This window comes from Channa argus, chromosome 12 (assembly GCF_033026475.1).
Source record: "Channa argus isolate prfri chromosome 12, Channa argus male v1.0, whole genome shotgun sequence".
Lineage (NCBI taxonomy): Eukaryota > Metazoa > Chordata > Actinopteri > Anabantiformes > Channidae > Channa > Channa argus.
Window position 1 is genome coordinate 17,320,016 of NC_090208.1, and position 140,282 is coordinate 17,460,297.

Genomic DNA, 140,282 nt, shown 5'->3' on the forward strand with positions numbered 1-140,282 from the left:
CCTAATAAGTGAATGAAGAGAGAGAGTAGCGAGAACAAAGCAGTAAATCTCAGGAATAAAATGTTAATGTCTAAATGTTTCAAATAGGTTACATTCTAATACGCAAACATGTGAAGCATTTATTTGAATGCAACTAAAGTGCTAGTTTCTCCAGTCTGCTCCTCGGTGGCCTTATTGCAGGTGTGTGTGTGTGTATCTGTGTGTATATGTGCATTTACTGTATGTGTGTGTAGCCCAGAGAGCACTTACATCAGGTCTGGTAAAATGAAAAATTTAGTCCCGTTGAACGAAGTTCGTGCTTGTACAACTGCACGCCAACCTAAGCTGGACTTCAGCGTCTTGCTCCAGGTGAGCGTTAGCCAGCTGTATAACAGCTCCCCTTTACATAAACCCAGTAACCTCTGCTCTCAAATAAAAACATCACATAAATAGAATTATATGATAGTTGTTCCCCATCCTACCTAAACTCGACATATCCTACCTCCAATACTACTGCAGTTATACATTATTGACACTTTACCTCATCCCTCATGTTGCTTTTTGTGTCCTGCCCATTTAGCTTTTGTCTTTTGTTACTTGCAACAGTCTTGATGTCTGTTACAGTAAACTTAAGATGAGAGAGCTTACGCTGTATTCAAAATACAAAACTACAGAAATGGAAAATAAATTAACCAAAGGAAACACATGAATAAGATGCAATGATGTTAAACATGAATAAATAAATGTCCAAGAAGTAACGTTAGCTGCAAACGTGGGCTAGTGTGGCAAGTTTTGGTTAATCGATAGATCCAGTGGACCAGCCGCTGCGGAAAATACTGACAGGATGATTAAATACTACTGTCACTGAACAGTGATGGGATTAAAGGACACAACAAGAGAACAGACAGGGATTGACTTTATTTTGCTAAAGGTATGTTAGCACAACTATTGTCAAATGTATGATTACTTTCTAACCAAGAGTGTTTAGACTTCCAGTTATTTTAGTAAGTGTGACTTTTGTTTTCTATGTTGCTTTTTATCTTAGTTTTAACTCTGAGATTCTGGACACAGTGAATGCTGAAACTGAAAATGTGTTTTCAAAGTAAAATCTGGACCTGATGAAGACAGTGGTGTAAAGTGTGTTTTCTGTGTAAATTGTAAAGTGTAATCTTTTCTAGATTCTAGAACTGAGTCGTCATAAGCACATCAAGGCCAGAATGAAGCCTACGTCTGTGTCTGTGTTGTCATCATTGGGACTTTTAAAACTCAGCTATGATTCATCAGAAATTTCTACAGTTTCTCTGTGTTGACGGCACTAATGGAGCAGTGGCCTAGACTGATTTCTAAAAGGCTATTTACTAAACTACAAAAGGGGAAATATCTTGCTATTGTAAGGAGGTTCCTCAATAATTAATAAAACCTACATTTTGTTATGTTATTACAAGCCTTTATAATAATGTTGTAACTGACAACAATGATAAAACTTGCAACCCTACCTTGAAACATAAGCTTTGACACATGCTAGCATTGCCTGTTAGAGGTTAAAATAAAAACCAAACGCTGATTGAAATGGTGTAACTTTACAATGCCTCATGCGAACAGTTTGGACAATATGACAAAAATTATGAACATGAAAAAAAAAACTAGAAATAAGCTTTTTTAAGAAAGACAGGTCACACAGGACTGTTTTCTCTCTGGAAGGAGGAGGAGCTAACGGAGCATGTGCAGCATGAATGTCATGACTGGATCTTATTCCTGATTGGAGAAATATCCCATCTTGCAACTATCCCCAGTTTTCCCTACTTGGAATCTGAAAACTTTCTGACTTTCATTTTCTTATGTTTAATATTGTCAGCTTTCTGGGGGCTCAGATTCGTGGTGGCAAACCAAATGAAGCAGCACTGCTCACCTTAGCACAAATGGACAATTCAGTACTGTGGAAGCAATAAAGGACATTTAATAGCATCACATTTTTGCTAAATCAAATTGATATATTTTAATCCTAACAGTTCCCTGAGATAACAAATGAAACAAAGCACAAAAGTATTCAAATCAACACTCTGTCATTGGTAACATGGCCTCCATACAGAGATACTACTTGGTGTTAGTAATGCTTGTGATGTGTTAGAGACAGTGCACCAGTGTCCTCTGCTGACAGAGCAGTGGACTGTTGTAAGTACATAGAGGGACCACAGGAGTTACTCTGGACACTAAACTCTATGAGCTTTCCCTGTTCTTAGAAGCAGCTATTTAGGTTGAGAAAATCTGAGAAAATCTGTAAATGTCAGTCATTTGGATGTTGTTAGACTTAACTGACTTTAACTGCTAACTGATGATCATCTGATACAACTGGATGTTGATAAACTGCAGTCAGTTGTTGATGCCATTTGTAGTTGTTCTTATAGTTCATCTGTTGAGGTGATTGTCTGGTTGGTTGTTCTGCAAAACAAGCCATGTGTTATTACATGTGTGATCATGTGTTGTGCGTTGGCTCTGAAAGGATTGAAATGAGTTGTAGCACCATCTGCTGCTGACACCAGTAAATACATGTATAGAAAAGAAGCATGTGATTTGTCTTTTTTTGTTTGTTTGTTTGTGTGTTTGTTTTTTGTTCGTTCGGCTTATCCCGTGAGTTCAGAGCACAGTTTTTACATCAGATGCTCTTCCTGACACAACCCTCCCCAATTTCTACCAAGCTTGGACGGCACTGCACAGTTGGGGATGGGAGTGGGCTGTTAAGGGTTCAGTGTCCTTCCCAGAGATGTGACATTTCTTATGTAAGGTGATTATTAAATATTGTATTTTTTGCATTTATATTTTATATAGTTTTTTTAATCCTCCTTATAGTCCTTTCAAAGTGGCCTTCTTCTTATCTCTAATGGAACAACTGCAGCCAGTCAGACACACAGAGTGAAAGTGTTTTATTAAATAATCTTGTGTGTTCAAATGAAAATATTAGCACTATTGTGGCCATAGCTAAAAAACACAGTATTCACGATTATGTATTTATTATTGTGTAATCACCTGAAAAGAAGAACTGTTGTTTCATTTAGCTTAGAATGAGTCTTTTATATATCTACATGGAATTGGGTTCTCAGACTCTGCCGTGTTGGTTCTGCTCTGTTTCTACATTGATCCAAACCAGACAAAGCCAACACTGCATTACTGTGTTAGTGTCCAGCTTCTTAATTATTCTTTTAAGCTGTGATAATAAGACCACACATGCATGAGCATACATTTCATCACATAATAAATTAAGAAATTACTAAAACAATTTTATTCTATTTATTTATTCTTGCATTTATTGAAGCTTTAGTAATGTCAGTGGTTATTAATCCACCCTGCAATCAGGAAGATCATGCAAGCAAAAAATGGTAGATAAAATGTATTGCAAAGAAATTCCCAAACTTTTTAATGCAAGATTTATTTTCCTTTCCTGTTAAAAGTGTTTCTTTACACTCAGTGTCACAGTGTAAACTCCAGTTAATTTAAATGTAAACAACATGAGAAGAGAGGAAATGCTGTTGTACTGAATATAAGCAAGTAGATGTGATAGTTCTCTGTCACATCATTTTAATATTCAAATACTGACAAGCGATCACTGTGTCAGTATAACATGCAAAATTTTACTAAGCCAATTCCTCATAAGTACATCAAGGCCGGAGTAAAGCCTCTGTCTGTGTCTGTGTTGTCATGTTTAATATTGGGCATCAAATCCAAATTGACAAAAACTGCTAAGTTTGACCAAATCAAGCTTGTGGTAAAAGAATGATGAACCTCATCCCAAACCTCTGAAAGTCTCAGCTTTTTATTCATGTTGTTTTTTTAGCCCAGTCATGATACTTACCGGCTGTCAGGAATCCCCAAGTTTTACTGTCTTGTTGTCCCGCTCCTTTTTTCACTTGTTGCATTTTAAATTGGATTTTGATTTTAATTGTCTGTGCAGTATTTACAAATCATCACACACCCTTTTGATTCAAATGTTACAGTGTCCCAATTGTTTTGGAAATGGGGATATTTACCTTTATTAATTCTTCTACATTTGCTCTTTCTCTCTATTCTTTAATAAACATAAACATAATAACACTTTTTGTCTCCAGATGGTAACAGGGAGCAGGTATGTTGCATAAATGTAGAATAACAGGCAGAATGAGAGGTTCTGTCTCAGCACACCGAGTGACTTGAAGATCACAAGGAGAAAAGTTACTGGCTGAATGTGATGAAGTGTTTTAATAAACCAGTTTGTAGCTGACATGTATGTGGTACATTTAAAATTACTTTCTTATTTTCCACTTATTAAATGACCTCTAACATGGATGATAGGTTCTTACTCTTCATATAAAAACTTTTCTGTCATGGACAGGATCCTGAAACCTCCATATTTTAATATGCAAATAGTGACATTCAGGAAGCTAAAGAAAACAATTTTACAGCTACATCGCTGCAAAACATCAGAATGTACCTACAACCTACATTCTTCAGTTTTCTTTATTGTTGTGTGTTTACATTCATGTTGTTATTCAGGACAAACAACATCACATTATCATGTAACATGTTATTGTTATCGTCACCTTTGGCTGCAAAAGCCGAAAACATACATTAGTACATACACATTTATAAAATGTTACCATAAGAATATCTTATATTTCCCCTGTCATGGACGTACATTAGCTGTGCATTTTATCAACCTGATTAACATATTGACGTCACTGTGTTCTGTTGCCGTTTATTTCCGCTCATGCTGATGGGTGAGTGGCTCATTAGATCAGACTGACAGAGGTGCTACTGCACAAGAAAAGCTGAAACTTTTTAATCATTCCTCTGTAAAGGAACATTTACAGAGTCAAACTGTCCTACAAGCTGTTTTTCCCCTTTCTGTAAAAGTAGTGTGATGGGAGCATCAGCTTTGTCCATTATTCATAGAAAAGTAAAATCAGTCTAAGTAGTGAGAACGCAACACATTGTCATCCCACAGTGTCAGATATTGGCTTTTCCTAAAGTTTCAAATTGTGCCACTTTGTACACGATTCGACGTGTCATATTGATGCCACAGGTGCACTTCAGCATTACTATCAAACTCTCCCGGAGCGTCACCGTGGACGGCACAGGTGAAGCACAGAAGGACTTTTTTATACACAAAACTGCATTAAGGTCAGGTAAAAAAAACTTCATGGAGAAGTTAAGTTAGAAGATTTTTTGTTCTTTCGGCTTATCCTGTGAGTTCAGGGTCAGATGTTGATTTGGCACCAGATGCCCTTCCTTGACACAACCCCCCCAATTTCTACCAGGCTTGGACTGGCACTGGGGATGGGAATGGGCTGTTATAGGGTTCAGTGACACAGAGAGACTTTAACATATAGCCAGGACCGGGGATCGAACCACTAACCCCGTGGGACAACTGCCTTACCAGCTGAGCTACAGCCACCCGTAGGTTAAGTTATAAGTTAAATTAGGTAAAAAGAAACATTACAAATAGTAACAATGGCACAAATGTGCTTTTTCACTTCATGTTCTACGTCATTGCTTTAAGCATCAAATATTGAAATGTCGGGGTTTTCATTTAACTACACTAAAAAGCTCAGAGCATCAATCACTGAACGAGTTCCCGAAGCGTCAGCATGTAACACAGAAGAGACTGGACAAAGCACGATTTTGGCAACTCTGAAGCAAGAATGCTCGCGTGGCTTTTCTCCATATATGTCACAGTCCCTGGTTTTGGACTAGTTTTGTTTAAATTGATTTCCTGTTTCGGGCTTTTATTTTGTTGCTCCTCCCATGTCCCTTCCTTTGAGTCTGTTTAGTATCTTTACCTTCCTCGTTTTGTTCTAATTGGTTTCACCTGTTCCCCAGTTTATTTATACCCAGCTTTCCCCACTACTCACTGTCAGGTCGTCTCCCCTGCTTCCCTAGAGAACTTGCCTTGTGAGTTACCTCTTTGGACTTTGCCTTCTCCTGCTTCCCCTGTACACCTGTGGATTACCCCTTTGGACTTTGCCCTTTTGTGCCCACCTGTTCCTTGAGTGTTGGTCTGAGGTTTGGTTTTCTGTTTATTTCAGCGTTTAGTGTTTTTCCTAGTTCTCCTCACGTGTTTGACTCTTGTTAAATGCTTGAGTGTTCGTCTGTCCCTTTAGTCTGGCAGTGCCTTATGTTAAGTTCTTTCCTGTTTGCCTTCCCTTAGTGACTGAGTTTATTCCCTGCACCTTCTATTGAGCTTATCATACCCCTCCAGAGTCTTTTACGTTGATGTTCTGTTTTTACTTTACTTTAGTTATTGCCGCAAGTGTTTTTCCGTCCTTTAAATAAGACTCTTTTTCTTTAAATAAACTTTACATTACCATAACCCCTTCCCTTGCTGTCTCCTCCTTTTCGGGTCCTACAAAAATCAGAGTAACGCACTACTGAAAATGTGACAATATATTCTGGTTTCCTCCCCATGTGCAAAGACATTAGGTTAATTGGTGACTCTGAATTGCCTCTAGGTGTGAATGTGAGCGTGTGAATCGTTGTCTGTGTGTCTCTCTGTGTTTGCCCTGAGATAGACTGGGGACCTGTCCAGGGTGTATCTCACCAAATGGCATCTGGGATCTTCTCCAGCCCCCCACAACCTGAACATGATAAACAGTTACAGATAATGGTTGAATGAATCGATCTAGGTGTTTCTGAAGGAATAACAATACCATTAAAATATAAAGTTTGTTTCTAGTACTGACATCAATTTTGTCATGACCTCATTTTCTCAGGTGTCATTTCTGGTCTGATAAAATGTGATGCCTCATTGGACATTAAACACATAGACCATCACCATCTCTCACCCTATGACAGCTGGGAGGCTCCAGCACTGACGTAACTCTAAACAGGATAAGACATTAAGATCATGGATGAATGAACATTGAGAAAATATCTCAATATTTTAAAATTTACCAACCACATTCGAACCAGTTCCCTCTGTCTAATCCTGAGCTTTAACCCTCCTGAAATTAGCTGCTGACTGTGTCTTTGAATGGGGTGATGAACCCTCGATGGTAATTTGTTTACAACTTATTCTTAAGAAGTTTGAGTGTGTTTTAATCTTCTGTTGTGGAGCCTTTTCTGTGGAAACTAAAGAAGTGCACATTCACTTTCAAAGGCCCAAAATATACGAGGAACTTTTCATGGTAATTTTTGATTGACCTAATATTGAGAATCTGCATGTTATTGAAACTGCACATTTTGTTGAGTCAATCAGTTTAGCAAAAACTCTTTAATGTTTTGTTTCTGAGAAAATATACATGTTTATATATTAACTTTGTTTGACTTCTCTACTGGTCATTTGTGTAACTAAATGACACAAATCTGGATAAAATACAAATAGAAGTAGGAAAAAAAGGCAAGTTTTTTTATCTCCAAAACTGCTATTCAACAAAACACATCAAATATAACAATCAAATAAACTATGTATTTGTAGATGACAAATACACAGTAACTCTCCTAGTATGAGAAGGTAAATGTCTGCGGGCAGATGGGAGAGATTAGTTAACATGAACAGGAAATTATTTTGAGGAAGTGGTATTTTTAGTTTAATTCACCTGAGAATGGAAAGAGAAACAGGAAATCATTGATTGTACAAAAATAAATGACGATGAATTATAACTTTAGAAAAACTCCAGTTACCAGGATGCTACCATGACCCAATCTAAATATTACCATATTTAAATATTCAAATGCTGACATTCAGAAGCTTAAAAAGGGGGCAGGTACTTCTCAGCTTTTTGTTGAGGATTCAACATTTTATTACAGACAGTCTACATCAGCACATCAAGGAGAATCTGTGTAAGTTACATCTGTTATGTCAAAAGATATTTAAACCTATTTTTATTATTGTGTCTTTAATGTTGTGAAATGAATTATTTTGTTTGCCACACAATAACAATTCTGGTAATATGGAACAAGATTTGAAATCACTTTCTTCGAATAATGTGGTATTGTTTTTATCTTTTAAATCATTTGTTAATTTGTTGTTTAACAGCAGTAAATACCAGTTTTCTGTACGATCTCAACACATTATTTATTGAAGGACAGCTTTCAAAGGAAACTGATACAGTTCTTCCTTATGTTGTGTTTTACGTTGAGAAAAACAAACAAAAAACATGAATTTCAACCAGAACTAAGACAATGTGTAATGTATAATGTGGATTAAATTGTTCATATTTAGCTAAATTTAAACTTAACACACGGTCAGTGTGTATTTAATCAAATTATTTAAACTCATGAAAGTCGTTGTGTTTGAATTCAAGCAGAGTGAAGATGCAGTGGATTTTGGTTCTGCTCAGTCTGATGGGTAAGTGGATCATCTGATCAGATCTGCAGAATAACTTCAGAAAAATCAGTCAAAAGAAAGAAAAAAAACTTTCCATGTATATTTTTTAATATTTTTAACATCAAACTGTTCTACATGTTCAATCTGTCCTAGAAAAACTGTTTCATAACAATAAATGAAAATATCTTTGATTCATGCTGTGTATTATCATTAAAATAGTTTACATGTTGTAAAACTTTGATTAAACAGTGAGTGTGACAGGTAATCATGGTTTTGGTTTGTAATCAGCTCCATCAGTTTAGTATTTCCTCTGTTTTTAGGGCAGTGTTCCTTCTTCACTTGTCGCCACTATGATTATCACTTTATTAAAGAGAATAAAACTTGGGATGAAGCTCAGAAGTACTGTAGAGAAAACTACACAGACCTGGCCACAGTGTCCAACATGACAGACATGAAGAGACTCATTAACTCTATAGAGAGTCAAGATGAAGCCTGGATTGGTCTGCACAGCTACCCAGGGAATGGAAGCAGGAAGTGGCATTGGTCTCTGCCAGGGGTGGAGTTCAATGAAAGTGAGACAAGATGGGAGTCAGGAGAACCAAACGATTACAATGGTCATTTAGAGAACTGTGCACTTATGACCAACAAAAATTGGAGTGATTTCCCTTGTACTGCTTCATTCAAATTCATCTGCTACAATGGTAAGAATATGTGGCTCGTTGTCCTATAATGTATTTATAATTCTAAAAATATTTATTTGACAAAATAATATGCAGAACATGATTTGTCTATTTGAACAATTACATATTATATGGAATTAATTAAATAACAATATTTGGATATTATTACACAGAAACAAACCAATCCAACAAAACATGTCATGTGATCAGTGATACGATGACCTGGTCACAGGCTCAGAACTACTGCAGAGTAAATCACACAGACCTGATCAGAGGACTTGATCAGTTGGATCATTGTGCAGAGTCTGGATCTGAAATGTGGATCGGTCTGTTCAGAGACAGCTGGAGGTGGTCAGATGGAAGTAGTTCCTCTTTCAGATACTGGGAAAGTTTATCAACCAACGATCTGGTTGATGGACAAGGTGATGAGAATTGTACAATGACTGTGTTAAACAGAGCAGGAAAATGGAGCTTTGATGACTGTAATAATACAAAACCCTTCATCTGCTACAGTGGTGAGTTATTTATATTTTGTTTTAATGATTTTCTTCATCAGTAGCAAGATGCATCATAACTACAGTATGTGTATGTTTAAGGTTTGGGGGCAGCTGTAGCTAAATTATTGAAGCTGCAGGTTTCATTTTGTGCTTCAATACTGTAACACAAATCGAACAGAGAGAGAGACTGTGATGGAGGGAGAGAGAGTCCAAGACATGATCCCGTGATTAATGAGGACATTTATCATTTTGTAACACATTATCATATTTGTATAGTATCATATTATTTATGTACTGAAACAGTTCAGAAATATGAAGCACTTAAAAGAAACATAAACAAAGTTGGAATGAAACATCTGAACATAAAAAAATAATGTTCTCCATTAAACATCTGTTATAACCCAGAGAAAACTGAGCTTTAAAGCACCAGTCTGATGTGTGTAGAAGTGTGTGTGGTTATTGTGGAGCAGACTGGTGTCGTTATTTTACTGAACTTTTCTTGGCATTATTAACCAATCAGCCACAACATTAAAACCAGATGGTTGTTTTTATATAGAAATATTATAAGCTTTTTATAAAAACATTAGAAACTAATAAATACTGATTTATCACAATGGCTTAACCATCTGTCTGCACAGGAAGTGGTTTTAATCAGCCGCAGTTTTACCAGCAGTGATCATTGACCCCTATTCTATTAAATTACTGTACAAGTTTTGGCATAATCAGCATTGTTAAAAATACCTTGTTTTCTGCTTAGTACTTTTACTTGAGTAAAAGATTTAAAGTGGTACTGTACTTGCAGTGAAGAATTTTAAATACACCAATACTTACTTTTACTTGAGTACTGAGTTTGTGTTACTACGTCTGCACACAGTGTATCACATTTTGCTGTGTATGGGGCTGTGGAGCAGCATTGGGCTTGTTGATGACTTTTCCTTTAGTTCAACCACTCGAAGTGTTTGTGGTTATTGTGAAGGAGACTGGTGTCATTATTTTATTGAACTTTTCTAGCATAATATAACGGTCAGCCACAACATTAAAAGCACCTGGTGATTTTTATTTTTATATAAAAATATTTTGAACTAATAAATGCTGATGTGTCATTATGGTTTAACCAACTGTGATTAAAATCAGCCAAAGCTTAACCAACACTGATGTTTAACCCCTTTTATTAACTACTGTTCAAGTTTTACCGTAATCAGTTCTGTTTAAAATACGTTTTCTTAGTGAAGTACTTTAACTTTTGTAAATTATGTAAGATGTAGATAATCTGTGTTTTATTTATTAAGCCAATATTTACTTTTACTTGAGTATTGGGTTTATGTACTTCTACTACATACGTCTGCACACAGTGTATCACATTTTCCTGTGTAGCTGCACACTGCTCAGAGTGACCTTGCTGACCCTTGTCCTCCATGACACTAATAGGACCATCAGTGTTAATGTGGTGGCTGAAGCTGTTTGTGAGAACACACAAAGTTAGTTTCCCCTGATATAATTGCGAGTAAGTGGGCGTGTCTTTGACATGGCCTTTGGTTCATCCACTCATCATAACATCAGAAAGCATAGGGGCTGAGTCTGTGGCTGTTTGTTCTTCTACCTTTTGACCTTGAAATTCACTTTATTTGTCATGGGGTGTATTTCTGGTCTATTTCTGAAGTAACACTACTTTTTTAAAGATCAAACTCTGTGGTAGAACCAGAATTTTTGTTTTATTTGTCTTGACATTTTATCAGCGACTCTTGAAATGACTCACAGTGCAAATGCTGCTGTAGCACAACTGTGTTGGTGTTGGTGAAAACAACTTGAGGGTGAGGTTAGAGAGAAAACATGAGTTAGGATTAGACACAAAAATAATGCAGAAGTTAAACAAATTGAATATAGTACTGCCACTCACTTATTTTTTGCAGAAAATACAGTTGTTTTACTGTAAAGTCAGATATTTTGGTGGTAAAAACATTTTTAGGAGAAAGCGTTGGATGATGTGTTGTGACTGACCACAGTGCTGTTATCTGCAACCAGACCCCATGTTAACTATAGGCCGTGATAACGAGAGGCTGGTGGAGGCCTCCTCAAAACACTCATGGAAATCTGGCTTGGAGCCTATTCCAGCTGTTGTCGGGCAAGAGCCAGGACTAACACAAGGAGACATACACAAACAGAAAGACAACCAGTCACACTCACACCCAGGGGCAATTTAGAGTCACCAATTAACCCAGTATGCATGTGTTTTGATTGTGGAAGAAAACCGGAGTACTAGGAGGAAATCCACACAAGCACGGAGGGAACATGTAAACTCCACACAGAGGCTGCAGCCAACACTCCAGCACTGTGCTGAAACCTTTGGAGCTACACATTAACATTAACTATATAAAAACTGACAAAACCTTTAGTTGTTGTTTTATCAAATATGATTACAATCATGTTTTAAAAGTACTGTAAATTTCATATATCAATTTTATCATGGTCTGTTGGACATGGTGAGTTAGTTGTGTTGTATTTTTCTTCATTTTAATTAGTTTAAAAAACAAGTTTTTTTTCAGCACCATCATTTGAAAATCCTTTTTACAGCCCATTGTCCTCAGACTTTAACTGACCCTCCTTTGTCTGTCCACATCAGATAAAGTGATCCTGGTCAATGAGAGGAAGACCTGGGTGGAGGCCTTGAATTACTGCAGAAAGTATCACCATGACCTGGTCTCCATCACTAACCCTCATGAGCAGAGATGGGTCCAAGAAAGAGCCAAGGATGCAAACAGCCCCTTAGTCTGGTTGGGACTGCGCTACAGCTGCACTCTGGATTTCTGGTTCTGGGTCAGTGATAAACGGTTCAGCTACAGCAACTGGGCCTCAAAAGTAACTGATGGCTGTGACATGTCTGCAGCCATGGAGACAGGAGGACAAAATCAGTGGGTCAAAACGAATGATAATGAGACGTATAATTTCATCTGTTTTTAAAATGTGGGTCTTAAAAACCACTGGAGATTTTTTTCCATTGCTGATTTTGTTTTACTGGTCAATGAGTTTTGAAAAAAATGACATTAAAATATATGTTAATTAATTTAATCTGTTTTTAAAACATTTCACTTTAGACTTCGAAAAGACTTTATAATCGTTTCCTCATTTAGTTTTTGATCCAATACTTCTAAAAAAAATGCTGGTCTGACTTAAATAGTCTTGTTAAGTGAAAAATATAAAATTTGTGGGCAGAACATAATGATCACAGCTGCTACAACAAACACAATGCAGCATGTCTGTGATTTGAGTGCAGTTGTCTGCATTATTGTTTTATGTCTTTATGGAATCAGTGAGTCTTTTGTTCTGTTTTAGCTGGATGTTACTGTTAAAAAAAATTTCTGGTCTCGTTAGGCCTCTATTCATTTAGTACTTGTGTTTATATCACTTCCTGATCTGGCGTGGACCTTCCTGTCACAACTATCTGTGGTTGTCATCGATCTGCGCTGCTTCAGAGACTTTGATTTAAAGGTTTCACTTTTGTCTCTGTTGAAACCACCTTGACTGATGTGATTTTGTCCAATGTGTTTTAACTGCTATTAGAAGTACAAAGACTCCCAAAGCTAAACCTCAGCTGACTGCTAAACATGATATGAAGCAATCTGTGGAACAGATGTATGACCTTGGACTTTGCTGATGGGGAAGTATCACATTTGTTTAAAGTTTACATGGTCGTTTTTTAAGAATGCTTTTAATGGGACCCTGGATCAGCATGCACCTATGAAGGAGCATAGAATAATGCATAGAAATAATTTTTTGTTAGTAATCATAACACTTAAATATAAGTAAAACAGAATATTTACTTAAATACGCTGGAGGAGGGAGATAAACGAAATAATAACGGTGCCGGGAAGCAAGGGAACTGGCTAAGTAACTAGGGTGGTGAAAAGAGGGAAAAACAAAATAAGCAAAAAATGCAGACAAATGATTAACCAAACACAAAACCTGGACCAAGCAAGCCGGGATAACAAAAGACTAAACCTAAATACTGAAACAGAATTAAACAAACAGGGATAAACAAATGGGAAACCAAACCTCAGACCAAAAGGTAGGAGGAGGGAGCCCAAACATGAGAATCAGGCTGAGCATCAAAGACAGGAAATGATGTCAGAGACCGTAAGAAGGACCGTAAGGGGCACAGGTTAAAACAATCAGGGTTAACAAAAGAAAGCTAAGAAAAAAAGAAGCTAAGAAAAAAAGAAGCTAAAAAAAAATAAAAAATAGGAAGTGGTCCTGAGGGACTACAAAATGAAAGCCAGGGGCAGGAAGTAAAGCTAGAGAAAAATCTAAAGTCCATGACAGGAACTGAACATTTGTGAGGGGCTCACACTTGTTGTGGCAGACCACATGAAACAGCTTAACACGAATGGACAAATCAGTACTGTTAAAGAGATCAAAAGTATCAACGATCAGAGAATCTCAGATCAATGTGGTTTTATTATTAACAATAAAAATATTAATTTTTAACATGTATATTAAAATAAATATATATATATATATATATATATATATTTAATATAAATATATTATATTAAAAATAATATTTTTAAAATCAATTTAATATATGCCCTGCTATAACTTAACTGAATTTAAAAATGAATCACAATCAAGACTGCCAGTCTTATTATCACTATTTGACCTCTGTTCCTGCTGTTCAGCAAATCTCTCTAGCTCTAGTTTCTGCTGAGGTCCTTGATTTCAGTGATCAGAGGAAGAAGCAGTCTCAGCTTCAGCTCTACTTATGGTGAGTTGAGGATCTTCAGCAGCTCTTGTACTGATCAAACCTGTCTGGGTGGCACTGACAAGATGGTCTGTGAAGAACTGTTTCCTGTTGTGTCGCTGTCTGGTATCTCAGACCTAGAGACAGAAGAATCAAACATGATATAGGATGGCAACATGACAAGAGTAAGAACACTATAGGACAAGAATAGGAAGACATTTTAAAGATTAGCAGACTTTGGACATTTACATCCTCTTTACTGCTGTCTGCTGTTCTTAACATGTTATAACATTTTTTCTACAACATGTTAGAATATTTAGCAACTAATGAAGTGAAGAAATAATATTCCCCTCATCTTCACACGAAAAAAAAAAAACAGTGAATCCTGGAAGATTAAAATGTCTTAGGGAAGAACAGATAGGGCCAACAATACTACAAGAATATGACAAATTAAAAAAAGCGTTGGATGATGTGTTGTGACTGACCACAGTGCTGTTATCTGCAACCAGACCAGGTATCATGTGAAATCATAGAGATGGCACATGATACCTAAAAACCATTATTTATTATTTATTTATGGGATGTTTTTATTTGTAGAAGCCATCAGATGGCGCTATATCTTCTGTTTTGGAATATTAAAACTTCAAATCAACTACGAGGTTAAATATAGATTAAAAAACGCAAAATAAGTTGTATAGTGTGGCCTCTATGGTTAACATGTGAAATAATCTTAATCTTCTGGTGGAGGGATGATGGGAAACCAGAGGAAACTAGAGAAAAATTGTTGGCAGACAGATTTACATTTATCTTTTGAGGTTATAAACTCTTTCTGTTTTGTTCTTTAATTTGTTCTTAATATAGTATACTGGTTTGATTTTGCTTCATACATTCAAAATGTGACAGTTTGTCTTTTTTATGTGTTTGTTGAGATTTGGTGATGGAAATATAATAGAGCAGTTTAAGGCAGAATCCATGTATTTGGTGATAACCTTTACTTGTGTTTAATATTTTAAACGCAATAAACTGGTCACTCACAAACTGGTCCTCTGTTTTTTTTTACTTAACCAAGGACTTTAACTATTCCTTTACTAAACCTAACCAGGGGGCTTATGTGTATAAAATCCAACAATTATAGTGTTGTTACATCATAAAACCACATGTCTCAAACCTCCATATTTAAATATTTAAATATAGTTGGTTATATGTGTTGAGCCTGCAACATTCTATTATACACAGTCTACATCAGCACATTAAGGAGAAACATCAAAGTGTAAGTTACAGTTGTGCCAATGTATATTTATATTATTATTATTTAATGTGAATTTTACATTTTCATTTGCCAGACATAAAAAATAAAACAGGCAATGTGGTGTAAGATTTACAGTAAATTCACTTTGTCCTTATAATGTTTTTCTCTTTTATGTTGCAAATCAGTGTGTGGTCTGTCATGTATAGTGCAATAACATCCATCATGTGTATGAGTTCTCTGTTTAATAATCCTGACAGACTTGATAAGAGAGTTTTAAGACAAATTATGTTAGTGTTTTTAATTGTCCCTTGTGACTTTTCACTTTAGGAACTTTGAGAGGAAAAAATCAGAATCAGCATGTTGTATATATTGTCAAATTGTGTATTATAAACATTTAGTCTGTATGTTTTTCATCAAACTAAATTCATGAACCTGTTTGGTTCAACCCAGAGTCAAGATGCAGTGAAATCTGATTCTGCTCAGTCTGATGGGTAAGTCTTCAGCAGCACTGCTGCTGCAACAACAAAATGTAAAACAATCAGACAAATAGCAATAGCTGTGACCTTTACTCGTTCATCTGTCCTAAAGAGAACATTCACAGTCAAGCAGTTCAACAAATTCCTCTTTATAAATGTCACTTTATATATTGATCCTTTTATCAGATCAGTTGGATGACCCAACATGTGGATCGGTCTGTTCAGAGACAGCTGGAGGTGGTCAGATGGAAGTATTTCCTCTTTCAGATACTGGGAAAGTTTATCAACGAACGACCTGGTTGATAGACAAAGTTACAAGAAACCTTTTATCTGCAGTTATTTTAAAATATGTCTGAACTGTTTTCTGTTAACTATTAACAGTACCATAATTTAAAAATATGTTTCGATCAAGTCTCAAAATGCAGCTTAACCCCCATGTTTGTCTGTCATTGATCCTGGTCAATGAGAGTAAGACCTGGGTGGAGGCCTTGAATTACTGTAGAGAGAATCACCAGGACCTGGTCTCCATCACTAACCTTGATGAACAGAGATGGGTCCAAGAAAGAGCCAAGAACGCCAGCAGCCTCTATGTCTTGTTGGGACTGCGCTTCTGTTGCACTCTGGATTTCTGGTTCTGGGTCACTGATAAAGAGTTCATCTATAAGAGTGACATGTCTGCAGCCATTGATACAGGAGGAAAAAAATAATGGTTACAAATACATAATTATGAGATGTTTAATTTTATTTGTGTTCAGAGTTAGTAAGTAACTAAGTACATCTACTGAACTACTGAACATAAAAAAAATTTGCAGTACTTGTACTTGACTGGAATCTGTCAATTTCATGCTACTTCAGATGAATTTTCGCACTTTTACTCCACTAAATTTATTTTACAGTTTTATTTACTTTTCTAAGATGATGATTCAAAATACAAAATCTAATTACCTAATAAATTATAATGCATTGTTAGGGATCAATAGCCTGTCACTACCTAAATTGATTTAAGTCAGCTTGAACTTCACCAAGTGATACTATAACTTCACTTTGCAATAATTTTCACATTAGATAGTGAATGTTCATTCAGAGGTGGTTGTCTGTGAAGTTGAGTTATGTCAACTACAAGTCTTAATTCTTAGTTTGAGCTAAACTTAAAAGAGAAGTCCAAATATTGACCAAACCTTTATCAAAGTTATCAAATTCAGTACTATAATACATTGTTTTTTTAGTTGAGTACTTCTACTTTTTAACTTTAGGTACATTTTAGAGCATGTACTTTAACTTGAGAAAAGAATTCTGTTTTTAGGCTTGTGCTACTTTAGTGTTGAGTTTGAGTTGTACTTTTACAACTGCTGTTTTTAAAGCACCTTGAATACAGAGGGTATATATATTTAATAACTTAATTTTGGTGGTACTCTGCTTTTGAAAAAAAAAATACATTGCAGATGTTTGTTAAGTTTGTCAGCTAAATTTATTCTTCCAGTTTATTTAGGTGGTCAACAGAATGGGTGTGTATAGAGTTGAGAATGTAATGGACTTGTGACCAACTCTAGGAATAAGTAAACTGATAAATCATGAACGGATCCTCTATTTTTCCACTTAACTAAGTGCTGATTTTAACCCAAACCATTCCTTCCCTAAGAAAAGCCTTAACTACAGTCTTTTTACATCATGAAACAGATTTATTTTACAACTGGTATTTGGAATATACAAATGGCTTTCTGGTAAAACGGAGGTAAGGTCAGAAAACACTTACATAAATATTAACCTGTTGTTCAATAAAACAAGTAATATCTGGGTATTACCTTCAGTGATCACAGTGTGATTAAAATGGCAGGATAGTTACTGTAAATTCTGTATATGATGTTTTTTTATGAAGATGAGGGAAAAAAGACAGTTTGGGTTAATTAAAGGATGCGTTTATTGATTTTAAACTTGCTTCTTTTAGTTCTAGGTTGGGTTGCACGGTTACATAAATGCCATTAAACTTCCCTCTGACTTCCCTATATCAATATCTCTTTACTTATAGGTGGAAAATGCCACCAGAGGACATCACTTGGAGGATCCTTTGGTTCAGTGTTATGTTATAGTTTTGCTCAGACTATGAAGTTTGTTATCATGGTCAACCTGCTTTCCCAGGTCTCCTCCCAGATGAAATCATCTTAACTCCTAATGATGAAGAACTCCTCCGGGTGATGTCATCTGTTGGAGTTTTTCAGCTAGAAGCAAAGAAATATTTTAAAATAATGAATTTAGAGGGAAGTTTAAATGCATTATTGTACATTTACACCCTAAAGGAAAATCCATAACAAGCAAATTGAAAATTGGTGAAGTCACCCTTTAAGCTGGACTTTCTGGTGAGTTCTGAGTTTACTCCAAGGCTAAAAAATAAACTCAAGAATATCACGGCATTCTGGAGGGAAATGTTCTATATAATATTTAATAATAATTATTATATGTTTGTACAAGTTTCATATACTTTGCCTGTCCTGGACAAACATTAGTTGTGTATTTTTTTCAAACCTGAGCATCACTTTAATCCATGTGTTTGGTTCAAAGCAGAGAAATGATGCAGTGGAGTCTGTTTCTGTTCATTCTGATGGGTAACTGGATCATCGGATTAGACTGACAAAGGCACTACTGCTGCAATTTAAAAACAAACTAAAGCCTAACTAAAATAAAAGTAAAAAATAAAAAATAAAAGATTTTATACACATAAAAGAATGTAGTTTACATTCACTTCTTGAATATCTCTGAATTTCAGCTTAATTCACTATTTAACTTGTTTTAAGGAGGAAAAATTGCAGAGATTAGCATTTTTCACAAATGTACAGGAAATATTTTTTCTGTCTCATTCACAGAAAATAAGACCAACAACAACAAATTAAATTTGATTAAAGAAGGGAAGAAATGGCTCGAGGTTCAGAGATACTGCAGAGATCATTAAACAGACCTGGTCAGTGGACCAAACCAGCTACAAGACAGCACACTATCCACTATGTTTACATCTCACAATAATCATTTGATAACTGGCCTGTTCAGAGACACATGGAAGTGGTCAGATGGGAGTAGTTTCTCTTTTAGACAGTGGGACGACAGCTTTGATGATGATCAGCAAGGCAACAAAAATTGTGCCTTGACCATGTTGAATAAAAGAGGCAAATGGAAAAATGACGACTGTAACTCACAAAACTCTTTCTTCTGCTACAGCGGTGAGTATCAACAACAACCATGGTTCTTTGTATGGCTGTTTCACAAGAATACAATAGAACTGGAGACCATTTGAGTTTGATTCATGTATTTATTTAAGACTGCATTTATGTTAATGTATTTTATTTGTGAATAGATTGATTTTAGAAAAACCCTATATAACAATGTGTTCTTTATTTGTAGAGTTTGTGTTAATTTATAATATCATGTTAAGGAATTGGAAGGAAATTGACTTAAATGCAGATGTTTTTTTATATTAGTGGTGTAAGCACTGTTTTAGCGGACAGCCCACAGTGTTTTCTAAATTTAAATGCATTTTATGTGTTTGTTCATGTCAGATAAAGTGGTCCTGATCAATGAGAGTAAGACCTGGGTAGAGGCCTTGTATTACTGCAGAAAGTTTCCCCATGACCTGAACTACATCACTAGCCTTGATGAACAGAGATGGGTTCAGGAGAGAGCCCTGCTCTCTCACCAAAGTTCTGCTTTCTTGAATAACAAGAATGCATGAAACTGATTTTTAAATCTTTAAATTGTGGAAATATCATGTACAAAACTTCTGTGTAGTTTGTTGTAGTTTTAGGAGCCTATTGTTGAGCACTGGTATAGAATGAGCTCCCTGGGCTTCCAGCATTTTGATCTTACAAAGATCCAACAAAAAGTAAACCTTACACGCTGATATTCAGATGAGCAAAAACCACAACCTCCTCCCTCCCTCTGCCCTCAGGACTAGTTGCTATGTGAACCTAGATGTGTGTTATTACACTTTCCCAGCTCATGGTAGCAGACTAATCTCTCTTACCTGTTTTACTAATTCATTTACTTGACATAATGTTCTGTAGTGCTTTATGTTATGTCAAAGCTGGTGTGATGGCATTTTTATCATAAATACATTTCGAAATTATGATGACTTTGGTTGTGGGTAGTCAGTGATGAATGAGTAACTGGGGTTAGTGTATAGTGTCTAATTTAGGATGTTTTGGGAAATATTAGCTTCAGCCAATTAATTCGTCAACAAAGGTGGTGTGGTCTTTACGCCTTTGTCTTTTAGAAGCATTATATGCAATATTATAGGAACTATATTAGGAACTACAATGATATCTCTGCATTGCAGTGAATGTAGTAAAAAATGAAAATAACTCTCGATTATAGCTTAAAAATAATACTTTCTTATTATTGCATTTTGTATTGTTTTATATACGAAAGTGAACTTGTGTCTTCAAGCGTTAGTTTTCTCTAACAAAGAAAACCTTGTTTGAAACCGGTTTATTGTTGGTGACCTAACGAAACCACCAGGAAGTAGAATGTTTTTGTTTTTTCACCGACGATGTTTTTGTTTGTGACGCATGTCCGTGAAGCGCACCTGGACCAGTAACGAACCCCATGCGCTCAGCTCGCTGTTCTTCGCCCAAATGTTAGGAGACCCATGTTAAAATAATACGACTATAACATTAGCGTGTGCACAATGGAGGGTTGTTACCGGTATCCTGTTTTCTTCGAATGTCCCGGTCTGGACGGAGACCAGAAGAAGAGAATAGAGAAATATTTCCAAATTCGCCGCAAATCCGGTGGCGGAGACTGCGGCTCAGTAACGAATATAAATGATAACGTGTACAGCATTGCGTTTAAAGAGATTGAAGGTAAGATCTGATTCTATTTGTTGTTGTTGTTGTTGTTGTCGATTTAGATTTGTTGTAGTGAAAGTGAAAGTGTTCCTGCGCTTGGTTGATCAGCTTCATCTTTGACTTTGTTTTTCTTTAGTTTTGATCTTTTCTTTGATTGTTTGTTTTTTAAATAATAGAGACCTGCTTTTCACACTTCCAAGTTTCTTTATTCACATAGCCTACGACATATCAACCGTCTTCATTTAAAACATTGGTTTCACTTTCACTTTAACAGTTAAAAGAGCTCTTTTTTTAAATAACCTCATATCAATATTGATGCTTTTGATACCCTTGATCTTAAGAAAAGCTAAACCCTTTTACTAAATGCCTAAATTATTTACAATTCAATCTCTTGTTTTAAAGTAACAGAAATTCACTTCCAAATCCCAAGTCACCAACTATGAAGTCGAGGTGGCATAAAAAGGGATGTTTTGATTTTTGTTTTGGTAAAATCAATAACTGGTTAAAAGCATCAATGAAGGAACCAACAGCATAACATATCTCCTTTGTGTCTGTCTGTTTATAGTGACTTTCTATTTTCTATTTTCTGACTTTGCATATTCTTTTAGCTGTTTGTGTGTTGGCAGCTTCTTTGTATCTTGTTTTAGTAATGTTATTGATTATTCTATTGCCATTTTGCAACTCAGACGTCGTTATGCATTTATTTGTAGTTGTTTTGCAGGCCCTTTTGCCAATAAATGTCTCTTTTTAATTTACAGTTATTTTACCTTTCTTTTGCTCTTAATTTAAGTGTATATCTCTATCTGTGCTTTACATTCTTATGGCTGTTTTGCATTATTTTTTCTTTTTGTGATGGTGTGCTTACACACACCGAACAAACGGACTTTATTGAAAAAAGAAGTGCAAGCAGTGTAGGAGATCATCGGGTGAGTGGAGACACTCAACCGGGATTCAGAATATACTGCATAAGGTTCCAGGTGAAGGGAGGTAGAAGGAGAAGGCAGTAGTTGGCCTCTGTCACATGGTTTGGTAGAGAGGGGAGGGGGGGAGCTGTCCAGTAGAGGGGAGGGAACAAAGGGAGAACAAACAGCAGTCCCAAGTCCAAGATCCAGATTAACCACTTTGGAAATGGGAAAGGGTCTGACAAATCAGGAGCCAGCTTCTTGCACTCAACTTTGAGGGGCAGGTCGGTGGTAGATAACCACACGTTTTGACCAGGTTGGAAGCAGGGGCTGTGGAGCAACGTTTGTTGGACCTTTTGGTGTAGACCCAGATGTAGCGTAGTAAGGTCTGTCGAGGCCTTCTCCATACCACATGACAGTGTTTAACCAGTGCTGTGGCAGATGGAACTGAAACCTCTGAGGCTGGGAAATAATGGTGGTTGGTAGCCAAAGATCATTTGAAAGGGGTCATTCCTGTGGCAGTAGATAGTAAAGAGTTGTGCATAGCTACGTAGCTGGGTTCCAGCTGCACAGGATGTGGTTTTAAGATGTTCATTTCTCCTTTTTGTCTGACCGTTGGTTTGTGGGTGGAAACCAAACTGATGGACTGATATGCCCTACAGCTGACAGAATTTGGAGCAGAACCTGGCTGTGAACTGGGGCCCATGGTCAAAATTTATGTCCCTGAGGTTTTGAGGAACGTATAATTTATTCCTACGGCAGGCTGAAGGTGCTGGCTGATTCTCCAGAGCATTGAGGACATTTCGTCCTGCCCCCAGCCGGGCTGCGGGGGTCCATCACAAGGCCTATGAACAGGGTGACTTGGGTCTCTCATGCATTGTGAGAGTATTCTTAATTCGATCCATCAGAACCCGAAGGCATCGAGTAAAGCAGTTTCATTCCAGCGGCTGTCAGCAGCTGCAGTCCTAAAGTCAGTGATGTAATCTATCGCCGGCCAATTCCCTTGTGTCAGTGTGAGGAGAACATGAGTAGCCTCTGTCTCCAGGTTGGCGGGATTGCAGCTTCTGAGCTCGGTGGAGAATTTCTCAAATAAGGAGCCTTGCATGCCCACTCAGTGGTAGCCCAGCATGTATGTGGCCCATTCCAATGGAAAAGCAGACACTTATAGTTCTAAAGCCACTTCACTTCACATTGAGTGAGGAAGACACTGCTGAAGGCCTCTTACCCACCATATCTCTCCAGTGGGGGTAGTTGGGGTTTCCGGTCCGACGTGATTACAGCACTCTGTCCGTTGGGGCAGGAGCAGAGGCCGGACCTGTTTTCTGCGCTTGCACTTGAGATACAGTATACAACCTGACTTCCAGGGACTCTGAATGGGCTTCCCGGCTAATAATAGCCACCTGAAAATTTGAGCGCCACTTCTGCACATTGGAGCTGGTTGGGTATATTTGTTGGCCAGATTGTACTGTGATTATGTGCTTATGTACATCAATAGAATAGAAAGGTTTTAAAGAGTTTATTGAAAAAACAAGTGCAAGGGGTCTAGGTGATCCTCATTTGGGGTGAGACGCTCAACCAGGATTCGGAATATACTGAATTAGGCACAAAGTCAGGTCAGAAAACAATGAGCAGAATGCTGGAAAGCCAACACAAAAGGGTCAGACAATCTAGGCTGCTTAAACAGAGAGAGGGACACACAGGTGAAAGTAAGGTCATATTAAGCTAAGATTCAAGCATTCAACATTTTGCATGCTTTATTTTATTAAAACATGATATAACAACAACACAGCATAGAGGCAGAAAAACAAAGTGCTGCATTCAAAAAACTAAGAACTAGTGCTGTAATGTAATTTTTCATCTCAGCCCAGCAAAGAGTCCTTGAGAGATTTAAACATGAGTTGGAGTTTGCTGATGGTCATCTGGTGATCACTGTGCAAAACACCCCAGGACCTTACACTTCCTCTCCCATCACTACCTCACCTCTAAGCCAGTCAGAAACTTCATCACAGGTGAGTGTGGAAAATCTGAATGTGGAAGTCTTGATCATACTCTGTACAGTATATGTTTTGCACCGTGTAAGACTAAATATCAATAACTACATTTAAATGATTGTAATGTACAGAAAATTTGATAGATGTTTTTTCCAACAGCAACCGATTCTTGCTACAAAGCTGGCCCCAAGTGATGAACAATATGAAGTACAATGTGATGCTTTCCTCCTCTCTTACCTACATGAATGTCCCAAGGCACTGAACAAACTACAGGAAAAACTCACAACTGTGTTCTGCTCTGCCCAGATTTACCCAGGAGAGGAGAGAGTTTTAGTCAGGAGTTTAGCTAAACCTGATGCTGCAGATGAAGGTAGAAACTGGAAATCTGAGGTAGACAAAATCTTTGATGGCTACCAGTGCCACTATGAGGTGGACCCTCACAAAGTCAAAGCTTTGCTTCAATCCTGCAGCTCTAATCAGACCACAGATGAGGTGAAGGTGTACAGTGAGGGTGTGATGGCTATTGTTGTTGGGGAACATTCTCAGGTCGATGCCATATTGATGAATATAGAGCATTCAACTGTTAAGCGTCGAGCGTCAAGTTTAAGGGAGAAGCAATCAAGTGTTCATCGTGTAGGTGAGGCCAAACTTCGCCTGCTCTGGAAAGATATTAAACAACATTTGGGACAGGATTTTCCAGAGGTGACGATCACACAGGGTAATCCAGGTGACCTGGTTTTGGAAGGATTTGTAGAGGATATAGTTAAGGCTTTAGCCTGGGTCTCTGATAAGGAGAAATGTGTCTTAGAAAGTGCGCTTTTAACCAGGAGCCTGCTTTTTTTGGACTTTGTAAGAAAGGCTTATGGAGGTCCAGGGATGCTACGTAACTTTTTAGGTATTAGTAACGAGGTGGAAATAGAGTTACGAGACACAGAGTTGCGTTTCTTTACACTTTCTGCTGATAAATTAAGTGACTCAGAAAAAAAACTGCAGGAAAATTTCAAGGAAGTCAAGATCGTAGTTCCTAACTGCTCTGGTGTGCAATCTGAGCTTCAGGAAATGCTTAAGTCCAAGACAAATGAGATAAACCAAGGTCAATTTAAGGTTCGGGTTGTGTTTATCTCAGACAACACAGTGTACTTACTGGGGCTCACCAAAGAGGTTGACGAGCTGAATGAAACTGTAATGCAGTATGTTTTGGATCACTCAAGCATAGAAGGCAAAGTGATTCTCCCTTTCCCAAAGTTAGCACACCAGTTAACAGAATTGCTGCAGTTGCATAAATTTGATTACTCGGGGGTTGTCTTCCATTCTTTAACTACCTCCTCTGAGCCTATGGTGGTTTTGGAAGGTCCATCGAGCAAAGTGACTGAAGTCAGGAACAGGCTAGGTTCGTTTCTAGATTCCCTTGTTCAGACCAGAGTGACTATTGACCTGCCAGGGGCCATAAGGTATTTTCAAAGTTCCTCTGGAAGAGAAAACATTTTAAGTATTACTCATTCTCAGAAGTGTCTCATACAACTTCAAGATCCCCCCAGCACTCCTGGAGAGAATTGGGCATCTGGCACAAGATTGAATAATGGAAACATAATAGCTGCTAGCTACAGCCTTTGTGAAGGACTGCAGGTGCTTGTGTGTCAGGGTGATATCACCAAACAGGAGGTGGATGCTCTGGTCAATGCTGCCAATGAGGATCTGGATCACTGTGGAGGTGTCGCTGCTGCACTGAGTAAAGCAGGAGGTCCTGAAGTACAGAAGGAGAGCAAAGCCTTAGTGAAGCAGACTGGGAAAGTTGCTACTGGTAGTGTTGTAGTGACCACAGGAGGGAATCTAAAATGCAAGAAACTGCTTCATGCTGTTGGACCTGTAGCAGGTAAAGCAGGTGGCAGAGAAAGGTTCTTACTAGAAAAGACTATCACATCTGCCCTGAATTTAGCAGAAATTATGGAGTTCAAAACTATAGCTATTCCCTGTATAAGCTCAGGTGTGTTTGGTGTTCCTGTCACTGTGTGTGCTGAGGCTATTGTAACTGCTGTAAAAGCGTTTGGTAGTCAGAGAGGGCGAAGTCTGAGCACAATCATCCTGATTGATAACAGAGGAGAGGCTGTAAGGGCCATGCGTGAAGCATGTGACCGACTTCTTCAAGGAATAAGTACTGAAAATAGCACACCAAGTGGTCTGGAGTTCCAGATTGGTGCTGCTCCCAAGGATACAGCAAGAAGAGCCAGCTCAGGAGCTCCTGAAGATGGTGTCCATGTAGATATAATTCAGGGAACCATTGAAGATCAGCAGGTGAGAAGCTTTCTTGAGGTGCTAAAGCTGCAATAATTCCAATTTTGGTACTTGATTAAGGAATGTTTGGGAACTAATCTCATGTCTTTAAATCCTTATGTGCACATATCTTATATGCTACTTTGGGTTTTAGATATTGGATAGGATCCATCACATATTAAATAAATGTATTCTCCAAGGTGGATTGCCTGGTGTCTCCTATGGCTGGCCATGATCCTCTCTCTACCCTAATTGGAAACATTTTGTCCAATTTGGTTGGACCTCAGCTGACTGCAATGTTTCATAAGGAATCAGGAGGAGGAACAATATCTGGTGACAAGGTCCTTGTGCAGGGCCTGCCTGTTCTTCAGGCTAAAGCTGTGATTTTCCTCAATCTTGCATCCTGGGATAATAATCAGCATGGAACTGCAGTTCAGGTGAAATTGTCTTCAGTAGCTATGTCCTTGTAGGCCTTTGTTATTTTGTCTTTACTGTATTTATTTTTTTTGTCTTAAAAGTTCCACTTATAAACTAAATAAATGGATGTAGTGATATAAATCCTTAAATCTTCCAGGTGCTTAGAAAGGGCCTAAGAAACATTCTGACCACCTGTGAGAGCAGAGGCTTTACTTCAGTTGCTCTTCCTGTTCTTGGGGCCGGCTCTGTCCTGCGTTTTCCTCACAGTGTGGCAACCAAAGTTGTACTTGAAGAGGTCAAAGCATTCGAACAAAACCGAGCCACCTCATCACCTTTCCTGGTCCGCATTGTCATTCACACCAGCGATAAAGAATCTAGCAAGGTAAAGGAAATGCATCCACAAAGCCTCTAAAAGCATAATCTCTGGGACCTGTGTTCTTGTTTGTGCTCTTCGTGATCCAAAATATGCTGTAAATGCTCATAAAACATGTGATCATGGAAAATAATATACTTTACTCTGTCTCCACAGGCCTTCCAGTCAGCCCAGGAAACTTTGCATCTCCGAGGATTCACAAATGATGCTAACCCAGACAAAGGTCGGTGCAAATATTTTCTTTTTTTTTCAGGTTAAGCAAAAGCATTATGTCAATTAACAGAACAGAAAATGAATTGAGTTTGCTTGGTTTTTACTACTTTCTACTATTTGTAGATTATTTACCTTGTACTTTTGAAAAATGGTTTTATTAGAGTAGTGTAGAGTGATAACCCACAATAAATATCATAAAGCCAAAACAATTAGACTAAAGTAAGCTAGAATTTTAGCAAATTTTAACAGTAAGAGTTAAATGTCTTACAATCAGCAACCATTTATACAGAGCCCTGTTTTGGTAATGATACCCAAAAATTAAACCAAATGCACAGATCTAAACTAAACTATCTAAACCCTTCTTTGTTTTTTCGATTCTCGATTTTAGCTTCCTTTTATCGCCATGTTTCCATACGTAATGATGAGGTCACAGCCACACTGGGTGGAGTCAAACTTCAGATGGTCTTTGGTGACATCGTAAATGAGGCCACTGATGCCATTGTCAACACCACTGACTTCTCTAATAACAAATCTGGTAGGATCTAAATGTTTCTGTTTTTGTTATTCACATATGGGATCACAGCACTTCACACTGGTTTGGGTCTTAACTGCATTCTGACGTACTTTACAGGTGTCTCCAAAGCCATTCTGGATGCAGCTGGGCCCACTGTCAGAGCAGAGTTTGCACGAGGTAAGCTGTAGAGATGGACATAAATTCACTGACAAGCATTTTCTATACAAATCTAAAATGATGCATGTGTGTATGATGTGTGTCTTTTTTTCAGTGGGCACTCCACCAGACTGCATATGCACCACAGGGCCTGGGTTGCTTCATTCTAAGGAAATCATCCATGCTAGTTTTAAGCGTGATCCGCAGGTGATTCGCAGGAAATGCAAAAATATCCTGAAGCACTGTGAAAGCAAACGCTACCACTCAGTGGCCTTTCCAGCTGTTAACACCGGTTTGTATTGTGTGCATGTAGGTTTACCTGTGTGTGATTATGAGTGCACAAAAATTTTGAACGTTTTCAGGCCCGAAGTCCTGTTTAATTAAAAACCTCATTGAGTTAATTCATATAACATTTGCCAACCACTTGCTCAGGTAAAATTTGTCAGTAATAATCAGTTGAAAGATTAATGTCTTTTGGCCTTTAGTGGTAGGCCAATATTTTCTATATAGTAAATTCTAAGTGGCACATTGTTAATCTGGCAATTAAAAATAGAAATTCAAGCAAAAATTGTGACTTATCTCCAGTGAACAAAATAAAGGTTCAGCCCACCCAATGCAAGAATAAAATAATTGGTGGCATCTAGATGTGGATTCAAAACCACTCTCTCTGTATCCCATCAGGTGCTGCTGGCATGGACTCTGACAAAGCTTGTAAAGCCATGCTGGATGGCTTGACTTTAGCTATTAGTGATTTGAAACCAATATCCCTCTCACTCATCCGCATTGTCATCCTGCAACAACAGGTCTTCCGCTCTTTCAAGTCAGTAATAAATCTTGTACCAAACAAAAAAAGAATGGTTTGCATTACTTTGCCCAGCCAAATTACTCGGTGTAAGTAACTTGTCCTGTCATTTCTTTTTGTAGATCAGAGCTGGAGAATCGCTATGGACTAATCGCCTCTTGCCACGTCAGCATGAGAGGTTTGTGACCAATTATTAATAAAGGCTGAATATTTTCTACTTGTGTGTGTGTGTTTGTGTGTGTTTCATAAACCCAATTATTGAACAAAAAGTAAATGTTCATATGAAGATAAATGTAGAGTCGAAGTCAGGGGATCCCAAAATATGGTTTAATTATAATTAGTAAAGCTTAAAACTTTATTTTAAAAAAAGAGCTATATAAGTAAATTATGTTAAATGTCATTCAAGTTTTGTTTTTTGCTTTTTTTTAGAAAAAGCGAAGCAACAACTGAAGAAGTGGCAAGAGAAGCCTTCAAGAACCTCCAGATTTTCAACATCAGAAGACTTAATCTTTTCAAAGCCCCAACCAGCTGTAATAAATGTAATTTGCTGTGGTCAAGACAAAATTGAGACCATCAAGAGCGAATTAGAGGGGATCCTGCTGAAACAGCTGGTAGAGCGAGAGGAACCTGTTCACAATTTATCCAAGCTTGATGACATGGAGCTGGAGGCAGTGCTGGTAAAAGTCAGAGTCTCAGGAATAAGTGTGGAGCACAAGAGGCATCAAAGTTCTGAAATTGTGAAAGGCAACAGAGCGGGAAACGCAGCTAGAGCTGGAGCCCGAACTCGATCAGGTTCAGCTGAAGATGTATATGTGCTGAAAGGCCTAAAAGAGGATGTTTTGAGCATTACTGAGTTTGTAAACAAATCAATCAACAAAGCGCTTTATAGAGACCTTCAAGAGAAAGAGGAAGCAATGATGGCTCTTACTATCCAATGGTCGATTCAGGATGTAAATGAAGTCTGGCATGAGCTGAGTCTGCGAGACAACTACATGCTGGAGGATGCTCACATGAATCAACAGGTCTCAGTAGACATAACGGCACATGATGGCATAAAAGTAAAAGTAAACCTGATAACGCAAGAAGCCACAGATTGGTTAACAGGTCTCACATACAAAATGAAAAGGATCAACGATGGAACAAGTATGTGACACTTTGTAGTGTCCTTTTTTCACCCACCCATCCTTTTATTTCCCTAACTACCTCTTTAATGCACTTAATATGCTAAACCATACAATTTGTTTTGTGTGACATCTACTTTAGCTTTAGAGTTGCCAAAACAATGGGATCCTATGCACCAAGAAGTGTTTAAAAAAGTCAAACTCCAACCCAACTCGCCGGAGTATCAGGATATAGCTGAGCATTTCCACAGAACAGCCAGATACAACATTGAAAAAGTGAGTATGCTAAAACACACATTTCCCTTGTGTTGTTAAACATTAAACACCTACTGTACAGAATAAAAACAGATTGGTTTTTGATCACAGATCGAACGTGTGCAAAACGTCTACCTATGGCATGCCTATGCCGTGTGCAGGCAGCGTATACTCACCAAGAATGGTTCAGCCGAACTAGGGGAGAAGCTCCTCTACCACGGCACATCAGCAAAGTCATGTGACTGCATTGAGAGGGACAGATTTGACAGAAGCTACGCAGGAGCACACGGTGAAGGCTTTTGTCATATATTTTTCTATCAGACAAATAAAATGGTACAAATTCTAATGGTGCTTCTCCTAATCATTGGAGGTTTCAAACTAGTGAGTATAACAAAGACTAAGCATATTAACATATGTAGTGAATATACACTGAAATGTCTGTTTGAACTGTTCCTTGAAGTTAATTTGTATCGTTTCTTGTGTTATTTTTTTCAATAGCTGCTGCTTTTGGAATGGGAGTTTACTTCGCAGTCGATGCAGAATATTCAGCCAGGAGCTTTTCCCCAGCAGATCCAGCAGGCCTGAAACGGCTGTATGTTGCTCGTGTCTTGACCGGCCGTTACACAGTCGGTAATTCTACGATGAAAGCAACCCCTCCTCGAGGCACTGATCCTACTGACTGCTACGATAGTTTGGTCAACAACCAGCAGCAGCCCTCCATGTTTGTCATCTTCCATGATGACCAAGCCTACCCAGAATACCTCATCACCTTCAGATGAGGAAAAGTGATACAAGTTATGTTAATTAAGTGCAGTCTATGTATTTGTGTTTGGGTCAATCAATTGGATTATGTTGTCATATAGTATAAGTGCCATTTTTCTGTTCTTCAGCACTCTTTATTTCTCAGTTCAACAAAAACAGGCAGATACGCTGACTTGTTAAAACTTCTGTTCTCTTAAGCGGTTACTGTATTACCATTCATTTTACCTTATTGAATAACATGAACCTCATGTATTTCTTTTTTTTTTTTAATTAGTTTGTTAAAAAAGAGAGAGAGAGAGAGAGAGAGAGAGAGAGAGAGAGAGAGAATTTATGCAGAGGTAAAACATGTCCACATTGTCTAAATAACAACCTAGACCCTCGAGGCACTGATCCTACTGACTGCTACGATAGTTTGGTCAACAACCAGCAGCAGCCCTCCATGTTTGTCATCTTCCATGATGACCAAGCCTACCCAGAATACCTCATCACCTGCAGATGAGGAAAAGTGATACAAGTTATGTTAATTAAGTGCAGTCTATGTATTTGTGTTAGGGTCAATCAATTGGATTATGTTGTCATATAGTATAAGTGCCATTTTTCTGTTCTTCAGCACTCTTTATTTCTCAGTTCAGAGAATTTATGCAGAGGTAAAACATGTCCACATTGTCTAAATAATAAAACCTAGACTCCACTGTGATGTGCTAATTGATTTATTGAAAGTGCTCTAACTTTTTTCAAGTATAATTTTGATACTGATAAAATATTAGTAATGAATATAATAATTATAAATAAATACCTTTGAATGTGACTGTTAAGGAAAACATTTTAATTTATCTTTATCGTCAATTAAGCTTTAACATATTATATTTCATACATGATTTTAATTTACATAATGTTTGAAAGGTATGAGTCATTAAAACAATAAGACTTTAATGAACAACGCAAACAAACAAGCTAATACAAGTTTACAATCGCATTACAGAATTTAAAAGTTATAACTGTGGAGATCTTCATAAGGAAAGTGTTAAATCAATACAATATGCAAATACTCAAGTTTTATGATTTTGCTTCAATGTAGAAGTGATTAAAATAAAAAGGCATAAATTAGAACACAAAGTAGAAAAAATAAGTACAAAAATCTGACAACTTGAAATTTACAATATTTTGAAATCATATCTTTTACACTTCACATAGGAAAAAGCAAAAATCCACTGAAAGTGGAATAATTATTTTCATTATCACTGATCATCTGTTTAGACCAAAGATGAACATTGACCATGTCTCCAGCTTGAAGCATCAGAATGGCACTGTTAGAGCCAGAGGTGGGATGGTTTTTACTAAAACCATACCATGACACTATGTGCTTTCCATTTTTGTACAGACTGCCACCACTGCTTTCACTAGATGCCCAGCAGATGGAAGTAAAGGCAAAATAATAGACCCCTCGCACGGGTGCAGTAAAATAACCTATATTAAACAACAAGGAAACACAAGCAATATCACAATTAAATAAATTAGTAATTTGCAAAATATCAAAAGAATATAAGAATTACTGCCAGAGAAAAGAAAGGATCGAAAAATAACTTCCACAGGTGGTTATTAAAGAAACAGATAAAGTTCAAAAGATTTACATGGAACAGCATAGAAACACAAAATAGTGACCTGTGTGTGGGCTGTAATGTCCTCCGATGTTGGACAGAACATTCCTGTACACCAGAGGGTAAATTATGTTCACAGGGCCAATGTTGCCATTTATTTGTAAGGAAGCAGAAAATGCAACCCGTGGCTGCCCTGAAAGATAAAGAGAAACATGAATATGTCGTTACTCTAAATATTTCTCCCTTTTATTTGCAAATTATCTGTACACACAAAAACTACTAGTTGAAGTGAATGTTACAATGGACATTAATTCTTCTGCCAGTTGATCCATGTTCATGTTAAACTTGTAAATCATGTTAAACTTTAATAAAGGAGAACAAAACTGCATCTCTTTTCATTCATATTCTGCTTGAAAGTGGAAACAATACCATTATAATCTGTTAGTTTATCTTATCGTTTATGACTCCTCAAGTTTGCAAGCTGTGTCACAGAGAAGGAGGCTATCATTTTACTTATTTACAGTAAAACAGTTAAGTTGTGAGATTAAATGACTAAAGCCATTTAAAATGATATAATCTAATTACTAAAAAATTCAGCACACATCAGCTGGTTTGCATGATGGATTCTGGGTCTGTTTAACTATGGGTTTGTACAGAGTATTACCTTTATCCACTGCCTTTACTTTGGTCACTGTACTGTTAAGTGTGGAAAGCTTCTTCTCAGTGGCCTCCAGCTTTTTGTTTGTTTCCTCCAGCGCTCTTATGGTAGCAGCAAGCTTTTCTTCCATAGCCCCGAGCTCCTTCAGTACTGTGTAGATGGGTGGTTTATAGCCTTGGTGGGTTGTTTCTGCTGTTAACATGGCTGATTGGTCTTGGTTAAATGCATTGTTGTCACATTTTCTCCTTTGGTATCTGCCATGTCTTTATGTATCAGTTCACCTTCAGCCTGAAATTCAGACAGAACAGCAAAAAAACACACAAGCATAATCACTAAAGATCTCTTCATTTTCTGAGATGTGTTCACTGCAATGAAATGACTCTCAACTGACATTAGATCGTATTTATAAGAATATACAGGTTAATTATTGTTTGTGGTACAAGCATGTAGATGAGTGTAACTCAATAAAATTTCGATTGTTTCCTTGTGGCTCTTTGACTGTTGTTTGGAGTTCAGTAGTACTCTTACTTGTTTACAATCACATGAAATGTCAAAGTCCATTGATGATTGGAAGTAGGCAATAAATATCAGGTTTTTCTTTGGTTGAGGTGTCAAATTGAAGTAATAGAGTACAATTTATTATAGTCTGTATTGTATGTTATCAATGTTAAAAACAGATTTATTTGAAAAACTTATGGTTAAGAAAATATATGGTAATTAAGGAATAACAAGGGTCAAAGTTAACTAGCAAAGCTAACTTGCTGTAGAAACAGCACAGCTGATTGTAACCACATGTACTGATGGGTGGTTTATCCATAATAAAATAAATTGCGCTGGCCATAATTTACTAATTAGATTTGATATAAAGAATATACCTCTAAAGAGGGGTTAATGTGTAATTGAGTAAAAATACAATATCTTCCTTCAAATTGTAGTAGAGTGAAAGTAAAAGTAGCCTGAAATAGAAATACTCCAGTATGTACCAACATAATTGTACAGAACCTGAGTAAATATACTTAGCCCTTCTGGAGGTTGTTAGTTGTTGTTCTTGTACTGTACTTGTTATTCTCAGCTCTTAACTACATAAATATTTGACTTGAATTTAACTACTTGCATTACTAAAAGTAACCTAACAGAACCTCAGACTTGCTGCTCTCAGCCAACTGTCAGCGCTCCAAAGTCCCTGCACCCACTCAAGCCCCATCGATGCAATTCCAGTGCACAAATTAAAAAACACATTTACAGTACAAACTAAACATTGTGGCTGTAACTACACAGAGTCATTTAGAGTCATTTTTATTTGTTTAGGAAAGATTATCATAGTTGTTGAAACTTTAATGATGTCAACACTCCATACAGTTACTGTTCACATAATGTAACAGCAGAAACCCTTGATTAAAGTTTTATCTTGAATTTTCACCATAAGTAATCAATTTCTCAAATATACAAAAATGTTACAAGACTCCAGTCAGGTTTTACACTAGGAAGAAAGCATATTTTGACAGGATAAACAGAAACATAGTGGCTGGCTGTCTTGGTGGTGATGGTGGCATCTCTGCAGTTTTATATGATATTTATTAAGTACATATTACTGTGGGTAGTGGGTTCTCCGGGTTCCTCCCACAGTGTAATGACATGCATGTTAGGCTAATTGGTGATAAACTCTGCGACCCTGAACAGAATAATTCATGGCTGGATGGACATAAAACACAACACAGAAAAACATTGTATCAGTATTAACAGAAACTACAGGCCAACATAATTAATAAACTTAGGCCTGTTTACCTTTGGCTCATTGTTTGATGGTCAGAATTTGGTATTTGCGTCAATAATGAAATAATTTTATCTCGCTCATTATTGTCCTTTCAAAGTCTAATTCAAACACTGCAGATAACCACCATTACCTTCCATTTTGATTGTGTTGAAACTGAATCTCTCTGACCCAGTATCTATGAATAGCAGCTTGTTTATGCAGAGAGTAAAGTCAGGGAGAGAGAAAGAGTGCAACAGAGTGAGAAAAAAGGAGAATTCAGGGTAAGAGAAAGATTTGGGAAGGTAGAAAACATAAGAAAGTAGCAAATATATTATGGTAAAACTGTTAGGTTCATCAGTGATTACAATTACCACAAGAAAGCAGTGCAGGGAGTAACTTTGTCAGTGACATGGAGTTTACCAGGCTTTATCTGCCAATTGAATGGGAGGAACGATGGAGAAGAGAGAAGGAGAGGAAGAAAAAAGTGATTGAAGAAGGTGGAGAAGGAATCGAGCAGGACAACCGTGAGCTGAGGAGGATTGTTGCTTTCAATGATTCCAGGATGGGCCTAAAGAGCTGGATGGAAAACAAGCAGGGGCCAGAGTTCAGGATGAGTGGAACCAATCAAGAGGTAACAAGGGAGCATATAAGAAAAGAGTTAATAGTGGATGAAAGAAGTGTTGATGATGTCCACACATACCACAGTACAACCTATCCCAAAGAGGTACTCCAGGCCCTTAAGGAATTCCAGGATTCATCTCTTCTCACAGACCTGACTCTAATCACTGAATATGGGGAGAGTTTCCAAGTACACTCTGTTGTTCTGGCTGCTGTCAGCTCTTTCATCCAGGAGACACTGAGAGAACGAAGTGGAGAAGGATCAGACAATGATACAAATTTAGGAGTTCATATGTGGTCAGTAGCCCTGGCTTCTGAGGTTGATCATATTGGGCTTCAGGCAATTGTGGAGTTTGCCTACACTGGAGTTGTATTATCTTTAAACAAAGATACTATGGGCCAGATCAAGACTGCAGCTCAAGTATTGGGGGTTTCTAGAGTGATGGATCTCTGCAATGAATTGGAAAGATCGAAGGAAAGTAGAAGTACAAAGCAGCATGAGGAAAAGATGTCTGCTCTAGAACAGATGAAGATTACTCTTCAGTCCATTGAACAGCTCTGGGTAGAAAGAGTGGCATGTGATGTGGTTCTGGATGTGGATGGGGCTATTTTCTGTGGTTAGTAGATATCCATTCTCATGACTACAATATTTATGTGAAATGTTTACACTCTGATAGTAGTTGAAATTTAAAGTCTTTTTAATTGTGTCCAGTCCACAGAGTTATCCTTGCAGCAGGCAGTGACTATTTCCGTGGCATGTTCACCTGTGGGATGAAGGAATCCCATCAGACCTGCATTGCCCTTCCCTTTCTCCTAGCATCTGAGCTAGAGGTTCTTATTGCCTGCGCTTACAGTGGTGCCCTTTCACTCAGCTGGGATAGTGTCTTCGAAATCACCTGCATGGCCCTACAGCTTCAGTTCCAGCCCAGTCTGTCACTTGGTCTGGATTTCATGATAAAAGAAATAGAGGCAAACTCCTGTTTGGATGTGGCATCTTTTGCTGAGGCCTATGGGATGTCAGAGCTCCTTGAGGAAGCCAATGATTATGTACTGAAGAACTTTTGGGAGGTGTCAACTACAGCAAAGTTTCAAGACCTACCAGCAGAGAAGCTTCTGGATTTCCTCCATTCAGATGGTCTGTGCGTGCCATCAGAGTTAGCTGTATTTCGAGCTGTAATCTCATGGATTGAGGCTGATCCTGAAGAGAGATTGAACCACGCTGGCTTACTGATGGCCGGAGTCCGCTTCCCACTCATGACATTCCGAGAGTTCAGAGAGGTCAGGGCTGTAAATCTGCGCATGGAGTGCTTTGGGAACAAAGAAGTGGAACTCTATGGATCTGCCCTCAAGGAATTTGGTTTTAGCCTTCCAAAAACCCAGGATCAGTGTCGGGTCAGGCGACCAAAAGATGCCCTGATTCTGGTTGGGGGAGACCAGCTGAACCCAGATGTGGGTCAACGAATACCAAGCAGGGAGCTGTGGTTTGCAAACTCCCTACGTAGTGGCCCAGGGTTGGTAAAGGAGATAGAGTGGAGAAGGCTGGGTGAGATACCAGATGAACCAAAGTTCAGACATGCAGTAGCAACTTTGAAGGGGAAGCTATATGTTACTGGTGGATGTTATTTTTATGCAAAGAATGACATGATGAAATCCGCCTACAGGTAAAAACAGAAAAATAAGCACAAGTATCCCCTACTCACTTTTAATAACTACACTCTCACACAGATACATAACTGTATTCTCACTGTTTCCATTTTTACTTTTATTCCCCACATGCTAGTTATGACCCTGAGCACGAAAGCTGGAAAAGGCTGGCTGACATGCAGGAGGTTAGAAGTAACTTTTCAGTCGTGGTACACGAGGAGCACATTTATGCCATTGGTGGAGATACAGACATCAACACCAACGTAGACAGTGTGGAGATGTACAATATGGACACCGACTCATGGAGGTAAGATTATTGGTGTCACACATAGAGCACACTATTCAGTGCATTATCAACTAAAGCAAAACTATTGGGTCATTATGTATCAAGGTCAAGCTTCACATTTATCAGATATGTCAGTAGTTTACCTGGGAGTTCACTTACCTTCTATCCTTACATGAAGATGTAATATCAAGGATTTGCCAGCAGATGTCACAATTTTGAATGGAAAAAAATACTTTATGGGGCAATTGTGTGCAGAACCACTGAATGTACAGATGTGTCTAATATGCTTCTGTATATACAAACTTACTGGGAATACAGTGTCATGTACTTTAGTAGATCTGTGTAGTTCTTGGTGTGTTTGGGTGGCAGAAGAAGCTGCCATTCAGTACATTTTAGAGCTGCAATATTATCACATCAGACTAAAAAAAACTACATCAGCAACCATCATCCACTTCATGTTCTTATTTGTCGTGTTATGACTAAAAACTCAAGATGCTAGTTTACTGTAGCTGACACCTTTGAACTGTTTTTTGCCAATTCGAATGACAGCACAGTACAAACTGTAAAGTTATTACACAAGAAAACTGGCTTCCAAGACATCAATATGGGAGTGGCAAGATGTCATTGAGCCAAATATGAGTTTCAAATGCAGCAACACAAGAAACAAATTTACCTAAATAAAACACAGAGGATATTTTAAAAATGAGTTTAGTGTAAGTGAACTACTATTGATAAGGTTTGAATGTTAAATGAAAAAAAGAGCATAAAATTAGCCTGTTACCTATTTAAGGGTTCGCTGTAGGGAGCTGATGCACTAGACAAACGTCACATGTGCTCATAAGACACTACACATTTGTTGTCTTGTTTGATTTCCTAGCTTTGCTCGGCCCCTGGACCAGGCTCTGAGTGGCTATGCTGCCACTGTTTTAAATGAAGAAATCTTCATATCTGGGGGCTTCAACTGCAAGTATGTGTGTCTGGTTTCAATGTTCCTGTACCATCCAGAAAGAGGAACCACCTACCTGGCTGACATGAATCATGACCGATCCCAGCATTGCATGGAGGCCCTGCGAGGCCGTCTTTACGTCGCCGGTGGAGTTTGTAACCTGAAGAAATTTTACACTGACCAACCAGCCTGTGAGGTCTATGATCCTGTGACTGACTCCTGGACCAATTTTGCATCACTACCTGTGCCACATGTGGGTGCAGCTTCAGCTGTTCTGGAGGAGAAGATCTACATACTGGGAGGATACTGCCAGGATGACTACAGCGAGTCTGGACTAGTCCACCGGTTTGAACCCAGCACACAGAGATGGGAGAGCGTGGGGAAACTGCCTGGGGCTGTAACTGACATTCGGGCCTGTCTGCTCCGACTGCCTCAGCACTATAGACAGTAATGGGATGGTCAACATGAGTCAAGCTTGGAGGGGAAATCAATCATTTAAATGTGGCAAAATAACAATAGCAATTGTTAGAATTTGGATTAGTAAAGTTTGGATTATTAGCCAGTTTGATAAAGGTATAAGTCTACTGCTACTTATTATTATTGTTGGAAAAGACAGCATGAACTAAAGTAAATCTCTTTCTCTCTTTGCTCTATCTCTTTATCTCTCGTCTTCATCAGTCCTCTCCTCCTTTTCTTCGTGTCTCTCTTGTAATTTTGTTTATCCAGTCAGTTTCTATTTATTTAAAATTGCTGCCAATATTGTTTTGTTTCATATCTTAACTGATTCGAGATGGAGTTATAACACTTTGGTGCTGCAGTAAAATGCAAAGATCGAAAACCAGATTAAAGGATATTTCAGACCAGAAGGGAAAAAGTATTCAGTCAAAGTAAAAAGTGGTTAAGAATTATTAGATTCATCTATATTACACCAATCAGGCATAACATTATGACCAGCTGTGCAATTTATTGCAGTCCAATACAGTGACTCTGCCATGAATTCTACATTTATTAGGTTATCATTTTTCAGTGTTTAGGTTGAATGTGTCTAAAAGGTGATAATTCTACTATCTGTGTATTATTGAGGTCAAAGTGGGTAGTGGAGTTGTGCTGGAGTGCATTATAAGAAGTGGTGGTTCTAATGTTTTGGCCATCATATTTAAAAAGAATGAGGGACAATATGGGACAAGATCCCAATTGTCTTTAGGTTTAGTGTTAGTGAGTTTAAAGCTGCACTTATTCATATTGTTATCAACAATGGATTAAACTTAAACTTAACTTGGTGAGAGCTGTTGTTTTCTGTGACAAGCATTTTAGAGCAATCTCCACCATTCACCATTTAAATATTTCAGCCTATTTTAAATTAGGGATACACAGACGGTGGAATTCTAGGACAATAGCTGATACAATATTGTATGTTTTTTTTTGCTTGTGTGTTTTATTTTGTTAATTTTAGTTTTGTTGACATTTATTCCCTCCTTTTTGCTGGTGAAACAATGAAAATTATTGTTAAAAAAAAAGCCCTGCCCCCAGCCCTTTATTTTCAATAGAAGACCATTTTAATTATAATAACCTTAATATAAATTTTGTCTAATGAATGATTGTTAAAAATAATTTAAAATAACCGAAGAAAAAATATAAAGTCCTTATTTGCAGATAAACCAATACCAGTCAACAAGGCATCAGCTAGCACTGATGTATGGCTGATAAATTGGTTCATTCCTGTTTTGGTTTTCTGACCACTGCTTTAATCTATCTTTCCAGCAGCTGTTGCCAGATATTTTTGTTCTTTATAAAACTGACAGTACTCTACCTACCAACCCCCAATTTTCAGACTAAATAGCCAACATGCCGTTGAACATGGTGATGCATTTTGAGTACATATTTTCCTCATGAGGAAAAAGAAAAAATGTCAAACCAGTAAAAACTCAAAACTTTATTGCTGGCTATTCCAATAAAATTGTTTCTTTTTATTAAAATATGTCTCTATCCCTAACTAAGACAAGTCAAAAATAAAACCATTTATTACAGCACCCTGTGCAGCAACAAAATGTACATCATAACATACAAATAAATAATTTAACACTTCTAAAGGTTTAATTCATACACTGTGTAACACAAATTCATCTTTATCTAACACTGTAACATCCTTAACTGTTATACAATTTAAGGATTTTTGTACCTAAAATGCAGCAACATTGAACAGAGTGTACTGTGTCTCACCAGGTTTTACAAACGTAAATGTGGTGGTAAAGACAGCACAGCTGCTCGTATATCATTGTTCGGCCCAGGCATCTTGCCCATGTTCTCCCATTTCCGTATGGTGGGATCATAACGATGAACCATCTTAGTGTCACTGTAGTCCTCCTGGCTGTACCCACCAAGCACATAAAACTTGCCCTCCAAAACTACACTGCCTGCTCCTACATGTGGCACTGGCAGAGATGCGAACACAGTCCATGAGTCAGCTGCTGGGTTGTACATTTCACAAGCGAGCTGGTCAACAATATTAATGTTATTATCTGTGGTGATTCCACCTGCTACATAGAGACATTCTCCCAGGGTCTCCATGCAGTGATGAGCTCGAGCTGTAGTCATGTTTGACAGATAGGTGCTGCCTGTCTCTGGGTGGTACAGAATCATGCTTGCAAGAGACGCGAAGTCACTGTTCTTTCCTCCTGACATGTAGATCTTCCCTTTTAAAAATTTTGCCATATGCCCACTCAGAGGCAGATCCAATGACGAGGTGAAACTGAAAGAGAAAATCATTTGTTATACAGTATCTGTCTGTGAGTAATCCCACAGTTCCTCCAGAGACACAGCATCAGGTTACAATGACCATGGCCACTTGTCTTAGTTGTCTCATTAAAATGCCCATACACACAGTACTGTCCAACTGTTTGTGTGAGTGAAATTCAACCCCAATTCAAAAAAGTTGGGAGGATGTTTTTAATACCTAAATAAAAACAGAATGCAATGATTTGCAAATTTCATCAACTCATATTTTATTCACAATAGAACATAAATAAAAAAATAAAAATGTTGAAACTGAGACATTTTAACTTTTCATAGAAAATATTAGCTCATATTAAGTTTGATGGCAGCATCACATCTCAAAAAGTAGGAACAGGGGCAACAAAAGGCTGGAAAAGTGATTGCTGCATATAAGAAAACAAATGGAGGAGCATTTGAGAACGAATTAGGTAAACTGTCAACAGGTCAGGAAGGCAGAGCCTCTCAAATGTAAAGATGGGCAAAAGTCCACCAATCTGCGACAAACTGATGACGTTCCACAATTTTAGATGCGAAGACTTTGAAGATCGCACCATCTACAGTATATAATATCATCAAACGATTCAGAGAATCAGGAAGAATCTGTGTGCACAAGGGACAAAGCCGAAGTCAAAACTGGCTGCGCGTGATTTTTCAGCCCTCAGGCAGCACTGCATTAAAAAGAGGCCTGGTTCATGGGCTCAGGAACACTTGCAGAAATCACTGTCTGTGAACACAGCTCTCTGTGCAATCATTGCATTCTCTTTTTATTTACGTTTTACACATCGTCCCAACTTTTGAATTGGGATTGTGCATAGTTCATTGTTAAATGATAAATGGTCGTCCATGAACACTCAATATGGCCTGAGTTTCAGAGTCAGTGATGCTTGTTAGTGAAGTTTTAAACAAACCTATAAACAATTTGAAGTATGCAATAAAAATCCCCTCCAGTGTACCTCCAAGCATTTGCAGTCGGGCAGAATTGTTCCACACTGTCTATATGCTCAGGGTCACAAAATCCACCAATGGCATAAATCTTTTCATCCAGCACAACCACAGAGAAATTGCTTCTCCTTTCCTGCATTTCAGCCAACTTCTCCCAGTGGTTTTGAAGAGGGTCGTACCTACAGATTGGTGACAGTTATAAGAATTGAAAAATGAAACATATTTTTGAAACAGTAAATAATTGTATGCATGTTTATCCTTTCTTACCCATAAACAGAATTCAGGGTGTCACCTGTGCCATAATACTTCTTGCCCCCAATTACATATAATTGTCCTTTGAGCACTGCCACCTCATGACTGAACCTTGCCGATTCGGGCATCTCTCCCAATTTTCTCCACTCCATGGCCTTTTGTATCCCTGTGTGGTTTCTCAGGGAATTCCCAAACCAAATCTCTCTGCTAATGCTGCGTCTACACAGGTCTTCAGAGATTCGATCGCCTCCAATCAAGACCAGACTCTCCTTTGGCATATAGATGCGGCACTGACTCTGTGACACGATGCCATTGGAGCAGAAATCCTGAAAGACTGTTTCATAGAGCTCTGTGTGATCAGACCACATATCCAGAGACTGGACCTCTTTAAATTCCTTAAATGTCATCAGTGGAAAATAAATCATTTCCATCAATTCTTTGGCGAATTTAAGCCTTTTCTTTGGCTTAGCTTGGATCCATGCAACCACTGCTTTGAATACAACAAGCTCAGATGGAACACAGAGTGAGTGACTCCTCAGATACTTAAGGAGCTGTTCGGCTGACAAATCCTTAAACTTTGAGGTGCATGCCACCTTTTGGAAATGCAGCAAGACAAAATCCTCCGCAATTTCAAGAAGCTGTGCCATCTCATAAGCCTCAGCAAAAGATGCCACATCAAGGCAGGAGTGGGGATTCATTTCTTGCTGCAGGAAGTTAAAGCACAGTGTGAGGGCAGGTTTGTACTGGAGCTGGAGGGCAGTGACGGTGATCTCAAAGACACACTTCCAGCTCAGGGGTAGAGTCCCACTGTAGGAGCAGCTGATCAGAGCCTCCAGCTCTGGAGCCAACAGGAAGGGAAGAATCACACAAGACTGACTGGACTCTTTCATTCCCAAGGTGAACATGCCCCGGAAGTAATCACTAGTTGCAGCCAGTATTACTCTGTGGACTGAAGACAACATAATATTGGTAAAATAGGATGACTCTCTTTCAGACCAGCTGAAAGTTGCTTTCAGAAACTGCTTTTTGAGGTGTAAATAGTAAAAAAGAATTCCCTGTAAGTCGCTACACGGTGTTGCTACATACAGCATGCACGCCACAAACAAGTCTTAGACCACTAATCTAATACTCCTCTAAAGTTAACCAAAATTCTGTGAAGTAGCATGTAAGGTATGTTGCTAAAAATAGGCAAACAAAGGTAATGATTAGAAACTGAAAGCATACTTGACAGTTGTCACAGTGTTTTTGTTTGTATTGAACACCTATAAAAACTTTAACACTTGCCTTTATATGGAGTGAAATAAGTAATCGGTACAACTCACTATGAAGCGGTTCTCCCAGAGCTTCCAGAATAACATCACATCCTACTCTGTCCATCCACAGCTGTTTGATGGACTGAAGACTGATCATCATTTGTTCAGCAGCCGAGATCCTTCCGTCTTTATTCTGCTCTGCAGTTTGTGTAGAAACACCCGCTTCCTCAGTACACAGCCTCAGCACCCTGGGGACACCTAGTGTTTGAGCTGCAGTCTTTACCTGCTCCACCATGTCCTTGTTAAAACGTGATATGAGTCCTGTGTAGGCAAACTCCACAACTGCCCCTAATCCAACATGATCTACTTCTGGGCCCAAAGACACTGACCAACTGTGAAGCCTTGTATCATCATCTTTTTTACCTGTGCCTTTACTCAGATGTCCCCAGACGAAGGAGCTGACAGCAGCCAGGACAGGTGAGTGTACGTTGAAACTGTGTCCATCCTTTGTGTTCAAAGTTAGGTCGGTGAGAAGGGAGGAGTCCTTGAATTGTGTCAAGGTGTAGAATACGTCTGCGTGATAATGATTTATGCTATAAAGCTTTGTATCCTCGTCATTACTATCTTCATCCGTGAAATATTCTTCTTCGTCATCATCTGTAGACTCCTCTTCTGCCTGACACTCTTTTTTTTGAGTTGTCTGAGACTCTGAAACTGTTTTTTCATCTGTCAGCATCTCACTGTCTTCCCCTTCATTCCTTCTCTTGGAAGACCATGTTCCTGAGATGCGATTTTTATTCCTCAATGAGCATTCATCATTATCCTGCAGTTTCCCAGGATGTTGTGTTTCAAGATATTGTTCTTCATCTTTGAAGCATTCAAAGTTGTAAAATGTATACTCACATCCTGTTGAGTCAGAATCCATGTTGTCTATTGAGTCCACTGAATATGAATCGTTTTGACTTTCGTCATCTTGTGATTTATCTTGGTTTTGGTGAATATTCTCATCCTCAGTCCTTTTTATTTGTTCTCTGAATTGCCCTCCTTGGTCATATTCTCCAATTTGATCCTCTTCCTGATGCTCTTCACCATTATCTTCCTCCTTGACCTCCTCATCTATCCATTGTTTATTTTCTTTTTTCTCATCTATAACCTCCATGTCTACCTCATTTCTTCCTTCTTCCACTTGTTCACCTTCTATAACCTCTTTCTCTCCCACCTCCCCCTTTATATTGTCCTTCATTTCAACCCCATTTTGTTTTTCTTTCTCCTTTATGTTAGTCTTTACATCTTCTACCTTCCTTTCCTCCTCCTCTACCACGTCTCTCCCTGTTAACTTCCACTGTATCTCATTTCCTCCTTCATCCTCCTCTCCTTCTGGTTCTTCTTCCTTCTTTACTGCTTTCTCCTCATCTTTAGTCATGTTATTTTCCTGCCTCGCCACCCTATTTTCATTAGATTTTTCTTCTTCCATATATAGTTTTCCATTTTCCTTAAACTGTTTCCTGTTTTCATCTTCATGCCACTGTTTGTTTTCCTTAATTTCTTTTTCTACTTCCTTTCCATCTTGAATTTCCACAATTTCCTTAAGCCCCATTTCTTCTTCCTGCTCTTCTGTCTCTTTCCTTCTTTCATTTTCACCCTCTTTCTTATTCACCTCCTTTTCCTCATTTACCACATCCTCTTTTACTTCCCCATAATCTCTCTCTTCTTCTCCTGCATCACTCAATTCAACATCTGCCCAACAGCTTACCCTTTCCTTACATCTGTTATCCTCCATCTCTCTTTCCCCCCAGTTATTCTGGAGACATGGATTAGGTACTGCCATACTATTATAGCTATAATCTAAACTAATCCCTTTAATCCCTCAAAATATTAAGGAGCCAAAAGATTGAAGAACACTTACTTTTTCTACAGTTTGTGTGCAGAATTGCACAAAGAAGATCATATATATCCAGTAATAGTCCTGTTTGAGTGTTGCTATTATTGCAAGCAGCTCTACCTCTAGTCTCCTTTGCAGACACTGGCCGTGTTGTTTGTTTCTTCCACTCCTGCCTCTGTCTCTCCCCCTTTATGTAAATACTCAAGAGTGGCACGAGTGCTTATGATTCCTCATATAACCAAATAAGCTGCTGTAGACAGTGTAAAGTATCACTAGGTTATCCAACTTTTAGACTAGACAGTTTTGAGGTGCCAGGCTGGTTGAGTAATTTGTGCACTAAATTTTATAGTTGTGTTTATAGTTTTACTTTGTTGTACAATTGTTTCTTTATCTTTTCTTTGCTTCCTCAGTTTATTAACTTATCATTAATTGTTTATTGGTAATTATATTTGGACAATATTGTATGCTTGAAAGCAATGCACTTTGTCCTCATGTTCTTAAACAATTCAACAGTCTGGTACGGTACTGATCATCCTTTACATTTCTTACATTTATAGTGTAATGATTTGGGCATATATTAAACAAGAAAATGGTTTAGACCTGAATGCAGCTGGATCTCTGCCTATAAGAAACCAAGACATATCAGCCAGCCTTGGCAGGCATCTTTTTTCTGGTTCATATGACTCGGGGACCAGTATTAAATGCCTTCAGGGTCAGGCCTTAGGATCACATTGCTCCTTCATGTCCAAACACTGTGGAATTTGGGTCAAGGATTGAGAGGCACTCAGGAAAGAAGGAGGCCAAAGGGCCAACAAAACAACATCATTTACACCTGTTAGCTTTTGTGTTAACAAAAAAAGCAAACAGCTAGGTCACACTGTAACCTTGACTTGAAAAATAACTTTACAGGCCACAAGCAGCTGACAATGGACCATCACATTCATCCTTTCACTTTGTATTGTCAAATATAGCAACTGGACTATGCTGTTCTAGCATAGTTCTAATTATAAATTTCTTTCCTTGTGTACAGAACACTTGTCTGTAAACATTTTGTTTGCAGAAAATGTTGTGCTAATGTTGAGTTAAAAGCAATTAGCTTTGCAGGTCATAGATATGAACAAGGTACCCTAACACATCAGAAAGTGACAAACAGGCTCTGGCCTTCTGGTTTATCGACTGAATGGCAAGCCTCTCTCAAGAACCTTTAGAAGCGAATATCGTGATGTTTTGTGCGTCAGCTGCACCTTTTTCCATTAAGTTATGGAATTATATTGCTGCCAAAAATATTTCTAGAAATGATACCAACTGTAGTTGTGGTCTCTGAATATATGGAAGACACATTTCAGAGGTCAGAACCAGGCTGCACCTTTGTAGTTGTTTTCACAAAGAGCAAGTATAAATCCAGATTTCTCGGTTGAAGAGCTCTATCTGTTTAGCCTCTATGCACTTTTTCCTTCTGTAAAAGCTGTAAAATAACCACTCTTTAATTTATTAAGAAAGGTGAGTTTCTCTTAAAAGGCTTTGAGGTTGAAGCGGTATGAGTGGGTGTGTACTGGGAATGAAACTGGTGGGCAAGACCTCGCTTCAAAACAAACTCCTACCAAAGGACACAACTGTACAAACACGCTCACTCGTTAATTACGTGTGTATTGAAAATTTGTTTCCTATAAATGCCACAGAGCTAAATATAAGGTGATGTGGAGAAGATGGCAATAAACAAAGTAAAGGTATTATTTACTCTCATGTTCCTGCAGATGTGCAAATGTTGCTCTATTCACATTATCACCTACAGTAGGTGTTTGCCTCTGGGCAGCAGCTCACAATCTGCTTATGAAAAGTCTTGTTTCCTCCTGCAGTCGTGATTGTTACTATGACGATGAACAAAGTGAGAGGAGGAGTGAAGAGAGCTAACCTTGTTTTCCTCAAGAGCAACAAACAATGCTGGGACATACCGTACATGCTTCCTCTTCCTAACAGGAGCAAAAGTACAATTGGAGTAAAAGGAGAGAGTCTTTATTTATCAAAACACTGCAGGCATACCAAAACTTTTTTTTGTCAAAATACAATCTAGTTTTATTGAACTTCTATGGTCCCATTCAACAGAGGTGACCTCACTAATGGAAATTAAACTGAAGACACAAACAGGCCAAAATACAAAAGAATTAAAACGAAAAACTAGCTAAAACTGATAATTTAGAAACAAACATCTTTCTACAAGAATGCAAACAAATTTAATGTGATGTGAAAAAAATGTCTGACTAATTCAAAAACAACCAAATATTAAAATAAAATACAGAGAAGCCATGACAAAATGGGTTTATCAGGGATTTTAGTTTGAAATAAGTAGCATGTCTAATTGTCCAGCTCACTTCTCGTCTTAATAATAATTCATAAATACAGACATAACATAAATATAATTGAACGTGATAGTAATGTTTCAACTGTATGACTGTGAAATAGTTTGTAAAGTGTTTAAAATACTTTAACATTTTAATTAAATTTCACTAAAGATTATTTCATTTCGAGGTCAGCTTATTTTTCTAAAAACACACGCAAGAGCAGGCAGGAATAAGAAGAAGATGAGTCTGTTAAATCAGTCTGAAACAAGTAAAATAAGACATGTAATCCATTCATTAAACAAACAGATGTACTGTAGATCATATATACAATGGGAGCTATATCAGATCTCTTCTGCTATTGCTTTTAAAATTGGGTCATGCTCTATTTTAGTAGCATAAGTCCCTGCATTCATGAAGTATATACCTCAGAGAGAAAAGGGGCCAAGAAGGTGACAACAGTGCCAAGGACAGAGGAAGTGCTCTTTTACAGTGCTTAGGATGCCGCAGTAGGAACAGAAGAATTGCATAGTTCAGCAGCATCGTCTTTTACATGTTTTCCTATTGAGCCTGTTATTTTTCAGTTTGAATATACCCGCGAAGCCCTGAAACCTTTACCCCCCTCCCTTCCCCTCCCCACCTGTCGCTCCTGTGGCTCATTAGAATAAGGAGCGTGAAGAGAGGTCTATTTTTACAAATGAGGGGGTGAGGAAGTGAGATGGAAGGTGAGATTTTATGAGGCAGAAGCAAGCACTGAGTTTATGTTGTTTTCCTCATGAGCAGATTCTGGATGAAAATGTACAGTGAGTGGTTTTTACAGGTAAAATAAGACCTAAATATTTCAATCTGTGCTTTTTTGATTTTACCAGACTACAAAAATCCTTCCAGAATGTAATTTCATATAATCTGGGAGCCATACACAGAGAGCCCACATCTGTTAGAACATCTTTTAGATAGTCAGTCTGTCTAAAGCACCACATATCTGTTTCACTACATTTCAAAGGCTGGTTGAACTTTCTGTAGTGTTTGCGATTAAACTGTTCTTCTACATGTTTGGTTGGTGCTGGGTCAGACCCTGGCCCACGGCAGGAGGAAAGACACGATAACAATGATGAGGGAGAGGGACAGAGGCAGCGAGAGGAGGAGGAAAAGGGGAAAAGAGAGGGACGACGGCCACAGAGACATCAGTTTGGAGCCTCGGGGCAATTCGTCTGGAATCTTCTGCCTCACAATGTTTGGCTGGCAGATGACCAGTGGCCTGACCTGTGATATGCTCTCCTGTAAAACAGATGACAAAATGTAGGTGTCATAAAAATCCCTATCTTACAGAGTTCAGTCAGTTAATTTAGTTAAGACTGATCATTATTATTTTACATATGTTGCAAGTGTAGATAAACAAGGTGCCATGTGAGGTTGGCTTTTTCTAGATTTTGTGTTTTCCACCAAGTGGCATTAGTGGCATGTATCTTTTTTATGTTTAAAATTCAGTACTGATGACAAAAATATCTGCTAGAAAGCAGTCCTCATCTTTCTTGCCTTTATTGAGACACTGGTACATTTTTGGCACCTTGCTGGGCAGCAGGAGTGTGTATTGCATCACTTGCATGCTCACGCATGATAAAAATAAAACGGAGACCCACTCGAAAAATTGTACTCTATAGCACTTCTAGTGGCAAAAATGGTACTTCTGCTGTTCTAATCCACATCCAATCAGACTTTACTGTGTTCTTTACCTCTAGTATTGTCCTGCTGTGTGCTCTGTCAGGACTGAGCCTCAGGTTCCAGCGATGAGATCTGTTACTTCGTCCTCCATCGTCTTCGCTCTCGGTGGTGTCTTGGCGTGCCACCCGTGGGCGCTTGCGTCTCCGCGAGCTGATTCGCTGAAGAGAGCCCGGCTCCTGAAGTCTGAACCATTTAAATTAAAGGCAAAAAGTCAGAAGAGCTCCAAGCTCAGGGGACACTCTGTGAGTGAATATGAATGTGTGTGTGTTTGTGCACATCCAACCTGCAATCTGTATCCTCTATATCAGCATCTGCATCACTCTCACCCTGAGGGTCAGACAGTACACACTCCTCCTGCAGAGGAATGAAGCACACACAAATATGACAATGTGTATGGATAAGCTCAAGATAAAAAATATCTATTTTAAAATGAAAACAGACTAGCTGTTACTTTATGTATGGAGAATGTATTTCTTTCGACAAAGAAAGTGAACTTAGTGAACATTCACTTTAAAGGGGCTTTTATTTTGAAGTTGTTGGATGAAATATCAGTGAGTCATCACCGACCGCCATGATTTAACCAAAAACAGCACTTGATGATGGCATTTGTCTGCGTGAGTGTGCTTGTGTGTCACTTTTTTATTATCACCATTGTTATTATGCATGAATCACATCTCCACACGACTAATAAGCTCTGAGACCCTTCATCTGGTGGTTTATTCCTGTCTCCTAATTTTACTTAGTGACTACAGTAATATAAAGACTGATATCTACTACTACATAATGTCTAGGTATGTATCCAGAGTCCAACTTATTTTCAGTTTCTTTTATTTACTTCTCTCCTTAAAAATTGCTCCCTCACACTTATGACTCATCAGTATGTTGCATCCGTGACAGGTACAGTAGGGGTAGGCGCTGAAACCTAATCATCGTAGGACACTAGCTACCCAACAAGTGCTATTCAGTGCCAACTGGACTTGCTTGAGGTTTCAAGGCTTTTCCAGTTCCAAATAGCTGGTTGCACATCCATTATTTAACCTGTGTGGAGTCATTATCTTATTAACACCTTAAGGGTCATTGACATCACTTGTAGCTTACTATGATGTGTCATTATCCTCAGGTGAAGCATTGAAATATTTAGTGCCTAAAGCTGGAAGTGGTCATGTGGTGAGATTTTTGTTTGTCTGGTTCTTTTATCAGAAATTAACTAATTTGAAAATAAAAAAATAAAACTTTAAATAAGGCCTACACCGTTTGGCATGGTAGTCAGACATGAAGTACTTTACATACTATACTGTACTACCAAGACAAAGTACTGCATTGTGGAATTGTTCACAAGTATTGTCATGTTGAAAAAATATCTTATTAGCTTTTTTGGCTACAGTCAGGAGTTAACAAGCTTAACCTGGTTTTACCTGAATATAAAACAATCTCCATACTGGTACATCAGGGGCTGGGTCATATATGGCCAAAAAAATTAATATCAATCACATTCATTTTGGCTTAGCTTGTGCTAAACAAAGGAGAAACGTATTATGACAAGGGGCTTTAGACAAAACAAAAGTCCTCCCATAGAGGTTGTCAAGTCACATCAAAGTGTGGTTTGGCTTCCATGTCAAATACTGTGTTCTCAGACAACATAAAACGTTTCATTAATTTCTGCTTCAGCAGACGAAAATCATTCTGAGTAAGAGTTTCTGGATGTGACAAGAACCTGAAAACACCTGCTGATCAGATTCTGCAAGTGCCGTAAGTATGAATACTGTATGCACACACAGGCTTGTGAAGACACACACACACGAATGCAGATGCACTCACACATTACCTCCGTGCCATATCCCTCAGAGTACCTGGTTACCATTACTCTGTTTTTTCCACAGTGTTCACAAAGCAGCGTGTCCTGGGAACAGAAAGCACGAAATCAGAGACTGATTGACTGATGGACACTTTAAAATATACAGTATAAAAACCCAGAGACGGGAAAAGAGAGGTGGAAAGGTTAGCAGAAAGTGAAAGGCATGTATTGAGAGCATGATTACAGCTGAAGAAACGCTCTGTGATCTAAGCAGGTTGAGCGATGGCCGCAGACACTTAAGTGGGAAGCCTGAGCACTCACCGGCGTAGGCGTGTGTGCTTCTGAATAAAGTGTACAGGGACCAGCCTCGCACAGACACACTACATCTACCTCTCCACAACTCGCCCCCATCTGAGAGAGAGAGAGAGAGAGAGAGACAAAGGACCAGAGCGGAAAAACAACTGTGATCTGCTGACTTAATGCACCTGAATCTCCTTGTGCCTTTTATCATTAGCCAGCAGCACATTAACAAAGCAAGTTCAAGGAAAAGAGTGAGGCTTTGATGGATGCAAACTTACATAATAGCTAACAACATCCTGTAGAATGGACATAGATTTGTCAAATGTAATCAGTTTTAACAGTGTTTATCACTGACAGTGGCTCAGTGATTTCTGGCTTTTAACCTTTTCCACCTACTCGCATTTTAAACAGCTCAAAAGTGGAGGATGGTTGACTTGCAGTGCCAGACATTTGAGTTTTGAGGGATTTAGTCAACAAATTAAATAACATAATAATCACCATATTCCCCCAGGATGTTATATTACATTACTAGATGTCCAAATTGGAAATTCAGTCTCAGCACAACGTTGTGTCGCAAAATGTGTCAGTAAGCGTGCTTTAATGTCACACAGAGGAAAAAGAAACAAGCTTACCTCACAGTCGTTGTCAGACGTCTCACCGGAGGAAAAGAGGCCGTGGGAGTCAGATCTCCTCCTCAGCATGACCTCTGGCCTGGCTCACACACACTCATATAGACCTGCTGGAGCACATCCAAACACAGTGGCTGAATATGAACCATTGTGAGAATTATTTCCTTCTTGACATTGAGGCTTGATTATTTTACTGATTGTTAGTAACCGACGTGGTGTCATCTCTGTTTGCCAGTGATTTTCAGTCAATTTGAATCGTGGTTAATGGATGACACTCTAATCCCAAGACTTAAGGAGAGTTTTGTCAAATGGAAATAATGATTTCAGTCATCCCAGGATTGCAGTGATTATTTTTAATAATCGTTCTTAGGTTTGTTATATTGTTGTGTCAATATCAGCTAAAAAAAATATACTATTTAAACAGTATTTTATTTAAATACAAGTTTATAAATTAATTAAGCTTTATACCTAAATCATAGCATAACTGAATAAAATCAGAATCAGAAATGGCCATGCACTTTCTGAATGTGGAGGATTTATATTAGAGCAGGCTCATGATAATTGACCGTAGTTCATTTTTACGTGGGCTACAAAGTTTCCTTTTTCATACAGTGAACCGCTGAAGAAAATCGCGCTAGTCGAAAGTGTGATGCTGCATTAACGCAAGCAGCGGGGTCGATTTGTCATCACAGCACCTCACGGTAACGTCTGCTCAACAGTGTCCGCACATCCATTACGTAATAGCCTACGACAGTCAATGTTGGAGCCGGACAACTTTTCACACAAGGATGAAAAGGGAAAAGATGTCGTGAAAATTAAAAGATCGTGTTTCTATTAATTACAACACATGTATCAAAGAATAAGTGCAATAGACATATATTGAAAAACGACAATGAGTCTGTATGATGAACGTTAAAAGAAAAGAACAGAGTGACCCATCTTACCTCAAACGCATCCTGTCCGGGAACATGGAATAATCCCATAAAAGCTGAATGGAGTTTGGCATTTAAAGGATGAGCAGGTGGACGCGGCGATGCTTCTCATTGTGGCGCGGGAAACCCATGAGCTTGCGCTGCTTGTGGATGTTTGACATTGTAGCAAATCCTCTGTGTGATGTCAGCCGGAACGATGACAGTTCGGGAGGCGCGCGCTTGTTCCCAAAACAACGCGGGAGCGCGGAAGGCGGTGGGGGGGGACTTCCATTCCGGATTTTCAAAATAAAGCAAAAGAATAACTAGAGGTTGTAATAATAGTTTTGAACAGATTAAGCTGCAAATAAACTTAAGTGTTTGATTCCTTTCTTATGTAAAATTGTCCTGGTGCTTCAATATGATAGTGTATCTACTGCTTTTCTTTGTGGATAAAGATTATGTGGATTATTTTTCTCCTTTCTGCTTATCCTGTGAGTTCAGGGTCGCAGTGTTGACTTGGCACAGCTTCTTTTTTTTTTTTACGCCGGATTCCCTTCCTGACACAACCCTCCCCCAAATTCAACCGGGCATGGGACAGGCGATGCACGGGGGGGGGGGGGGGTGTTGATTCGACATAATAGGGCCTGGGGGAAATTCTAACTGTGTTATTATGTTATTATTTTTATAACTATATTACATTTTAGAGACCAAATGATTTACACATAAGTTAAAAATAATTAACAGATTATTAAACAGTAAAACAATAAAATCTTATTTGATTTCATTTTGAGACATCAACTAATAATCAGTTGTTATCTGGACCAGTAATATTAAATATTAATAAATACAAAAGCAAATATAAAGCAAATACAAAATGAAATAATCAATCACAAATAGATTTACGGACATACTTCATAACAGGCTTAGGAGGCCCCACAACTTAAAAATACAAAAACTTCTTGTTGATCTGAATTCACCTCTGGGTGGATTCTCCTTCTGACTTGACTTGAAGATGGTTTTATGAACCCAACAATCATCAGGTTTAAAGACTTCTGCCTTTGGACCTGATGATTGTGGCAGTGGCAGCTGTGACTGCCACTGCATTGTTGCAGTGACTATGTGGTGCTTAGCAGTGTGGTACACCGGTATGTAATTGTCTTTTAAGAAAATTAGATGTTTGGTTGCTTAGAGAAATGCAGCACATTCAAAGGTGTGTACCGAGTGGTTAAAATGTATTTAAAGATCACATTTTTTTGTCTCAAAGGGAACAACTGTTGTATCTAGATCAAGTTATCATCCCTAATGACATTATTAAATGTACACAAAAAATGTATTATTCTGCCCTAACCAGCCGCAGACTCATAAAAGTACAAAATCTAGCCTTCATTTAAATGGATTTATAAGTAGTCAAGTTGTGGTTCCTCCCCCTCACAAAGTAAAACCGTTTACATTGTTAAGGCAAACCAGTCATGATTATACATAATTTTTGCACAGATTTTTATCTTGTTCTGTAGAGGCCTGAGAGAAAAGGCAATGGACAACACAAAAATGAGATGAGAAGCAGACATTTACAAACACAACAGAGACACACAAGGGAAACTTGGAAGTTCCAGACCAGTTACATCAAAGGAAGTCAACCATAAATGTTTGTTCTCAGGGGGAATCTGTCTGTTTCAGTAACTGCGCCACATTACAAAATACTGTACAGTCTGGACAGTTGTGTCCTGGTCAAATAGAGTTAAGTTCTAATAAAAATGTATTTCAACACACACCGATTTTTATCTCTTTGAACCAAATATCATTGGTGCTAGTAGGATTAGTGCTTTTATATCTCAAACATATTAGCCTGTGTGATCACTACAAGGCAGGGATTTTAATGCTGAAATAAAGCATCTTTTGCGGCAGGCTTAAAACCCCCATGTGGATAAATAAAAGTGATGTTAACCTTTCCAAATTGAGCTCATTTTGGTCTAAATGTCCCATGAGTCCTGCTGCCGCCTGCAAACAGCAGGGCTACTGAGAGCTACTGAGGGAGACAAAGTGTAATTAGGGGAGACCTTAACGACCAAGGGAGGGATCCTCATTATGGCCGCATGTCGACCATACAAATGACCCCAGTGGGTGCAACCTTATACTACGTGCATTGAAGCAAGTTACTTTGTTGCTGCGTGACCTTTTTTCTCCCGTAATGGCAGAGACAATTTTTCACTGTGCTTTTGATTAAAATTTGTTTTGCTCAGTTCCACTGCAATGTTTTTGCAATTGTGTGCACTACAGCCTAATGTTTTATTTAAGAATATTTCTTCCTTTTTAAGATGTGGTTCTGCACTGCAGTCCACATTCATTCTCCCTGCTGCAGAATCTGTTTTTTAAGATAACATCTGCATAATGATTTGCTTATGCCTCGGCCTATGTAGACAGTAATGACTGACATTTGTATTTACTTATATATCATATACAAAGTTACACATAATAAAAAGCGGATGAAGGGCAACATTTCTTTTTATGTACTCACTGGGGAGAGGGGCAGGCAGAGGAGGAGGGAATTGACCGATCTTCAGACGCAGATAGAGAGGTTTGTGTATACACTTGTAGCAACACAAACAGGAGATGCAGCCTCGATAAGGAAATTAAGGGAAAGGGTGCAACTCAAATAAGCCCAGACTGATGCACCAACATCCCCGTCTCTCTGTGTTTTGCTCTCTCTCTCACTTGTTGTCAGTTACAGAAAGCGATTTAGAGAGAGAGAGGGAGATGAAAGTTTAAGCGATAACTGCTGAGGAACGTCATTTGGATAATCTGGAAGCTCTGCAGAAAAGCATTCCATGGAATTTCTCATCAGAATTGGATGCAGGACTAAACACAACCCTTCGAAACTCACATTTCTCTTTTACAAAGATCACACGTCTCTGGCGCTCAAGTGATACAGCAGTCAGCTTTTGGATCAAACATGGGTCGTCATTTTAGATTTGAAGGACAAACACTGCACCCAAAGCAATTGCAGGTTACAGTGCAGTGAGAACACCCACAGGTGGTTCACAGATTGCGATTTGGTTGTGTGAGTTATGCACGTTTGTGGTCTACAAGTGAAGCACAGCATCCACAGACATTCAGAAGGATATACAGAATCTGTGAGGTGGTTGCTGACTGCACAGAGAGAAGACGAGACGGGGATGGTTCGGAAGTTTTGCTTTTGGTAAGGACTCAAATATGCAGTTAATCCGATCTGATCTAAAACGTTGTATTTTTATGTAAGATGAGGAAGAATGATGTACTTGGAGTCACCTTTTCTAAACCCCAAAGAAGAAATCATAACCCTATTTGTCAAAGTGATGCTATTAAACATCACCAAAACATTTTCTCTGAGTCATGGGAAAATCTGAAGAAACAATGAAGGACTCTGATCAATCAAAGGATAACCCTCTTACCTGGGATTCTGACCAGTCCTGGGGTTCATACCTAAAACCAGCAGCAAGTCTCTGCCTTAACACTTTAGATTTCTCAGACCTCTGGGATGAGGAAGACAGTACAGAGGACGAGGGAACTAATTCAACCAGTGAATCCTCAGTGTGTCTCCAGGCCCCTCCAGCACCCCCTCCTCTACCTCCTCCTCTTGCACCAGCTTTGCCCTCAGCCTCCTCTAAAAGTGCAACCAAATGTCGCACCTTGAAGCTTCACTGGCGGGAACTCCAGACCTTGGCTCCTCTTCCCAGGATGACCCGCTTTGGGACTCAGACTATTTGGGCCGGCCTTGAGAAAGCCCAGTTGGATACTAATCAGTTGGTATACCTGTTTGAATCTAAGGGCAGTAGCACCTGCTTTAACATCGTTTCTGCGCGGCAGGTAAGACTAAACTATGGTTTTGTCATATTAACTAATGTTTTACGCATTTAAACTTTTATTGATTGTCAGCTTGAAATATACATCTACAGAAAATTACCTTTTGATATGTAATGCTTAAAACAAACCTAAAATGCACTTACAAAAGTATTTATTGAAGTATCTCCTACGCCTATCTGTATTTCAACAATACCAGCCACCAGTCTCAGTGTTGGGGATGAAGCGCAGTAACATTGTGACCATAGCATTGAGAAGGTTACCCCCTCCCCGACTCCTCCCTCCTGCTATCTACAGCATGGACAGCAGCGTGCTTGACAGAGAGGATGTTCAGGTACAGTAGAGGTTGCGTCCTTCAGACTTTGAGCGTCAGCATTTGATTACCCTCTAAAGTTTGCTTTTGTTGGATAGGAAGCTTACTGTCTTCATATTTACTGTGGCAAAATGAAACCTGGGGGAAGAGAGACACAGATAACAGTCCCAATGAAGGTAATGCTTTTACATCCCTTCTAAAACAGCGGCTTCAGGCATTAATCCCAACAGAGGAGGAGCTTTGTCTGATCAAGGAGGCCAAGACCCAGAACCCCCACTCTCCTCTGGCACAAGCTGAACTCTGTCTGCTTACTATAGGGGAAATCCCTCACCTGAGATCCAGGCTTCAGCTGTGGGCCTTTGCACTGGACTATGACTCCTTGGAAAGGGTAAATATAAAAAAATTAAAAATACACTAAATGACAGCATTTCACAAAGACAGAAATCTGTTTTCCAACCCACTATGAATGAAGTAAATCAGGGCAAAAACTGCAAAATTTGCATTAACAAATGATACGTGAGCATCAGACAATCCAGAAAGTATTGTTCACCTGACATGGTGAGCAAAAACACCATGATGATGGCATCACCAGAGATGTCACCAGAGTTAAAATAAAACATGGATTTCATGTATTACATGTCAAACTGTCCTTTAATTTTGTCCATCCTCATTACAGGAAATTGCTGAGCCCCTATTCCACTTGAAGTTAGCCATGGAACAGCTAGCAACCAGCCAGACCTTTAGATGTATTCTAGCAACAGTGCTAGCAATTGGTAACTTTCTCAATGGATGTAAGGTGGGTGCTCTGTGATCTCTTTATGTAATCCATTTTTAAAGCAGTTGGAAATGTTAGTGAGTCTATTTCTTCTTTCATATTTTAACATGCCAAGGCCCGTGGTTTTGAGCTAAGTTACTTAGCCAAGCTGTCCCAGGTGAGGGATACACGTTCCCGCCAGCCCCTGCTACACCACGTCTGTGTGTTACTGCTGCAGCTCTACCCACAGTCCTCTGACCTCTACTCTGACATCACTGCTGTTACTCAAGCTGGCAAAGTGCGTAGTTTCAGTTGTGTGTCTCCTGGGGGGGAGGGGAGCTCTGTGTTACATAAATATAGTATAAATGCTGAAATATCAATCACAGAAAAATAAGCAATATACCGTTTTTATTTATTAATAACTTATTTAACAATCTATTGTGAATCCCCTTCCCACAAAAATTTCCCTTCTTTTCCTGATTTTACAGTGTGACTACTCCCTAGTCCAATCCAATCTTACTCAGCTAGAGGCCATGTGCAAGACATCATGGGAGCAGATGAAGGTACTGGAGAAAACAGAGGACAAGAAGAAAGGAGGAAAGGTGGACAAAAGGAGGGGCGGAGGAGATGAGGCCTTGGGCCTTGAAGGCTTGCTCCGTCCCCGGCTGCCAAAGATTCTGAAGGAGTGCGAGGAGAAGTTAAAAGTCCTCCGAGCTGTCCATCGTCGAGTTATGAACAGGTGTCTAAAACAATAAATAACAGTAAACAAATAATCTGGGTCATTAGGGCTGTACTGTACTGTAAACCTCCTCATTTTTGTTTGTCCAGGTTCCACTCCTTCCTCTTATTTCTAGGCTATTCCCGAGCTATGGTAAGAGAAGTCAAAGCAGAAGACTTCTGTAAAACCATCAGTAACTTTTCTCTGGAGTACAGGACCGCACAACAAGCCATACTGCTGCAGAAAGAGCTGGAACGACGGAAAAGTGAAACAGAAAACCCAGGTTCTAACATTCCTGTAGGCAGAAGAAAATTTCAACAAACTGCCACGCAGGTTGTCTTTTAAGACACACAAAGTCTGATTCTAGACAAAATTAGGAGACACAGTTCTACCAGGTTTTTATTAATTCAGTATCTGCTGATTCACCAGGCGAGTGAAAAAAGTGAGGAGCAGTGTAAGCTGGAAGAGGTGCTGAGGACACCTGATTCCACCTTGAAGCCAGATGCCACTCTGCCTCGAACCCGCAGGAAGATGGCCAACATCCAGGGTACTTGATTTGATAAACACAGTGTTTGTTAAATGTTTCATTCTTTCACACATTCATCTAAATCCATACTTCTTTACTTTCCAGGTACATTGCCACATAAACTGAAGTGGTGATCCTGCTGTTGTCCTGCACAATCAAAAGCCATTCATTCACTGTGCCATTGGTATTTAAAAGCACATTTTGTTCTGACTGCTATTTATGCCATTAGTGTTATGATTCATATTTTGCAGCACAATGTTGTTCAGTTTTACAAAAATGGACAGGTGCAGGATGCATTAGAACAGAACTGTACTTGTTAATTATTACATTGTTTTTATAGTCAGTTTTGCAGTTTTTCAGCAATAGAAAAGTGCCTAGAAATATCACACACATTTCAACTTCCAAATGATGCTGGATAAAAAAATGTTTTGGAAAAAATACATATTACAAAAATGTGTGTGCAAACCAAAGTTATTATCTTGGGTAAAAGATAAATGTGTGCACAGAGAGACCAACCATTCTAATTTTCATACAACATTTTTGAGACCATTTTGATGGTGTCAAAGCAATTTGTTACATTTATTACACTGTTACCTTAAAATCATTATATTGATTAATTAAAAGTGTTACACTGTTACATCACATGTCTTAACGCTATTTTTTTTAATGTTATATCGTTTTCTGGAACTATGTGCTATTGTTACGTCACCTTTTTTGCACGGTCTTGCAGTACTACTCAGCTGGTGCTCACGACCTCTATTAATAATAAAATAACAGTTCCTCAACTTGTCCTTTTGAATTATTTCTCAAAGCTGATTCATGAAAGTTTAGAGGGGACATGGGGCAATGTTTATTTTAAACAATTGATATTCATATCAGTCCGGTGAAGCCTAAACGGGTGTCGTCATTCCTGAGCCGAAGTGGGGAGCATATCTGCCAATCAGTGACGCCAATCCAAACAGAACAGTTTACACATCCAATCGGAAACGGGGTAGAAGCAGTGGGCGTCGCCCTCCCCGTTGAGAGTGTCAGTCGACGCCATTTCGTGTCCACTGGTTTCAAGGTGATACAGTCTGCACACCCGTAATCGGATCTTTACCTACTCAAGTAAAAACAGCATTGAATTTTACTCATTTTTAATATTAAGCTCCTGGTGAGTATTTTTAACCGAGAGATTTTTCCCTGTTTTTTTATTTTTTCCTGACTTTTATCCGTGTTTGGGACTTTTTGTTTTTATTTTTAATGCATTTTTCCTGGCTGGTATTCCTGAGACTGTGTTGGCTTTAGTGGCGTACATTTTGTCATGGCAGTATCAGCTGCGCAGAAACTAGTTTGAAGTAGCTTCCACGGCAAGATTTTTCCTTTTATTTTTCGAATAAGACATTTCGAAAGCTCAATTTTTCAGGCGCCGCTGTGTTACAGTATTGTTTATCTGGTTGTGGTCATTTTCGAGGGAAGAAATATGGAAGATTGTTCCAGGCTTTTCTGGACAGTGTTTAAAACGTGTCGCCCTTTTTCTGGAAATATGCTTTTAAGAGGTTTTTCATTCTCATCGTGTGTTTTGCACCCACCTGTAACTTGATTTGCAGTCGTTGACATTGACTCATTTATTCTCTGTGATCTGGGCAGTGCTGAGACAGTGTATCATCTGCAGCAAATCACTCAGGAATGGTTATTTTTCAGGCACGGTGGGTTTCTCTCCCCCCCCCAGTGACAAATGGGTGCGTTTTATGGAACATTAACACAAGTGTTTCAATCTGTTGTGCAGACCTGAGATTTCTGTAGCATGGGTGCAACTTATTTTGTACATTTAATTGTGATGTAATCATTAAAGTTTATTTGCACATTATTAAGACTACATTAGCAAGTAGTAGTTTATTCTTAATATCCTAAGAAGGAGGTCTACAGAGCCCAATCGAGCTGTATTTAGGCCTAGACCTCTTAACTGTTTTTTTGGTTTTTTTTTCATAATTTTATAGTATCTGACTCATAAGTTGTGCATGTGTTAGTAGGAAACTCCTAATTTGCAACAAAGGTTCACATCATGATGGCAGAGTAGATTTGCAGTTGACTATCGCTTCCCAGACTGCAAGATCTGTGTTCTACCCCCTACTGCACACTATTCCCCCCCCTTGGCCCTAAATGTGTCCTCTGGAAGTGTCCTTGAGCAGGAGTCCCACCAGGCTCCAGGGGCGCTGTTCTGCAGCCCACCCTGGCCCCTTGCAAGGAGGGCAAGCAGGACTAAAAAGCAGTGAGCCACCAAGTCCCCCAGACTGGTGATGCTCTCCACTAACACCCGTGTCTGATATTTCCCCACAAACAAACAGCAACTTTTGCAGACAAATAAGTTCATCATAAAAATTCCATATGGTTGTCGTATCACTATTTGAACTGGCAACAGACACAGCATCTGCTGAGCTGACAGAGACGCCTGTCCTGTACAACAATAAACCACTATCAGAACGAAGAAGTAAAGCCACAACAGAACACATTTTTTTATATTTATGCATGTCAAAGCAGCCAAAACATTACAATTGGTTGTTTTCCTCCCCTTAACTTTGTTTCCACAATTTGCCTTCTCAGGTCCTCCCCTGCTTTGCAAAAATATTAATATATATTATAATATTCTAATTTATGGTTTTGTTTCCCCTTTTTAGTTTTTGAAGCCACTTTTTTGAACAGCAGCAAATCGTAAGTTGGTCTCGACTTTTTTTTTTTTTTTTTTACCTCAACTTTTGCTTTTTTGTTTTTCTTTTTTTTTTGACTCCCTTTGTGGCAAACCCCTCTCCCTCTTTCAGGTTTCTTACAGCAAGTAGCATGTAGTGTTTTGTATTTTTGTGCTGTGAATATAGAAAATTAACTGGTTCAGTCTGTTTGGAACTACTGACCTGTTAAATGAACCCCCCTCATGTGTTCCCAGTTTATGACCATAAAACCCATAATGTTTATTGTTGATTATAAAAGACTAGATTCGCACCAAATTGCTGAACAAGACTCCCTCCTTCAGCCAGTCCTCAAATTAGGGGCTGGCACCAACAAAGGCAAAATTAATCATTTTTAATGCCTTGTCTTTTCTTTTTAAGTGTGTATGTCATTTCATGGAGTGAAGTCTGGGACATTACATTACAAATACAAAATCAACTGCTTCTTACAAGGCGCAGTAATAACAGTGATGGTCACCATTTTTTATACCCATTAATAGTTTGTTAGCCGTTAAAGGAGCATGCAATACCATTAATCACTAACTTATTCCGTTATCACTAATATATATTTAAAATAAAAATTTTTTTTATTTTTTATTTTCCTTTTGATTTTAGTTTAAGAACCTCATAAAATCTCTTAAGGTTTAGATCTTATGTAAAAGTTTCTCCATTTTCTTTTAATAATTATATTATCTATACTGTGTGTTAAGACAAACATATACATATGCCATTGTACACACATATCCATATTAACTGCACAACAGCTCTTTCTGTCCTGTCTGTGTTCAAGCATATTTCCTGAGGGTGGCCAGTGCAGTTTTTTTCACAGTTGAAGCACAAATATTAAGCCATGACACACTGAACCTACAATAAAATGAGGTCAAGAAAAGGGACTGACTTCAGGAACTGTCATATTTATTTCTTAGACATGAATGGAAATGTTAAATATGAAGGGCTCCATAAACTAGTACAACAACCAGGGTGAACACCATCTTCATGAAGCTTATAATATATAAATTATTAGATCCTTATTTGAACTGGTAGGCCATCTGGCCTTTGACAGGAACTCATTAACAGATATGGTGATGCACACTGCACATTTCCTAACATGAAATATTAACATCCAACACAGACACTGCCAAATAATTTGATGCTGGCCTGAGAACAGTCCCTGAAAGTGGACAGCCTGTGCCAAACACAGACTGATTGTATTAGCAAAACAGCACTGGTGTTTACAAGTAGAACAAATAGACAATCACTATAAACTAAAATTTGTAAACATAACGCCACTTAAGAAAAGCATCATAAGCTTCACTAATTTTACCAATGGTGACATTATATTTATATGCTATTGCTTTTTAGTCCAACACATTAAGTATGTAAGCTTGTATGGTCCAACTCCAATATCTTAAAAAGATCAAATAAATCTGGTAGCGTCAAACAATAACAGCCTGACTGGATGTGTTCACTATCGCTTTTTGCAGTGTATTCGTATAAACCCTGGATATTCCCACGTGAACCCCAACATGCCACAGAGAATTCCAAACATTCACTAAGTGGGGTGTGTCGGTCTCTCCTCCCCTCCATCTGGATTTGTAGACAGTCTGTCAGCTTGCCAAGCAATAGAAACCTCTCAGCTAATTCATGAAGGGGAGAGCACAGAGCATTATTCTTTGGCTAGACAGCCTGCCTCAAACAATGTAATCCCCTACTAGTAGCTGCTGGCCATAGAGGGACAGGTGGCTGCTGCTGCTGGGATACTGTAATTCCCAACTAGCAGCAGGTGGGATATACTGTGCGCTCATAACAGCTGAAGTTGTGCATAATAACGTGAACAGAACTGAAGATTCATGTGCATTTAACAAAAGAAAAAGATTGCAAAGGGAAAAAGTGAGAATCAAATTCATGTACATTCGAGGATATTTGAGAAACACAAAGCTGCACTGGCTTAAGAGATCATTCACCAGCACTGACAGAAAGGAAAAAATAATATAAGCCTCCTGCTTTTGATTATGGCTACTTCCAAAATAGTATGAGGATTCACTACTGCTACACAAACTGAACATTAAAAGTGTTGTTACTTTAAGAACACTGTTTCTTATTTTCTTCATTATTATCAAGTTATTAGAAGTAAAAAAGTCAAAATGCACTACTTGTTTTTGTCATAACAACCATTTATCCTGCAGGTTTTTTATGGCAGCCTCCATCTTTTTAAACATTTAATCCACTATCCTTTTTTTTTTTTTTTTTACACTCCTCAACCAAACATTTGGAGGTGCAGTAGATGTTTCCCCACAGTCACTGACTTCATCTCTTATAGTTCCTCGATGACCCTCTTCTCTCCAACAGAGTCAGGCAGGCAGGCCTCCACCGACCCAAGTACAGGCATAATGGAGTGAGTGCTGGCTGCTTTAATGTCCCTGACTGTCTGTTCTGCTCTCTCATGTTCATTTTTAGAGGCTCCTCTATCCCTATTGAGAGCACAAGCACACATTTAGTGTGTGTGTGTGTGTGTGTACATTAAAAAACCAGTACTCCTGCTGACTGAATCCACCTGAACCAAATGTACAGTGTTTCCTCTTTGTGCAAACATAAATATACAAGCATTAGGAGTTAATATAAGTGCCATTACAAGTGGCTGTTCTGTTAGTTAATGAGAACAAATTTGCACGGTGTACTTCAGCCTGTAATTAGTGTTGATTTCATAAGCCGTTTATTTGCTAGCTGAACAGATGCACTCATTTTTATTTATGAAAAAAATGTTTGCATTCTCTGATTTACATTGATAAGATTTAATTTCTTTGGATTTTAGGCTGCTCGTTGGACAGCATTTAGTTTTTTCTGACACTATATGACACTTTATAGATGCAATGTTCAAAAAATAAGGAGCAGTTAATTTGAGTAATGAAAATCCTGATTACTTGTAGCGTTCTGCACACCCACATTTTAGTGTTCAGGTATTATATTTAAAACATCCAAGCTACTGTGCGAACACTGATTGTATTCACTGTAAAATAGCCTAAATCTCAGGTTGACTTTGGTCAAGTGTAGCAGAGATAATCTACACATTTCAAAGCAGAGAAAAGGGCCTTCCAAAGACTTCTAAGACAAAATAATATATATCTTTGTGCTTATAAGCTTTTTTTTTCTACCATTTCTCATCCACTAAATATAAATTTTCCCCCAGTCTCAACTTTTTTTCTCCTTTTTCTTACCCTTCCTCCTTGCCCACCTCTCTCTATCTTGCATAGTTGGTCGTCGTCGTCCTCCACCTCCAGCCTGATGGCCAGCAGCAACGTGACCAACAAGACCGACCCCCGATCTCTCAACTCACGTGTTTTCATCGGCAACCTCAACACCCTGCTGGTCACCAAAGCTGACGTGGAGGCCATCTTCTCCAAATATGGCAAGGTTGTTGGCTGCTCCATCCACAAGGGCTACGCCTTCGTCCAGTATTCCAATGAGAGGAATGCCCGTGCTGCCGTGGCCGGAGAGGACGGCCGCATGATTGTTGGACAGGTCCTAGGTGAGGTATAAGGGGATTATGGCTAATGTTGTTGTTGTGCAGGGTTAAAACATGGTACCCATCAAATAATTTTGCCTTGCTTACACCTAAACTTTGTAGATACATCCTTGAACTATGAACTGTAAAAATGAAGCTACATCCAGTAGCAATAATCATATTTAAATATGATAAATATGTTTATATTCAGTGAATTTACCCTTTTTCCTATTTGTGTTCAAGGTCCCGGCAGTGTTGGAGCTTTGAAAGTGGTAGAGCTTAGTTTAATAATGTAAAATAACCAAAAAGTGTTAACCAATTGACTAAAAAGACACAAATCATCGCCAAAAAACACAAATATGACCAATGACATATGGAAAAATTTCAAAAAGGCACATAAACTGACAGAAAACGCTCGGAATGAGTAAAATGACATTCACATGTGTTATAACTTTAAATTAAATTGTCTTCAAATAACAACCCAGAACCCATTTTTGTTTTGCAGCAGCTGAGTCTGTGTGCTGCCCTCTAGTGTTAAAACCAGGGATTACAGGTTTGTTTTGTACATGGGAAATGTAAAATTATCTTTTCACTGCTGTCTGTAACTGACCTGTTTGGTGCTCCAAGCAGATTCAAATGTCAGTAATTATGTGCAAATACCATCTGTGTGGGCCTAAAACCTGCAGTATCTTTAAAAATAACATCAGACAGGTGATGAAGTGAGTGAATGTGTTAATTAAAATTTCACACTTTCTGTCCATAACCTGTTAATTTTTTTTCCCTCCCACTTATCACAGTTACCAACTCTTTCTTTGACTCAGTGTTTTCCTCCCTCAGACATCAACCTGGCAGGCGAGCCGAAGCCTCACAGATCAAAGACAGTGAAGCGTTCTGCAGGAGACATGTACAGGTGTGTACACAAGGCTTAAGCTTAATACAAAGGTATTTCAGTAATCCAGCATTCAGACACACTTTTGAAGCATACTGTGTCAACTATACAAAAACTGTTGGTAATCTTTGTGCTCTTTCTTCACTACCGCTACAGCTCATCTTTAGAGTTGGACTTTCAAAGAGATTACTATGATAGGTATGCTGTGCATTCTTTACACTTTGGGTTTAAACAATCGATGTGCAAATACTGAAGATTAAAAATACTTGTTCTTGTTCTTGGGATGTAATCCCCAGGATGTACTCCTACCAGTCGCGATTGCCTCCTCCTCCTCCACCCCTCTCCCGTGCTGTCATTCCCTCCAAGCGTCCCAGGGTCAGTTTGAGCGGAGGGGGAAACCGTCGAACCAAAACTAGCTTCTCTTCATCCTCCAAAAGCAGTCAGAGGGCCTCACGTACAAGTAGGTCCCACACAGAGAGTTTTCCTAGTTGTCTTGCTGAGGACTACAGTTTCCTAAAGAATTTCCTCCCACTTCTTGTCCCACAGTGAAGGCAGATGATCTGCAGACCATTAAGAGAGAGCTCACACAGATCAAACACAAGGTGGACTACTTGTTGGAAAGCTTAGAACGCATGGAGAAAGATCACAGCAAGAAGTCTGGTAATGGTAAAGCAACATTTATTTCTGCTTGCAATGTTATAAATAGTTCTTAATTATTGTTTTATTCGATGGCCGGTTTTATCGCAAAACAAAATGTTGATGACATAATTCTACTTATTGGCCATCTTATTTTCTTATAATATGCCATCAGAAAGACACCACAGTATATTAAAAACACTTGGCACCAAAGAAGCAGAATCTATCAGTCCAAATTTCATTTTTTTAGTTTTTGTAAGTCATAAGATGTTTTCTGTGAATCATACTGCAATGGGGTGAGTCATGAAAAGCCATTTGCAAATGCTAAATGTATAAATGCTATTCAATAAAATTGGCCATAATCTCTCAGAGCTAACTAGCATTAGTGGTGGTTAAGTTGAGGCAGAGGTTTGGATGTGGGTGTCAGTCAGCCTTCTTCATATTCAACCTTCCTTGTCACTTTGGAGAAGAATTCATGAGGCAGATGATACTAAACAGCTACCGTCATCTGCTTGCGCATCATCTTTTCAGAGATGAAGAGCTCCAAACCAGAGCCTGGTGAGGTTTCCCCTCTTCACTCATCTACTTCCAGCAAGAAGGAGGACAGCCTAAAACGGGACAGAGAGAGCCAGGACCTGAATGACTCTGAGGAGGAGGGAGACCTGCTGGAAGACGAAGATGAGGTGAGAAAGCAGAGCGAGAGCTAAGATGGCAGTGACATTCAAGGAAGCTACTCCTCATGAGAGATGATGAGTGTTTCTGTTTCAGCATGAAGGATTGACAGAGTTGTTTTTAACGTTGGTGTTGTAGACATTCATTCATTACACAAGTAATTAATAAAACAGATATTTTCCACTTTACCTTCTGTGCAGATTAAAAGCAGAGGGAGAGAGGAGGATGAGGAGGAAGGCGAGCAGGAGGAAGGAGAGGACGACGGAGATAGCGCCAACGGAGATGAATGCTAAACATTACACAGGCAGACAGACACACATACAAATGCACAAAACTATTATGTGTGATTGTAACACAACACCAGACTTGTACATAGTAATCATTTTCTCATATTTGCTGATGTGACTGGCCATTTGTATAAAATGTACTGTAGATATTACCGTCTCTCTCACACACATACACATAAAAGCTCATAATGTTTCTGAATTTTTCAATTTTCATTTAATCTGGTAGTTTCACTCTCTCCACTTTATAGACATTGACGTATCTGCCACTGCATAATGGCAAACCTAGATGTGTCCTATGTCACAGAATGCAAGTTCAGCTGAGGATAAATGTAACATGGTGTACATTTGAACTCAGAGCTATAAGCTTCTCCTGTTTTAAAAACGGAAGGATAAAGCTCTTATCAGCTGTTGTTAATGGCATAAAGCTATTCACTTGTTGGCGAATATTAAACAAATGACTTGCAACAGCTTATTTAGGGTCATTCTTGCGACAAATTACCAGATTTGGTACTACAGCTCTGGGTAATTAAATTTGTATTCAACTTTGTTCTTGATCCTGCGGCTGTATGACTCTCTCCTAACCAGCAGGTGGCAGAGTATCATAACTTAACGCTAAAGACTCACATGGACTTCTGGATGGATTTCTGTTATTCACAGAAGATCTTCACCCTCTGCTTGTCAGATAAAAATATCAATGTGTACAAAACCTCATGTCATGCAGCAAAATGGTCCAGTAAAATCCCCGTTACACTGAAAATAGTTTTTGTTTGTTGCAGAGTGTTACGACCCAGTCGACCTTGACTCGTGTAATCCAGTGCTGATCCATGTTTGTTTCTGTTAATATTCTGTTTGTCATTTGGCTGCTGGTGAAAGTGAATAAACACGTTTTTCATGTTGTTACAACCCACATGGAATGTGTTCAGGTGCATTATGTTGCTGTGGGTATTTTGTGTGACATCAGGTGAAGTTTTATAGAGATCAACACAGAATTTACGTGTTGTGCAATAGGATAAGCATGTGATTAAAACATAACTGGTGGGCGTAGCAGCCGCGACCTGCAGACAGGTTTATAGCATGTATTTTCACACAGAAAAGGTCTGTTCCCCCTGAGGAAGATATCATACGCCTATTTGAGTTAACCATCTGAAAATAGCAGTATATTTTCTGACATTGTGGGTTATTGTAATTGCATGGGAAAAAAAAAATATTCTAATTTAATTTGGTAGATTGCCATGCTCTAAGTTTTGGAACTACAGTTTTCACGATGCTTTGTAAGAGCTTACTGGGAAATATTGTTGTGTCCCATTCGAAGTAAAAGGTCAGAATTGTCTAGATTCTAGTGGTAAATCTCACTGAACACCCCCCTGGAGTTGGATTTCTGGCTCGGGAATTCAGACAAAGTTTACCAACCCCGACTTTAAAATCCAAGATTGCTGCTCCATTCATCAACTGTATAAAAGCTGCAGTAAAATACACCCTTCTTATTTGTGTCATGCACATATGACCAATTTTCCATCTACGTATGTGTTGACACAGTGTTTGTATCAGCAATAAACTGTGTAATGCTTATTATAAACTGCATTTGCTAACAATGGATAACCTGGCTATGATTAAGAGCTGCTGGGGTACTGTGAAACAGCCAGCTGGGGTGTGGTGTCAGCTCTAGCTCCAAAGTTGGTTACTGTAGCAACAACTTTAGGCCAATATTTATTTTTATTCTTTAATTATGTTTATTATTTTTTTGTCCTTTCGGCTTATCCTGAGAGTTCAGGGTCCCCACAGAGGATCATTGTCCGCATGTTGATTTGACACAGTTTTTACCCGGTTGTCCTTCTTGACACAATCCTTAGTTCTCATAGTTCTACCGGGCTTGACCGGCACTGCACAACTGGGGATGGGAATGGGCTGTTCAGGGGGTTAATTGTCATGCCTAGAGACACTTCGTCCAATAGCCTGGACCGGGGATCGAATCACTGACCCTGTGACCCTGTCCATGGACAACTACCAACTGTCCTATATTTGTTAACAGTTTAGGGATTTGGAATCAAATGCTCAATTAGTGGTTAGCAGTGTCTAGTTGTAATGCTGTCACAGAACTTTCACCGTGTTACTTTGATAGAAGAAGAAGAAGAAAGCTTGAATATATGCTGATTCTCAGAGGTTCTGAAGTTATTTTTTTATGTGAGATTTAAGAGTCCCCATGTATATACTGTACATCAAGGACACCAGAGATAATGAGGTCCTTGTGAAGGAGACGTCTCACTGAGTCAATGGTTATGTCATCTGTGTGGCCAAATCTGACTCCAAGGAAGATTCTGAATTTGGGCGCTAATTAAATCCTATTTTTAAAAGTATGCTATGACCTAAGTAAGAGAGAAAGTTTGGGTTGTAATCTAAGTGAACTGATCCTTTACCTCCCAAACCTAATCAAAAACACTTCTCTTAACAGTAAAGTTTTAAAGGGTTTGAAAGCACATGGAAAGGAAGAATATAAATAAGTAATAAATAATTACCTTGAAGAAAAAAGGCTTGTTTGTCCGCTACTTTATTATCATGACCAAACTGCATCAATACACAGTTTCCTTATTAATATACATTGGCCTGCTGGGAGGCCTTGGAGCTGGTTAATGAATGTAAGTTCAGAGCGCAGGAAGAAGTAAAGAGGAATGCAAAGAGGAAAGAAGGAATTGATCAATAAGCAGCAGGCTAAAGTGTGATTAACGAGGGGGCGACAGAGGGGCGGGGGTGGGGGTATAGATAACCACAGTACAGTGGATGGATGGATGAACAGGGTCGCAGAAGACTGGAGACAGATGGAAGAGAAGCTAACAGATGGAGAAATGACAGGAAGAAGGGAAGATAGTTTGTCGTTTGCTTTGGGGGGTGAAGGATGTGGAAATTGTGTTAACAGTTAAAGTAAATGATTTCAGAGTGACGCCTTTTGTTCAAACATCAGTTATAAGCACTAGTGGGTTATACTGGGTTATATGTTTGTCAGGAAAATAAGGGCATTTTAGACAATAAGAGCCTTTATTCGATGTTTTTTTTTTTTTTTTTTTTTTTTTTTTTAGAAAATTAAAATTATACAGACCATCACAAACTTGGATTCCATACCAGCCACGAGACAATGCTGCTTCTCTATCCTTTGCAATAAATTACAGAAACTCATTGTCCTGAGTTGCTTTTTCATTTCAAAGACTGATTATGTAAATGTACATTGCAAACTCTTTGTTCACATGCATTAGTAGTATAAAGCCTTTCTATATCTGCACAGACACGTCGCCTCTTAATGTCAGTTCAAATTTCTTTTTTAAATTAAAGTGTCAATCCACATGACAAAATAAGGCAATAGCTAGCGGGGCAGACACATATAAAGGTCAGTGACTGAAGCATCAAAATGATTCAGCAGATATTGCTGCCCTTGAGCAAGGTACATAACATGTTCTATTCAACAACTGTTCTGATGAAGCAAACATGTGAAATGAAGGTCTTTATCAAGTCAGGGGTTGCTAAACGTTCACCACATACTGAGTCTAAAAGCTAAGCGAGTCTAAATCAGATGACATTTGACTGTGAGACACATATTGACATCTTGAAATTAAGGCTGTGAATGTGTGACTGTAGTGTGATCCCTGGTGACTGCCCACTTCAGCAGAATCAATGGCTCATTTGCTCATGAGCACAGTACACACACTTATACACTTTTTAAAAAAATCTTTCTAGCTTCGTCACATATTTACACACATTTAAATATACTGTGTTTGGGACCACACTGATGACTTTAAATTGTATACATTTCTAAATGTATAATTGGTGGAAATGTTGCAAACACTGGATGGAGAAACTTTTGCTCCTTATGCTAAAGAAGCAATAAAAACTCCAGGGAGCTCACAGACAAAGAAAGTGTCCCAAAGCTAAAAACAGGCATATTTAACAGGCAACAGACATTTTCAGCATGTATCAGCAGCATTTCTTATTAAGAGTGTTAGGCTAAAAAAACAGACACGTCCTTTGTATGTCCTTCACATAAAGCCACCAGCTAAATGACTGATGATATCATAGACGCCACATAGACGCCACATAATGAACTTGTGGAGCTGCTCTAAAACCTTTTAGATAACATTAAATTGTTGTAAAGCATCCTTTTTTAATGTGTCTTTGAGGAGTTAACAACTGTGCACTGGTTAAAATCACTCAGAAACCAAATACGTGCTTACAGTAAGTGCTAATCGGAAATCTATGCATATGCGTGGCCACTTTGCTTTGTCACAACAGGAAAAGCTTTAGTAAAAACAATAATGGCCACATTTCATTTAGTTTTCTGCCAGCTGAGGCTGTTTCTTTGTTCATTGGCTCAGCTGGCAAAAGTAAACGTGGCCAAGGCATTACTAATGTTATTAGCTACACCTTCGTGACAAATAACAGAACATTACTAATGGTTTTCCTGCTGCAGCAAGTCTAAACATTCACCATCACAACAGTGTATATAAAAATAATTATTGTTCCATTACCTATTGGCTAGTGCTAGTGGTACAAACACTAGAAGCCAGAGTAGAAACCTTTGATCTTCTTAGCACCTTGTTGCGCTAACGATGCAGAGCATTTTCAAAGACACATCTGCAGAACATGGTTTGTACATGATGCTCTTACTATTTGAAAGTGACAACTTAATAGAAAGTAAATGTGTTTTCATTTTTGCATTTGACTATGACATCTTTGTTTCAGTATTTGATGTGAACTACTATTTTGTCACCGTGTTTGTTAATTTTAGCAACATTTTTATATGTATTGATCGCCTTAAAATAGCACTGATTTGAAGGTAAAAAGATGTCTAAATGTATCATAAGCTCTCATAACTTAGAAACGGTTTAAAACTTACTGTCAGCATTTAACCAAATGTGAAACTAAAAGTGAACAGAACGGAGTTATGTACCAGGTAATGCAGCCTCTCAGGAATGTGACAATTCAGGTGAAGGATGGAGGGAAAATAAAAGCAAGACAATATTCTGAGCTGAAGGGAGGTCACAGCCACAGATGGAGACAGAGGAGGGAGGGCGTGAGGGATGAGAAGGATACAACAGACAACAGGAGGAGAGAGGTGAAAGGAAAGAGTAACACATGGATACAGAGAGGCTGAGAGGCAGATACAAGAAGGAGAGAGGTGATGAGAGACAGAGGGATGGAGCTGAAAAGCTCCAGGGAGATTTATCAGCGTCACTGGGAGCTCTTTGTGTGAATGTGTGAGAGAGACACAGACAGGAGAGTAAGACAAAAATGTGACGAAGGGACTCATAAAACTGACTGAGGCTTTGTGAGTCTCAGGAGAATCCACAAGTGTGTTTGCATGAGTGAGTGTGTGAGAAAGAGAGAGAGAAGGTTGGGAAATAGGAGTTAAACATAGTTAATGTGGCTGCCTGCAGGTGTATTTCAGTGCGGTTTCAAACATGTTCGAACAACTGTGTGTGTATGCGTGCGTGTAAAACATTCAACAGCTCGATTGACACCTAATTTTCCATCTATTTACTGTAGTAGTTGATACACATGACTGCTGACACGGAGTCATGTGAGGTCTGAACTGTAAAAGGAAATGTCCTAATAACAGGTTTGTTTTGGTTTGGGGGTATTTCAAACAAAGACAAACACACCCACACACTGTAGTGACCTGCTGCTTTCTGTCTTTTGTCTCTCTGTGAAGCTTAGCATAAATATTGGTGCTGTTAAAATGTATAAGCTGTCCCCCACTTTTTACTATTAACAAAACAAATCTAGGTGCTTGGACCTGCAGTTTTTGTCTTTAGCTTTGCTCACGCTCACCAGATCAACCCACCATTTCATTACACGTACTACATCCATCTGTGAATGTCCAAGATCACTAAATGTTTGATTTATGAATGTTTAAATTGTGTAAAAATTCTTAAATCTAAGTTTATTTGGTTTCATACTCTCTACTGCCAGCGTCTCTCCTTGCTTCCATTATAAGAAAGGTTGAAGCCATTAGCAAGATAAGCTCCATGCAGTGACTGTGACCAAATGTAAGCTCTGTCTGTCTTGTCTTCAGGTTTTAGTCAAAGCAAAACGTCATATTTAGAGTTCAGTATCTGAAAGTTTGATGCTAAAGTAATAAATGGTCAACCAGTTTTTAAAGTTAATGTTGAGCTAATGTCTGCCAGTGGAAACGCTTATAAACTGTAATAATGTTTCAGCGTTAGCACATGATTTAGGCCTGTGTGGGGCCAGTTTTTGCCACCTATTCCACCTATTCCTCGCATTAATGACCACAAAAAAAACGTCTTCAGTTTTAGCCTGTTGTGCAGTGGACTCCTTTTGATTCAGCCTCACAACAAAGAGTCTGACAGTATCAGTGTGTGTTGTGTACGTACTGTAAGTGTATGTTCTGAACAGTATTGTGCAGGAATGGCCCTGTGACTAGCCCCATAGCTGGTGTGAATATAAATGAGTGAGAAAGAGGGGTTTCCACTGAACAAAAAGAGAGGGACGAAGATAGAAGAAGAGGAGTACAAGAGGATGAATTGATGCTTTAGGCAGTTTGGCCCTCGTGCCTCTTTTTCTCCCTTCAAACATGTTGTGAAAGGAGGGGAATAGTTGGATTATCCCTGTCCCTCTCTTTTCTCTCTCACTCTGACTGTTTTGCTTTATCTTTTTTAATCTGTTCACCCTTGAACATGTCTTCTCTATTTACTGATCTCCGTCTGTTTTAAAGCTCTATCCCCGCATCCCTCCATTATTCTAACTCCTCCTTTTGGTGCCCCGACCATCATTTCTTCTTTCAGTGCACATCATGCTTTTTCTACATCTCTCTCAATCCCTGTTTCTGGTTTCTTCTCAACTACTCTTTTAACTATAAGACGCTATCGCAGCCTTTCCCTCCATCCCTCCTTCTGTCTCTCTCACTGGAGAGCGATTGTTGTTTGATCTGACTTTGGCTGCAGATTAGAGCCAACCCCACCGCTGCTATCAGCCCTGGGTGTCCTTGCTCCTCGCAGATAATCTGCCTGGGCTCAGTAACCAAAAAACCTGCTAATACATCGGTTTTCTTTATTTCACTGTAATATATTTATACATGTACCACACCGATGGTGCTGATGCTGGTGGCTGAGAGCACTTTAAGGATTGGTTTAGAAATAAGAATTTGTACAACTTAACATGCGGTACATGCAAAATGTGAAAATGTCAATTTTTGTGTAATTGTGTAATGTATGGCCGACCACATAAAGCCATAAAGAGAATTGGATTAAGGCACTATACGCACTATATGCACCTTTTAACTGGTTCCACCAGTAATGTAAAGTTTAAGTTTATATACATTTTTGTCCGGGCTCATATTTTAATCAGTTCATGCATGAGTCCAAGAGGATGTTTGTGCAAAATTCAATGAAATTACCTCCACAGTTTCAAAGCCTGACAAAATGTTCTAAAATCCTATTTTTAAATGATCTTGGCAAACATATTATGTGAACTCAACTGACATAATGTAGATGACATTAAAAGCACTTACTCTTCTGAATTAAAAAGTGTTATATTATAACCTCTACAAACTGTAATCATCTGTTCAAATCTTTGACTTATGACCTATTCTAACAGATACATGTGTAGTCAGTGCACCAGCTTATATTAGTAACTTTATTGAACTTTTGACTCCCACATCCCAGGATTCTACAGTAACTTTAGTATTTTGCACTAAACAACCCCAAGATCAGCACTTAATCACATATTTATGGTCCCACAGAGTCTTGGTGGAAGCTTCCATATGGTGGAAGCTTGCCGCCTCGTTTTGTCATGTCATTAGGGCCAGAGCAGCTTTCCAACACATTAATATTCATCAATATATCTTTAATCTCTAGAAATTGGGTTATTTGCAGTGTTAGATGATTCTGCCTCTTTTCTCACTTTCCCGCTTTCTGTCTTACTCGTATGTTTGACCGTATTCCTGTGTGTCTGCAACTGTCAAATGAGATGAAGGGAAAAGAAGAAGAAACAGGGATTGGAAACAGGGAAGAGAAAGAGCCAAGATGAAAAGAGTGTAAAAGAGTGGAGTTGCATAAGCGACGGAGGAAGGAGGGCAGCGATAAAGAGAAGCAGAGTGAAAGAGACAGCTGTGACATCACAGCCACATTAAGTAGGTCAAGCACAAAGTTGTGACGTCATGTACACTGGATTCGGCCCACTGGGCCAATCACGTGCAGGGACACTCCCACTTTTTCCACCGCCGGAGAAAAACAAACTGCACCCCCCCCACTCACCATGTTTTCTGCAGCTGTCTCAAATCACACACACACCCACACATACATTGTAGCTGCTATAACCACTGGCATTGATATTAACAGCAGCCTACTTTAATCTCTGAGGACATGCAGTAACTTTTACTTGTTTACCCCTCTCTTCTTCTTCCTCTGCACCTCCTCTGCTTCTACTCACCAAAGCCTCTTTACTCGCTCACTCAGATGGTGCTACGGAGGACGTCTGCACCCCACGTTACAGTGGAGCTATTTTTGATGTTCTTTTGATTTATAGCATCAAACAAACCCACTTGTCCTTCATCAAGACAAGATAGCAGTGCTTTCAAGTGTGTGTGTGTTTCAGCAATGATAGGCAGATTTACACAGGCCCTGAGGTAGAGGCTAACGTTTTGTAACATGAGAATAATGTGGAAGAAAACCTGTCAGAGTACGTGATTAATGTGAGAACACTGTAGTTTCATGATGCCATAAAAATTTAATGATATGGTTCAGAGAATGATGAAAATATAGATATAATACAATTAAATTAAAAGCTGTAGTATCTGCAGTCAAGTCAAACATAATTTTACAGAAGAGGTAACAATGAGAGAGTGGCATTAACTGTGAACTTAATTATCACTACAAATACACACCTGAGTTGATCTTTATTTGGAAAGTGTGTTCACATCCTCACCTCCTACACTGTGAGCATGTGAAATTAATCAGAATAATGAACAGACGTGGGAAGCGTCTTGCTGCAATGACAGTCATGTCCTTGTCCCATTATTTATACCAGTCCTGTTGTGGGAAATGATTTGAAATGTCAGATATCGATGGGCGAATGCTTATTTTGTAAACTGGAGGGGAGGAAATCCAGGAAAATTTGGGGGCTGTATTATGAAGCGTTTTTCTCTCCAAAGAAGTCGGAGGGCACATACAGTTAAGGATTCATGCATAACAGTTGGAGCAAACGCTACACCATAACTCATTCAACGTGACACAACTTCCATCTGTTTTCATGCTATGAAAAGAGGCCAGTTGAATGGATTCATCGCCAGTGTATAGTTCTGAAAATCAAAAGCATGATTTATTTTTTTTCTTTCTAGAAACCCTGTTGTTTCCAATCTCAAAGAACATCTTTGTTAAAGGATATTGTACTTGGCAACGTGCTTTCTAAAGCTGGGAGGATCCAAGAAAATGATAAGAAATAAAACATGCCCCTGACTGAGGAGAGCTGAAATGTACTGAACTGGTTCCCAAAGGCATAAGAACGTCTGTAAGAGTTGAAAAAATAAGTGACGAGTCACACATAATTAAATGTTAGAGGCCTATAAACATATTGAAATATACACAATTTTAGCTTATCAGTTGGATTACAGTGTGAAGACTAGTGATCATGACTGGTTCAAGTCCCTTTTTTACACAGTAAATCAGATTAGACTCTGATAAAGAATCGTTAAATATAAGATCAAATGTGTACAATGACTATGATTATGTATAAAATGTTTGGACGTATTGCTGCATATATTGTACAGTAAGTGAAAACAAGACGTGCAAATCCCAAAAAGAGGAGCACAGCTTGTGATACCAAGATCACATGAGTAATTCACTGCAATGGATCCCTGTTGCATAAGGATTCACTTAAAGCATTTATGACTTTCTTTACAATTTTTTTTTTTACGTTCACATTATCACCAGGAATCCGCTTGAGGTTTTTAAGTCATACACTATACTTCTGGATATGTGCTATTTATCTCAATACTGCAGTTTATAATTCAAATAGATTGCTTTATTGCTCTTGTCTCAGATAAAGTAGAGAGGAAGGACATTCACCAGATTTTTAAGCACACTGTAAATGGAGACCAGATGGTGTGTTTAATACTGCAGGACAATAACACAGTCAGATGAGGCTGTAGCCTCTGCCAGTCCTGTCGGTGTGTACTCAGTGTCCCCGTCCCAATAATATCAGGTCACAAGATCACAGATCAGGACAAGGTGTCCAATGGTGGAGTGTGTGTCAAGTTAAAATGCCCTTGTGTCTATTGTTTGTGTCTATTTGTAGGTCACGTTTCAGTTAAGTAAAAAAGAGTGGTGACCATATTCAGATCTTCTGCTTACTCTTACCAAAAAAAGGATGCAGTATTTCACTCATCTTTACAACTATTAAAACTACTTTTGGGGTAAAGCATCCCAGATAATTCTATATTATCTGATATTATAATACTGTTAATTCTTTTAACTCATTGGGTGATAAACTAAATTCAATAAAAGCTTAAAGCAAGATAAACAGGAAATCCGAGTATCTTAAAATCGTTCAAAATGTACAGTACTTCGATAAATGTACTTTCCACTATTGATAATACTAACCAACAATCTTTTGTAATGTCAAAGATATTAGACTGCGTGGAATACTTTGAATAAAGTGTTTTCTTGTTTCATAGTACTTATCATTGTGTCTATAAATCATACTTTGGACCGACTATGGATCATTAGTGTAGTGTTTTCTTCCACTCATATTTCCCTTTCCTTCCATCAGCACTAAGCGTAGTGCAGTGCTGCCAGCAGGCGGTAGGCTGTGGAGGGTAGGACCCGGGTGGTGTGATTCTTTGTGTACACATAAAGGGCAGACTGGGTTACGAGGTCAACTACAGTGATTAAAATGAGCCTGGTGGTGGAGCTGATGAGGGCAAGCAGTGACCAGCTGGAGCTTTGACACATTATCCCGTCTGACGTGACCTTGACAAAAGATGAAGAGACAGGAGAGGGCACATCAAAACCACTTTATTCACAACAAGATTTTGGCAAATCAGGGACAAAAGCAACAAAATTGCTGGAGAGGATCTAATATAAAGGTGATTCAACATCCTTACATTTGCTAGGTTTGAGGAGACAAAGCCTAACAGGCAGCTTAACTTTTTGCTGAAGTCTTATACGCATAAGGTGACCATAAATGCAACTCAAAATAATCATAATGTTGTGGGTAAATTCGTGTGGTAACTTAAAAAAATGTGATGAAAACGGTGTGAGTCTTGTGTTTAAACTTGATTCTGTTGTCCCAAAGTGGACAGAAAAACACTGCTGCTGCAGGTTTAACCTGAAAGTGTGTCAGGTGAGTGACTTGCTCTAAACTCGAGAGTAGCTGGGGAGTTAGTGAGGTGTTTAAACACCCACTGCCGGATTAAATCTGTGAGGGATACTTTTCTCTATCTCTGGGATTCAATTATGATTAAGTTAAAATGTCATTATTTTAATAGCACTATATGGAATGGCACAGTGGGTGAACTTGATTATAATGGAGGGGTGAATGGAGGCAGCACTCTTGCACACTCAACAGCCCAAATAAGAGATAAACCGTTTTCATAAACGCAAACCCTACAATACAAACGTGTAAGGTGCCTCCGGTGCCACTGGATCCTCTGCATTTTTAAGCATTTTGTTTGGATATTGCAGCACCAGTGAAACACTCCACATGTAGCTGTTGGCTTGTTATTGTAGCTCAGCCGCCAGTATTTTATCAGAAAACAAACAAAAGCATTTCCAGAGTAACAGTTCTCTGTGTGTCGTGTTGTTAAGTGTGTGTCAAACATTTTGTTTTTGTATATTGAAGAAGGTGGGTACAATTTATTCCGCTTTCCAACCTTTGTTTTTGCAGTGGTACAAAACAAAGTCCTTTGCTGCACTAAATGACATGTTTACACTGGAAGGTATTTGTCTGTTTTTGCCAGTGCTGAACATTCCCCATAAAACACACACACGCGTGCACACACACACAGACATTTTATTTTTAGGACTGGTAGGTCTTATAGATGCAGGGGACAGAAACTTTCATCAACCATTCAACCTGCCCTGACAGAACCCGGTGCTCCATCTATTGCTCACACAGTGGCCTTCGCCAAGAACAGATTTAAACGTTTTAGGGTCACACACAGGTCAAAACAGATGTTAACAAACTCGGCCTTACTTTGTCTTCAAATTAATTTCAGTTGTCAGGTGGTGATAGCACGGCCCTGTGTGGTTTTGAGAAATGAGGCTGTTGATGGAGCAGAAGATGCAAATGATGAGACAGGGTTAGAAAGGAAAAATAAAATGCACAAATGTATGATGTAAATTTCTACTGTACTGTGCATCAATGCAGCAAGGTGAAAAATACTAATTGCTATTTCATCATTGCAATTATGAGCATGGGATGAGCAAGCTACCAATTAAAAAAATGCAAACTGTCTGTTTGGTGCCATGACTGATTTGGTGCAACATTGTCAACAAACCAAGTTGAGGTTGCTGACTCATGTCTTGTCTACATCAACAATCAGATGTTCACAGCTTATGTGGGACCTCCACTATAGTCACCAATGGGTGCGTTACATCACCCAAAAGCCCTTTAATCCAGCCAGGCTGCACAGCTGGTGGGCCAAGATAAGCAATGGACAGTGACAGAACTGTAACTGATGAAGCAGTTGCTGTAGTACATGTGTGCAGTTCTCTGCGCATGCACGATGTTGGCTTTTACTGGACAAAATAATGTATCGAAGCACGTTTTAACCACTGACCTCTTACTTTCTGCTGAAACTGAGCCATAAAGTTTCAGCAAATGTTTGAGGAAGTTGAAGTAACCTGTTTGAATGTTTGCGTGTGTGTGTGTGTGTGTGTGTGTGTGTAACAAATAGCTGGCTCTGCACAGCATGACAGGATCACGGGCTGGAGGATCATTATGTAAGGTGGTTAATTTAGAGCTGCAGATAGATATTAACTGCCAACTATGATACAGATAACATATTGACTGACTTTTATTCCAAATACAACAAAAAATGTATTATTTTCCACAGAAATTCGTTTTCTGGCTAGAAAATCTGGAAAGCTGTCATAATTGTTGTAATAGTATAATAAAACGTTTTGTAGAATAAAACATAATTCAGCCATAACAGCTATTAGATACGTTTATCAGTTTAAAAATAAAATCAGTACAATAAATAAATAAAGCCACTGTAATCAACGCTTGGAACCACAGATTCTTTATAACTCCCTAAAGGAATGTTTTAGTCCTTTTTGTTGTCTTTTTCCATCCTAGAAGCAGCTGGGAAACATGCAGGAAACCATTTGGTCATCCAAAGGCAACACAAACGAGAGTCCATGTGTGTCACTTGGGGAAACTATGACCTGACTTATATAACCACCGAGCCGATGAGCATTGTTCTCCATTCTCAGCAGTCGTGCTCTGGGTTAGGTGTACAGTACAGTATGGCTTCATCTGGGAATGCTGTACATGTGGCGTGTTTATTTTTCCCTCGGCCCCTGCAATGAAAGAGCTCTTTATGAACTCAAAAACAGAACTGTGCCACTTCACTATTTCACAGTGAGCATGGAAGAACTGATACACTATCTTTAAGCCTCAGACGGCTGGAAATATAGAAGAGACTGAATTGGTTGAAGAAAATGTTACATATCTATTATTACATTAATCTAAATGTGTATACACAGTACAGCCTATAAACCTTCTCTCATATCTGTTAATCCATATTGGAGTAAGCTGTTAGACTGTAAGTACCCACTAAAGTCTAAATGAAGTGCTCAAGCTCAAATTACTTTAAAGTGGAAGGACAAGTTGGACTGAAACCTACTCACTAATGATTTTATAATAATCATTTTCACAACATCAGTAACAGCAACGTTGACTTTTATATATATTTACAGGCGATTTGTTAGATGGGATCCTTTGGATTTTTTTCCGTTTTGGTTGGAATCGGTGAACCACCTGCCTACCACCTTATCAACGTGATAACGTAAATCTAAGTGAACGTGTGTAGAGGAATAAAGAAAACATTGTATGATTGACAAGTTTTTGACCATTAAGTCGAACTCATAACTGCAGGAAACAAGGAGACGCGGAATCCCCACGGAGGACGTTCGATGCCCTGGGTTTGGACCACCGGACCGCCCCAGAATGGACGTCTCATTGTTGGGCTCCCTAAAGTCCAAACGTTCTCCTCCTTTTCCTCTTCCGGGCCGCCTTTTAACTCCAGGTGTGTTTATTTAGTTTCTGGCTCGAGCCCAGGCGGGAATGCTAGCGCGTTCGACTCAGTTCCACTAGCTCAACAAGGGCGGACTGTACCAACGTAAAACTTGGGGGAGGTGGAGCCGACAGCAAAAACAGCCTGTTTGCTCGCAGTATCGCGTCTGCATTTAGTGTAGTCTAAACGAGAGCTGTCACAAGGTGAGCTAAATATAACCCTCCACTTAGCTTTGGATCCAAATAAACGTGTCCACTCCCATTTGTTGCTACTCTACTAGCATATAACTTTTTACTACCCCTAAAAACTCCATTGCTCCGTCTTGCCTTTTGATTGACCGCTCCATATTTTTGTCTCCGTGCTGAATTTTCCTCCTGCTGGAGAAAGGAGAAAAAACACCACAAGGAAAATCAGAGAGGAAGAAGGCAAATAAACGAGGTGGAGGGAAAGTGAAATAATAGCAGATTAGTGGAAAGACTGTGGGGACGGAGTGGAAAAGCAAGGAGACGCTGCGCAAGTGGAGAGCGAGACTTGTCATATATTTTTAAAGGCGCTGTTTTGTGTGAAGATTTGTCGTTTCCTATCTGCAAATTATTAGGTGAGTTTATCTTTTGTAATTATATATATATATATATATATATATATATATATATATATATATATATATATATATATATATATATATATATATATATATATATATATACACACATACATACATACATGCATAATTGCCCTTTAAAGTATTTGTTTTAAAGTCAGGGAGTAGGCTGTGCAGATTTGTTGCTGCTCATTCAACAGTCGTTAAACACAGCAATAAAAAGAGAGAAAAATAGGTTTTTTCATGGGGACTTCTGTGTTAGGAATTTGCCGCGGGGGGGGGGTTACACACGGCCGACCCTGCTGTTTAATATTTCCGAATGCAAAATGATGTCAAAGTAATCAGTGCTCACCCATCCTCGTTTTCCCTCTTGGCTGAATCAGAAACACGCTGCTTGGTTTGAAAAAAAAAAAAACAAAAACGAAAAAACATCAAACTCTACCAGACATTGATATTTAAACGTCTGCTTGCAGAAACATACACAAAATACATGCATTGTGAATTTGTATTTTTTATTCTTTGCATGCATGTGTGACTGCTTAGAGTGTATGTGTGATAGAGAGAGTGGGCGATATTGACGCGCACATGTGGCATCGCCAGCGGGTCTTTTGTTCTTAACGACCCCCCCTTCTTGCCTCTATAACAACGGACCCAGGCATGACAGCTCACTTGCACGGCCCAAGACTCCAGCAAACAGGACACAGGCCGGTATTGAGATGCCCGTGTCCCCTGAACTTGAATCTAACATGAACCTGACCTCCCACCCCCATCCCCCCTCCTCACTCTATTCATGTCTTTCAGCCGCATAGCTCCTGCTCCTTTGTGGGTCTGTGCTCACGGAGCTGTAGCAGTGGCAGTGGAACGGTTAAATACTTTTCAATTCCGTGACAGAAAGGTTGTTTTTGTCTCTCTGAGAAGCAGAGGTACCGTGGATTGGGGCTGCTTGGGGGGAGGGGGCATGGATAGGAGGGGTAGAGGTTCGAGAGGGGTGTTTGTACGCTCTTGGCGCACCAGAGGATACAATGAGTGTCAAAGTCAAATGGAGGTGTGTCCCCTGTGTGTGTAAACTGGCCGTGCGCGTGTTTGATAACATATAAACGATATAATAACAATAATAATAATAATAATAATAATAATTGCAGCAATGCGTACTGCGTTTCGTAAGAGCCTCTCTTTGGGGACCGTATTATACTTAAACGTGTCGTGCCAGACTAAAGACACACACTACTCTCCTTGTACTACACACAGCATCGCAGACAGGTCTCCACTATTCCTGCAAGCCGCACGCACGCACTCAGGCAAGCTCGTGCGCAGAGTCTGTGAGTCATACCGCATTTGGAGACTCGCGGCTTCACCGCTCTTTGAGTGAAGTGAAGCCCCTGCTGATAACATGCGTGCACGCGCGCCCCGACAGGCTCCAGACATTGTTCCACAATTGTGCACTAGGATGTGGATTTGCACGCGCCCACAGGCAGTCCACGAGCTGTGACTCGTTTCGAGAAAGCAGAAATGTAACTACACACGCGCGCGCGTGCACGCAGAAAGAGAGAGTGTGTTGTTTGTTTTCCTTTGGATTGGAGTTGCTGGTGGGTGTGGTGTTGCCTGCAGCTCTGTGTCCATTTGGACATTTTGGCTGCTGTTAATTTCAATTGTGTAGCCTATTCAGCATTGTTTCAGAAAGCTGGACTACATATGAAAATACTGACTCTTCAAAATGCATTTTTTAAATTTATTTGCAAACACATTTTTCTTTTCTGCTGATTTTCTGCTCAAAGGACTTTATAGTTTGCTCTGCTCAGTTTCAGAAATAAGAAACTTGCCAGCCCTGCCTTTCTAGAAACTGTCCTTTTCACTTAATGTTGACAGGGGGAGGGAGTGAAAGGTTTCTTCTTCTTTTTTTTTTTGCATGCAAGTTTCACAGTCTTAACTCTCAATGCTCTGAGCAGTGTAAACAAAATTCCATTCACCTCTCTGTTGTATTCCAGTGAAAAAAGGCATAAGAAGATCACATAAAACCTCAGTACGCTAAATAAAACAATAAAGTGGGAAACCTCACACTGAGAACATGATGGATATAGGGGCAAGTGGTTTTTGAGAGCCTTAAAATTTACATCATTTGATGCCCTTTTTTTAAGTCTAAACAAATCTGAACCAATCACCCCCCATGTCAGCTATTTGAGCAATTTGTAGTCTCAGTGTTTGCTCACATTGCATCACTATAATAGTCTGAAAGAGAATTGGACCTACAGTATGTAGAAAATACTGGAATTTTCTTTACTTTTGCAATATTTAATTAAGCAGAATTTGTCTGCACTTTTGAAATACTGCATGGATAATGATAGAAGGTAAACATGGTAGCAGATAAAGTTCAGTAAGTGTAAACTGCAGCCACCATGAGCTACAGGTGAAGTCAGAGTAATGTTCAAGTATATTGGTATTAAATAATTTTGCCATTAAAGGGCTCCTTGAGTTCAGGTAGGTGAATCTCAGAGAATGACAGGATCAAATTAAATAAACTACTGTAAAGTACTGTATGTGTTCAGATACTGGCACTTCACTTACATTTTTTATGTATTGAAAGTTTGTGTCTTTATTTCAGCATATTCAGAAACATTTTATTGCATTATAAATATCTAATTCAAACATCTTAGAATAAGTAAACCAAACAGGTAATAGCATACATTCTTGGCCTGAGTGATGTTGTTACACATCAACTGTGGGAACACCAATAGTTGCTAATTCTTCCAGCAGAAGCAGGTTGTAGTGAGGCCACTGTTCCTTTGAATAAGCCAGGCTGTTGACATGTCACAGCTGTGATTTGGGGAGATTTTCTGGAGTCATGTCATACACATCTGTCAGGGCCAGAAATGAACTCTTCTGCTGGAACAGTTCTCCTTTGGTCTGATGCTGCATCCTGAGTTTTTGTGTTATGGCCAGACTAATAATCCAATGAGATCAACTTGCTGACATCATTAAACTGTGGCAGACAGCAGCAGTTTGGATCAGTCTCCTTTGCTGAAGCTTGCAGACATTTGTGAACCCAGTGACAAAACAGAAACAACCCCTCATCAGCTTGGGTTTTGTATTTTTTGTCTGTACTCTCATTGGCAAATGGAAGCTATCACTATAAACATGGTACTGTAGATGGTGGCCATGTTTGTGAAAACAGTCTGGAAACCACGTGTAATTCTCTCTGCACCACTTAACTTGTTGTCATGATGGCTATTGACCAACCTGGCCTCATTACAGCCTTGTTGTACCATCATTGGACTTCGCTTGTGTTCCTTTGGCGGGTCAGTGACAGTCTGACCTTATGCACAGTGGGCAGAGCCAACTCAAAGATACACTTGGCTCCAAAAACGATTTCCCCTATGACTCCTCTAACATGAAGGCCTATTATTAATGTGTTTTTATGTTGGTGGTGAATGTTTAGTTGATATGGTTGTATTGTAATGAAATGCAATAGCTTTCTGCTTTTGCATTATTCAATTTATATGTATGCATGCGTGTTTTTAAATAAAAAGTTTTATCACTCCAGTAAAACACACTTATATCAGCAGGAGACACAAACTTGCAAAACGTGTGTGGGGGACGCAAAGAGTGGAAAAAATGGAAACTGTGGGTGATTAAAAATAGGACAAAATGCTGCAATACTAAACATTAAACTTTTCCATTGCAGATTTGCTCCATTTGCCAAAGAACAAATGTACTTTGCTTGGCTATTGATGTGGGAGGAAACTTGCTTGATCATTTTCAAACTGTCACCTTGCCTGTTGACTCTACTAATATTAACATTTACTCCCACCATGTTTGTTAATCCATCAGCCTTGACTAAAAGAAATTACGTGATGTTTGACCTGTTAAGTGGTCACAGTTGTATAGAGGCGAGGTGGTTAAGTAAAAATTATAGAGTAAAAGTTATATTTCTGACACTGAATATTGAGATTCACATCAAAATTTGTTGTTCCAAAAGTGACACCTTATAATTTGTGACATAAAATAAATCATATTATTTCCTCTTCAAATTGTGATTGGTTGTAAGTAGCTACAATGATGGACTACAAGTTTTATTACTTTGAAACTTGGTACTCTAATATAACAAGATCTGACAACAATGTGGAAAAGTAGATAAATGTTTGAAAATGCGAGACATTTTGCCAGTAAACAGCTGTGATTTGATCCTGAGCTCTGAGGTGGGTTAAGGTCCTAAAATACAAAGACAGTAAATGCTGTTGTCAGCTTGAATGCTAGGAAATAATCTTTTTCCTTATGATTAAGTGTTGATGACACTGGAGCGACATCTGTAAGTGCACGTCAGGCTGTTGAACGTACACAGTGGTGTCAGTGTTGTGACACAAACACTGCATCTCGGCGTAGCCATGACTGTTTATACTGTTGTAGTCAGTGGACTGTGTTACGGTGTTTGGTTGTATTTCTACGCTGATGGTGCTTGAGATAGACATTTGTGTCTGTGGGTGTTTTGCCTCTTCAGAGTTTGGGTTGGTCAGTTTTGAGGATGTTTATTTATGTAATGATTTGGAGCACTGGTGGCCTGTTCAGCTGTGGGAACAGAAACATTTTTCAATGCACTAGGGGGAAAATATTGAAACTGCTCTAACCTAACTAATATTTTAATATTAAAAGATTACATAGATGTTAATACATAAGAAGGGTTTTGCTAATCGTAACAAAACATTGAAGAGATTGTAATGGGGCATTTAACAGGTACAAATCCTGTTGGTGGAAACATCACTATGTTGATAAATGTATGTTGACTATTAACTTTGCAAACACATTCACCACAGCAACTTTACAAGGCAACAAAAGGATGTAGATGTAAAAGTAATTTAATGCAGCTTTAAATCTTACCATACCAATGTCTGCTTTATTAATGTATTCAATCTGTAATACCTTCTTATGACTGTTTCTACATACCACCTGTCCATTGAATAATCATGGTACCTAACTGATGTTAGTCTTAACGTGAAGCTGAACTGGGACTGAACACCAGCTAATGGCTTATCAGTCAGTCTAGTACCTGAAAGCTTAAATGTGTTTGGAAATTATTTCGTGGTTTAAACTTCTCAAATGTAAGCATTTGATGCTGCTTTTGAAAAATACGACACCAAATAAGTAATGGAGAGTGGTTAGAACAAAAAGCGACATTTGAAGACGTGAAGTTAAACTTTGTTGTATGGTTTTTTCACAGCAAAAGATGAACAGAGAACAAAATTTGTTGAAAATAAGATGAGTCAGCTGAGCTCTACATCTAGTATGGATCATTATTTCTAAGGCCATTATTTCTAAGGTCATTTTATTTATTTGAGATGATTTAAAATGCATTAATGAGCTGTATGTATAGAGAAAACAAACTTATATGCTCATTCTGCATCCTGTAGTGCAGCTACTTTAACTAACATTGTCTAATGTTGCACTTCTGCCTGTTGGCACCAACAGAAACATTGATTTTTCTGTGTTGACACTGTATTCAGCTCAGTGTGTTACAAACCCAGGCGTACACAACACGAGAGACCATCGAAGATACAAAACAAACATTGAAATTTGTGCTCACAGGCTACTAAAATGAAATGTTTGGATGGAAACCAAAGCACACTGCAAACAGCTGAAATAGTGTTCCCACTCAGACCAGAATCTTTGGCTGTGTATTCAGTATTTAACTCAGTTTTGTTTTTTATAAAGAAGAACAAAGCGGTGAAATCACCAGCTCATGACATTACAGTGGCATCGTGGACAGCAGACATGACCCCACCTGGTAGGTCAGAATGGTTCCTGTGGGTCTGAACATGTGTAACATAATTTCTTTTTTATGTTTAGAAGCAGCGTCGGTTAATATGGGGTTTTGTAAAACAAGTTCTGATGTATTTTTACTGTACAGTACAGTGTAGAAGAGCACGTTAGCTGATGACTGAGACAGTGTGTAGGTGTTTGAGATCAGTCTAGTCTGAATAATTTTGACCATTTGGGTAACATTTTTGTTTATCTCATCTGAATTGTTATCATCAGAGTCTTGGCCAGTGATCGTGTCTAGTGTATAGTAGTCTGGGTTCATGTTTTTAAAAAAGGAGTTTTATTTTTTCTATCCTGTGTAGGTGTATGTGAGCATCACAGTCTCAGCATCTGGGTCAGTACATATGGATTTTATACTGTGTGGGTGTATGAGATCACAGCCGTCTTCATATGCCAGCATCTAGGCCAGTGTGTGGAAGCTGTGTATGTTTGTGGGGGGACAGTTCAGTCCTTTGCCTGATGGCTAGAGGCCAGATACAGATAGGCCAGGCAGCACAATGCCCTGTCTGTTCCCACGAGTCCAAACAACCCTTCACAACACCCTATTTATAGACAAACGCTCTGCCCAAACTCCATTCATGTTTCCCAGGTTGGATGTGTAGAGTAGAGTGGGCAGATGTGTTTTGTTTTTTCTCTAGTAATGTACTTAGATGTGCAAACGTTACACTCTGTTACTGTGATTTTGAGTAGAACTGTCCTGAATGTGTCCAAATGTGCATCCAGCCTGGTGCTGTTAGAAGCAATGGTTCAAAGTGTGTGTGTGTGTGTGTGTGTGTGTGTGTGTGTGTGTGTGTGTGTGTGTGTGTGAGAGAGAGAGAAAGAGAAAGCATTAAACTGTGCATGGTTACATAATGTTTGTCAATAGATCCACAGGCAGATGAAGAGCAGAGCAGGGCATAAAATAAATGGCAAAAAAAATGTGAGCAGGGGAATAATTTGTCCCCTGCTGGTACGCACCACATCCATGTAAAGTGTATTTATATACGGTGGATTGTCTGCAGTTGTGTCACAGATCTCCTAGCAACAAGGGCCTGCCGCCATTATGGAGGTCCGCTGAAGCGATATGCATAGGACAGCAAATGGTAAATTTGGAAAAATAGGGGAAATAACCTGGAACAATCTGTCATTGTAAAGTTATAAATCTGCATAGTATTAATGATCATTAAGCATTTATATGTCAAATCCTTGACAACCAAATAGCATCTCTGCAAACACCATGACCTGGTTGACAGAGAATCTCCACAGATCCACCCAGTCAGCTCAAAGTTCAGTCCAGAATTTTAAAAAATCAAATCATCAAAATTGAATGAAAAAAGTCAACTAAACGATACTGAGGTCAAGGAATTTTTTTATTTTTTTATCTAAGATCTGATTTTTACTTAGCTGGCAGTATTAGAAAAAATATACCGATTTCAAGATGTGTAAAGTGCAGCTATAATCACACTAAGTGAAAACTTGCAGCGCCAACTTTATCCAGACACAGACTTGTTTTAAAACTAAGCTAATGAATAATGTTGACGCCTAGAAAGAGACAACAGATGCGGTATTTGCATACGTGTGTGAATGAGAGGGACCCAGGTGGAACGGTGAGGTTACAGGGAGCAGAGGTGAAGAAGCTGCAGGACTTTAAGTACTTAGGGTGAACGGTTCAGGGCAATGGAGAGTGTGGAAAAGAGGTGAAGAGGCGAGTGCAGGCACATTGGAACGGGTGGAGAAAAGTGTCAGGTGTGTTGTGTGATAAAATAGTATCAGCAAGAATGAAAGGAAAGATGTTCAGGACGGTGGTGAGACCAGTGATGTTGTTCAGCTTAGAGACAGTGGCATTGAAGAAAAGACAGGAGGCAGAGCTGGAGGTAGCAGAGCTTCAGATGTTGAGGTTCTCAAGAAAACAAAAAACAATTAACACGTTTGCTCATCTTTATTCAGATCATTTCTTTTTCTTTTCCGTGCATTAGACTTGCGTGCGTGCATGCACTGCACATTGTTGCTGTTGAATCAAGTATAAAATGTATCTGTTTTTTGTTGGTTGAGCTGTGGTGACAGCACATAAACAAAATGTGAAAACATACAAAAACTTACAATTCAACAATTAGTCCTGTGACCTCATCACTTTGCACACAACTCAGTGATTGGAGACCAGAATAAGGGAGAAAAATATGGTGACATTTGTCATTGCAAAGAAATATAAAACCCAACACCTAGCATAAATTTGCAATGATCTTTAAATTATGAGAATGCAGTGAATAATCCATTCTACTATCTCTATCGAGGAGAAGTGTCACCCTTCGAGAGAGACAAAGAGACTAGATGCCTGAGTGGAGGTGAGGTCCTGATGTAAGGTCTGTAAATGATAAGAACTAGGGTGAGCCACTGAGCGATGGATGTTGGAGGATTTGAGGAGACAAGGGGTCAAACAGGCTTTTCTAAGCTGCTCTTTCATTTGTGTGTGCATGTGTTGTAGAGCCAAGGTGATCAGCGTGTGCCCATCCAACGCCGTGGGAAGCAGCACAGGAGATTTGAAAGGGGGAGAGTGAGCAAAGACTTGCCCCTGAGAGGGGATGAGGGGAGCGTTGGCTCCTATCTGGGTCTCCATGGGGGCTCTCCTTCTCTCCAGACATTTGTCGCTCATTTTTCTATCTCATTTTCAGCTTTTGGACTCTGTTCTGTCCTGTAGACCCAACACCAGTCAGTCTTACTGCAGGAGAGTGGATGGCCTTAGAAATACACAGCAGAGGTTGTGATTTTAGCTTCGGTGTGTTTTATAACACAGCTAGCCCCTAAGAGATAAAGTAAGGTTTGTTTCTTGTTGATATATGAAACACTCTGCACATTGTTTTAAAATCTCAAGGAGGCAAAAAGATCTTCTTCAAAACATTTATTCACATCACTGTCTCCATGCTTCCTGCCCCGCTGTCCTGGATAATGTATGTAGTTAATGGGCATTTTATTACTTTTTTGACTGTTTGTTTTTATCGAAGAACATTTTGAAACATTTTCTTTTTAACATTCAACTTTTCATAAGCGCATAATCCTGAAAATACCACCTGATTTTTTTTTTATTTTATTTTTTTTTTTTTACTTTTACAAGCCGGGCATGTTGTTTTTCTCCACTTTCTTTATGCTAAGCTATGGAGTTTGTCTTCTTATCCATCTCTTACTCCTAACTGTCTACCAGCTTTGCTTTTTTGCTACAGCACGCTAAACATTTCAAGAACAATTCAAGAACCTTAAAGATTATTATTAGACTAGCATAGATATAGATATATAGCAACAAGGTAAACCATGGACCGTGTTGACAGTAACATCAATTAAGGAGATTGAACAAATACTTGCAAATTATGTCATTGTAGTAAAGTATTGAACAGCTGTTTGGTAATACATGTATAATTATAGTGTTTAAAACTCAATTTGTTACAGGTATTACATCTAATGTTTCTTGACTAAAGTTAGTAGATGAGTTTTCAGAAATTATTAATTAATTTGAGTCCAACAATGCAAGTAGGCAGTGATTTTTATTTATTTATTTTTTTTACTTTCTGTAGAGCTGCACATAGTGGTACCCAGGTGTAACAGCAGTGAAGTATTGCAGACTAACGCAATTTCCTTCTGGACAGAAAACAGATTTGGTCCTGAGAGTGTTTATGTCGTCTACACCTGGGTCTCCCCAGTGCTTGTATGAAGTCCGGGCAGTCTTTGAGTTTTGATGCAACAACCGTGGGGTCTGTTGCTGAACAACTGCAGATGGACTACTCCTACAGAGTCTCCTCTTATTTTGTACAACCCCGTCTTCTAACAATGGGTTTATGTGTCTGTCAGTAGGTTGATAAATTTGTGTTGTATGAGGAGATTGCAATTTGCTATTGTTAGGTGAAAACCTTAGATCTACATCGATGATTGTTTGGAATTAAGAAGAAACTACCTACCTATTCCCAATGGATTGAAAGAAATCATAAATGTTAAAGTGTCTCTGGGCAAGTCACTGAACCCCTAACAGCCCTTTCCCCTCCCCAGCTGTGCAGTGCTGGTCCAAGCCCGGTGGAAATTGGGGAGGGTTGCGCCAGGAAGGGCATCCGGCATAAAAACTGTGCCAAATCAACATGCAAACAATGATCCGCTGTGGCGACCCTGAACTCACGGGATAAGCCGGAAGGGGGAAAAAAATTAAAAAATGCATCAATACCTGGTACCACTTATGTTCCGGTTCGTTCTGATCTGCTTGGATATTGGACATATTGTAAAACAGCCATAATCTAAGGCTAACGGCAGTAAATCAACCCAATTCAACCCAATACAAATGAGCTGTATTTTGACCCACATTTACTGGCAGTTTGGGTAGGGTATAGACTCCAAACACAGATTGTTGATTGGCAAGTCATTCTTGTTGACAGCTAATGTTTCTGTTTCCTTTTGAGATCAAGCTGCCTCTTCATTATAAAGTTATTTATTTGTCCCCCTCACCTTCATCGGGACGCAATACCACTTAAAATAAAATATTAAGAATAATGGTGTCCGGAGCCAGATTATAACTGTGAACCTTTGTTCCTACAATGAGGCAAAACCGCTAACGACACATGTATAAAGCTACCCAGCATTTCCATTTTCATCTCAAAGGTCCTCTTGCCACCCTCTCATGATGTGCCGCCTTAAACTTCGAAATCGATGCCTTCGCATGTTGAAGCAGCTGTGCGTGTCACACGAATGCCACAGGTTTAACCTTTCAGCATTTTAGCCTTCAGCCTACTATCTCAATATAGGTGACCTTAATGCTCAGTGCCCTACTTTAGCACGCTCTTTACTGTATGTGTCTGAGTGTATGGATGTTAGTGTTTGGGCATGTGTCTTTGTTCAGAGCTCCAAATACTGGAAGCACAAAAGACAGAGAGAGACCAAATAAAAGAAAGCACAACTGTTTGCCCATTTTCCTTTTCACTTGCTGCTGAGTGGAGAAAAAAATAGGAGGTGGCAGAAAGAGGATGGAAGGCATGAGACAAAGGCCTGCAGTCAGATAGAGGGCGAAGAGTGATGACTGGCAGAAATCGAGGGAGACTCAAATGAGAATTCAGCGGCGTGACAAAAGATGGCTGGAGAGTCGGGGAAGAGTGCAGAGCTGTGATAAAGAGAGAGAGGGATTAAAATAAAGAGGAGGAGGACAGATGGAGCGAGAGAAAGTTTTCTTGTTTGACAGGGGCTTGTGTCAGCTCTGCAAACAGCAATCTAGTGATTGATTAAAAAAAAGACAGGTGCAATTTGAAGTTGAAGCCTTTTTATTTTTATCTCTGAGTGTTTCATGAAATATTCTAGTCAGTGAGAGTTGATTTTTCTCACAAACAAAGAGGAAATGTAACAAATGGCGTCTTTTGATAGGGATACAAGCTCTAAAATCACCTTAGCTGCTAATAGTCTTCTGGCATAAGTTGGTTGTTTATTGTAGTGCAGGAACATCCCATATACAGTACTGTAGAGAAATTTACTTTTGTTGGCTTACTTCATCCCCATAACAGTCTTTTCAAGTTTCGGCAGTCTTGTCCTGCTGAGGTTTCTTCTAGCCTGACATTGAATGTTTACTCGTGAGCCGCTGTGTGTATGAGTGTCAACATAATCTAAATGTGAAGCAGAGAATGAGTAGAATAGGCTTAACCCAACCTTGGACCAAAGGAAATAAAAAAACACATCACTTGCTGCATTATCCAGTCTGTTCAGATGTTTTCAACCTAGGTTCTCTGCAGATACTCCCTCCTGTTAATGTGTATCCTCTTACATATCAAAAGCAGCAGGGAAGAAACAAATGAAGAAATGTGCTGAGAGAAAGCAGATAACTAGAGATATAAGAAAAATCATAAATATTTGCTCAGGTGGTTGGCAATATGGATAACATTTTCTTTTTCTTTATGTGTAACTTTATTATTTATTGACATATGTTGCTGGATGTTTAATTGAGAAACTGTCTCAGCCATTAAATTAAACCCATAAATACTGTGACAAACTTCACAAGCTTCACAATTCAACTCCACAATTCAACTAAAGTCTTAAACATCAGTGTTCACCTGCAACAACAGCAGTCAATCCTGCATTGGCTTTTCAGTGAAACATCACAGGACCTGAAAGCTCACAAACCTACATAGTCTCGGTCTCAGTGTGGCTGTTTAATCCAGAGTTACTGTGTGGTGGCATTGCACTGCATCAGAGGACGGAGAGATGGTGTCAGAGTGGCAGAGCAGGAAAGAGCAAAAAAAGGAAGAGAAAGAAATGGCAGCAAAGACTGACAAAAACAGCTTGCGACATGTCGAAATGAGACAGCCTTCTGACAAGGGACGACTGAGATGCCATTGCTTTGCACAATTATGAATGCACATTAAACAAGTTTGGATTAATTTAGCTGGAGCAATTATGCAATGCAGCCTGATATCTGAGACATGGAGACTGTTTGGTGCAACAGCTGAGCTGAACAACTGTTGTCTGACAGCTGAGATGTAGAAACAGAGGCAAACAAGATGCAAGGCTTTTATTTTGTTTTCATTTTTCTTCTGCCTTTTCACATTAAACATCACTCCATCTTCCGAGGTTTTTAATCTTCATGCAAATCTCGTTCTCTCCATCTCTCTGTTTCTCTTTCTGTGCTGACAGACGGTGCCTCCTGTGCAGTTTAGCAGTTATTACACGCTCTAAACCACACTGACTCAGACTCAGAGGAAGAGACAGAGATAAAGAAAGATGGAAGATGGAGGGAGTAAGACTCATTTAAATTTTACGGTATCAGGAAACTGTGTATGGGAAGTACAGGGTGCATATGGCTGCTTAATCCAAACACATCCACTGCTCGTTTCCACCACTTTGTCTGTGGCTCCCTCTGGCAATAGTTATTACTGCTAATTGACCACTTTGTGGTGTGGTCTTCCACAGCACCCCTTCTCCAGTCAGAGCAAATAATTTTTTTCATTCTGATGCAATAACTGAAATTCTTGTAAAACCCTTCTGCAGCACACAATTGTGAAAGTTAAAATAGTACGAAAACCTTAACCCAAGATCTGCTTTTTGTGCGGCTCTCAGCTGTATTTTATGGTCTTAATCAGCAAGTAGAGGAAAAGTTATCATTACATAACCTGTAAGTATGTAACTTTAAATTAATGGGTAAATTAATTAAGAAGAGTCTATATAAAGCAACATTAAGCAATCTGATACTGAATATGGAAAAAAGACTGTGATGTCTCTCACATTGATAATGTTATAGTTTTTCGGTTCACGACCTTCAGCGTTTCTGTTTTGATCCACTCTTACCACTGTCATCAGCAAGGTTTTCAGTGGCAGGTGGCAGCTTTTTAAAAGTTCTGACAAACCCACTGCACACTACGGTGCACAGCCAGTGGTAATTCCATTAACAGAAACAGTGGCAAAGAATATTGGTCAATGACTAATTTTTATGACAGAGATGAGACTAAATTAAAAGTATCCTCTGAAAACAAAAACTATGACAATACGTTTTACATTTTAAAAACTCAAAAATAATGTGAAAGAGGGATAATTGGAAATGTAGAAACCATTGTAATACAAAATCTAATTCACTGACCTGCAGAATCTGGGGATTCACAAACTGTAGCTCCTCGTGAGTCTTCTCCACCACCCAAAATATCAGAAGTTGATGTTGTGGCTTGGCCTGTTGCACTACTGTTAAAAATAGTTTATAGCGTTTATTTACTTGCTTATTTTTTTCAATAAAGCTGAGACTGTCTTTCTTGTTAATGTAATTTCATTGTATAGATTCCTGGTGGGCCTTATGATATATGCTCGAATCTAGAGATCTTGTTGCACCAGAAACCTGCCTTTCCCAACATCCTAATGGAGCAACTCCAGAGACCTATTAATATACAGAGAGGGGCATGCCAACAAATCTACTCTGCAGTCATGTCAGAGCCTGCCAGATATATAAATATAGTCAGGGAGGAGCTGTGGCACCTACAGAATCAGAGAAAGGGACTGACAGTCATCTAAAGTGCTCAGGTTTAAGGATACGTGTCAACAAGCCGCCTGCACCTGCTGAAGTGTCCTTTGAGCAAGATACTAAAGTCCTACAGGCTCTAGACCTGAACATGTGTGAATGTGCCGGATGCTGAAGGCAAATTGGCTGCATTGAATCAACCAAAGTCCCTGCAAAATTCACAATCCAGAAACAGACTTGATTAGCCTGCTTCATATGGAATAGACAGTGGTAATGAAGGTAAGGAAGAGGAAAAACTGTGAAAATGTTTTAATAACTGACTTATTTTTGTTTTTGGGATTGTTAACCTTAGTAAAGATTATGAAGCCTTTTCCAGGTTAATATGATTCTTGGTGCTGCAACTAAAGATTAATTTTATTACCAAGTGACATAAATCATTAACTGTTTGGCATATGGGATATCAGAATCACAGGTTTGCAGGGCCAGGTTTTCTAGGTGTATTTTCAGTGCATCCTTTGTCCAAAAAGTACCATCATGTACTTAGTGCAGACTAATAACACATCTAAAAGGCTGAAACCACTACTTTTTAGGTATTTGTGCTTAAAAAGTGACCAATTGACCAATTATCTAAGTTGCTTTTTGGTTCAAATGATCAAATAACGACAGCAAATTATTAATTCTCACATGTATTTATTTGCTGAAGGGTGGCAAATTTATAAGGCCTAAACAATTAGTGATATATTTGATGTATTTATAATGGGTTTTGGTTGTGGTGTTGTTGCCAGAAGTGTTTACGAGCCACTACACAAGTTGTCACAAGTAAACACACATAGTAAATGATTAGACTGAACTACAGCCAGGCTCCATTTAAGAGATGAATTGATAATAAAACAATAGTCTTATACAATAATATAGTGGATTTGGACTTGTTCTGGTGGATTACTGCATGTAAGCCAAAACATGAAGATCCCAAATGTATTTTTTTGGCTGTAACATGGCTGCAGGATTATCACTATCAGTTTTTTTTTTTTTTTTTTCTTATTGCTGGTTTTAGTCAGAACTAATTAAAAAGGTTTCGGCTACAGAGGCTGAAACTTTGCAGAATGGAAAACAAATCAGTTTTATTGGAGTTTGACATAACTAGCAGCACTGGGCAGAGACATAAATACTAGATGAAAAAGACAGATGCAAGAAAGACTAAAAAAACGCTATATATGCAAGACTGAGAAATAGATGTACGTAGAGAGTGAGTGAGTGTTTGATGAGTGTGTGTTTGTGCTGTTGGGGGTTGCTTTGGTGAGTAATCATTTCCGTTTGAGACCCATAGAGACACCGGCTCCCTGGAGTATTAGTTCATTTTCTGATGAGTGCACACACTTATGCACACAAACGCGCGCGCACACACACACACACATGCACCAACTCACCTTGCTCCCCCTTTGATTTATGCCAAATTAGAAGATAGAACACAGTCATCGATTTTATGAGTGCATGAACTGTGCACAGACACAGGTGCTATATGTGAGGTTTAAATGTCAGATCAAACATAATGCTGTCAAATTGATGCAGTACTAGCCTACGCTCGCTCACTTCCTTTTAATATTTACTTGTCGCCCTAAAGCATGCTGGAAACCAAAATAAAAATACTTTTATTTATAGTGTTGGAAGATTGATAAAGGACAGTACAATAATAGCTGTTTTCCAATGTAGTTTCAGTGTTATAACTTGTTGTTCATATGCACAAGCATTGTCAGAGCATTCGATGCAGCAATACTGGTCATTTGCAGAAAGTCTTCTAGATGCTTCAATAATAGCTTTATTTATAAAACACTTATCAAACAAAGTGCTGTACATTAGAAAGGAACATACACAAACATAAATAAATAAATAAATAAAAATAAAATAAGGTTAAATATAAAATTAAAAAAGCCAGAAGTAAAACTACATCAAGTGACATAGATTTAATATACTATTTATACTAAAACAAGAATCTTACATCTCAATATAAATCTAGCTAACTGATGAGTAACAATATGGGAGGTCTCAGCCTTGTCCTGTCCTGAACATACTGTATCTGTCTATACATACATACTATACAGGATGGTTCCACTGTTTCTGCAATCAGTCATCCAAAGTGCCAGTTCTTTAAAGTGGAACACCACAACTTTACAAATCAAATTCTGTTTACATCTTAGGCAGTACTACTGCATATTTAGAAAAGAATGTATAAATAATTTAGTATCTCTGGATGGAATAAAATCTGATCTTCTTGTTGTTGTTGATGTTTTGAAGACATGTTTGAAAAAGCATACTAAGCCATTCCTCTGACCAGTCAAGGCTACAGGCTACATTAGCCACTGACGGTGTAAACAAGAGCGCAATGCAAAACTGGTGGAGTACACTTACCTGTAAATCCTGTATAATTTCAGGTAGAGACTCTGTGGAGTGATACACTTCAGTGTGAGTCTGAATATGATGGTCACAGTCAGCAAAAACTAAAAGAGATACTACTGACGACTATTGACTAGAAATACTGGATCTACAGTTACACCTGTTAAGCTTAGCTTAACAGTGATGAGATTAATGAGGGAAAATGAAATTACTTACAGAACCTTTTCCTCTTTCAACAACCACCTTTGTGTTGCCTCTTGGGTACAGCACTTAAGTCCCAGCTGCCCCGGTGCACTCACAGTAGCACACACTGTGGCTATGAATGTGTGAAGCCGTGTGAGAATGACTAACATGCTCGACTAACCTTCCTGAGATAAAAGTGATGTAATACAAAGTCTTTTCTTCCCTTCATTTCATTCTTATCAGTCACTTGTTTGTCACAGTCAGTCCTCCCCTGTGACATTTGTCACCACCATGTCTCTACCTGTGACTCAATTTTTGTGACTCCCTACCATCTTTCTCTTCTTCTCATTCCTCACACTTTCCCTTATGCCTGTTTTTGCCCATCTTTCTTCATGTTTTTTCCCCTACACTTTTAAGTGTCACATTCCACAAAAAAATTGTATCATCTTGTGCAATCTCATCATGTGTGTTTAATAACATGTCAATTGAAGATGCATGATCCATCTACTTATCAGTCCCTCCCTTGTCTAGCTCTTTTTTTCTCTGTCCCACAATCCTCCTCTGCTCATCTCTGCTGGCACTAATCACTAATTAACTTTCATAAAGTCCCACAGCCCAAACAAAGACCCAGAGGAAAAACAGCTCCATGCAATGTTTAATCACTCAAGTGTGTACGTGCACCATCCATTGCCATGTGTGCTTCAGAACATCTGTGCCCACATCACAGTGTCAAGTGTTTGTGAAAATGAGATGTATGCTTTGTTACAGTGAGCACAACAACTGCAGGAGCTGTAGTAACAGATTTCATGCTCTGGTTTGTTATACCTGTACAGGAGGTGACACCATGACAACAGAAATGCAGGAGATCGCCATCACAGAGGACAAGCCTTTACTCACGGGCCAGACTGACACTGTCAAGGTCAGAGACGATGTGACACACAAACACACAAACATAAATGCATATACAGTACAATATGTATTGTACACACTGGTATCTGCACAGACTACACAAAACACGGCCGACTCAAATGTAATCCAAGCCTAGAGAAACAGGCATGAGCACACATACAGTGATTAAGTTCCATGGTTGACGATGCGTAACATACGTGATCTGAAACCACAAATAAATGGCAGAATCTGTGGCCATGTGTCTGCGTCCCAGGAGACAGAGAAGACAGGGGCTGGTTTTTGTGTAAGTGCATTTGCAGCATAAATGTGTATGAATGTGAGGGTGTGTGCAGGTTTGTGTCTGAGCAGATCCTATATGTCATAACATGTGTTTCAAACAGATGTGTCTACGACTCTGTGTGTGTGCTGCATTGCTGGCTCAGATTTGACGTCAAAGCCCTGCGGAAACAAGAGCAGCTCATCTGCTGTGCTGTGCTGATGTTGCTGTGCAGATGTAGCGCAGAGTGCAGAGTGGTCTATTTCTCACTGCTGGCACCTGGTGGGCCAAGAGGGAAATACAACATGAGAAGAAAAACAACAACACAGCTGTACACTTATAAATGAACAACATCCCAGGAGTGTATCTGGTTGACATGAGGCAAACCTCTACTAATAATACTGTAACTAGCAGATGGCATACTTTGACTAAATTTGTATATTTTAACTTTGCCCAGTGATTTCTGAAGAGGTTGGAAGAGGTTAATGTGTTTCTCGGACCAATAGAAAATATTTATCTATATTGTAAAGTTTTTGAATATTAAACTAAGTAACCATTTCTTGATGTGCACATTCACACTGGTAGGAGGTAAAATGACTTAGTATTGATTTTATTGAAAAATAACATTCAAGACCATGAAAAGACAGCATTTAAATGTAATTCCTTGATTGTAGTATTGTCAATAACAGTTAACAATATTATGACAACATTTATTATGACAACATTTTTTACTTACTTGTCATCTCTAATGTCTTCCTACTGAAGATTTACATTTTGAAAAACCCGTCACAGATATGTTAAAAGGTGCCCAATAATGAGCTAAAACAGCTGGGCTACATTTGTTACTAAACAAATGTGTAACCTAAACTATATCTGGATTTTGCTGTGAATATATTCTAAAAAAATAATCTCAATACTAGTTTCTAAGTCTTACGACAGAGAAGCACTTGTTGTGTTGTGGTGGATGTAGGTTGTGACTGTGACAAATACTCACTGTCTACTACAACATAATTACACTTACAGCATGGGCTACTACAGGACCCGTGTGTGTGTAAGAGGAAATTAAATTAGGATTGGAAGCTTATATCAGAACTTCCATTGTTCACTGGACTCTTCTGCCTCCACCAACAACCATTAGCATCCATCCCAAGCAACTAAACACATGCTCAGTTTGAGGATCAAGTTCTAATTTAATTTCTATGGATTGACTAAAAATTGTGACGTTTTATAAACCAGGCAAAGCCATCTCCCTAATCACCAGACCTGTACGCGTTCCGTTTCATTTCTGTATTGACACCCATCTACACACACCCACCTCCACTGCAACCATCCACACTGTTAATTTTCTAAAAGCTTGTGATACTAGTAATTCATTAGGAGGGTAAATGTGTCGAAGGTTAAAATGAAAAACATTAAAGCCTCCCCAGCATCCAATAACCACCGGCTGGACTGAAGAGGTTCTCTAATGCTTTGTCAGATGTGTATTGCCGCCCTTCCTGCCTGTGTGGGTGTTAATTAAAAAGGAAGGCTGCAATTAATATGAAAGGACGATGAAAGAAAAAGCGGAGAGTTTTCTTTTGCCCTTGTCTTTTGTTTCCAAGACAAGAAAAAAAGGAAAGCAAGAAAACTCCATTGTATTCTAATGTCCCACTTCAAATTCTTTGAAAAGCAATACAGAGCGTCTCAGACTCCACAAATAATACCAATTTTTTCAAAAATTCAACTTAAGACTTCTACAGCTTTACATTTGTGAACCTGTATGGATTTGGATGTGATTTTGTGTTGTGAACATATGCTTCTTCTCTCCTCTGGCTAGTGATTTAAACCCATCTCTGGTCATCTCTTTTTTTCTCTGTTCTTTTTTTCTCCGCTCTTCCTTTTTATTAATAAAGCATTTGGCTAAAAAATTAAGTGGAATAAAAAAGTTAAATGTGTACAAATGCAAAAAAAAGTCTAAAGATCAAACTGACATCTTGTTCTAAACAGACTTTATCCCTTTATTTGTCACAGGATGCTGAACTGGCTGCTAGGATACTCCTGGACCAAGGACAGGTGAGATAGGTGTTTGATTTCCTGTCAGATTTGGTGACTCAGTAGTTCATAATTTGTTTTTGCACTTTTTTTCTCCAGTTGAAAATAAATCACTGTTGGAATTAATTGCACTTATTAATAAACACCGGGTAGCCTACAAGTTGAACCCAATTTTATTTTTCTATACAAAAAACTTTTTACACTTCTTACATTACAGTAACACTTTGAAGTTAGTGTATTTTTATATCTAGTAGCTGTAGTAGGATTATAAATTGCAAATACACTGCTGCCCATAAAGTTGTTTTCAGACACATTCCTCCTTTTATTCCTATGTATACACATTGGTAATCACCTTTGACCAGATGCAATGACTACATGCTGAGTCCCAGTTACCCAGGTGAAATGAATTCCAGCCTAAAGATCGTTTGGTGCCATAGATGCAAGACATTTACTGTGTTGTGCTTTTTCTTGCTTAAAGTTTGTATCCAGTAAGTCCACATTTTCAGAAATGGATGTATAATTTTCAACCAAATCTGACACAGAAGTTCCCTAAGCTGTGCCTTGTTCAACACAACATGGCACTGGCAATATGTTTCCTTTTTGGATTAGAGCCGCTATATTCCTGAGTGTATAGATGAAAGACAAAGGTGCTGTGATTACATGGTGAAAACCTCCACCATGACTGCATCCAGGAAAGCACTAAAGAAGGTGGTGGATCACTGAAGGTATGGGCCGCTATTCATTGGGGAGGAATAAGGCCATTGGTGTTGCTGGATGGAAAGGTCAACGCCATTGTGTAAATCCTGAAGAACCATTGCCTCCCACATACAAGAAGGGTCTATGGAAACAACTTTAGTATGCAAGACAATAACACAAAGGCACATAGGGCAGCTGTGATGAGAGAATTTCTTAATGCAGAGGGCGAGCAGCAGATGCCATAGCCTGCGTGCTCCCATGATAGGAACCCTATCGCTCATGCCTGGGATGGCTTAGGCCGAGCCCTTCATGAGAGGGACAATATTCCTCAGTGTCTACAGGGATTAGCCCTGGACCTGACCGAAGAGTGGGACACCCTGCCTATTGACAACATCAACAAGCTTGTGGACAGTATGCCATAATGTCTTAAGGCATTGATTACCTCAAATATGTGTTTCCTGTTATATTGACCAAGGTTGTAAAATTAAAAAAAAAAATTTGTTTAATACCCCCCTTTTTTTTAAAGTCTGAATACACAGATTGCAAAGGTTAATTGTGGTTTAATTTTCACTGTGATATATTTGGAAGCGATTGATCTACATATTTTAAGAACATATACACTTTATCAAGAATAAACCACATTGTCACAATCATTTTATAATAAGAGGTAAAAAAAACATTTATTCAAACTTTATGGGCAACAGTGTACAAGCCATATTAAATTACATTTTAGCATAACAGAGCACCAGATCAAGTCCATTTTCGAGAAAAAGTCCCTTTCAATAAAAGTGAGATATCAGACATTACGAGGTGGATATAACATGGTGGATGTAACATGATACAACAGAGTGACAGTCAGGCTCTCCCTGCATGAAGTCACTGTTTTGTAGTAAAAGCAAAGTGGCTATAAAATAACATGAACGTGTTTTTCTTCTCAGGAGCACAGCGTTGAGACCCCTCATGGTGTTCTCCACGTGACCGTCCACGGCTCACGAACCACCCGTAGACCAGCTATCCTCACCTTCCACGATGTGGGTCTGGACAGTGAGTGGCCCCTTTTTTGTTGCTTAGCTCTCTCAGTTCAGAGGAAATATTGCAATATGTTTCACCTTGCATCTTCTCTTTCTGTCTGGCAGGTAAGAGCTGCTTCTCCTCTCTGTTTAAGTTTGAGGAAATGCAAGAGATTGTGAAGAATTTTACCCTGATCCATATTGATGCCCCAGGTCAAGAGGAGGGTGCAGCTGCCTACCCTCAAGGGTACAACATTTTCTGTATTGACTTCCCTCAGTGTTCTGCAGTGACCTGAAGTTTTTTTTTTTTTAAGTGAACTTCTAAGAAACAGAAACAATCCTCAGTGCCAGGCTTAAACCTAATCTGTCCCAAAAATACTTTCCATCTCTAATATCTCCCTCCTCTCCAGTCACTAATGCACTTCTTGTCAGAGGTTTAAAGAAAATCCCTCCGTTTCTTTCTGGTAGCCCGCTTCTTATTTCTCAACTCTCAATCACGTCTGTTCTTTGTGATTATTTTAAAGAGGATTTTCATGCATGTATTGTCACAGCATCTTGACTGTGACCCTTAACTCCTGCTGCTGATTCTGGAAACTGAAGCTCATTTTCTTTTCTTTTTTTTATCTCATATTAAATCCCTGTGGATAAAGGTGTGAGCCACTGCATGTGGGAATCCAAAAACACACTACCAACAGAACACTGTTTAATTTTTCAAAAAGAGAAAATTCGATGTTTATATTCATGGTTGTTTTCATATTCCGATGCTTTTTGTGACTGAGATCATTGGTGTTTGCTATTTTAGTTACCAGTATCCGACCATGGAAACCATTGCAGAGATGATCCCTACTGTCCTGCAGTTCTTCAAGTGAGTTAAACTTATTTATGTTGCCATAGCCACAAGCATAATTATATTGGGGACACACACACCCAAACACACTAACAGATGTTCATCAAATCCATGTACGCATGTTGCATTCCAGACAGAAATGGTGTGGTGATGTGGTCCGATTGTTGTTGTTTTTGATTCAGTAGATTGGTCCTGAAACCATCGTATATTTAACAAGCTGATTTTATACAGTAGAATTAATAACTCTATTATTTATACTGTACAATGCCTAAAGAGGAAGTTGATGATTTAGTTGTCATTTGTTATACTAATATAGTTTTTGTTATATATTTGTTTTTTTAAATCCAAATTAAATTGGCATGATTTTATTTTAACAATAAAACAAAAGGTGAAAACGTCCAAAGGAGATGAATACTTTTTAAAGAAACTGCATATATGTGTGTTATTCTCTTGGTTTGTCCTTTCTTTCAGTTTCCGTACTGTAATCGGGGTGGGTGTGGGAGCAGGAGCCTACGTTCTCTCCAGGTTCACTGTGAGTGTTGTTCTGAAAATTAATTTTGATTCATTCATCAAGTAGCCTTGTGACAAAAGTAATACTTTTGGAATTTGTGACATAATAAAACACAACTTGTAGAGTCAAAAAGACAGGGTGAAGTGAATGCACACCAAAACTTTGGCAACCATCCATCTATTATTTGAACCGCTTGGTGTAGGTCGTGGAGGTGCTGCAGCAAATCCTGGCTGTCATTGGTTGAGAGATTTTATTATTAAAATATAAAAAAATGACACATTTATTTCATTTTATTGTAAATCACACTCTTTTTGGCAGTGTGAGGCTTACGTAGCTTTCTTCCACATGATGCAGATGCAGCAGTGTAGCAACATAAACACGCACAGGTGAACGCAACATGAGTAGTTTCTATTTTGAAAGATTTCATTTACTTACAGTATTTCTAACAGCCCATTCCCCTCCAAAGCTGTGCAGTGCTGGTCCAAGCCCGGTAGAAATTGGGGAGGGTTGCGTCAGGAAGGGCATCCGGCGTAAAAAAACTGTACCAAATCAACATGCGGACAATGATCCGCTGTGGCGACCCTGAACTCACGGGATAAGCCGAAAGGTCAAAAAACACAAAATAAAAAATTTGTTCTGAACAGCATTGAACGTCGTTCTGAGGAAAAGTTTCAGTGCAGAGGTTATTCCATCTATCCTAAACACAGACATTTGTTTTTAATTAGTTAACATTAGCTGGCAACATTGCTACAGCTGCTGAAAGCTACCAGCAACTTTTAAGGTGGAATGTTTTTTTACCAGTTACTCAGTGCATGAGTTTATGTAATGAATTGATCATTTATGGCAAATGCAACCAGATTTCAACCAGAAATGCAAACTTTTCTTTTTTAGAGGAAAGAAAAGTGGCTGCACCTGCAGCCTGTGAACTACTATTCACTTTATGAATTTTTGGTTCAATGGCACATCCCTAAGACCTAACTAATTAGAATGGGCATAACTTACAGTGGGAGCTAAAATACTTTATAAAAATGTAAATAATAAAAAATTACCTTTACCTTTGCTATGCCCTTAATTTGACCTGTTTCGTATCTAATTTTTCTCTTTTTGTATCCATGTCCACAACGGTGGACAAAACATTAATCTGCATTACTTCACTTCACATCTTCTTATCACTGTTTTGCTCCTTTTTTTTAATTCAGCTTGCAAACCCAGATTCAGTGGAAGGTCTGGTTCTGATCAACATCGATATTAACGCCCGTGGATGGCTAGACTGGGCCGCTCAGAAGGTAAATCTTGTTTTCTGTTTTTCTAACTAACTTTCTTTCCTTCCTTCTCTCCATTCTACCGCTCTCCAAGTCTAGACTACAGTACATTATCTTGTGAGAAACGTGGCGTTTTAACCTAGTTAGTCCTAATGGAAGTTCCTCATCAATTTAGGTTTATCTGTCAAATTGAACTTCTGTGACTAGGGTCTGAGTACTATTGATTATGTTGTTCATTGCATTAAAGGATGAACAACTGTATTGATTTCTCTCTCCTCCTCTGCCTATCCAGCTTAGTGCTGTGACATCCTCCCTCACAGAGCAGATCCTGTCCCACCTCTTCAGTCAGGTACAAGGAGGAAATGCATTTAATTAATAAAAGTACAACTGAAATATGTTCATTATTTTGCATAAAATCTAAAACAGCTGCAAAAAAAAAATAAAGCACTCATCCGGTCACCTGCATCATTTGTAAACTTTTTTTTACCCCGTAGGAGGAGCTGTCGTCAAACACGGACCTAGTTCAATCTCACAGAGAGCAGATCTCCAAATCTAATCTGGCCAATGTAGAGCTCTTCTGGAAGAATTATCAAAGGTAAACACACCTTCTGACATCATTACAGAAACAAAAATATACTCTACTCCACATAAGCCATGGGTAACTTGTATCTTATGCTTTATCTTTTGGATCTTTTTTTTTTTTTCCACCAGTCGCAGAGACTTGAACATTGATCGCACCAGCACATTTAAGTAAATACCTTCTTAACTTCCATCTTTTATATCGTATGTACCCGTTGACTTCAAAAGACCCTTGACTCATCTAACGTCTCCTTCTGTCAAACTCAGGTGTCCAGTAATGTTGGTGGTGGGTGATCAAGCTCCATACGAGGACGCTGCCGTAAGATTCCTCTGCTCTCTTAGAGTTTATAATGTCCCATGATAGGAAATGTGACATGTTTAAAATGTTATATTACAATGTTATGATTCAGACATACCACATTAAGAGTTTGCTGTTGCTATTTGGAAGTATGTCAGAGGTTGACTGCTTTTTCTTTTGTGACCACCAGGTGGAGTGCAACAGCAAACTGGACCCAACAACAACCTCATTCTTAAAGGTACCTAATGCTCATGTCTTATTTTAATAATATTTAGTGTAACTATACATCTGTAACTAGAGTCCTCTGTTCTTACACTTTATCATTAACTGTCCCTGATATCTTCTGTCCCTCCACAGATGGCTGATGCTGGTGGTCTCCCTCAGCTGACTCAGGTAGCAACAATCTCAACAACCTCTCTGTGATACTAACAACATGGAGAGAAAAAAACTGTCAGTACATACATGCTGTATCTGCTAATAGTTGTAATTCATTACCTGTTTTGTTTCAAACAATTGGTGATCTAAAATGTGCTGCTTACGTTCATTCTTTCAACTGATCAATAAATCATTTCAGCTGTGCTCGTGAACCACTGCAACAGAAAATAAAAATCCTATCATCCCAAACTATGCACCAGTTTCTCAGCACTAATGCAGACAATGTGTTTCCATGCATGATACAGTAGTTTAAAAACTACAGTCGGTGCTGTGCTCTGTGTTTTGTAGTCCTTTAAATCGATGCGGTTTCTTTTACCTGCCACATGAGGTCAGTAGAACTGAGCGTGTTTAACACCATTTCTTCTCTTTGTGTTTCCAGCCTGCTAAACTGACTGAAGCTTTCAAGTATTTCATCCAGGGCATGGGCTACAGTAAGTCCACTTTATGCTTATAATCCTCTGGTTTTCTTCAATTCTTTACTGTTAGTTTTTCTTTTTTTTTCTTATCCAATTTGAATGTCTAAGGACAAAGGTTTGTTATGACATTGTGCTGCTTTATGATTTGCTCTCATACATACTGTATACATATGGTGTTTTACTAACCAGGTATTTTTGCTCTTCCTGTTTGGAGCAAAATTGCACAAAATGTGCCATTTATGTACGAACAGCTTTAAAAGAACGGCTAGGTATAGTCTACATGTTTGTTTTTGTCCACAAATCTCATAAAAAGACCAAAATTAACAATTAATTGTTTTCTACAAACATGTTTTGTCTGCGTATTGAGCAGAAAATGTAAGTTTGCCATTGTGTGAAGTACAGTATTCTGCTCCACTATGATGTTTACATTGATTCAGGTTTGCTTAGTCAGTCTTCATGTAAACCACAAATGTTGAAAATCTATCTAAATAAAATTAAAATCCTGTTTTGGTTCAAACTGTTAACACAAAAACACATTTGTGCATCAAATGTGTATTAATTCACAGATCAAAGTAGTGCTTATTAGCCTACTAGAATCATATGATTGTTTTGAACAGCACCACGCTGTTGTAGGACATGTTCTACCTTTTTTTTTATTGTTTTTATTTTTACATTTTGAACCACTGTGTTGGTGCTGAAAATTGCAGGCAGAGATGTACGAATCCTATGTTGCTTTTGTAATTTCAATAGGATGATAATAAATAATATTGCCAATAATGACATAATTATGGCCTTTAAATATTGCATAATGTTTCTTTTGCTTTGCAATGTTTGAATTTAATATAATCAATTTTTATCTGTCCTCCACAGTGGCTTCATCTTGCATGACCCGCCTGTCCCGCTCCCGTACCACCTCCCTGTCCTCCTCTTATTCCATGGACGGATCCCGCTCTCGCTCTCGCACCCTGTCCCAGGGTTCGCAGGGTGGTCAGATGCCGCCCAGCCCCTCCCAAACGATGGAGGTGTCTTGCTGAAGAAAAAAAATTTTAGAGAGAAAGTGAGAAAAGAAGAGGGCAAAGGAGAAATGGGGAAGATAAAGTATGACAATAATGCAGGAACAAGACGAATGGGTTACTTATTTGTCACTAAACAACTCCCGTCATTCCCCACAAGAGCAGAACAGGAATAGTAACAGGAAGAGGGAGGGAGAAAGAGAAACATTGATTTCAGGAGGGAGATAAAAACCTATCCATCACATATAATTCCATTCCTTCTCCTCACATCCCCCTTTCATCTCAAAACAAAGCAGATCGGGCTGTTCTACCATGATTATAAGTGGTATTGTTAAAGAAAAAGGGGGGATGCGGGAAGAATGGCAACTAGTCCTCACTCCCTCTCTCTTTTGGAACCTCTGTCAACCAATACAGCCCTTTAATTTTGATGAGGAGTGTGGCCTCTAGAGTCCATACACGTTGTGTTAACCAATAGTAATAATTCTGAAAATGGAATTGTTGTTGATGCTGATGATTATGTTGCTGATGATGATATTGAAGCTAATAATAATGACAATGAAAAAAAAACAACTCTCCTTATTATACAATGAATTTAATACGACATAGATTTAAAAAGTATTATAGCAGAGATACTTATAACAATGCGTGTCTACTTTTCAAGGTAGTTTTTATTGTGTTATGTTGATTTTGTTAATCTAATTTTATTTTGTTACATGTATCCTGCCTCGACAAGGGGCTGAAGCTACTGAATGGTTGATCCGTCATGTGGTAACAGCCAATGAGAGCCATTATAATGACTACTCCCTCCTTGATGTTGCTACTTTGTTTATGCCTTCCATTAGCCCCGTCTATAAGTGACTGTTTGTTTTCCCATTCAATTTTAAGGGGGATGGGCAGGAGGCTTTTATTGTTTTACTTTTTTTTTTTTTTTTGTCTGGACTGTTTAGAAGTTGCATGTCTGGTGTCAGCCCATGTGAATACTGAATGGGTAATATTTTTTCTTTTATATTCTGCTAATAATAATGATCTAATGATTTGTGAGTGTGTTTTGGTTTTGTTTGCGTGGAGTGTTTAGCGAGGTGATGGTCTGTAGGTAAAGCATAGGTGAGACTGAGGGTGTCTTTGCGCTGTACAGTAGCTAGCTAGCACCCTACTGTTAACACTAGTCACACACTAAATAGTGCTTCCAACGTTACTGGCAGACTCACGCTGCATGTCCTAGTATCGATGCTCGTGTACTACTTACCATGGAGCATTACATCACTGAGTAGGATCCAAGTATGGATATTGTACTTCAGTGTTGGGCGTAGCCAGTAAGGATCACTGTGTTTATCATCTGGGTTGTGATCTCTTAGCCTTGCCTGTGCATGGATACCTCCAAACAAACCCAGCTAGCATACTTGAGTTTTTGTGCGACGTGAGGTAAAATGAACACACGCTTCACTCCAGTACCAAGCAACAGGGTCAAGAGAATGGGGTTTGTATGTGATTGTTGCTATGTGTGTGTCAGAGGAAAGTACATGTGAGGCGTATGAAAGGGTTTATAACCTGTGAGCAAAAAGGGTAAGGGCCCATAGAGTAGTTTATTCATTAGTTTTGAGACCAACAAAATTCCCTGTGACTTAATAATGACAATGAACCAGCCCCTTCACTGCCACCACGGTAAATAACTGAAAAAATTTAGCCTTAACCTTTTGTTTTGATAGTCAAAACCAATAAGCCAGTATCTGCACCTAGAACTAGCAGATCTGGTGTTGCAGCCAAAACCACGAGGACTAAACCATGAAAATGATCCTTTAAAAAAGTGTGTCAGATCTGATGTGAGCAAAATTCGCACCTTTTAGCATCATTTACACTGTTACAGTACATCAATATGAAGCTTACCACTGCCCTGTGATGTGTAGACATATGACTGATGATTGTTCTTTTAAAGGACCCACATTTGGTCGATATCCATGGAGCGCATGTGCATTTTTAAGCTCGTCACCTCTGTGCACACATTTGATGCAGCTTTGCATCACATTATTTTGTTCTATAATAAGCAGCATCATGTTTATAAGTCACTTGGAGGTTGCCTGTTTCTTTCACGTGATGTTTAGTGCTCCTTTCCCAAACCTGTGTGATAAGACTGAGATGGAGTGAGGACTTGAATGACGATGACGGGAAAGACATGAGAGGACCTCATATATGAGCTTGGAACAGACTAGTAGGGACAATGATGGGTAGTGATGAAGATGAAACTGATCTGTTCTAAGTCTCTCTCCCCTTGGTTATAGAGTACTTTGCAACACCAACAGCTGGTAAGATAATATCTGCAACAGGGTGTAAATATCAGTCCAAGATGAAGCCATCTTTTAGGCTCTGTGGTCACTTTCAAAAGTGTAATCAGGCATGGGATGCTCTACCAAATAATGGATAACCGATGAAGTGTTGACATGTGTTTTGCCAAAAAAGGAAAAGAAAACGTCTTTGTGGAGAGTTGAGCTGGGCTGTGTAACTGTAAATGCTTGTCCATTTTGTCTTTTGTTTGTCTGTTAAGTTTTACTTTGATCATATTTTCTTTCCCGTCTAAGTTTTGGATTTACTTTGTTTGTTTCTCTGTGAGGTGTTAGTTAAATGTCCCGATGTGCTCACAAGTTAGTTAACCGTGTGATAGTTCTTGTGTAACTTTTTTAGCATTAGCATTGATAAGGGAGAATAATATAATAATAATAAAAAAAACATTAAAGGTGAAGAGAATACAATCAAATTAAATGGTGTGGCTAATTTCTCTGTGTAACACAATGAACATCATAGAAAAACAAACTAAAACGTTAATAAAAGCTTAAGAAAAATACCTGTGTCATTTTATGCATTTTTTTTTTTTTAAAAGTGTGTTCTGCTTTGCTTTTGCTTTTTTATCTCTTGGGCATCACGGCGGTGGAGCGGCTGAGCTGCATCCTTTCTGTGTGGAGTTTGCATGCTCTCCCCGTGCTTGCATGGGTTCCTCTCACACTCCAAGGACATGCATGTTAGGTAAATTGGTGACTCTAAATTGATGTGAATGTGAATGTGAATGATTGTCTGTCTGTGTGTGTCTCTCTGTGTTGGCCCTAAGATAGACTGGTGACCTGTTCAGTTTTTACCCCACCTCTTGCCCGATGACAGCTGGGATAGACTCCACCCCCCTGTGACACTGAAAAGGATAAGCAGCTACACATATTGGACGAAGGGAATTTATTAGCTTTTTACCATTACATAAAAAAAAAGGGACAGGAATCTTACTTTGGCCTACTAATTGACTCATAGACTCATATGATTCTTAGTTCAGGAATAAAAATGCATTTATGAATGCTTTAAATCTCTATGTAGCTCATAATAAGCAGTAGAATACTCAAGTCTAACCTGCCTTCACATACGTTTCATTATATGCACTCACCATTTAGTACCTGCACTTTGCCTAAGTAAAAAAGGCCTTTGGGCATTAAAAGATTTCATTGTATGGTTTACATGTTTATGCTAAAAATACACTGGAGCTTAGTTAAACATAAAACTAATCTTCCAACTCTTTACCCAGCATATATATTCACCTACACCGAACACATTCATGTTCTAGATAGCAAAATTGCAAAATCATCCTGACAAGTGTTGCTCTGCGCAAACTGGTTAAGACTGGGACATCTACTCACTTGTCATTTCACAGTGCAAGCTGAATTTTACCTGGTGCTGCTTATGAAGCAGTTTGTGCTGACAGTCTTTTTTCAAATTCAGATGCCATCATATGATAGTTATGTCTAACATTCTATAAACAGTATAGCAAAACATGTATTTCAGCTTAACAGTAATTGTCCATCAGTAGTGAAGATGACTTACTTAATGCTTTACACTATTAAGATATCTGAACTTTAATAATACACGATTTTGTCATTGTCTATTAACAAAAATAAAAGATGAGTTTTATGAATCTTGTAAAATAATATATGAAAATGTGGAATTATACTATAACAAAATATATATAAATACAGTATTAACATTAAGACATATGATTAGCACTTGTTTCCAACTAAAAAGAAATAATTTAAAAAAGACCATATACCCATTATCAATAAAATGGAATTAACTACTTTTATGTCCCACGATTGGAATGTTTTTGATTCAGTGAAGACCACATGGTTTTCAAAAGGAAAAAAAAATTGTTGTATGCTTGCAGCTATCACTATATTGCCAAAAGTATTCGCTCACCTGCCTTTAGACCCATATGAACTTTAGTGACATCGCATTCTTAATCCGTAGGGTTTAATATTACGTCGCCTCACCCTTTGCAGCTATAACAGCTTCAACTCTTCTGGGAAGGCTTTCCACGAGGTTTAGGAGTGTGTTTATGAAATACATAATACACAGTGCTTGCAGTCTTCGCTCTAATTCATCCCAAAGGTGTTCTATCGGGTTGAGGTCAGGACTCTGTGCAGGCCAGTCAAGTTCTTCCACACCAAACTCACCCATCCATGTCTTTATGGACCTTGCTATGTGCACCTGAATTCATTTATCTGGATGGGTGAGCGAATACTTTTGGCAATATAGTGTATGAAGAACCAAAAAAGATATAACTTTAAAACCTACAGAAACTGGAACCAGGCTGTAAATAGTTTAAAATAATAAAATTGTGGCTGATGAAATTTTATTATATAACCCCAAGTGTTACTTCTATTTGTGTTCTTAGTGATTTTGTCACATGCTGTATACATGCCATCTAATTAAGAGCTCGACTTATGCTCCTATGTATACTTTTTAACAAAAAGCCACCCAGAGAAAACACAGTGTCTAAGTTATAGACATTAGTTAGGCCCAGAGACTCAAGACAGCTAATTTCATTTAAAATGTCAAAGGAAGGATGACTGATGAGCTGGTGAATTGTCAGTGGATCTCTGCGACAAATCTGAGCAACTGATATGATCGAAACGATTTCCAAAGGCACGAGATGTACCAGTGGAACCAGGAAGTAGACTACATTCTCTTTCGCTTTTACGTTCCCACCCATGTCTCTGGCCTTTTCTACCTTCTTAATGGCCTCATTGATATTTGCCTTAAGAAACAGCAACACTTTGTATCTGGCTGTGATGTGACTTTCAAATCTGGTGACTGAGTCAGCGTGGTCCTCTGCGGTTTGTTGTGTAGCGTATTTGTGAGTGAACTTCATTTGTTCGCAGTAGAAATCAACAGACTTGAGTGCATTTAACAAATCTTGTAGAGCCTGATCCAAGCAGTTTTGATCCTGACTCCCGTCTTGCTGGGTCAAAGAGGCAAAAGCACGGTTATAATATGCAATGGCAGCCCAGCAGTGATCCTCCTGTATGGCTTTACTGTACATCTTAATGCTGGCAGCAAGGTGTCCATTTTTCCTCAGTTCATTACCGGAGAGAGTGTAGTGGTGCAGGTTCGATGAAGGGGATTCCCGATCCCTGAGTTTTTGTCTGGCCATGTCCAGGTCTGTACTTAGCCTACTTTTCAGCTCTTCAAAAGAATCATTCTCAGTGATATTTTTGAGTAGCCACATTCCCCAGAATTCATTCAGTGCAGACAATTCTGATTCTGCTGGCTTGTTGTTTCGGCTTTTATACACATCATCCAGTATGCCAAGGTAGTAACTGAAGAGCTCTTCTTTCTTCTTTATCTTCAGGATGCCACTCTCCAAGTAGCTAGTTAGTTCTTGGGCCACTAAGTCATCTCTGACCCCTTTAGCTATCTTTATTTCTGACCCTGAGTCTTCACTCAAGATATGTGACAGTGTTGAAGACAAATCTACAGCTTCACTTTGGCATTTTTGAAACAAAATCAACTGCAATAAAAAAAGATCTTCATAAAGTGGTTTGACATCTGTAATATTGATGAATAAAGATTGAAGTTTCTTCATCAAAACTAGTAATTGAAGTGATTTTGACATATGTTCGGAGCAGAGAATGAGCTGAGCAGACCCTGGAGATCCTTGTCTTGCAGTGCGGCCAAATGCCTGTGCCTCCACACGAGCATTCTTGGGCAGGAAGGTTTGTACAACAAATAAACCTCCGGCTTTGTTCACTAAGTCACAAACTTTAAGGTCTGTGCCACGACCTGCAAGATTTGTTGCTATAAAGACTTCTCCTGCTTCAAGCTTCCGGCTAAGCGTTGCTGTATTGTCCATGTTGTTGTTTATGTAAAGCCTCCTGTTGGGGACCTTATCTCTTAGAGCTTCATGGAGAACATTTGCTCGATTAATTGTCTCACAGATCAATAACACAGCTCTTTCCTTCCTATACAGAGTAGGGTTAGTTTGTGCAGTGACAACATCACAGATTTTATCAATCCATTTGTCTTCATCCTTCACAACCACCCCTTCAACCTCAAACAGTTTTCTGCGTTTGAACGAAGGTATCTGACAGGTTGTGATGCCTTCGTAGATTTTCTGCAGAGTTGAAATCTCTTGTTGTTGGCCAAGAGTCCCAGAGATTCCAAATATCTGATGTCCATACTTCTGAAGCAGGCCAACAAGGGACATATAGTTTGTGATGGCTGTCATATCACTCAGCTTTGCCCCATGTTTCATTTCAAGAAACTGCTGTAGTCCATCAGTCCATTTCATAAAGTTTTCAACAACACCTGTGCAGCTGTAGTCCACAGGTACTATGCCATGTTTCTCGATGACATATTCATGATCCTTCGTCATGGTTTGTGCGTGGAATGCATTTTCAATCCAAACCTTCAGTTTAGATTTGACCAGTTCTGAGAGGAAGCCCGGGACATAGCAGCTACTTTCATCATTGCTCACTTCACATGGTGTAAAATGTAAAGTGCATTTTATTTCTGCCTCTGCAGCTCTCAACACACTCTCTTCATCAGAATACAAGTACTGACAGAAACCTCCATCACTTAAAAGCAGTGGCACTCTTTGCTTTTCCCCTTTTTCTTTATTTTCTTTTTGCTGCCTGATGTTTAACTCCTCAATAGCCCCTTCACTGTTTACTCTGTACAAAGCAAACTGGCAAGATGGGAATGTTGTTTCTACTTCCCTAAAGAACTCAGCTAGTTGGTCAGCAGTGATGCTTGACATTTTTGCACATAAAAGGCTCAGGTCCTTTCTGAGGGCCTTGACTGAACCATTTGCCAGGATTCCCGTGTCCTCCGCTATTTGCAAGATGGTGAACTTAACATCTTGACTTTTGGCTATGTATTTGAGTAAAACTTGATGAAAGAGATATTTAGGTCCCACCCTTGTCTCAGTGCCAATCTTCTTGTACTGATTAACAGTGGCCCATATTGATGCCAGGAGTGGGTTGAGATGCTGCAGAGCAGGCGTATCACTACCAATGTAGACCACATGACAGCCCTTATCTAGCATCAAAGAATCTACCTCATCTACTATTGCACAATGGAATTTTCTTTGCCCAAATATTTCCTTCCTAAGAAAATGCTGATGTAGCCAGTCTCCAGCAAACTGTTCCACAGTACCGTAAACAACTTGGCACCGATAGCACACTTTTAATTGGCTCTCTTGTTTGTTTGTGTTGCAGCCGACACTGATTTTCAAAGTTTCATAAAATTGTTTCCATTCAAGTAAATCTCTCTCTGCCAGAACAGGGGAGCTGGACATGATGTCAACTTTTTCTCCTCTCATAGCTCGAAAAGCTGCAAACATTGCCACAATGCATGATTTTCCTTCTCCAGTGCCAACCTGAATTAACCGCCCTGTATCAGAAAGAGTCATAATACACCAGCTCACCATCTGTGTCAGTCGTGGTCTGAAGTGAGTTTTTTCCACTGCCTGACAGAGTTTCAACAGGTCTCTTTTCAAACCACTCCGCTGTGACCCCTCATTGTGTGCAGTAAGATCTGCATTAACTGACGATACAATGTCTCTCACCTCACGTAGAAGCTTTTCATCAACTTGATTTAATCTTTGTTGGCGGATTTCCTCAAGAATTTCATCCAGTTGCTTTTCTTGGTCATCAGCTAAGCATGACTTGAGCTTTTCATCTGTTATATTGTCCTCTCGAACCAGCTCTATAAGTGTTTTTCTCTTGTCGCTATCCGGGTATGTCCAGCTAGGAGTGATATAATTCATTTCCATACAGTGCAACATTTCCATCAACCACAAGAAGAAATGAGACCTGTCAGTTCCTTTTGACTGAAATCGCTTCAGAAGTGCATCAAACAAGTCAGCCGTTTCTTTTGGGCTCCATTTGATACTTGTAACCAGTCCTTTCAGCTTGTTGAGAAGAACCTTTTCATTTTCAATTGAAGTCAACATACTGTGAGAATTGAATAAATTTGGATGTCTTTTTAAAAAGTATTTAAAACTGGAATCTGTGTCAGAATCATCCATTTTGTGGAAATTTGTATAACCTAGTAAAAACAGAAATAAAACAAAACACTATGATGATAATAATTTATATCCTTACAGCAATAATGTGTGTTTAATAATGATTTAAATATTGCCTGCAGGAACTGTTTTGGTTTTTTTACTCTGCACTTATACAAATACAGTATGTATGAACAATTAAGTATTAAAACTATTCACTGAAAATACTAATACTCACCTGAGAAAAAGATATGTGTAGCTGTAGGACATCTGAAGCTGTCTGCTGCTATAGTGGGCAGTTGCTTTGTGTTAGTATTTAGTTTTACTTTCTTTTACTTCCACTTTGCATTGGCAACACCCAGAGGGAATTTCCTGCCGTACTTTCGATTTTAGAAAAGAAGATTATTAGATTATCATACATACACCTCAACGTTAACACTGGTGGTCTTAGTAATATCATGGGGGACAAGGGTCAGCATCGTCACTCTCACCTGCAGCTACAGAGCCTCATATGCAGCAAAATGTCATACACTGTGTGCAGAGATGGTAAAAGTACTGAGTATTGAGTATTGAGTACAAACTCAATAATCAAGATGACTAACAGACATGTGTTTTTACAATGTTTTTCTTTCCATAACCCAAAGGGAGAGTGGTGTATCTGTTTAAGGCCACAGAATCAAGGCTTTAAATCTGGTTTATTGTTCCAGTCTAAATGATTTAACTTCAAGGTAATACTCTCTGCCTTTGCAGGATTGGGTTGGTACACATACTGTACTTGAAAAATAAACAATCATTAGAAAGGTAGTTTGGCACGTCTTGGCAAACCTTATGTCCACAGACCAAATTCTCCTGCATTCACCCGTGGCTGCCGAATGGTTTTTCTTTCATATTCTTGAAATCACATGATTTCTTGACAGTGTGCTACAGTAACAGTAAACTTTTACAGTTATTAATGAAACACTTTTTCGTTATATGTATGAATTATTTTTAATTCACATTGGTCAAGCTCTGTTTTACACAGGCTACAGAATACAATTTTAATCCTTCATATATGGTGAAACAATTTAGTTTATACCTTTGCATTTGAGCCATGAATAACATTGCAGATAACAGTTTAGATGGGGATTGGCTCTGTGTATTTTTTCCATTTTCATAGAAGCTGGGATTACAATTTATAACATCCAAAACAGGACATTTTCAGGCAGATTTTAATTGTATATTGGTAGTAAATCACAAGAGCGATGTTAGGAGAAGAAAAAGATGCAATAGAGCTATGGTATAACTCATCTGTGTTGCAGGAGATGAAATCAGTGTTAAGCACAGTTAAACCAGACTTATTAAAACCCCATATTTTATATATAAGTGGTGCCTTTAAATAATGTCTTACTACAATAGATCCAATAATAGAACAATTGTGGTCAATAAATATCTTTCTGCTGTTTCTACATGTGAAAGTACGTTAGGTTTTATGTCACAGAAGCAGACCTTAACTACATGGTGTTTTTGAACTACCCTCAGACTGAGCAGTGTGGGAATCACTCTTCTAACTTCACACCAAATTTCAACACTTCAGAGAGTCAGCTGCCTTAGGATCTCTTTAAATAGACTACATGCACAACTTCCTTTCAGAAGTTTTATTTACTTGCAGTTTCCTGATATAGAAGAAACTGACAGTAGGAAATGAATAAAACTACAATTATGATACTATAATGATTATTTTCGCTTTTAATTAAAAACCAAGTAGTTTTTTTTATAAATTAATTGCTTTTGTCTCTAAAAGAAACTCTTAACAGGCGTATCAAAAAGTATAGAGACCATATTGTAACCAGTAAGTGTAATAGAATACATCAGTAAGGTACAATGACAAATCTGTTATGGATTGAAAAGCAAAAGCAAACAACATTTTTTACAGAGTCAACATTTACATTCTTTAAATAATTTCTGCCACATGCTGGACAAATAATTTTACTGCAAGGCAACCATTATGTAACAGCTTGCATAATACTGTTATTGATGCATTATTTTTCTGTAATGTTTAAATTCAATAGAAAACTTTGAAAAATCTCATTGCTTACAATAGCATTTTAATTCCTGCAGGTTTGAAAAAATACTGTTATTTTGACGAACATGCTGGATTAGGGGGATAAATGTCTCCGTTCAGTGTTTGCTTTTTATTTGAGTTGTTCACGTTTCACACCTTATGATAAGCTCGAAACAGGTGTCAATCATCACCAAATACTTTCAGCATGTCAACACGCCGGATTTACTCCACCCTCGCGCTGGGCGAGGACAACCGGTCGGTTTGCATTGGGATGGAATCGGGAGAAAAAAACCAAACGCGCTCATAAAGGGACCGGAAGTATAAATTAAAAGTAAAAGATAAGCAAGTGGTTACACACAATAATGTTTCACATTTTTGTGATTTATGTACTTTTTTAAAGTTTTTAAAGTATTATATATATATATAAGTATTAAAGTATATATATATATATATATATATATATATATATATATATATATATATATATATATATATATATATATATATATATATATATATACAGTTATACATAGTTATGTATCCTAATTAGAAATATCGCAGCGGTAACGATAGCAGGTCTTATTTTGAAGGTTTGTCACCGGATGTTTAGATATTTACTACAGATGACTTGACACAGGTGTTTATAATTAGTAACGTGAAGCTTGTTAGTGCTGAGCCAAACTGATGAGGATTGATGCAACTTTGTTTTCTGTCGGATAAGTCTCGTCCGTGTGGAAATATATTGCAAACACTGACATTGTAAACCAGCTCTGATGAAGGGAGATACGGATTCGGTAGGTTTGTTCAGTTCCGAATGAGCGGTGTGATATTGATGCAAACTAATTTTAGCTTTCAGGCAGACGGGGAGGAGGTGTGTTATCGTTTTAAATGTGTAACCAGTTTGTTTATTTCTTCTAACCTTTCTTTCTTAATCCAATTTACATGTTATTAGACTGGTGTGGACGGGGGCGATTATGGAGAAAGTGCAGGAATAACACAAAGTGCATCCGGAACCGTGAGTACTTTCAAATTGGATATGTTTGTGAATAGTACGTAAAATACTACTTTAGCACTGTATTAATACTTCACACACAAGCATTTCCATCTTCTGGTGCTTGACAACATTTTAGTTGACAGTTAATAGCTAGTTTTCATATTAAGAGTTTGCACTGAGGGAAAAAAAAAAGATACACTGTCAAAATAAAGCAGTTAAATCTAGCTTCAGGTTTAGCAGATACAACATTAAAATGCTGCTTAAGCATTAATTAGTTATATAATAGCTGTATTTAATATATGAGTCAGAATGAGTACTTTTTACTTTCAATTCTTACAGTAGCCTGATATTTTTTGTTCATGATACCTCTGCTCTTTTACTTATGTAATGCAGGAATCTTACTTGTAGTGGAATAACTCTACATTGTTGTATTTGTACTTTAATAAATGTTTTGATTGCTGTACTTCTTCCACCACTGGAATGTTTGCTGCTCCTTTTCTTCATCCACGTGTTTCATATTTAACATTTTGTCCTCCAGCGGATAAACGGCCTAACCTAAGTTGGCTTATTGTGTTTTTTTTTGGCATCCATATCCGGAAAAACAGTGGGGGTAGCTAAACCCACATTGTCATGGTGATGTCAGCAATCCTCTATGTCTTAACACTGTCACGTCTGTGATGGATTACTTTGCACAAGCTCAGACTGACTAACTTAATGTCAGTGTAATAATGTGGCATTTCTGTGTTTTCCTAAGAAAGCTGTTATAAATATAATGCAATAATGTACCATTTTATTTAACCAGCTATCTGGAATATGAATCCTTAACCTATCCCTAACTATAAAAACACTAAGATAAAATGTGCCCTTTGCATTAATATTAGGTCTTACAAAGTGGAGTGCAACCAGTAGGTCTACAGTAAGAAAGCTACATTACACCTCTGAGGATGGAAACACTAGATCAATAAGTTTATGGACAAATAAGAAAATTTACAGTTCATAATTTGTCATATGTTTTTGTTTACAGGGTATTGGGACGCTACAAAATATGCTGAAGAAGGTTTCCCAAAGCCCTTTTCATAATCAATACAAAGTAAGTGGGTACACGCACATGATTTACATGCATCCATTTAGTATTTAAATGGTACACAGGCACCTTATATCAAACTCATTGGGAGTTATGTTTGACTCTCATTACAGTTCTTTCAGAAATTGTATTTCTGCATTTCTCTCCATTCAGCCTCTTGTTTCATCATCTGACTCCAGTTTTTCACCTGTGAATGACTCTCCAAACACAAAGGTTAGAAACCCCTGTCATCTGCATCTATTGCTCTACACAGCAGTGCAGAATGGGGATCCTTGATAACAAGCAGCACATCACCTGTGTTCTACTGAAAGTATTTTTTAAGACACTCCCAGCTGTGTTGTCTTTTTGTAAACCCAGAGGCAACCGCAAAAGACATAGATTGCTGTTTGTTGGCAAGAATAATGAAATGTAATAAAAACATGATATATGGTTTGAAGGGACATCAAATTGCAGTTTAATTTTTTATGACCCAAGTGAATTCACTTTACTATATTTTCAGTGTCAATGAAATACTTTTTTTTTTTTTTTTTGGTTCATAGGATAATGAGTTGCTTCGAACAGCTGCTGCTACAAATGTAACAGACAGCCACAAGCTACACCTAACACAGGTGAGGTTGAAAGTCTGCAGTAATTACGCACAAGAATTGACTGAAATGCTTCAGATTTGACAGATGAATCATTTTTATGCATCACTTTTATTAGTAGTAAAACTGTCAAATTAACACACATCTCTGTCCTCAGAATGGTTTTAAGACGGAGTATCTTCCTCCTCCTGTGGCACAGGTTAAATCCACACCCTTTCTTTAGAGTTTGTTTCCTATACACTGCCTGTCGGTCAACATGTAACATGTCTTCTTTGTCACTGTCTGTCTTTCAGAATGGAGTGCAGGAACAGCTCCTTGTAAGCCCGCAGGTAGGGTTTTAACTGCTTGTTTCCTGTTGTCTAATCTGTCAACAATACAAGTGACTAACACCACTTCCTTTTTGTTTATATTCTTTTTATTAGAATGGAGTCAATAGAGGCTTGGCCAGAATGAACACTTTCAATACATTGCATTTGGTGTGTACTGTTTTTGAACTCCTATACTTAAAACCAGATCACAACTACTACAGTCCCTATAATCATGTGTTTTACCATCAGGAATCGGGCAACAAAGGTCATGCAGTAAAGGACTCAGGGATGCAACGTTCAGAGGAAGTAAATGCCATCTTTGCTGATCCAGTCAAATTTCAGAGCACACCTCTTGATCCTCATCCCAGAATTCAGACTGTGGTAAATGGAGTAAACTATATGCAGGAACCTTTCCAGACATCAACAGTGGACCACAGCAAATCTGCCAATGGTTATTTTCATGATGTAACGCTTAACTCGCCAGACCTTTTTAAAGCAAATTCACCTCAAACACAGAACCTTTCCAATACCTTCGGGTCGAAAAATTCAGACCTCTTTAAAGGCGAAGTAGAAGATCTTTTTCAGACGGCTAAGGAAGAGGATTTATTCAAAGGTGCAAGTGAGACAGAGGTGAACCGCTTTGAGAACTCGTCCAGTGTTTTTATAAATCCCTTTAAATCTTCTTTAAATAAGGATGATGATGTCTTCCAGTCCCCACAGTCCACTCTGCCAGATCTCTTTTATTCTGCCAAAGCCAATAAAGCAGAATTGTTTCAAGCTGTTTCGACTAAAAGTGAGGATCTCTTCCAAATCAAGGAAAACCAACAAGGAACATCTGTGTCTAAAGAAAATCTGAATATATTTTCTTCTTCATCCACAAATTCTGTTGACCCTTTCCCAAGCCCACTTAAAAGGGATTTATTCCAAGACCTCTCCAGTTTGGATGACCCGTTTGGTTCTTCTCCCTTTAACCCGGATGACCCATTCCAAGATGTTTCAAGTCGGACTCCAGATGCCTTTCAACTACTTCCCTCAAACACTTGCAAAAAAGAGATATTTTCAGCAACTCCCAGCAAGGCCAACTATTCTACACTTTCTCTCAACAGCCCATCAGAAATGAAGTTCGACATACAGTCATCTCCAGATGCTCTAAAGGCAACTCGATTAGAATCTGCTCCAGCAACTCCATCTGAGTCTTTTAATGGTCACTATGATATTGTTTTGACGACACCTCAAGGAACCAAACACGATATTCTTCAGCCGACCCCCTTCACTCGGGCCAGAAATCTGGGCATCTCACCCAACCACACACCACCTGAAATGTCTCATGTAAGTAATGGGTGCCGTTCGAATCGACAGCCATAAAATCAATGTTTAAAGTGTAGTGTAGGATGTATAAACCCAAAACTTTCATTTTCAAAGACTTTGTGATTAAGACATGCATCTTCTACCTTCTTTGACAAACATGTAGGTGTCAACCTTCAAACGTCCACCAAAGCCACTTCCTCGCATTAGGCCACCCAGGGCAGGCAAACCCTCCAGGCCAGAAAAGCCACCAAAACCGGAAGAGTCACCTATACCAGATAAACTTGTATGCAAAAATCAGTGTTTAGAATGTTATTTCCTGCATGCTTAACTAATTAATTGTATTTTTACTCTATTTGTTCACCACTACTGACATTGTCTGTCTTTGCTGACTGTGTATAGATTGAACCTGAACCTCCTGTTCCCAATACTTCTCCTAAACCAGCCTTCAGACAACTCCCCAGACCAGTTACCAGCCTCAAGCCAAAAATACAGGTATGCTCATTATATAGACGTGATCCAAATGGTTTGAACTACATTATGCTTAACGGGAGTAATACCATAATGAGAAACTGAAAGGTGTGTCTAGACATGGAGATACACTGTTGTGAGGAAAAAATCACCGATTTTTAGTATCTCTTATACAGGTGGATCCAGACCCAGAGAATTACGTTGTCTTTGAGGACATCCTGCTCACTGGACAGGTGACAGGTTTTAATAATGAACTGCAGAAGACTGCTCGACATTCTGAATGATAATTATTACCTGATGATGTTTTGACAATTGCAGTCAATGCTGAAAATATACATATGTAAAAGTGATATGAGTAGGAAAATCTTTTAAAGCGATGGAGAACATGTACATAAAGTTTTATTTTGTTAAAATTCCAAAACAGGAAAGGTGTGTGGAAGACTGGCCTGAGGACAGTCCTGAGATTAAACCTGACTTCAAACCAGTAAGAAAGCATTGTCAAAACATAATAAGCTAAATGCACTGTTCTCTATGTGTGGCTAAGAACATTTCAGCTAATAAATGACTTTTCCTCCCTCAAGTCTGGAAAATTTCGATTACGGCGAGAGTCATTGAAGGCAAGAGACATTCCATTCTTCTAGCTAGTATTTTTGATGTTTAAGTAGTGGGGGAAAAAACTAAAAAAGCTAAAACATGCTCTTAGGTGAAAGCCAACTCTGAAGAAGAAAGTAGTGAGGATTTCGATGGCTCAGGAAGTCAGAGAAAGGTAATAATCTGACAATCTATACTTATCAGTCACTGTTAAACATATCTTTAGTTGTCATCAGTATTGTCTGCATGGAGTTTCACCTCCATTGTAAACATTTGTTACAGAAAAAGGACAAGAAATTCAGAAGGTCCCTACTCTCTGTAAGAGGCTTAAAGGTAAATAAAGCAGTGCAAAATAATTTTACCTGTTTCTGTTTGTCTGTGAAATAGTAGTGATTTTTAATTTTAGAATAAGTTTCCTGATGACACAAAAGAGGGGAGGAGGAGGTCACATTCCTATTCCCATAAATCAGCAAAGGTAACAGTCCCACGTTACAATATTGCAATTATAATGTGTTATTAGATCTAAGGAGTTAGGATGCATCCCTATGAGTGCATAACCTTAACTCCAGAATCACTATAGCTCACTTCACAAAGTTGTGGTGGTGTTTCAGGAGTATTTTTTAAAAATGCCCACATCAGCAGGCGCGAATGAAGATGAGGAGCAGTATGTGATGGATTACAAAGTAGGTTATGCTTTTTTTTTTTTTTTTTTTTTTTTTTTTTAATAAATCTTTTTTTTTTTTTTTTTTTTCTGCATTTGAACAGTATATTTAATTGAGTGTTCATGTTTGGTTATCAGAAAAAATCTCCGAAAACCAAAGTAAATAGTCTGCTTCGAAGGTCATCCACTCATTCATCAGTGCCAGAGGAAAAGCTCATGAATGGAGATTTTTCTCAAGAATCAAAGGTATGTTGTCTGATGTATACATGCAGTGGCAGACTCACTGTCTGAATGACGGGGGCATAAAAAAATCTATAAGAACCCTGATAAGCAGAGAACATCAGAAATGGTAGTCTTCCTAAACAGTTAACATGATATTTCACGTAGTGTTAAATTTTCAGCAGGGGAAAGTGTTGGATGAGAGCACCTTTGAAGTAGAGGAAGGGGACACCACGCATGAAAAGGCTAAGAGCCATGGATTTGTATGTGTTTATTTTTTTGGAGGGGGGGTCTTTAAAGTGTAATGTTCCATTGAGTCAAAATAATGATCAATTGTTTTTGAATGTTTGTTTTATTTTATTTTAATTTTATTACATTGTAAATATTCAAAATTGAATGTGGGCAATCAGTACTTTTCTCTTTCCAGAAGGAAATGAAGAAAATGAAAATCAAGTTTGTGCCACAAAGAGGATTCACCATCACTGTAAAAAAGGTATCCCACATCTACTGTACTTTTTTCACACGTATTAGTTTTATACTTTTTATGAAAGTTTATCATGTTAAATTGTTCTCTCCAGTCGGATGAACCAAAGGGAGCATATGGATATACACCTCGTAAAGGCTTAAAGGTACGATGTTACAGTATTATGCTGTACTCTTTATTGTAGTGGGGTTGTAGGTGCTCTTCGTGTGTATAGTTCATTTGTAGTGTTTGTGTTTGTAGTTCTTTCGTAGTGTTTGCAGTGCACATTTTTAGTTTTTTATTTATCTTAGGAGAAGGAAAAGTCAGAAGATGAAGATTTCAGTGCATATGGCTACATTCCTCATAAGAAGTCACAGGTAACTGTTTAATTAAATTAAAAAGTGTAGTTTATTATTGGTTACAGTAGTTGGGGACTAATTTATTCCTTCAATATTTGATAATAGGTTAAATGTTATAATCATACTTGGTAATCAAATAATAATGCCACTTCTGTTTTGCAAAAACATTAATTGATGGAGTCTATTTAGTCTGCCTGTCTAAAACAACTTCTTCATGTGATTTAAAATTTCACATTTCATTCTTAGGATAATGTTTCTGAGGATGTAGAGGAGATGAAAGCTTGCAGTCCTCAGTCAACTACCAAGGTACTTTTACTATTTTGTTTTGGTTCAATGTTATGAAACAGTGGCCATATAATTTGTAATAATATTCTGAACAAGAGTAAATGTTTTGAATGTGTTACACAGGCTGCTTTCATGGACGGGTACTTGCAGAAGAGACACAGTTTTTCTCCACGACTTAATGGAGATGTAGAGGCTTTTGGAGTTGAAGACTGCAAACCTGTAAGTTTCCTTTTTAAATGTTTTTTTTTGTTGTTGTTTTTTACATTTTGTTACCTTTTTTTTTCCTCCCAAATAGAAGAAACCAACAAAGATGAAACTGCTACTGGGTCGTCAAAGTTCGAAGGTAAATTCGAAAATGTTGTTGTTAAATGATAGATGCATAGATGGTGACTTTTACTATATCTGAATGTTTTTGGTTTAGGAAGATGAGCTTGATGAAAAAAGTTCTTGGAAAAAGAGAAGCAGCATCTCAGCAGAAGAGTTGGAAGATGAAATTAACAAAATGGAGGATTGCAAACCGGTATTTTAACAACTAAATATTGTTCTGTAACTAAGATGTCTTCTACTTTGTGATAATAGTAATATCATATTTTGTTTGCTTTATTAGAAAATCTCCAAACTCAAAGGTCCTGTTCCACTTCCACGCAAATTTAAGTCTAGCTATGACGCCACTAAACAGAATGAATTGGTGGGATTCAGCCACCACACACCCCAGCATGCATCCAATGTATGTTAACAGAAGAAAAGCATTACCCAAATTTAAAAACCAATTTGTGTTTTTGAGGTTTTGGCTTCATTTTTGATGTCTTGGCAGGATGAGTTTGAGGATGAAATTACAGGAAAAGATTTTATGAGTCCTGGAGAGATTAGTGATGACATTGAAGATGAACTGGAAAATGACAATCCGGTATTGTTTTCACCCTAGTACTTATTATTGCTGCTTCCTGGATTACTTATCCATATATAATTCTCAAAAATGTCTCCCGTTACAGAAGAAGTTTTCAAAAATCAAAGGCCTCAAACATTTTAAAGCTAAGGTAGGTTTGTGGAGTCTGATTTCTGACTGCAGTTTTTCCTCCTATTGCTGGAAATGACACCATCTCTGTCTCTTGCCAGAGCAAAGCCATGTATCTGGAGGATGAAGATCCACCAGGAGCTACGTCTAGTGACTACCTCTCTGAGGCTGCTATGGTTAGTTTATGCAAAGTCTGAAATATGGCAAGATGTTTGAATTGAAACCTGGGCATCAAACAAAATCGCAGTGCAAAACAGCCCAATTTTTAATGTGATGTTGTAAGACAATGTTTGAGTTGATCAAATGGAGTGAAATAACGTGTAGGTTTGGTCTATGAATGTCTGAGTAAGATCCGACTAGTTTGTAGAAAATGATGCGGTTGATCAGCTCTACAATATGAAGTAAGGCTGTTCTATATGTCCAGAACTTATGTCTGTGTATATTTTGGACTCTTGTTTTGATTTTACCAAAATATGCTTCCTAAACAAGTTGGACTCAAATGCTCGACCCAGATGAATAGCAACTTTTTTTGACGAGTTGATAAATTTGACTGAGCCTTGCTGGAGAGAGTCAGAATTGTTTAGAACTACTTGGAAAAACTTCTTTAAACAATTCCTACACACAACTTTAATTCAGTATATTCATACGAAGCAGTTTGTTGATGTCAGTTGGCCATTAAGAAACTACAATGAAGTGTTGTTTTCTGCCAGTGGCAAAGCTGTACTGTTTCCTGATAGAACACATTCCTTTGATGTGTTGATTAGGCGGGTTCAGCAACATAGCATGCATACTGTTCTAACCGACGCACCGAACAGACCATTAAAGCTCAACATATATACGTATATACAAACGTCTTAGTTGAACTAATTCTAGGTTTTGATGTCTAATCTATGTGAAAATAATACGTTGAAACACCTATTGACGTATTCACTGGTTTGCTTTTGTCACATCTTTGACCTCACTCAGGCGGAGTGGCTTGCCGCTCAAAAGGATGAACAAGCAATAGCTGGTATGGAGGATGAAGATGAGGATGGGGTCAGTTTTTTTTTTATTTTATTTTTTCTCACTATGACTGTACACAAATCTCTTGCTTTAATACCATATATTTCCTATGTATGCAAATAAATAACGCTTCACTTTTTTAAAAACTGTGCTGCCAAGTGTTTGAATCTTAATGTTTTTGTTTGCTCACAGGATACTGACAGTTTGATGGAGTGGTGGTACACTGTGGAGCGTGAGTCAGACTTTAATTTTATTTATTTATTTTTTTAAGTTACTCATTCAGACAAGGGAAAACATGATAGATGTTTATCAGCATTTGGTGCATGTTAATATTTCAGAATGGGATGAGGTGCCACCGGAAGAAGAGGAAAATGCCATGAAAGATGATTCCAAGTAAGTTGTTTACAAAAAATGTGTGAATTAAAATTATGCTAGTGTGGTAGGTTTGATGCCAATCAACAGGCAATGGAAAAGCTAAAGAGTTGGCATATAAGCATTTTCTCTACTTTTAGCTGTGAAATGCCTCCAGATGACAACACTTGAAGGAACCTTTAGTTCAGATTATGTTATCTTGTTGCTTACACTATGGAGTTTGTAATCATGCTACACCTGCTCCCAAAGATGACATCATCTGAACTCCTAAAAACACCTCATTCAGTTTTTCAGCTAGAAGTGAAATATTTATATATTAATTATTTTCTAAAATGAACCTACAATGAAGATGACTCAACATTAATAAAATCATTTATTTTCTATTTAATAAAGTATTTGTTTTGGTATGATGACCACATTTTAAGGCGCTGCTTATTTTGGTCTTTACATACAGTAACCAAGCTTAAAATTCTTTCGGTTTCCAAATAAATTCTAGATCTTTTACCATCTTGGCGGACAAGGTTCACCGTGGCCTTCGTGTCTTCAACAAAGTCTTCACAGAGCGAGCTGAGGTCCTCTGGCAGTCCATCATCATCCTTCATGCCATTGCAGAGGATATTAGCAACTTCCACAACAAGGCCAGGATCGCCGGCATCACCGGAGGCACCACCACAGCTGTGGGTGGTGTTACAGCCATAGCCGGTTTAGCTCTGGCACCCTTCACCCTTGGTGTGTCTTTGGTAATTACAGCTGTTGGTGTGGGTGTGGCAACAGCTGGTGGAATCACTTCAGCCTCAGCGGCCATCTCTGACAACGTTAACAACACGCACGACCGGAAGAAGGTAAGTTGCAGTTTTTAACCGTCTTCTGTTAAATCTCTTAAGCAATATGTTTCAACGTTGCATGCTCCAGATTACCAGTGAATATTTCGAAGTTAAACCCCAGCGCCACAACCTTGCCCTCTCCTTTGTAGGTGGAGACAGTACTGCAGGATTATGAGGCTCACCTGCTGACAATTGGGAAGATCCTCCACTTTATCAATCAGGGCTTATACAAACTCCGTGGCCATCCTTTCCTCAGGTCTGGCACCCAACACTACTCAGAGGACTGGGAAATCCGCAGGGCTGTCCAGATGATCAGTTTAGCCGATTCATCTGTGATGGAAGCAACGGAAGTAACAGATGCAGCTTTGGCTTCAGTTCGAGCACTCTTTAAAGACATTGACCAGTACTTCATCAAAGACTCCAGGGAGCTAAAGAAAGGGTGCAAGAAAGAAATGGTGGCTCAGGTAAGGGAGTTGGCAAATGTGCTCCATGAAGCAGTAATGGAGCTCAACACCATCAGAGAGCAGTTACAAGATGCTGCTGGAGACATGTGAGAAACACCTTGCACTACTTTGACTCTAGGTATTTTTCAAAGATCACCAATGCTACCTGCTGGCTAAGTAAGGGAACTGCCAGTCAGTTCAGACATTTAAACAGCTCTTAATGACAATAATTTTTTAACATCTGTATGTAGCAGGCTCGAGGTATAAGAAGAAATGTATACAACTGACACTATATACCAATCCATTCCAATAGTACTGCAAAAATGAAAAGTAAAACTAAGTGGTGGTGATCAGATTCTGGTAATATCTGAGGTTGTAGAATACTGTTGCATTTGTTTTCTTACATAATTGTTATATACACAGGGACTGGTCAGAACATAAGGAATATGAACTCACTGCATGCCTTATTCTGTGGGTGAAAGGTTTACGTACAAGGTGTGTGTGTGTGTCAAAATATAGCTGTTGTCACAGGTGACTTAACATTTTAATTGAATTTTTATTGTATTTGTTACTTATTCAACCCAGTGCAACCCAAGTTTTCTTGTTTAGCAGTTGTATTGTATTTTATACCATTTTGTCTACTCCCTGTGTCAGATATTGGTATGTTGAAACATGGTAGCTGAGAATTTATAATTGCAGTCAGAGGAAACTGAGCAACAAGCCATCCGTTTTTTTGTTTGTTTTGTTTTTAAAAGATAAAATTACATGTGGCGATAAAGTTGGGATGCGCATAGTTGCCGTTTTGTTGAAAATAAGTTACAAGTTACTTTATTGACAAGATGGTTTGCAATTAGAAACTTTTAGCATCTTGCACATCATATGAAGGTAATTAATGTTTTATGGTTTTTTGTTTCTCTAAAGAGAATGTGACAGTGCTCAATAACCACTAAAGTAAATGTTGTATGGCATGACCTCTGTACATTCACATTTATTGCACAGCAGCATTAAATGTGAACAAAATAGAAAACTTGTAGAACAACACTGTCATACAAATGTTTCTCAGCTGTAGTTTGTGCTTTGGTGGTGCATAATGTCAAAGCTTTAAATCTGTTGTATCTTAGCTGTTAGTTGCAGGTCTGGTGGTATTAACCTTTTTTTTAATTTTTTATTTAATGTTTACGTGTCATTATGTAATATTGTTGCACAAATATATAGGCTGAAAAAATGTACAGATCTTTGAAGTATTTTATTGTAGTGTATTCAGAATTATTTTTTTATGTAACAGTCTGTAAATAAAGCCCGTTAGTAAATATGTTGTGTGTGTGTGTGTGTGTGTGTGTGTGTAAAATACAAAAAGGAGAAACCACTGGCTATATCAGTTTCATTTGGGCAACCATACCTCACTATTGTACAGTATTTATGGTTACTGTAATTCAAACTGTACAATGCAATGGTCACGGATTCAATTTTTATGTAAAATACCATTTTAATCTCTTATATTAGCGCAGTGATCCCACGATGGTGGAACGAGCTTCCAAATTCTGCACGCTCAGCATTCACTCGCAATATTCAAAAAACTGAAAATAGAAAAGTATTTTCTCTGGGGTTCACAAATCCTGCTATCAAGATAAGTCAAGTTAAAGTGCTGAAGTAGGCAAAGTATGATGCTTTACACTTCAGTGTTCAAATTATACTTGTTAGTATATACTTAGTTTGTTTTTGTTTGTTTTTTAAAGATTTTACTTTAAAAATATAAATCTGGTGAAACCTTCATTGAACAATTTAGGAGTAAAAGGTAAGAAATGTTAATATTACGTCGGGCCTACACTGTTAGTAATAGTTTATTACCTGCGGAATTGACAGGAATGAAGCCACGCCCCATCACACGTGAAGACATGTAGCGGTTTGGAAGGTGAATAACTGAGTTATTAAACGTTTTCACAATTATTTACTCTCCTGTCAGCATTTCTTGTCCAAGTGACACTTTTGTTGTTTTCCTGTTGACGCCCCCCCGCTGTGGGGTCCAATGCTTCGCTGTTTGGAGTGAACTGCACAGTTCTGTTTAGTTCACAGTGAGGGTGAAACAACGGGAAACACATTAGTCATTCTGGGTTTCGGACTCGACATTGAGGTAGGCAGTCTTCATTTCTCTGCTGGTTCTGAACTCTTTGCCGTTAGTCACCAAACTTTGTTGGAAGTTTTGCTAATTTAAAGGCGTTTGTTTGCCCACACATGGATACGAGTTGTTACTACTCTGCTGGACACGCTCCTCAAAATCCTCCCCACCGACGAATCGCTGGTCCCCACTGCGTGACTTTCATTAGCGAACTCACACCCAGGCTGCTTTAACGGGTAAACCGTTAGCAAACGACCTGGATATACTACCAAAAGAAAATGCTGTGTGATAAGTTAGACTTTAACCGTTATTTGTACGTGAAACGTATGTTTCTGTAAACCTTTTTAAATTTTATAGTTACCCCTATTCAAGGTCATCACAGAATGTAACTTTAGTGCCTTAAATTTTCAAATATCCGAATGCAGTTCGGTGGGTGGAGTTCAGTAAAGAGGACAGATCATACGTGTATTTCAAACAAACTTCCTTCCTAAACTTTATGTTTCAGTATGGACATGTTCAAAGGAGATAAAGGCTCAACCCCAGTGGTCCCACCTACAACTAGCAACGAGGTATGGAGCGTGGTTACGACACGTTTGTTTCCTGCCATTAACTTCTAACTTAGGCATTCAATCATCACTAGGACCATCTACACAGTTGTACCACACACAACCTGAACTGACAGGATGCGGCAATGGAGGCAAACCCCACAGCTAAATGTTTCCACTTGCATGTAAAAACACAGCCCTGCACACAAGCTGCCCTGCCCAGTGTTTGACAGCAAGATTTCATTTAAGGCAACAAGGTCACAAACACGGTTACATAGTTAATTTGTACAATATCATATATGCCTGTTTCATTGTGTGTATTTTGGTGAATACTAATTAGTTTGGATAAACATCACAGAACTGCGGTCATGTGCTTTGCACAAGGCCAATATAATCACATTCAAGGGAACAGTTTTTAGGATTTCATGTAAAATAATATGGTTAAAACTTGATGCTTTATTCCTTTATAATTCCCTGGCTACAATGTAAATGAGCTGTTCTGTGTATTCTAAGAACTAGAGTTCAAAATCGTAAGGGCAGTGAGTTATTAATGTCATTGTTCATGTACTGTATTTCTGTATTTCAGAACCCTGGTATACTGAAATGGGCAATGCAGAAGGTCAACCCGTTTAAGTCTACTTCCCAGGTAACTGCTGCGTTGATGGTGTATCACAGTAATCATTACAATTTGATCAGATAGGGAAAAGGTGTTGTGTAGGATTTTGTCACATTGTCTAATTTTCTCCATGTATTCTCATTAAAACAATATATTATAAGCCTCCCAAATTGTTGTAGGAAAAAGATGTTACAATAATTTGCTATTGTCAATAAATTCTAGAAGGAAATGCAACTAATAACTATAAGGTTTCTGATTGCAGAAAACACTTCCTTAGACCTTCATGTTTCTTCATCAAAAAAAAAATAAAATAAAAAATACAGTTACTCTTGTGTACATATAAACCGCTCCACAGACTAAAAATGGCTGACGTTCACAGTCACTGCCATTTCAGGAATTCTTGTGAGGCAGCCAGTACACAAATGCAATTTGGTTTTTTTAAAATGGAGGTGATGCAGAAAGTCAACTTAAACAAGTCTTCCACATAGGTTGTGCCTCTGTACGTTACACATTTGACATCCACAAACAGCTCTTGATCCCTGTGACCATTTCATTTATTTATTTATTGTTAATTACGTTAAGTAGCCGAATGTAAGAGAGCAGATGTAGTTTGTATTAAAATAAGTAGCATGCTGCTGTATAATAATGCTGATCTATTTTCCTCCTCACTACTGTCTCTTATTTAAAGGCGCCAAAGAACAATCAGCATGATTCTACAGAGCCACAAGAGACTGGAAAAGAACTTCAGCCCAAACAGGTAAAATGTTAGATTTCCTACACATCACATGATTTGATGCTGTGATTTAATCAACTTATGCTTTGACTTCCGGTGCCCAATTGATATGTTTAATATTTAGCACCAAGTTATGTTTGCAGTACTGATGCAGAAATAAATCCCATTCATAGCTCCACAGCCAAAAGTACCAGTTATAATAGTGATGGATGCATTAATAAAAACAGAACTTGAACAGAAATGGTATGTTTTAAGAAAAGGTTTAAAATAATCATATGATTAGTAGTAATTATAAAATGATTCAGATTGAAATAAATAAAATAATTTTGCTTTAGCATGTTCTTCATTTGAGAAGTCACTAGCTACTGCTTGCTTTTGTCTTTTCAGGACACCCAGCCTCTGGACACTGACCTCTCCCTGAGCAGCAGAAGCTTAGCAGAAATCAGCAACTCGACAGAAGAGGTAAAACACTGTAAATAAACACTGCAGCACAAAAATTGTCTCATAGACACCTTGAATGACGTAGGACTACCATGTGCTTTTAGATTAGCTTCTGAACTATGCAGTCTAAAGTCTGACCCATACTGACTGATAAAAAAAATGTTCTTAGTAATTTTCAACTATGAAGATTTTAATATTGCTGTCTACCAGCATGACCGCTGTGCCACTAGATGGTGCCAAATCAGTTTGAATGGCTCTCAGTTTTTCTCTACATCTGTCATTTGCGCTTCTTTTGTGTCATAGATGACAAAACATGGCAAGATTTGCTCTTTGGATTTCAGCACCTAACTTGCCAACATTTTAAGACTGAGCTGCTCCTCATTGTAGTTTCCTAGTTTCTTTCAGCCTTGAAATATAAAATGGAATTCAGATCTGCTCCGTTTTATATTTCCTGCCAGGAAAACCAATTATTTTACAGTAAGCAGTCCTCCAGCAGGATAGTACAGTACTTATCACTGTCTTGAGTGAGAAAAATGCTGTTTATTCAGTTTCTTGAATGAATAAAAAACAATCATAAATATTATACATGAAGCAAGAATTTTAATTACCTCCTGTTCAGAGCACCTGACTATGACCAGGAGATACAGTGTATTGTTATACGCTCATTGACCACTTCATTAGGTACACGTGTGCAATCTAATGCCATCCAATACAGCAGCTGCCATGAATTTTACTTTTACAAGGTTATGATTTCTCAGTTTTTAAGTATAAAGAGTCAGAAATCTGAGAATTCGACTAAGTATTAAAGCGGGTGGTGGAGTCATACTGGAATGCATTATATGAAAAGGTGGTTCTAATGTGTTGGCCACTCTATTTAAACTAAATGAGTGATTGATGTGCATTTTACCGTGTTAGTTGGTGACTCCTTTTGTACACAAAGGAGCGGCTGATCATACTAACTTTACTAATTACTATGAAAATGTTTGTCTTGCCACAGCAGTGCAAATCATTTGACAAGAAGAAAGCACGTGACGTGTAAACCCCACATAAGTATTTATTTTTTAAAGGTCTCGGCATCTGACATGACGCCTGCAGCTGAACAGTTCTTGGAAAACACAAGGGCATAGTGAATGCAGTAATGAAATCGTTCTGGTATGATGACACTTGATACGGTATTTTGTAATAAAGAGCTCATTGTGATGAAGTCTGAATCATCAAACACAATGCCACTAACATTACACTGCATAAAAAATATTACCTTAATAGATGTTTCCAGTTTATTATCTTAAATGATGATACCAACTGTGACGTATAAGGCACACAGGAACTAAGGTGAAGTCATATTCAAATGAGTTAATTAAGCATGAAGTTCAACTGAAACTTCCACTAATTCCTGTACTTTTTATTTCATTTTCAAACCTAAGGAAGGTGTAAGGAAGAACAGAGTTTAATTATTACTATTGCTTCCACGGAACTGTGCAACAGTGTCATCTGACTTTCAGGCCTCTTCCCTCCCGTGACTTAGAGGAAAACAAAACTTTGTGTGTACACTATGTTTCAAACACAGAGGCAATATAAAGTGCTTTACTTTAAGACAAACTTAAGAACATTTGAAATAAAATGAAACTAAAGAACAGTCAATGCACATTATACTGCTTCATTATTGTAATACATTTTGTGAAGAAAAACAAAGTGAAGTATAGAAAAACGGGAAAGGTTACAACTAAAGGTCTTATGATTAAGACGTATGAGGGTTTTCAGGTAACTTGTACTGCAGGTTTTTGCACATTTCTTCATCTTACTTGTTAAGTGTCACGTTGCATCTTTGAGTTTGAGTATCGAACATTACAAGCCTTCCAAACTTTAACTATGGAAGAACAAGGAAAGCTTCAAATTACACACACCTCTGCTGAATTCCTTAGGCTCAAACAGGTATTGGTCGTTCATTTTGTGTGTCCCTTTGTTGCTTTAGGTGAGTTTTTCAAATACCTCAGATATTCATCTGTGCCTTCTCTGCCAGTTCCTTCCATTGTGGTATTACAAATTTTCACTGGAACTAATTTTTATATGCCACACAGTGAATGTTGAAGTTTTAGAAAAATGAATAGTTATTACTGCATATTGAATCATACATTTCCACATGTAGAAGGTGAAAAAGTACTTTTGGCCGATGACAGAAACATTGCAGATGAGTGTTTTCTTTATGCTGAATAAAGGATCATTGTAGCTAAGACTACTATTTGCATAAAAGTTTTTTTGTTTCTTTTTGCACCTACTTTTAGTAGCTTTAACTACTTTGCGTAGTTAAAGCTAATGTTTACTCCAAAAAAGCAGTATTGCATTAAACCACAGTGGGTTTATTTGTATTCTTGAATTGGGGGGGTGTAGCAATACGTCTTTGAGTAATATGTAACTAATAAACAGCACCTGGAGAAATTCTGTCTGTGGAATTATGCACAGTGTGTGGTCCCTTTCTTTTCTTGGAGGAAGCTAAAGTTTAGGTGTTACAAATAGCTGAAGTAAAAGTCATGGCAAACAGAGTAATACCTTTGCATTACCTTGCATAAAAATTGCTCTCTGATCCAAACTAAGTATTGTCGAGTGTAGTTATGTGTAAGTATAAATAAAACATAAAATGCCCTGCTAGGTGAATGGTTTTAGTGCTGTATCACCAGCTCAGGTCTGACTGGGGACCTGATCCTTTGGTTTCTTCTTTTGAAATACTTTTCCAGACTTTTACTGCAGCCTCCTACAGTTTTCAAGATGCTGACTCCTTAAATCTCCTCTTCAGAGAGTTGTGTTCAGTTGTGTTAAGTTTGAACAATCACTGTCAAAGGACACCCATGGCTAACAGTAAACATGTCAGTCACATGTGAGTTCCAGTACTTTTGCTCGCTTAAAATTTGGGTCATCCGATACAAAAGATGCTAAGTTGTATGTTGTTTGTATATACCATAAGTGTAAATATCATCAGATTAAAGTTAAAAATATTACACGTATTTTACAGTTGTTATTTGTTTACTTTAAATTCCATGTACACAGAATCCGTGAGTTTAAAATAGTTTGTTTGCAGGATGAAGATGGCCTCCTGGTGTGGTGGAGATCAGTTGAAGGTGTGCTTAATGATTAGTTTTGAACAATGGTGACCATGATTACTGCAGTTGAACTAGTAATTGTTTTTGTGTGTTAGACTGGGATGAGTGGAACGAGGCAAACCAGGAAGATGAGGCTGAAGAGTAAGTGAACATCTAAGCTTTACATCTCATGATACTCAATCAATGAATCTGTTTCTCTAATATCACTAATATTCATAATGAAATTTTTACCTGAAACATATTTTTTCTGCTTGTCTATTACAAGTGAGGTTGACATTGTATTTGTCTTGTTAACAGAACCAACTTTTTCCAATTAAGTTTTGAAGGTTAATCCAGCAGCTTCACATATCATCCTCACTTACACCTAGACACAATGCATTTTAATCATATACTTTAGGCTTGTTTTCATTTAAGTAAAATATCTTATAACCTTACAACTACTTGTTTTCAGATTGGTCGAACAAGCAGCTGACCGTGTCTTCATGGCAGCTCGTCTCTTTGTTTGCATTTTTAACCGACGTGGCCCCAAGCTACAGCTGCGTATCCTGGAGCTCCTCGCTGTGGCCGATTCCGCCGATAGTTTCCATAAGAAAACAGTCACTGCCAGTGTCGGTGGTGGGCTGGCTAGTGTTGCAGGGTCCGTCACTACTATTACCGGCCTTATTCTGGCTCCCTTCACTGCAGGAACATCACTCATTGTCACAGCTGTAGGCATTGGTGTAGCTACAGCTGGTGGCTTAACATCTGCTTCAGCCAATATCACAGATACAGTCCATTCAAAGACAGATCGCAACAAGGTGGAGATGATGATCCAAGAGTACCAGGAGGAGATGAAGGACATTAAAGAGTGCCTCCAGTTTTTGCAGGTTAGGAAAACAGAAGGCACATTTTAGGCAAATTTATTTTCTTTTAGTCGATTACAAAGCCAAATATAGTGACAAATTGTACTTTGGATATGATACGTGGATATTATGCATACAGTACATAATAAAAAAACATTTTAACGACTGAGAGCTACAGTAAAATTTGAATTGTTCACCATGGAAAATCTCTCTTCTACCTGACAGGAAGGAATGGAGACACTTGAGGAGTGGAACTTTGAGAAGTATGCAGAGACCATCACAAAGAAGTACCTCAACCAGAATGTCAAGCATGTAATGAAGGAGGGCGGCCGGGCCGGGAAGGCTTTAGTGACCAACACTGAGAGTCTGATTAGTACTATTCAAGTTCTCAGTGTGGCAGGTGGTGCTGCTAAAGCCGCTCAAGTAATGAGTGTTACAACAGGAGTTATGTCAGGTCTCTTCCTGGCCCTCGATGTGTTTTTCTTAGCAAAGGACTCCATGGAGCTGAGAAAAGGTGCAAAGACTGAATTTGCTGCAAAGATCCGAGAAGTTTGTAAGGACCTGCAGGACGGGATGCTGGAGCTGAACCGCATCAAGGACCAGCTGCAGAAAACCATAGGTGGGGTAGAGGAGGAAGAGGATGAAGAGCAATTAAAGTCTGATCTAAAGAAACTTGCGGGGCTTGAAGAGTAAAGAACAGTTGTTGAAAACTCAAATCCACACAGTCTTAAGTCAAACACTACAAGTCCCAAACCATGTAAATGTGCCAAAGCATACAGACAAAACATTTACTTTCAACAGAAAAAAGGGGGATTGAGTTTTTACAGTTACTCCACTGTACTTTCAAGTAGCTGTTATGTAAATAGTTTAAATATTACAAGATTAAAGATATTTATTATTTAAAGTAGTTTTAAAGTTGTTTTAAATGTATATCAAACCAGCTGCCATCTAGTCATTGTGTTGAAATAAAACCAATAGCTGCTTATGTCTCTCTCCCATTTTGTATCAGACTACTTGCTGCAGTGAAAGGTGGGGACAGACCAAAGAATTACTTGCTAAGCATTAGGGCATAGGTGAGGCGTGACCAGCTTGTGGTAAATGAACAACAAAAAAATGAGGGAGTGAAAAATCCTGAAAAACAAGCCTGTCTAGCATTTAAAACGCCTTTTAAAGAATTCTGGGTTGATCACACCCCACTCATCCATCATTTCAAGGGCTTTTAACTTCTGCTGAGTTCAGACCAAGGTTATTATAGTTTAACATTTTTTATTAGTTCTTATTTTATTAATTTTTGAGTCATTTAAACATTTTCATGTAATTTTACTTTGTTTCATCTGTGGTGTTATTAGTTTCACTTTAGTTTTATTTTGTTCCATTTTGTTTTTCTATTTGGTGTTAGTTTATATTAGTTTCACTTTTTGTATTTTAATTGAGCATAAAACTTGTCAAGGACCAGTGTAGTGTGCACTGATTACGTTTAAACACTA

General features: G+C 38.5%; 11 protein-coding genes and 1 long non-coding RNA gene across 36 annotated transcripts; 8 read left to right on the plus strand and 4 right to left on the minus strand.

Annotated features, from left to right (window-relative positions):
- Positions 1-8,254: 8,254 nt before the first annotated feature.
- LOC137137154 (C-type mannose receptor 2-like) lies at positions 8,255-16,619 on the plus strand. Its single transcript, XM_067523091.1, has 6 exons — positions 8,255-8,296; positions 8,596-8,976; positions 9,129-9,470; positions 12,073-12,365; positions 14,126-14,211; positions 16,325-16,619. Exons 1-6 carry the CDS (start codon positions 8,263-8,265, stop codon positions 16,617-16,619), a joined length of 1,431 nt encoding a protein of 476 aa, XP_067379192.1. The 5' UTR covers positions 8,255-8,262.
- Positions 16,620-20,437: 3,818 nt separating this feature from the next.
- Positions 20,438-31,212, plus strand: LOC137136891 (protein mono-ADP-ribosyltransferase PARP14-like). 2 transcript variants are annotated; one of them, XM_067522668.1, is made up of 15 exons: positions 20,438-20,759; positions 23,510-23,655; positions 23,797-25,929; positions 26,109-26,345; positions 26,483-26,707; positions 26,855-26,921; positions 27,300-27,446; positions 27,543-27,602; positions 27,697-27,873; positions 28,263-28,401; positions 28,506-28,561; positions 28,813-29,526; positions 29,647-29,780; positions 29,871-30,140; positions 30,258-30,495. In XM_067522668.1, the coding sequence occupies exons 1-15, from the start codon at positions 20,585-20,587 to the stop codon at positions 30,342-30,344; spliced, it is 4,767 nt and encodes a 1,588-aa protein (XP_067378769.1). In that variant the 5' UTR covers positions 20,438-20,584; the 3' UTR covers positions 30,345-30,495. The 2 variants fall into 2 exon arrangements, with proteins under 2 accessions (XP_067378769.1, XP_067378767.1); XM_067522666.1 differs by having other exon boundaries at positions 20,440-20,759; positions 29,871-30,048; positions 30,258-31,212.
- Positions 31,213-31,855: 643 nt separating this feature from the next.
- Positions 31,856-38,220, minus strand: LOC137136911 (uncharacterized). 2 transcript variants are annotated; one of them, XR_010915648.1, is made up of 4 exons: positions 38,101-38,220; positions 32,784-33,065; positions 32,184-32,312; positions 31,856-31,988 (listed from the first exon to the last, which is right to left on the minus strand). It is a non-coding gene; the product is annotated as an uncharacterized lncRNA (long non-coding RNA). The 2 variants fall into 2 exon arrangements; XR_010915647.1 differs by lacking the exon at positions 38,101-38,220 and having other exon boundaries at positions 32,784-33,395.
- si:ch211-63p21.8 (kelch-like protein 33) lies at positions 34,659-39,867 on the plus strand. Its single transcript, XM_067522674.1, has 4 exons — positions 34,659-35,765; positions 35,861-36,809; positions 36,929-37,099; positions 37,956-39,867. Exons 1-4 carry the CDS (start codon positions 34,940-34,942, stop codon positions 38,473-38,475), a joined length of 2,466 nt encoding a protein of 821 aa, XP_067378775.1. The 5' UTR covers positions 34,659-34,939; the 3' UTR covers positions 38,476-39,867.
- Positions 39,868-39,942: 75 nt separating this feature from the next.
- Positions 39,943-46,970, minus strand: LOC137136892 (kelch-like protein 13). Its single transcript, XM_067522669.1, has 4 exons — positions 43,313-46,970; positions 42,006-42,939; positions 41,750-41,917; positions 39,943-40,773 (listed from the first exon to the last, which is right to left on the minus strand). The coding sequence occupies exons 1-4, from the start codon at positions 45,069-45,071 to the stop codon at positions 40,251-40,253; spliced, it is 3,384 nt and encodes a 1,127-aa protein (XP_067378770.1). The 5' UTR covers positions 45,072-46,970; the 3' UTR covers positions 39,943-40,250.
- Positions 46,971-47,122: 152 nt separating this feature from the next.
- On the minus strand, positions 47,123-53,073 carry si:ch211-63p21.1 (uncharacterized). 2 transcript variants are annotated; one of them, XM_067522694.1, is made up of 7 exons: positions 52,852-53,073; positions 51,911-52,014; positions 51,300-51,389; positions 51,009-51,083; positions 49,467-49,537; positions 49,195-49,366; positions 47,123-48,739 (listed from the first exon to the last, which is right to left on the minus strand). In XM_067522694.1, the coding sequence occupies exons 2-7, from the start codon at positions 51,977-51,979 to the stop codon at positions 48,530-48,532; spliced, it is 687 nt and encodes a 228-aa protein (XP_067378795.1). In that variant the 5' UTR covers positions 51,980-52,014; positions 52,852-53,073; the 3' UTR covers positions 47,123-48,529. The 2 variants fall into 2 exon arrangements, with proteins under 2 accessions (XP_067378795.1, XP_067378794.1); XM_067522693.1 differs by having other exon boundaries at positions 51,911-52,017; positions 52,852-53,072.
- Positions 53,074-55,483: 2,410 nt separating this feature from the next.
- si:ch211-63p21.2 (FH1/FH2 domain-containing protein 1) lies at positions 55,484-59,745 on the plus strand. The gene is made up of 9 exons (XM_067525045.1): positions 55,484-56,661; positions 56,855-56,989; positions 57,174-57,356; positions 57,645-57,764; positions 57,859-58,020; positions 58,211-58,461; positions 58,551-58,773; positions 58,870-58,987; positions 59,072-59,745. Exons 1-9 carry the CDS (start codon positions 56,188-56,190, stop codon positions 59,098-59,100), a joined length of 1,695 nt encoding a protein of 564 aa, XP_067381146.1. The 5' UTR covers positions 55,484-56,187; the 3' UTR covers positions 59,101-59,745.
- A 231-nt stretch (positions 59,746-59,976) lies between these two features.
- hnrnpc (heterogeneous nuclear ribonucleoprotein C) lies at positions 59,977-68,561 on the plus strand. 15 transcript variants are annotated; one of them, XM_067525057.1, is made up of 11 exons: positions 59,977-60,119; positions 61,624-61,657; positions 63,944-64,063; positions 64,920-65,194; positions 65,676-65,723; positions 66,008-66,080; positions 66,216-66,257; positions 66,356-66,519; positions 66,606-66,725; positions 67,227-67,378; positions 67,568-68,561. In XM_067525057.1, the coding sequence occupies exons 3-11, from the start codon at positions 63,996-63,998 to the stop codon at positions 67,658-67,660; spliced, it is 1,035 nt and encodes a 344-aa protein (XP_067381158.1). In that variant the 5' UTR covers positions 59,977-60,119; positions 61,624-61,657; positions 63,944-63,995; the 3' UTR covers positions 67,661-68,561. The 15 variants fall into 15 exon arrangements, with proteins under 15 accessions (XP_067381158.1, XP_067381156.1, XP_067381159.1 ...); XM_067525055.1 differs by having other exon boundaries at positions 63,950-64,063; XM_067525058.1 differs by having other exon boundaries at positions 63,989-64,063.
- Positions 68,562-81,814: 13,253 nt separating this feature from the next.
- On the plus strand, positions 81,815-111,932 carry ndrg2 (NDRG family member 2). Of its 4 annotated transcripts, none has more exons than XM_067525048.1 (16): positions 81,815-81,908; positions 99,646-99,731; positions 101,988-102,029; positions 103,643-103,748; positions 103,841-103,961; positions 104,517-104,579; positions 105,033-105,093; positions 106,272-106,358; positions 106,627-106,683; positions 106,829-106,929; positions 107,046-107,084; positions 107,181-107,232; positions 107,402-107,449; positions 107,569-107,604; positions 108,026-108,077; positions 108,933-111,932. In XM_067525048.1, the coding sequence occupies exons 1-16, from the start codon at positions 81,830-81,832 to the stop codon at positions 109,094-109,096; spliced, it is 1,194 nt and encodes a 397-aa protein (XP_067381149.1). In that variant the 5' UTR covers positions 81,815-81,829; the 3' UTR covers positions 109,097-111,932. The 4 variants fall into 4 exon arrangements, with proteins under 4 accessions (XP_067381149.1, XP_067381151.1, XP_067381148.1 ...); XM_067525050.1 differs by lacking the exon at positions 81,815-81,908 and adding an exon at positions 82,054-82,494; XM_067525047.1 differs by lacking the exon at positions 81,815-81,908 and adding an exon at positions 88,135-88,270.
- Positions 111,933-112,320: 388 nt separating this feature from the next.
- Positions 112,321-117,717, minus strand: LOC137138116 (protein translocase subunit SecA-like). Its single transcript, XM_067525044.1, has 2 exons — positions 117,625-117,717; positions 112,321-117,430 (listed from the first exon to the last, which is right to left on the minus strand). The coding sequence occupies exon 2, from the start codon at positions 117,408-117,410 to the stop codon at positions 113,805-113,807; it is 3,606 nt and encodes a 1,201-aa protein (XP_067381145.1). The 5' UTR covers positions 117,411-117,430; positions 117,625-117,717; the 3' UTR covers positions 112,321-113,804.
- A 2,347-nt stretch (positions 117,718-120,064) lies between these two features.
- On the plus strand, positions 120,065-131,719 carry LOC137137398 (uncharacterized). 4 transcript variants are annotated; one of them, XM_067523616.1, is made up of 36 exons: positions 120,065-120,221; positions 120,380-120,442; positions 121,446-121,511; positions 121,659-121,718; positions 122,045-122,113; positions 122,247-122,288; positions 122,383-122,418; positions 122,512-122,565; positions 122,647-123,726; positions 123,869-123,988; positions 124,105-124,197; positions 124,350-124,406; positions 124,598-124,657; positions 124,755-124,790; positions 124,877-124,939; positions 125,047-125,097; positions 125,171-125,239; positions 125,376-125,447; positions 125,564-125,671; positions 125,827-125,907; positions 126,072-126,137; positions 126,223-126,273; positions 126,419-126,484; positions 126,713-126,772; positions 126,875-126,970; positions 127,047-127,094; positions 127,173-127,271; positions 127,359-127,478; positions 127,566-127,658; positions 127,744-127,788; positions 127,868-127,942; positions 128,733-128,801; positions 128,961-129,000; positions 129,107-129,161; positions 129,637-129,982; positions 130,114-131,719. In XM_067523616.1, exons 1-36 carry the CDS (start codon positions 120,201-120,203, stop codon positions 130,516-130,518), a joined length of 4,035 nt encoding a protein of 1,344 aa, XP_067379717.1. In that variant the 5' UTR covers positions 120,065-120,200; the 3' UTR covers positions 130,519-131,719. The 4 variants fall into 4 exon arrangements, with proteins under 4 accessions (XP_067379717.1, XP_067379719.1, XP_067379718.1 ...); XM_067523618.1 differs by having other exon boundaries at positions 127,050-127,094; XM_067523617.1 differs by having other exon boundaries at positions 126,422-126,484.
- A 563-nt stretch (positions 131,720-132,282) lies between these two features.
- LOC137137399 (apolipoprotein L6-like) lies at positions 132,283-139,778 on the plus strand. Of its 2 annotated transcripts, XM_067523620.1 has the most exons (9): positions 132,283-132,538; positions 133,029-133,092; positions 133,655-133,714; positions 134,373-134,441; positions 134,805-134,879; positions 137,932-137,971; positions 138,049-138,094; positions 138,405-138,819; positions 139,021-139,778. In XM_067523620.1, the coding sequence occupies exons 2-9, from the start codon at positions 133,030-133,032 to the stop codon at positions 139,486-139,488; spliced, it is 1,236 nt and encodes a 411-aa protein (XP_067379721.1). In that variant the 5' UTR covers positions 132,283-132,538; position 133,029; the 3' UTR covers positions 139,489-139,778. The 2 variants fall into 2 exon arrangements, with proteins under 2 accessions (XP_067379721.1, XP_067379722.1); XM_067523621.1 differs by lacking the exons at positions 132,283-132,538; positions 133,029-133,092; positions 133,655-133,714; positions 134,373-134,441; positions 134,805-134,879 and adding an exon at positions 136,033-136,790.
- The last annotated feature ends 504 nt before the right edge of the window (positions 139,779-140,282 follow it).

Excerpts from the sequence above, each read along its gene's own strand:
- LOC137137154 (XM_067523091.1), top strand. The coding sequence starts at position 8,263 with ATGCAGTGGATTTTGGTTCTGCTCAGTCTGATGG. Across the intron at positions 8,977-9,128 it reads CAAATTCATCTGCTACAATG|AAACAAACCAATCCAACAAA; the intron begins GTAAGAATATGT and ends ATTATTACACAG. Across the intron at positions 12,366-14,125 it reads CAGGAGGACAAAATCAGTGG|CAAATCTCTCTAGCTCTAGT; the intron begins GTCAAAACGAAT and ends CCTGCTGTTCAG.
- LOC137136891 (XM_067522666.1), top strand. The coding sequence starts at position 20,585 with ATGGAGGGTTGTTACCGGTATCCTGTTTTCTTCGAATGTCCCGGTCTG. Across the intron at positions 27,874-28,262 it reads CTTTCCAGCTGTTAACACCG|GTGCTGCTGGCATGGACTCT; the intron begins GTTTGTATTGTG and ends GTATCCCATCAG. Across the intron at positions 29,781-29,870 it reads CCAGATACAACATTGAAAAA|ATCGAACGTGTGCAAAACGT; the intron begins GTGAGTATGCTA and ends TTTTGATCACAG.
- si:ch211-63p21.8 (XM_067522674.1), top strand. The coding sequence starts at position 34,940 with ATGGAGTTTACCAGGCTTTATCTGCCAATTGAATGGGAGGAACGATGG. Across the intron at positions 35,766-35,860 it reads GGATGGGGCTATTTTCTGTG|TCCACAGAGTTATCCTTGCA; the intron begins GTTAGTAGATAT and ends AATTGTGTCCAG. Across the intron at positions 36,810-36,928 it reads ATGATGAAATCCGCCTACAG|TTATGACCCTGAGCACGAAA; the intron begins GTAAAAACAGAA and ends CCCACATGCTAG.
- LOC137136892 (XM_067522669.1), bottom strand. The coding sequence starts at position 45,071 with ATGGCAGTACCTAATCCATGTCTCCAGAATAACTGGGGGGAAAGAGAG. Across the intron at positions 41,918-42,005 it reads ACCCTGAATTCTGTTTATGG|GTACGACCCTCTTCAAAACC; the intron begins GTAAGAAAGGAT and ends ACCAATCTGTAG. Across the intron at positions 40,774-41,749 it reads CCGACTGCAAATGCTTGGAG|TTTCACCTCGTCATTGGATC; the intron begins GTACACTGGAGG and ends TTTCTCTTTCAG.
- si:ch211-63p21.1 (XM_067522694.1), bottom strand. The coding sequence starts at position 51,979 with ATGCTGAGGAGGAGATCTGACTCCCACGGCCTCTTTTCCTCCGGTGAG. Across the intron at positions 51,084-51,299 it reads AAGCACACACGCCTACGCCG|GACACGCTGCTTTGTGAACA; the intron begins GTGAGTGCTCAG and ends TTCTGTTCCCAG. Across the intron at positions 48,740-49,194 it reads ACAGCAGGACAATACTAGAG|GAGAGCATATCACAGGTCAG; the intron begins GTAAAGAACACA and ends TCTGTTTTACAG.
- si:ch211-63p21.2 (XM_067525045.1), top strand. The coding sequence starts at position 56,188 with ATGGGAAAATCTGAAGAAACAATGAAGGACTCTGATCAATCAAAGGAT. Across the intron at positions 57,357-57,644 it reads ACTATGACTCCTTGGAAAGG|GAAATTGCTGAGCCCCTATT; the intron begins GTAAATATAAAA and ends TCCTCATTACAG. Across the intron at positions 58,988-59,071 it reads GAAGATGGCCAACATCCAGG|GTACATTGCCACATAAACTG; the intron begins GTACTTGATTTG and ends TTTACTTTCCAG.
- hnrnpc (XM_067525057.1), top strand. The coding sequence starts at position 63,996 with ATGACCCTCTTCTCTCCAACAGAGTCAGGCAGGCAGGCCTCCACCGAC. Across the intron at positions 65,724-66,007 it reads GTTAAAACCAGGGATTACAG|ACATCAACCTGGCAGGCGAG; the intron begins GTTTGTTTTGTA and ends TTCCTCCCTCAG. Across the intron at positions 66,258-66,355 it reads CAAAGAGATTACTATGATAG|GATGTACTCCTACCAGTCGC; the intron begins GTATGCTGTGCA and ends TGTAATCCCCAG.
- ndrg2 (XM_067525048.1), top strand. The coding sequence starts at position 81,830 with ATGGACGTCTCATTGTTGGGCTCCCTAAAGTCCAAACGTTCTCCTCCT. Across the intron at positions 103,962-104,516 it reads GCAGCTGCCTACCCTCAAGG|TTACCAGTATCCGACCATGG; the intron begins GTACAACATTTT and ends TTGCTATTTTAG. Across the intron at positions 106,684-106,828 it reads TGTCCCACCTCTTCAGTCAG|GAGGAGCTGTCGTCAAACAC; the intron begins GTACAAGGAGGA and ends TTTACCCCGTAG.
- LOC137138116 (XM_067525044.1), bottom strand. The coding sequence starts at position 117,410 with ATGGATGATTCTGACACAGATTCCAGTTTTAAATACTTTTTAAAAAGA.
- LOC137137398 (XM_067523616.1), top strand. The coding sequence starts at position 120,201 with ATGAAGGGAGATACGGATTCG. Across the intron at positions 126,274-126,418 it reads CACCTCGTAAAGGCTTAAAG|GAGAAGGAAAAGTCAGAAGA; the intron begins GTACGATGTTAC and ends TATTTATCTTAG. Across the intron at positions 129,983-130,113 it reads ACACGCACGACCGGAAGAAG|GTGGAGACAGTACTGCAGGA; the intron begins GTAAGTTGCAGT and ends TCTCCTTTGTAG.
- LOC137137399 (XM_067523620.1), top strand. The coding sequence starts at position 133,030 with ATGGACATGTTCAAAGGAGATAAAGGCTCAACCCCAGTGGTCCCACCT. Across the intron at positions 133,715-134,372 it reads CGTTTAAGTCTACTTCCCAG|GCGCCAAAGAACAATCAGCA; the intron begins GTAACTGCTGCG and ends TCTTATTTAAAG. Across the intron at positions 138,820-139,020 it reads AGTGCCTCCAGTTTTTGCAG|GAAGGAATGGAGACACTTGA; the intron begins GTTAGGAAAACA and ends TCTACCTGACAG.